The sequence below is a fragment of the Mytilus trossulus genome, chromosome 13, assembly GCF_036588685.1.
Source record: "Mytilus trossulus isolate FHL-02 chromosome 13, PNRI_Mtr1.1.1.hap1, whole genome shotgun sequence".
NCBI classification, from domain to species: domain Eukaryota; kingdom Metazoa; phylum Mollusca; class Bivalvia; order Mytilida; family Mytilidae; genus Mytilus; species Mytilus trossulus.
This window is the reverse complement of record NC_086385.1, coordinates 15,309,338-15,453,516: the sequence shown is the minus strand read 5'-3', so window position 1 is coordinate 15,453,516 and position 144,179 is coordinate 15,309,338. Positions and strand designations below refer to the sequence as shown.

The window sequence follows — 144,179 nt, the reverse complement described above, 5'->3', positions numbered from 1 at the left end:
TTCAAAAATATATGTTTCATTCTGGTTGAATTGCTTCTTAATATAATACAATAGTTTTTAAAATACAAATCTATGTTTATCATTCCTGTTTAAATGACTTATTAATATAATGCAATCCGATAAAATCTCCGACAAATATATACATGTTTGTATGTGTAATACTTATTAAAAGACGTATTAGTATAATCCGATTAAATCGTTGATGTCAGGAGTTCTTTATAGAATTTAGTTAATAATGTAGACTAGTGAACTATTGATTAGTATATAACATTGGAATAATATACGTCAAATGAGTGGGAAAAAAGGTAAGTTTTATTCGTCATTTGAGTTAAGATGATGGCTTTTGGCTGTTGAACTTGCAGTGGCAAATCAATTACATTTAAATTGGGTCCTTAATGATCTTCAACTTTGAACTTGTTTGGGTTTATACCTATTTTGGTCAGAGCTTCACTAATGAGTCTTATGCAGACGAAACGCGCGTCTGCTTTCATGGTAAGTAACATTACCATTAAAGCGGGAGTTTCGGCAAGCCACAAAACCAGGTTCAACCCACCAGTTTTATCTTAAAATGCCCTGTACCAAGTCAGGGAAATGAACATTGTTATATTCTAGTTCGTTTCTGTGTGTGTTACATTTTAATGTTGTGTCGTAGTTCTCTTATATTTGAAGTGTTTCCCTCAGTTTTAGTTTGTAACCTGGATTGTTTTTTCTCTATCGATTTATGAATTTTGAACAGCAGTATACTACTGTTGCCTTTATTTAAATCATAAGCCTGGTACCTTTGATGACTATTAATGTAATGAGTTACTCTACTTTGGTCGGAACGCTGCCCTTGAATTTTTAAAGTGCATGGTAATGATGATAGAGAATAGAGAATAAAGGGTAAAAATGTATAGAGCAAAAAAATTGACGACTCTCCTAAACAGATCAAATTGCAAGAAAAAATAAAGAAATATATTTAACCATTTTATATATTGCAGCTTGAAGCAACGGAAAAAGACATGTCACAAATATTTTGTTCTTCGCATGAACATAGATTGGGTATAATATGGTGCATTGAATGCGAAAAGATTTTATGCACGAAATGTCGACAAATACATGATAAAACAATGACAGAGCATCCGTCCATGGGACTATCGGAATATGTTCAATTTCCCAAATGTGCTTTATTGATGAATAACTTGTGTGAAATTCATGGCCAGCAATTAGAAATGTTTTGTCAAGAGCATAATACACCGTGTTGTATGAAATGTTATAGACATGACCATAAACTATGCAAAGGAATCAGTTTTCTCAAATCATTTGTGAAGGAGTTTAAACAGTCCACTCCATTCAAAGATCTGATGCAAAAAGTACAAGAACTGTCCAATATACTTGAAGATTTAATCAAAGATACAAATACAAACTGTGAAAACTTATACAATAGAAAATCATCCATATTGCTTGAAATTAAACATGTTCGACGGTCTTTAAACAAACACTTTGATAACTTGGAAAAAGATATAGTTGAAGACTTAGACTACAAGCACAGTGAAGCCAAAAGAAAAACGAATGAACAACTATCTTTATTGGGTAATAAAAACGCCGAGTTGAAGCGGATTGATATGGATCTTTCTTTCGTGAACCAAAATGCTACAGATCTACAAGCCTTTTTAGGAGTAAGAATATTGTCGAAGCAAATAGAAATTGACCAATCAGAACTTCAGTCTTTACAAAAAGATTACAAATTATGTAAAGTAGACTTAGAATTGACAATGGGACCTAAGTTACTATCTATTCTTAAAGAAGTAAATTCATTTGGCACGATTTCTATCCAATTAAAGCCGAATAATTCCATAATACCAACAGAAAAGAAACCAAGAACGATAACTCAACTGAAGCTTAAAAGACGCAAGTATATAAAAATAAAAAGTGAACACAATATGGTGATAACAGGGTGTGCTATTTTGTCAGGATTGCAAATTGTTTTTGCGGATTTTCAGAATAGTCTACTTGTGATACATAACAAGGATGGAACTCATAGTAGAAACATAAAATTAAGCGGACAACCATCAGATATGGCCGTTGTTGACGATTATACAATAGTAGTTACTTTGTGGTCGTTAAACCTATTTGTTGTCCTTGACCTGCGTGAAGATAAAGAAATAAGAAAAATTCAAATGAAGGAAAACTGCTATAGTGTCGATTTTAGTAACAATAAAATAGTAGTGTCCTTTGAAAAATCGAAGATAGTTCATATTATGGACTTTTTTGGAAATGTTTCCCGGAAAATACAAATTCCGACACAAAACTATTCGTATGTTGTACAGAATGATGATATGTTTCTTTGTTCAAATCGAAACGAAAACAAAGTGATATGTTGCACAGAGTTCGGAAAACTATCTTGGACATTCCAGCATGAACTTTTATCGGAACCTCACCAAGTTGCTATTGACAACAATCGATTTGTCTTTGTTACATGTCACGGGTCGGACACAGTTATGGCTTTATCTCCAGATGGTCAAAATAATATGATTCTATTGGACATTGATGATGGTATAAACAAGCCATCAGCGTTACATATCCATAAGGAGATACTTCTTGTCTGTAATTCTTTATCGGGAGATGCCCATCTTTATGATATAATCTGCGATGAATAATAAACTTAAAAAAAAACTACCAACTTGTTTAATTTTGCAAAGTATCTTTTCGAAGTCAGGAGTCTGCCCAGGGGCGGATCCAGCCATTTGAAAAAAAAGGGTTCCCAATCCAGAGTAAAAGGGGGTCCAACTATATGCTCCCATTGAAATGCGTGGATTGGCCAAAAAAAGGGGTGTTCCAACCCCAACCCCCCCCCCCCCCCCCCCCCTGGATCCGCCAATGCTGCCATTCAGTGTTTGTCGTTTGTTGTATGTCATCTTAGTTTTTTTATTATTAATTTCAATTTTATACAAAAATCTGGCCGTTATTTATGTCAATTTGATAGTTTTACATTTGTCTTTTCGTGGTCATTTTACCTTACTGTGCAGTGTTGTTTTACGTATTGTGGAAGGGCATATATATAGTGACCTAAACTTTTACTTCCATTGGTCTCTTGTGGATATTGTATCATTGTCAATCATTTTATATACTATTTCTTTATAATGATGTTTTGTGTGTATAATGCAGTCATATTTTTCGACTTTTATTTTAATATTTGATATTTATCCGATTACGAGCAGGTACATGTATAAAAGATAAGCGCATGTTCTACACAGTGTCCAAATGTCATAAATCGATAGACAGAAAACAAATGCGGGTTACAAACTAATACCGAGGGAAACTCATCATCTATTAGAGGAAAACAAACGAACAACATTGTTATAGCGATGTGTAGGAACTGTCTTGTGTAAATATGCACTACTTTCCTGTATTATTCTTTCAGACAGGGACCGGATTGCATGAGGTTGTTCATTTAACTCGTGGACAAGATTTTTTTCATGTTTCCATGCATTTCACAAACTACTTCAAATATGGCATGTTTTACTAAGTGGTTAGCTGGACCGACCACCTTCACTGATATTACTAGACGGGTCATATTCACTAATTGTGATTAGTACATCATGTTTATAGCTATGCATTATCTTTAGATTTGTAATAGACATTTCACATGTACAAATGAACTGTAAAGAAGCAACCATTTAATTTCTAGGGGAAAAGGGGAGGGGAGGGGGTAATTTAGTTTTCAACGCTATCAATCGAATTAATTTCAATATTTAACACTATAAGGTAAGGAGAAAATCTTGATTCAGTAAATTTGTTTTTTTGTCATCTGTTTGGCAAGAATATTTGTTTTATTCAAATTGGTGATCAGAATTATTTTTTGAAAAAAACATAACACATTCCCCCCCTTCCCCTCCCCTAAGTTAATTAGGCGGATTCTTTCTACAGTATCTCCTGTATATAATTGTTAGCATAAGATGTGAATAAACAAATAAATGTTTGCATAGCATAGACAGTCACTGGAGACTATAAAGGTTGATAAACTGCAATATTTGTCTATATGTTTATTTCGGGTTTTTTAACGACCTGTGCTGCCGAATAAAGCATCCAAAGTACAAATTATAGTTATCTGTATATATCCATGGAAATGGACGCGACTCAAAAACTATTTACAGACAAAGAAGTATATGTAACATTGTTGAAATCTAAAATGATTTAAAATTATTTTGTAAATTAAATATATATATTTATTAAAATAACAACACTTTTTGTATAATTTTACAAATCTCTACTGTTAGTTGTGTAATACTTTCATCCAAAAAGTTGTTTTTTTAAAAAAAAAATGATAATTTAAATTTAAAAATTCCGGAATGAACGTGTTGATAACACAAATAATAGAGGAAGTGTTACTTTTGGTATCAAAATAGATAAGTGGTGTTAATCTTCCCCAACGACATTTTGTCCTTCATTTTCATTCCTTATTTAGGAAAAATATCCTATTTCTGTACTCAACCCAATTTATCTTGAGTGATTTCTCAATATTTATTTTTATGTAAAGTTGATTGGTTCTTTGCAGGTCAAACGATTAAAAGTTGTTTTTTGTATAATCTTCAAACAAGTCTTGGGAGTCTATGCATAACACATGTTCAAAGACTACACTAAAATGACAGAAGACCCAACAGTTGACAAGTGCCTTACCTGATGAATTATCATATCGTAATGACTGTGTACCCCCGTGCACCGGATATTGCTGTTTGTGATACCAATGATTGAAACAGGTGTATCGGTTATGGCGATATTACCAAAATATATGTCTTTAAAGTGAATTGAACATAACAGTGTATGCTCAATTGTTTTTTTATTAACATGTCTTTTGATTGAATTAAACAATTTTAATTATTATTTCATATCGCGCCTTTCTATGTTGGGATGTTACACTAGTGTTTCGTGTTAGGCTGAAGGTTGGCTCATATTAAAACTTTTAAACCAACTGTCGTTGTTTTCCCCAGTGTTCTGCCAGGAACCTGGTGTTTAGTGGTTGTCGTTTATTTGTGTTGTTCAAACGTGTTTATCGTTTCCCTTTAATTATATCGATGAAACTGTTGGTCTCCTTGTTAACTTCTAGAAGACCCTCATATATATAGAATTTATTTTTGGATTTAAAAAGATAAAAAAAAAAGAAGATATGGTAATACTGAGACAGCTCTCCCTCCAAGTCACAATTTGTAAAAGTAATCTTCTATAGATCAATGAACTATCTTCAACACAAAGCCTTGGCTAACACTGAACAGCAAGCTATGAAGGGTACAAAAAATGACTAGTAGTGTAAAGCCATTAAAATTGGAAAACCGACGGTCTAGTCTATACAAAAAATGAGAAACGGGAAACACTTATGACCCACATCAACAAACAACAACCATCAGGTTCATGACTTAAGACTGTACGATCAATTCTAAGTATCCCCTTCATAAAACTTCATTTTTTTATATTTTGTTGCCTTTAATTAATATAGACTCTGTAGTTACCACCTGCGAAAATTAATAAAATCTAAACGTGTATACTGAGAAAGCGCATGGGAACATGTTTTGAATATCATCAGAAATTCATGAAAACGTGATACACCTAAAACAGTTTTGACCTCGATTTTTCACACTGGTTTAAGTTGGAGGTTAAACTCATTTTCTGTTCACTTGTTCATTGTAATATGCTTTATCGCTATTTTGTGCATTTTTCGTTTGATCTTTTTTTGTGATAATTTTCATATCATTCTTCTCGCTTGAGATGGAATAATTATCACTAGAAACTAAGGAGGCCACGTGGCGTTGCTAACGAAATTGACATGAACATGATGAAATTGACAACGTCGTCATAGGTAAAATAGCGATAAATAGATTATCATTGTTCATCTCAACTCGATTGCTTTTCTCACTTTCGCTGTACCAGCTCAAGCGAGAAAATCAATCTCGTTGAGATGATCAACAATAATCTATAAGTAAAAGAAAAAATTTCTTGGACATACTTTTATATCTCTAGTGAATTCATGAAAACGTGATATACCTAAAACAGGTTAAGTGACTTTCTGTTTTAAATTTTCTTGGAGGACGGTATTTTTTCTCATTTTACTTTCTAATTCGACTTTTCAGAATCTAAAGGATCATGGGTAGTTTCGTTGTTGAATATCATTTTACTTTCTAATTCGACTTTTCAGAATCTAAAGGATCATGCGTAGTTTCGTTATTGAATATCATTTTACTTTCTAATTCGACTTTTCAGAATCTAAAGGATCATGGGTAGTTTCGTTGTTGAATATCATTTTACTTTCTAATTCGACTTTTCAGAATCTAAACGATCATGGGTAGTTTCGTTGTTGAATATCATTTTACTTTCTAATTCGACTTTTCAGAATCTAAAGGATCATGGGTAGTTTCGTTGTTGAATATCATTTTACTTTCTAATTCGACTTTTCAGAATCTAAACGATCATGGGTAGTTTCGTTGTTGAATATCATTTTACTTTCTAATTCGACTTTTCAGAATCTAAACGATCATGGGTAGTTTCGTTGTTGAATATCATTTTACTTTCTAATTCGACTTTTCAGAATCTAAAGGATCATGGGTAGTTTCGTTGTTGAATATCATTTTACTTTCTTATTCGACTTTCAGAATCTAAACGATCATGGGTAGTTTCGTTTTTCATAATAAATTGAAAACACGGTCACTTCATTAGTTGAACTTCAATGGTTTGTGGCGATGTAGGCCAACCAAATAGTTTTGGTGTATGCTTTTGAAAATATTTCCCAGAATGCAATAGATTCTAAAACAGCTAATAAATAATTATAATAACTACAAGAAAAACAAACATGAACAATGCGGTATGGGCTTTGCTCGTTGTTGAAGGCCGTACGATGACCTATAGATTTCCATTTCTGTGTTTTTTTAGTCTTTTGTTGAGAGTTTTCTCATTGGCAATCATACCACGTCTTTTTTCATATGAACAATACCGTATTAAAGACTATCTGAACAAATGTGCAATTTTATTTAGGGGCCGGCTGAGGCCCGCCTCCGGTTGTGGTGTATTGTCGCTGCGTTCAAGACTTATTGGTGACCTTTGGATGTTGTCTGCTTTTCGGTCGGCCTTTTCCCGCCATTTGAAAACAAACTAATTATCTAAAAAAAAAAGCTGTATTACCATTTAATATTTATAGCTTATGTTGTTTCTAAACTAATGCTCTTCTGACTTCAAGTTTGATCTATTTTATGACTTCACTTATTAAAAACTTAGTACATCAATAATTGGCACCAATCACAGACATCCAACATAACTGACTAAACAAATCAAACAAAAGTACATACATACAAATAAATAAATAAATATGTCAACGACACCAACGAAAAAGTTATTAATAGTTTTAAAATCTGATACAGACGCAAACTAACATTATGGTAGTTGATAGTACAAACAGTCAAAAAAACTTCATTCTTGTATACACTTTCATAAAAAGTATAAGCTATATAAATAAAAGTTAATTTAATATAAATATAAGGGTTAACACAATGAAAACAACACTGAATAGACATCTTCCGTCCTAATTGCGCATGCATCACCAGGAACACCCAAGGCTAAAATCCGAATGGCTGGATGCACATTTTCCGAATCAAATTCGAAATCAAAATACAATTCCATACGACCAAGGGGGAACATGATAGCACACAGACTAATAAATGAATACCTGCAAAGTAAATAAAAAGATATAATACGTCAGCACTTAAAATCTATAACGCAAGCCAATCTACTATTATTTGTGAATTAGACATTGGTATTCATCTAAATACTAAAAACACTGGTATTCAACTCGCTTTGACGACATTCTCCATTTCTATATAATCCTATTTTTAGCCAAGCTTCCAGTCTATGCTAAAGTTTCAGTTCTATGGCTGGTTATACTGTTGTATACTGTTTTATATTAAACTCTGAATGTCTATTTGATGACGTCACTTCTAGTGCCTCATTGCTTTGTATACTTGCAAGTGATTGACATTTACCACTCGGATTAACCTTTGACACTAGGTGACCTTCTGTGTTTTCTTCCGACTTGTATTTAATTTCTGTACTTGTTAGATTTTTAATTATGGCTTTAAGTTTGCGTGATTTTGACTGTAGTTTTTGGTTTTCAGGTGGTTCTTCGTCATCAATCTCTGGTGAAACTGTATAACTTAATTTGCAGCATGCGTACAAATCTAAGACTTTAGACCGAATAGTTTTATTACGTCCCAAATAAACAAATGGTGTTAACATTCCACCGATTTTTGTCACCATGGCAGGAACGGCCATTAACATAGGATCAATGTCGCTGTCTTTGTCGGCTAGTTTCCACAGAAGCAAGATTGCGTAGGGTGAATAACACAACAGGAAAAAACCTGGAAATACAGCCAATGAAAAGAGAGATAGAATTCATTTCTTTTTTCTTTTTATAACGTGTTATCAATACACAATAATGCAAAAATGAAAAGAAAAAAAGAAGATGTGGTAGGATTGTCAATTAATGAGACCGCTCTCCACCAGAGATACTAAGCAATAAAGACTTTATATCCTATTTATAACATTGATTTAACACACCAAGTAAAACACATTTTTTTATACTAAATTTAATATACAATAGAGGAAGTTACAAAAATCAATCTAATTATTATTTTAATTTTTAATTGAAACCATAATTATGCCAATTTCACTTAGACATGCGCAATAGATATGAATGGAATCGGGTTGAAATGTAAAGAAGATAGTTTCAAGAAAACAAAATAATTCTTTTGAGGTTAGGCGAGTGTATTTTTCAATTTGTGGATTTTCGAATTCGACGAACCATTTTCGATCTATCTTTTCAAATTTCATGCTTTTTTGGTATTCCAATCTCCTCTACCAAATCAATTATTCTGGTGAATAGTTTATGTGTCACTGACTCAACAACCTTGGAAACCAGGCAGAAGCTAGCGAACAATTGCTAGCGAATAAGCCAGCGAACAATAAGGCGATATATCGAGAAACCAAAAAACAGAATAAGACAACAACGGCCGTTAAATAAAAAAATATTCAAAAAGGCAGAAATCAGTTAAAATATAGCAATTTTATCTCAATTTTGAAATGTTTTTTATCCAATCTATTAATTTAACAAGTCGCATAACTTTTTAGGCTAATATTCAGGACCACAATAACTATGCATCTATCAACGGATTATTTGTAGGTGTAGGGCCACCTATGCACCCTCTTCAATTTAGAACGTAAAAGTAGTCCTACTCTGTAAAATATAGCACCTTTTATGTCATTGTTTAATGTAGAGCTCAAAATTTGAAAAAAATGTCAAAAAATTAGGGGGGTCGGCCTATTCCAGGGCTTCTAGAGAAAAATAATGAGGGGTGTCACGGGGAATGACTAAATAGGTCTTGTAGAGGAGAAACAGGCACTTCTTTTGCGCTAGGTATCGAAGGGCGCTATGTTAAAAAATCTGAAATTAGAGCTCAAAATTCGAAAAAAATGTCAAAAAATTAGGGGGGTCGGCCTATTCTAGGACTTCTAGAGAAAAATAATGAGGGGTGTCACGGGGAATGACTATATAGGTCTTGTAGACGAGAAACAGGCGCTTCTTTTGCACTAGGTATCGAAGGGCGCTATGTTCAAAAATCTGAAACTAGAGCTCAAAATTCGAAAAAAAATGTCCAAAAAATGGGGGTAGGGCCGGCCTATTCCAGGAGTTCTAGAGAAAAGTAATGAGGGGTGTCACGGGGAATGACTATATAGGTCTTGTAGAGGAGACACAGGCACTTCTTTTACGCTAGGTATCGAAGGGCGCTATGTTCAAAAATCTGAAACTAGAGCTCAAAATTCGAAAAAAATGTCAAAAAATTAGGGGGGTCGGCCTATTCCAGGGCTTCTAGAGAAAAATAATGAGGGGTGTCACGGGGTATGACTATATAGGTCTTGTAGAGGAGACACAGGCACTTCTTTTGCGCTAGGTATCGAAGGGCGCTATGTTCAAAAATCTGAAACTAGAGCTCAAAATTCGAAAAAAATATCAAAAAATTAGGGGGGTCGGCCTATTCTAGGACTTCTAGAGAAAAATAATGAGGAGTGTCACGGGGTATGACTATATAGGTCTTGTAGAGGAGAAACAGGCGCTTCTATTGCACTAGGTATCGAAGGGCGCTATGTTCAAAAATCTGAAACTAGAGCTCAAAATTCGAAAAAATTTCCAAAAAATGGGGGTAGGACCGGTCTATTCCAGGAGTTCTAGAGAAAAATAATGAGGGGTGTCACGGGGAATGACTATATAGGTCTTGTAGAGGAGAAACAGGCGCTTCTTTTGCGCTAGGTATCGAAGGGCGCTATGTTCAAAAATCTGAAACTAGAGCTCAAAATTCGAAAAAAGTGTCAAAAAATTAGGGGGGTCGGCCTATTCTAGGACTTCTAGAGAAAAATAATGAGGAGTGTCACGGGGTATGACTATATAGGTCTTGTAGAGGAGAAACAGGCGCTTCTATTGCACTAGGTATCGAATCTACCCCCATTTTTTTGACATTTTTTTCGAATTTTGAGCTCTAGTTTCAGATTTTTGAACATAACACCCTTTGATACCTAGTGCAAAAGAAGCGCCTGTTTCTCCTCTACAAGACCTATATAGTCATACCCCGTGACATCCCTCATTTTTTTTCTCTAGAACTCCTGGAATAGGCCGACCCTACCTCCATTTTTTGGACATATTTTTCGAATTATGAGCTTTAGTTTCAGATTTTTGAACATAGCGCCCTTCGATACCTAGTGCAATAGAAGCGACTGTTTCTCCTCTACAGGACCTATATAGTCATACCCCGTGACACCCCTCATTTTTTTTCTCTAGAACTCCTGGAATAGGCCGACCCTACCCCCATTTTTTTGACATTTTTTTCGAATTTTTAGCTCTAGTTTCAGATTTTGAACATAGCGCCCGTCGATACCTAGTGCAATAGAAGCGCCTGTTTCTTCTTTACAAGACCTATATAGTCATACCCCGTGACACCCCTCATTATTTTTCTCAAGAAGTCCTAGAATAGGCCGACCCCCCCTAATTTTTTGACATTTTTTTCGAATTTTGAGCTCTCGTTTCAGATTTTTGAACATAGCGCCCTTCGATACCTAGTGCAATAGAAGCGCCTGTTTCTCCTCTACAAGAACTATATAGTCATTCCCCGTGACACCCCTCATTATTCTTCTCTAGAAGCCCTGGAATAGGCCGACCCCCTAATTTTTTGACATTTTTTTCAAATTTTGAGCTCTAGATTAAGCAATGACATAAAAAGGTGCTATATTTTACAGAGTAGGACTACTTTTACGTTCTAAATTGAAGAGGGTGCATAGGTGGCCCTACACCTACAAATAATCCGTTGATAGATGCATAGTTATTGTGGTACTGAATATTAGCCTAAAAAGTTATACGACTTGTTAAATTAATAGATTGGATAAAAAACATTCCAAAATTGAGTTAAAATTGCTATATTTTAACTGATTTTCTGCCTTTTTGAATATTTTTTTATTTAACGGCCGTTGTTGTCTTATTCTGTTTTTTGGTTTCTCGATATATCGCCTTATTGTTCGCTAGCTATTGTTCGCTAGCTTCTGTCTGGTACCTTGGAAACTGTTTTTAACTCATGAGTTGATAGGATTTCTAATAACAGTCAGCTAATAACAACGTGTTTACTCTCAGATTACGACAGATTATATTTACAATAAACTCGATCCGGGACTATTTTCCTTTAATATATCAATGTAGCGGTGTGCAGATCGAAGCTAGAACTGCCGGACAGGTATCTCAATAAGGATTTTTGAAGGTGAGTTCGGCATACATGTGATTCTTCCGGCGGGAGTCAAAATCTTCCGCTTTTCTGACCCTCTTCCGTCCCTCTCGTTAAAATTTGAAATCTTCCGCTTTTTGAAAATGTCAACCTCGAAAATTTTCAGTAGACATTTTTGTTTACAAAACTTGAGGGAATTATCATGCTTGGCTATGGCGAGTCCAACAGTGAGAAGATTAAATGTTGTTGTGTTGGTATGTAATTCTTTATTTCAGTCCCTATGACAAAATAGTGAAAGGATGTGATTAATGATGTACTCGCCTTAGTGAGAACCCTGTCGGGGAGTTTGCCTCATGAGGTGTTGTCTATTGTTGTTGGTTTGTTTTATCATTTTATTCCTCGTTATAACTTTGTTGATGTATAAAGACATATATTTCAGATATTTTTAATTGCAGATGATCCATTTCCTTCTTAAATACAGGAAAAAAAACATGATAACCTGAAATCAAACTTCGCTAGAATATCGACGCCACGCCAATCCAATAGATTAATTTTAACTTGCTTAACATTCAGTAGCAAATTTTTCCTACATGTTCTTATATTATCAAATTAACTACTGTGAATTCATTATTTTTCGTTTGATTCCAATTTTCGTGGCTTTCATGGGGACAGGGGAACCGAATTTTGATGTTCAACAAATTACACTTTTTTTTAAAGGAATGTATGCAGACTTTACTTAAACCACGAGTTTTGATATCCACGAAAATAAAAAAAATCATAAATCTACGAAAATTGGTACCCACGAAAATAAACGAATCCACAGTATAAATAAAATAGGTAGGAATGGTAACAGAGAGGTTTTTTACTGTCCGTCGAAAGTAGACCAATTTGACCATATTTCTATTTCCCAGACACCCTTGTGTCCGAATGATATCAACTAACCTATAATTATGACAACGGTAATCGCCAATTCTTTTTCCATCGTCAACTTCTTTATTTTCTTCATTAATTGTTGGTTATTGCTGGATCTTAAATGAGGTTTGGATTCTTTTATTACCTAAAAAGAAAAGTTTATTATGAACAAGAATGTGTCCAAAGTACCTGAAGCGGGACAGACGGACGAACGAACGAACGAACGAACGAACGAACGCACGTACAGACGTACAGACTGACAGACGAACGGAAGCACAGACCAGAAAACATAATGCCCCTATACTATCGTAGTTGGGGCATAAAAACAGCATGCTTAAAATACCGATCCTGTTTCGGATCTTTGCTTAGGTTTACTTTCTGTATTGGTATTTTTAACTTCAACCAATGAAATGACATTTATTACATCAGGTATTTATTACATCAACCAATGAAAAGTAAAATTATAGAAAAAGTACCGAACTCCAATTAAAAATGGAAAAACCATTCATAAAAGGCCGAACACATCAATCAAAAGGGAAAACAACTACTGTGTTGTAGGCCGTACACTGATGATAATGATTTACTTTTATAAATTGTTATTTGGATGGAGAGTTGTCTCATTGGCACTCACACCACATCTGCTTATACCAATGTGAGCAAATGAAGACATAACAGGAACAATGTTCAAAATTAAGATACAGTAGTCAGCATAATGACATTGTGGTACAATCTTAATCACTATAAAACAAACAACTGTAAATTTTCGGTCTACAAATTTTAGAACGTGAGTATTAATGGCAAAATCAAAAGCTCAAACACATCAAATGAAGTGAAAATATCCCTTATTCACTGTCATATTCCTGACTTGGTACAGGCATTTTCCTTATGTAGAAAACGGTGAGTTTAACCTGGTTTTATAGCTCTTCAAAGTGCTCACTATTTATTTTTAATTGTATTGTCGTGTTTCCTTTAACAAGAAATTTGTATCGACAGTTGCTACCTTCTGTCTGTTTTTTTTTCTCTCTGACCCTACTTGTCTTAAAGAAGGAGAGCTTATCATAAAATAACGGACGAATATGTTATTCATCAAAGTCAGAACACTTCAGCGCTTGTTTTGAAACATAGGGCCTCGGGGGCCGAGTGGTTTAAGTAGTTAACCAGTCAACACTGACGTTGTGAGTAAGAACCTCGCTCTTGCGAGTGCACTCGACTCCAATCTTAATTGACTAGGATTGTCAGTTTCCGATCGAAGGTCGGTGGTTTTCTCCGGGTACTCCGGCCTTCTTAATGCAGTGCTTAAAAGTGGCGTTAAAACACCAAAAGTCAATAAAATCTAATCTTTTAAAACTTACCTTAGCATACACTGATCCGTAGTTAAATGTCATTATAATAACAGGTAGGACAAAAAAGATGACTAGTAATGCTATCATAAACGATCGGCCATTGTATTCTTCTCCGATTAAGTCCATTGCGCATGACGTTCCCACGCCTTCGTACGTGTACTGGTTCCATCCGGCGATTGGACCAACGGCAAAACCAAAAGCAATAGCACATGATACAGTAATGGAAACGATACTGAACGTCGAAGATGAATGTTGTGAAAGTCCATGTCTTACCACATAAATGTATCTCTCGACGGAAATCATACACAAAAGTAACATATTAGCTAATCCGCCATATGACATCAGAAAAGCGTAGAACTTGCATCCGGCTTCACCGAAAAACCACCATTTATTGAAACACGACACGACCACCATTGGAACACCAAAAGCTGACATCAAGAACGACTTGAGGCATATGGCTGCGATATATAGGTTAGTTCGGATCAACAGCTTTCGGCTTTTTACGAGTAGTACAATAAGAACGGATCCATTCGTTACTACAGATCCTATGTTTGTTATAAGTAATATGATACCAGTTACGTAATGAAACCAGGCTGGAGTCTGCGCAGCAACTTTTTTATAAAAATCTATTCCTGTTTCTGTAGAACTCGCATTCATTATTTCGGAATAGAAGATTCAATCTTCTTACTGTTCCAGTGCAGTTTGATTTCTAAAAAAAATAGGAAATAAACAAATAAAACTTACATGAAAGAAAATGGGAGCTGTTAAACATAGCATCTTGTGGACATTTTGGATTTCATGCACAATTTTTTTATGTTTTGCAATTTGTAATACGGCAAAATTAAGAATTAGCTGACTAATTTTCCTTTTAGAATTGACATAAAAAAAAAACTTGTAGCTTACGCTTAAAATTGATTGATTGATTGATTAATGATGTTTAACACATCTTTTAGCATTATTGGTGGGTTTTTTTGTGGCTGCCATTTTTACATTGGTGAAGAAGACGTAGTACAAAGAAAAAAAATCAAACCTGACATGAAAACAAAAATAGATTTGAGTCGAGAGCACCGCACCTGATACATGTATGTGCGGGATTCAGCGTTAACAGGCTAGTTATACACTTCTTATACTTTAGACATGAAAGAGTTAATCTCATTTTTAAATTGAACATGTCTATGATTTAGCCAGGTGATTTTAATGTACGGAGTGTTGTTTTGGTTTGGAGGGGTGTAAGTGAGTGGATAATTTCACAGATGAACTAGCTTTATCATCATAAATCAGATTGAATAAGCCGTCATTAGAAGAGAATCGTTCTTAAGTAATAACCAATTGTTCAAAGAACAATTGAATGTGTCTCCACAACATTTTTTTTAATTACTGATGAAAAGCTACTTCCGGTTTACTCAAATTTACTATTGGCGTCCAAGAACAGGTTTCTTCATATAGATTTAATAAATGTATGTTTCTATACATACATGTACCTCCGGTTTTTAAAAGTCACTTCCGGCCTCAGATGATAGCTTTATTCACACAGATCCAAAAATATATGGTTTCAATATACATTTGCCTGTTATACATAAGGCAGCTATTATAAACTTTCGGTTTATTGAAGGTCACCTCTGGCCTCAAATGATTGGTTTGTGTATGCTTATTTAGGAAATATATAATTTCTAGGGTTTTTTTATATAAAAAAGTGCAAAAACGGTTACTTCCTATTTACTCAAGATCACTTCCGGTTGTTATTGGTCAAGGTCGTATGTAAACTAACAGTTTGCAAAAGACGCTGTAGTCCTATGAAACCCCTCATGGGGGGGGGTCCTAGTAATCACATAATCACCATTTTTTTGCCAATATAATCACATAATCATTAAATATTTGCTTATCTTTAGTAATCAAATAATCATAAACTAAAAATACAGTCCTAGGTAATCAAATAATCATAAAATATTTGGCTTAATAATCAAATAATCATTAAAAAAACGGCCAAGTAATCACATAATCAAAAACCCCATGAGGGCCCTCTCCTATGAGTTGCATCAATCAATCTCAAATTGAATCATTCCATGGACAATATAAGATGTTTTTGGATTGTTTCAGACCAAATGTATCATATCTTCATCACTATTAGGCAAACATTTTGCGCTAGTTCTTCTATACATATCTTTACAAGTGACAGAGGAGATCTGACCTTGACCTTTGACCTTGACCCAAATTTCTCTATATTGAACCAAATACCCCAAACCAATATACCTTAGTTATCTATCACTTACCATTCATGCTATACATTAATGTATCACTTATGTCAAATAGAGAAGGGGAAATTATTTTTCTCATATGTAGTCTTCGTACCGCTTCGGTCAAAATTAGACAAAAATCCTTATAATAAGCTATTTGGTACAACAACTACGGATGATATGAAATAACAAGCAAAACAAAACTACACGCAAGAATTTAAAGAGCCAGAACTAGAAAAAAAACATCATAATTAGAAGAAAATCAATAGGTTTGTGTAAAATCAATAACCGCAAAAAAATTGGAAATGCCTAATAATCAAATTAAAATCATAATCTGATTGCACATTTTTTAAATGCTTACTAAAATCAGCCATTTTGCTTAATATCTTTTATATAATTACCCTCTGATAGTCTTTTATTTAGTTTGGTGCAGAAATATAGTATAAAAATTAAACGTTTTAACCCTTGATGTATGATGCTTCATCACTCAATAGGAACCAATGCATTTTACACTGTATACATTACAATAATTCATGTTTATTTATTTTATATTTTTTTTCTCATTATTTTTTTTTCTTTCTTCTTCTTTCAGCTTTTTTTTATATTTATGACAGAGCATGCCAGTATTTATATTTATGTATTGTTCAATTTGTAAAAGAAAAGAGTGTGAAAGCAAATTGCTTGTTTCTGAATCCTTAGTATTATTTCATTTGTATAATATCGTTTAATGTTGATTTATTTGAATAAATATTGTTACTCTGTGATCTATAAAATGGGTTTCTCGGCAAGCCTCGGCGTGCATTTCCAGTACAAAACAGGGTTCATATCATTACCACATTAACATAATATCTTAAAATGCATGATATTTGTCAGAGATATCGTGCATCTTTAATGGTCGACCGATACACTATTATTATCTTCTATAAATTGTGATTATCTATTAATGTGCTTCCCGCGTTCCATAATGAAATTCGTCATCATTCATGAACGTGACGGCGGTTAACTTCTGCTTTTAGTTTCGGAATTATAATTTAAATATGTTCATAGATAATGTATGTAAAATAATTGTTATATCAGGTTGCCCTATAAATAAAATTATATATATTATAGGAATATTTTGTTTTCTGGTCTTACCTTTTTTTATTTTTCACGTGTCATTATTCCAAAGATAATATTATAGGGTTATTGCATGAATATTGGGGAATATTGTCCCGAGTAGAATCTTATATTGCACGAGCTTGCGAGTGCAATATATGTTCTACGAGGGACAATATTCCCCAATATTCATGCAATAACCCTTTTATTGTATAGCAATATAATATTTGAAAGTAAAAAATCGGTTTAAACTAAGATTTTGATGTTGATGACGTCATGAATTTCAAAGATTTATTGCACTAGTGCAATATTAGAATTTATTGCACGCTAACTTTTGGTTGCTTTCTGTGGGAAATATTATATTGCTATACAATAATATTTTATATGGGCTCTCAGATTGCCAATAAAGTTTGATAAAATCACTGTATAGTAGACGAAAAACTACATACGACTTGCTGTAATTATGAACGGACGAAAAGCATGTCAACTATTTGACTTATCATCTTTCGAACTTTACTAATTATATTTTTTAATTGTCAGCTATAATATATTATTTTTTCCATTGAACTACTTTTTGTTTAAAATGTATAGTTCTACTAATCCGATAATAGACTTCGCATCTGCGTGTCAAAGAGAGTTTTTAACTAATTAGCTTAACAATGGACAATAATTGCTAAATACATCGTTACATATATTTCTTTATTAATTATTTTTTTTATACTTCTTACAAATAATTTTATATTCAATTTTGGAATGATATTCTAGTCGCTAACACGGGAGTCAATATTGTAATTTTTGATCAATTACAGTTTCTGTGTTATACCAAGTTTTAACCAATTATAACAATATGGATCATATTTTTTTAACAAGTTTTAACAAGCTATAACAATGTGAGACATTTGAATGAAAAGTCTGACAAATCAATAATAACAGTTGTACTTCTAAACTTGCTGTGTGTGGTTATTTGCGATTTAGAATTGTGATTCATTTTTATGAAGGGATTCAGAATACAATAATAGAACGGTCGATTTTGAAAAAAGTATGAGTATTTTTTTTTTTATCTAAAATAAATTGACAACATCGAGTCAATAAATAGGGTTTTCCGTCGTCCATTCCCCCGTTAAAATCAGAAAGGAGACATTATAAAAAAGAAGATGTGGTATGATTGCCAATGAGACAACTATCCACAAAAGACCAAAATGACACAAACATTAACAACTATAGGTCACCGTACGGCCTTTAACAATGAGCAAAGCCTATACCGCATAGTCAAAAACTTGTACTCGATAATACCCTATATGACATATGATACATGTATAATGTACCTGAAAACACTAAAACAAAACATGATAGTTACAATTCCTTACAAATATCAGATGTCCGCAAAGTTTTTACGGTTACTGCACTTAATATACCCATAAGCCTTCAGGAGCATACCGGTTATCATCAGTTTCATATTTTACCCAAAATAAAAGGGTGTTAAACGTGAAACTGTGAAAAAGAACAAAGCCTTAACCGGCAGGTGTTACACGTATCAATGTTTTTTCTTGTTTTTCTTTTTTTTGATAATGACGAGAAAAAATGTCTTCGTAATCAACAAGCCTGCCATCATAAAATCATGACAATAATTTGTTTTATGACGTCAGGCTATCTAATCCGAATCAACTTATTTTCAGACAAATAAATAATATAATAAACACTTGTCATGTTTTGATTAAGGAATGTAAATACATGTGTATATCGTCCTCGGAAGGATAATCTTTCAACTCAGTATACGTCGTCAACAGACGTTCTAGAACCAGGAAGATCATTCGGCAATCCTCGGTAGAATTCGATATTATCCTGATTTAGAGTAATAATTTCTCGCAATTTGATTGGCTGATATTGTCCTAATAAATTTTTGTACATTTTTTTATTACGTCAATTGGATGTATCTCCCTTAATTATTACATCAATTGGAATTTTCTCCCCTATACCATTTCCCTAATAAAAAATAAAATTGAGTTGCTTTTAATATTTTTAATTTTTCACAGTTTTAGATTGAATTGGTTGATATTGTCTAATATTGAATTTGAATGTAATAATATGGTATATAACAAAATCAGGATAAATTCGTTACACAGTGTTCAATTGTCCCAATACGGAATTATTTGGCTTCGCCTCACCTAATATGAATTCTATTGACCCGATAAATTCTCAGATATAATTTACTGCATTAAAATGCGTCAAATTCAAGGGAATATTTTTTTCCCTTTTTCGGTGAGGTTTACAGAATAGAAAATAATGGGGCACTGTTTGAGATAATGGACCAAAAAATTCGAGAAATCTTGGCTAAGAAATAAGACTCGAGATAGATTGTAAGTGTGCCAAAAAAAAAATGGAATGTTAAGGGCGGTTTAAATATAACGAATTTAGATGACAATGGGAGATTTCAAAAATAAAGAAAGAGAAAAAATTAACACATGAATGAAGAACTCTCTCCCTCCATCAAGTCACGAAAATATATATTATTCATATACATTAATGCAGGACCGGAATACAAAATGAAAAGGCTGTTGAAAAAAAGTTTGTTATCGGATTATTCAGTTGTAAATTCGAGATTTTGAAAAAGGGGGCGTGGTCCCAAACTAGACAACATTTAATTTAGGAGTAAAACAGGTAACTAGTCAATGTTCAGTATCAATGTAGCTTCATAACTGGGTCCGGGCCCCTTAAGCACCCCCTTTTTTTGCTGATGTGCAGTAATTATTTGAACTGAGGTTAATATACATAATTCCCCGTTTGAATGGTTTTACACTAGTAATTTTGGGGCACTTTATAGCTTGTTGTTCTGTGTGAGCCAAGGCTCCGTGTTGAAGGCCGTACATTGACCTATAATGGTTTACTTTTTTAAAATTGTTATTTGGATAGAGAGTTGTCTCATTGGCACTCACACCACATCTTCTTATATCTATAAATAATTCCGTTAGTTTTCTCGTTTGAATTGTTTGACATTGTCATTTCGGGGCCTTTTATAGCTGACTATGCGGTATGGACTTTGCTCATTGTTGAAGGCCGTACGGTGACCTATAGTTGTTAATTGCTGTGTCATTTTGGTCTCTTGTGAAGAGTCGTCTCATTGGCAATCATACCACATCTTCTTTTTTCATAATTGTAACTACCATCAAAGGTTTAAAATTGAATGAATTTCTCTTACACAAATAAAACTACTAATAACATTCGACCACCAAGGTCTCTAAAATAAGATGTGGTATGATTGCCACTGAAACCATATTAAGATCCACTATCATAAGTGACCGGTACTGTCAAAAATAAAAATGAAAACAAAACAATCCCAACAAAATTAAATTTAAACAACTTTCCCAGATATTGGTGGATACAGCGTAGGCAATTGACTTTTAAAAACAATTATCAAAATTGATAATAAAGAATAAGTGTATGTATACTATACTTACCATTTTATGATCTATAATACATCGTGAACTATATGAATGACATACGTATAATAAATATACTGTCAGGTTTTACGGATAATAGAAAGTAAGTATAATGAATAAGTATATAGGTGCTAAACGAATGACAAGGACCATAACTGTGTTAACAGTTAGGCTCGGTAATTATTGAATATTGTCATTTTATTTATCACACCTTTGTCATCAATATAGATTACACCATGGTTTAATTACACACAATTTGATATTACATATTATAAATTAGCTAATTATATAAGGTGTAGGTGTATTAATCAGTGCATTACGTTTGCGCGCTTTACCATTACATTTGCGCGCAGCTTTTGATTACAATAAATTAATAATAATTTATTTTATTAAAGTGTCACATACTTGTCTACAGATTGTTTATACAGTTTATATAATATACATTGCACAATAATAAAATAAGACAAATACCCAGCCTAGAAAGGCTTATGAGACACATTTGCGTGCATTTATTTGAAAGGTAAACTCAGGTAAATACAGGTGTAACCGGAGAGCACGTATCTACTCTACAAATTCATATAGTCACCACCGGGATACGAACCTCGGTCGTCTGAGTGACAGTCAGTGCGTTAACCCACTGAGCCAAAGAATCGATTCCCTAGCTCAGCTGATTAAGACTGGCTTTATATGTTCTACCTGTACTGAGGGGAAGCAACCCTGCTACATATTTCCCCACCACAAGAGTCATCATATCTTTATTTATGACTCTTAACAACACATACCCTGGCTATACACCAGATAACCATCGTGGATATTTTAGTTGGGCGCCAAATGTAACCGGAGAGCACGTATCTACTCTACAAATTCATATCGTCACCACCGGGATACGAACCCCGGTCGTCTGCGTGACAGTCAGTGCGTTAACCAACTAAGCCAAAGAATCGATTCCCTAGCTCAGTTGATTAAGACTGGCTTCATATGTTCTACCTGTACTGAGGGAAACAACCCCGCTACACAGGTGATAATACTTATTTATAATTTATTAATTTATTTAATTATTTACAAGTACAAGTACTCTCTCCGTTAGTCCGACTAAGCCCCCTACTCCGGCGTTTTGCATTTGCGCCGATCTGCATTTCATTTGCGCCGATTTTTTTTTTCATTTGCGCCGATTTTTTCACAGGTAAATAACAGGTAAATACAGGTGAAATGATAAAAGAAGATGTGGTATGAGTGCCAATGGGACAACTCTCCATCCCAGTAATGTTATTTTCATTTATCATTAAAGACCTTCTCTGTTAGCCAGTTGTACATGTTATGAATTGTCAATCATAACATGTATATAACTGTTGTCTCCTCCTTACTTTGTTTATACTTAAATGACGAATTAAAAATATATGTACAGCATTCAAATCCATAAATACGGAATACATTCAAATCATAAATCTGTTCTTACCGAGTATGTATAGGCAACACATCTAATATATTCCTTTCTTATGATTTCGTCTTTTCTATATTTTGGCGTTATTGTCAATAACGAAGGTCATCTTTTCTTTGTCTGGCATACGTTCTTGTGGGGGCTCGCATTTTCTCACAAGTAAGCTCGCATTTTCTCACAAGTAAGCTATTAAACCAAGAGTTCCAAATGGTGAAGTTGAATTTATCCCTTCGTTAATTTTATGGACGCCATCACAAATTGGTTGACTGTTATGGAATGTGTACTTGTATGTTGTTTAAGAATGTACGACAAGCAGTCATCGATTTCATTTAGGGTAACCCGAAACATTGGGATAGCCATTTGCCAATTGCAATGTCACTTGATTTGTCTGTATACTCTGTGCTCGGCTAATGTAAAAGTATGAACTTACCTGTAACTTACCTGTAAATCCAATTAGGAAAAATATAAAATCGGCGCAAATGAAAAAATGAAATCGTTGCAAATGAAAGAATGAACATTTTCAAAATCGGCGCAAATGTCATACGCCCTGAACACCAACAAGGAGGTGAAAGTGGGATTTCAAGCAGAATAAATCCGTTTTATTATATTCTGTCAATACGGAAAGTTAATTATAAATAATTACATTAGATGTATTTTTCATCATAATACTTTATTTTGATTGGCTAACTGTACATCACTTTTTATTCCGTAAGCAATTGCATCACTCAATAAAACTTTATATTCATGATAGCACGTGGTCCTACAATAAAGTGCACAGGTGAATAAAATACAAAATTTATAAAATTCGTGTTTCCAGGATCATAGTTAAAAAATGTAATTATAAGTATTGAATGCTTCTTTTTGTAACTTTATAGGGTTGTAAAAGCGTTGACCGTGCGCACATTTTTAGTATGAAGCGCTTCCGCGCTTCATACAAAATGTACTTCGGTCAACGCTTTTACACCCCAATAAATTTACAAAAAGAAGCATTCAATTCTTAAATGATTTTCACCCGGTTTGTTACAGAAAAACGAAATTACATGCTTGACATGCTTGAGCCATGACGCAACTTTACATAGCAACTTTAACTATTTATTTATTTAAAAGAGATAACTATTCGTTGAAACACCAATTTGAAATTAATTCAGTGTTACAAGAGCTTGCTGTCTTTTTTTTTTATCGAAAGACTTAATTTCTACCTTATTGAAAATTTTCTGAACATATCAACCTTAGTTACAATTATTACAATAATTGTGTGAACAATACAAAAATACCCCCAAAAAGCTAGGAAAGCATTGTCATATAAATGTGATGAACTCTCTTAATTTATTTTTCTTCCAAATTATCTTATTTCCACAGAAAACGCCAATTTTAAAAAAAATAACAATTTGGAGACTGATATCGTGTCTTATACGGTCTAGCGCATGCTCAATCGACGTACTGTTCGCGATGTTCCTATTCTTTGTTTCAATACTAGCTTCTTTTTGTAACTTTATTTGGGTGTAAAAGCGTTGACCGAAGTTCATTTTGTATGAATCGTGGAAGCGCTTCATTCTAAAAATGTGCGCACGGTCAACGCTTTTACAAACCTATAAAGTTACAAAAAGAAGCATTCAATACTTATAATTACATTTTTTAGCTAGAACCATGAAAACACGAACTTTGTCGTTTTTTTATTTTAATTCACCTGTGCACTTTATTGTGGGAACTCGTTTTATCATGAATGATAAGTTTTATTGAGTAATGCAATTGCTGAAGGAATAACACGTGATGTGCAGTTAGCCAATCACAATAACGTACAAATGTATATAATGAAACATACATCTAATGTAATTATTTATAAATAAAAACGAGAAACGAAAAACATTTATGAACAACATCAACCAACAAACGACAAACACTGAATCATGCATAAACAGGTTAACAAAACAAATCTAACAAGTAGCAGTTGTGCGGATCTATAGCTATTCCGAAAAGGTGTCCACCAATAAAATTTCCATACCTGCATGTTCAACCGAATTTTTCAATTTTCATAGAAATTTCTCAAAATTTTTAAGAGTTTAACTTCATAAAACCAGGTATATCCTAATTAGTATATGTATCATCTCTTTGCATGCCAATTTTCAACATATCTTTAAAGCCTTCTAAGAAAAAAAACTGACCTTTCAAAAAGAGGTACTCCAGAAATAACGTCTGGTTTTCTGGAAATCTAAAATTAGTATACTATGAAAATAAACACATCATGCATGTAGATACCAGGATTAAAATTTAAAATTCACGCCAGATGCGCGTTTCTCCTGAAAAAGACTCATCAGTGACGCTCGAATCAATAATTGTTATAAAAAGGCTAAACAAAGCGCATTACTCCTCAAAAAGTCCAAAGTAAAATGCATTAATCCTCAATTTTTAATTCATGACAAACTCATAGACAAGTAAATGATGGCTCAAAATGGTCTAAATGATCGAGTTTCTCTTACTCCAAAAGTTTCATTTCTGCAAATTTGTTGGTAAGTTGAAGTAAAGTAAACAAGGACATTCAAAGCACTATTTTGTGTCAGAGTAGGGCTACTTTTAAGGTCTAAATCTGAGGGAGTAATTGGTGGTCTGACACCAAAAGGGGCTTTCAAATACCGGAACACCGTGAAACGTTCACCGATATAAAAACATGCATGCATGTCTTCTCTCTACCTCTGTATTTGGTGATGAGAATAAAGATATATATACATGTCCTAGACTGATAATTCATTTTGGAACATACAATTACCAAATAAAAGATGAATGTTTGACTGGTTTGTAGTTTTCTTATATCAACTCCATTTTCAAACAGTTACACTAGAAATTTTTTCCACCTGCAATTGGTTAACTCAGATGGATTGATATTCATTTATTTAATGAATGACTATAATATTTTTTCTGTCTATTCGAAATATATAAAAAATGTGGTGCACACTGAATAACCCACGTCAAGTGTGCACCACATTTTTTATGTTATGTCGAACATACAGAAAAAAATATTATAGTCATTTCTTAATTTAATTCTGATTTAAATTCCATTATTAACCGGAATAAACCATGAAAAAATGTTGATGAAGTCACAGTCATATGACCAAATTATGTCTATGAGCTGATAAACAAAACAACCAGTTACTTTAGTCAATCAGAAGATGAAATTTCCAAAATGAAATTATTTATGAATAAGATCAATTTTATCTGGCTAAGCTCATATATAATCATTCCTTTTGAAAAGAAATTTACCATCCGCCAAACAAACACCTTTCTATTTAATATAAGGCCTCGATAAATATCATTATACCAGGTGTAATAAACATTCTGTGTATTATAAAATTATGAATAATAATAAAGTTAATTGTTATCTAAACATACTTGTTTTTTGATGTTATAAGAGTTTATAATGATCACTTGAAGTTAAAACAGTTTCATATTGTGGTTTGAGTTAAAAGGGTTATAAATGTTTTTACCCCTGTCAGTGTGCAGTTTTAACCATGGTACAGTACAACCCGTGACATCCTCTTAGTTATTTCCACCCTCTTGCATGGTCAACATCCACGGGTGTCATTCGGTTTATCGAGTGAAATGATCGTGAAAAATATCTAACGGTGGTCAAGTATTGCGAGACTAATTTGAAAGCTCTGGTACCGGATCGTGAATGTAATTAAATGTAAATTCTACCTTAGAATTTGTGAAAAAAATCGCTGAATTTTCAAAACGCGGAAAAAATCCGAACAAAAAAAGATGTCTGTCAAAATGATTCAACTACCTCAACATTACTGTGCAATAAGATAAAGAAAATATGCAGTACTTTATAAAAAACACAAAAGGCGCTATGCATGTCTATCCGATTATTTTATAAAAACACGCTTTGTGTACCCAAGAAAGAACAGTTGCACTAAATGTTGGTTATCGTGACTAACGGGTTGTCGGAATATTGGGCTGTCGGAGCAATGGGTTGTCGATATATGAGTTGTTGGACTAATGGGATATCAGAGCAATGGATTGTCGGAATATTGGGTTGTCGGACTAATGGATTGTCGGACTAATGGGTTTTCGACTAATGGGTTGTTGACTAATGGGTTGTCGGACTAATGGGTTTGCGGACAAATGGATTGTCGGACTAATGAGTTTTCGACTAAATGGTTGTTGGACTAATGGGTTGTCGGACTAAGGGGTTGTCGAAACAAATGGCTGTCGGACTAATGGCTGTCGGAATTATGGAGTGTAACCCATGCATTTCTAGGTTACACGCCTAGAAATAACACAGAGGGGACGCGCCCGGGTAATTGTATATCCGAACAACAAAATTACAATATAGTACTGACCTGAGAGTATTCGCAGTTACTGACAACTACTACAAAAAATCATGCATCTAATAAAGACTTAGTTCCAAGGGATTACTGGTTTATTTTATGAGAATTAAGTCGTGGGAAAAATGATTTGGATACATCACCTCTTTCATGTAATTTGATAAGTATCAATTTAGATATACTTTAAGAAGCGTGATATTCGCGAGATTTCGTGTTTAACGCCCCCATCCGTATTGACTGCGAATTAGGACTTCGTCAATGAAGTCCTCGGTAGAATATTGATGTGATTAGGTCTTTATTGAACTTTAGGTTAATGACATTTATATGATGGTCTCTGTTTAAATTCTTTCGCGATTGTTTTAGACCAGTGAAGACCAAGAGAAGAAGGTCAGAGGCTGAAATAGAGTAATAGACATTTGAGTCAACATGCTAAATCAATTTATCGAAGGCAGTTTATTTATATTGTGAAAATTTCTTCAATTTAATTGTCTTTATCGTTAACTTGGGTTTTTCTAATGGCTTATTTTGAAGTTAAGACATTTCCACATGTACTTTTGGATTGATTTTTTGTGATACATGTACCATATGAGATTTCCGCAAACTCGAAAAAGCGCTCCGTCCCTCCGAGTCACTTGAATTCCAATTTGCTCATAGGTTAATTTTAAATTAAACGAAAAAAAATACGGTCTTAATGTTTTTAAATGTGAGTGCGGTGATACTTCAGTATATTCTAAATCAAACGCAAAAAATGTACTGTTCAGGTTTTTACATGTGCGTTGTGTGATTCTGAAAAGTAAATTCTAAATCAAACGCAATAAAAATACTGTAAGGGTTTTTACTTGTGCGTTCGGTGATGCTGATAAGTAAATTCTTAATCAAACGCAAAAAATGACTGTTTGGGTTTTTACACGTGCGTTTGGTGATTTTGTGACATTACCAAATACAATAGTATGATTATATGACTTGTTCAGTGAAATACCTCTCACTGGATGTTTACAAAAACATACACAAAATGCCTACCTGGTGTGAATCCTTAAACTGCTAAGTTTGATCTCCCAGTAATATGATCTTTAGAGTTTAAAATCAGATTGGTATATCATTAATAAACAACATCGCATGTGTATATGGAATTATCGGGGTAATGATACAAGTTATTATTATTTATGATCGCCATTATTCACTTACAAGATGGGCATTAGCTTGGGAGATTCGTTTATCATCAATAATCACTTTATCCATTATAATTTTCGAATAATTCTTAAACCTATAAATTCGAGATATTTCCGACGGACTTCGACTTAAGATATATAGTAGTCATTAGTGTTGTGTATATGGGGTCTACGTCCGTTCATACTACGTCATGTGACTTCGTGTTTCCGGTTTGCCTCGTTTTGTTTTCAAAGAAAGAAAGACATTAGAACAATATATTAATACTTGATAAATATGATTTATTATCTTTATTTCCTCCATAATATGAAGATTTTACAATTTATATTATAAGAACAGAATCAAGAACATAACACTAACATATTTACATATTCTAAACAACATCAAAGTATACAAACAGCAATAAAAAAAGTCTATAGGTAGTTACATAATTACATAGGAAATAGAGTCAAAAACAAAACGTCTATAATGCACCAACTTCATACAAGAACAACATAAGTTAAGATCAAATATGTGACTATAAAGATCATAATTGAAGACCTGATATAGTTTATACATATAATCTGCTATGTGGCACATCAAGAGGCTCCATACATCACTATTTATAGTTTGCATGGTATGATTCATACTTCCAAGTAACGACTCGACAATTTCGTCATTATCTTGATTAAAGAAACGAACGGAATCCTCTACGTCAAGAATATCAACAATTTTGTAGAACATTTCTGTCCGAATTTGTAAAAGAGATGTACAGCAAAGTATATAATGCATAAGTATATCCGTATTATATAAGTTACACAAGGAGCATTTGCCTGTTTGAATAGCTATGGCTCCTAATTTCACAAGCGTCATAAATTTTGAATTTAGTGATGGATAAGTTACCGCTAGTCGTAACAAACGATGCTCCGTCAAACAAGTATGTATTTTATGGTACCGCTTAAGTTCTGGTCGCCGTTCAACTGAGTGTTTCCATTTGTTTTCTTCGTATATGTCTAAAGTCTGTTTTACAATTTTGCTCCACAGTAGCTTGTCTGGAAAAAAAATTTCAGCCACAAAGTTTTCAACAAAAGAATCAAAATCATATTTTATCAAAATTTTGATATAATCGTAAGTCAATGAAATTTGACTGGCCTCACCAGTTAATATTTGTCCCATACGAAAATTAAACATCCGTTTATGTATTGTTGTCGATTTTGCACGACACAGTCTCCCAAAAAACAAAAGTTTCATTTTATCAGTATATCCTTCGACAGACCACAAACCAACATTACTAATACAAGAGTCAGTCGGACTACGTTTATCCATCATTAGTATAAATCTGACGAAATATCTTTGAGTTATTTCCAACATTTCAGTTTCACGGTAGGGTAGCTGACCCCAAGTTTCACATCCATAAAGTGCAGTTGTAAGAATAACTCTTTTCCATATCAAGTTATTAGTTAAGGCACTCATCCCTCGTGGATTAACACCAACAGTATATAGTGAGTGAATTTTCTGTTTTTACTTTTTACTGGATTTATCTGATCTATCGAAAGTTTTTCCATCTGAGCTAATGTATGATCATTTTCTCTTATTTAATTAATGTTTCAACAAAAGAAAAATATTTGTTTGATGATTCATTTTTTTCGGTCAACGTAGTCTAACAAATAGAAATAACTACAATAATTGAATTGTTTACCATATTCTCAAACTACCTTTTACCTTATTCGATACAGGTCCTCATGAACAGCAAACAAATTTAACAAATCATAATCCACTTTTAAGAACTTTTTTTGTCATATAGCTAGCTCTTCAACTGTTTCGAGTCTTATATATCCTTGGCTTTCGGCTTTGAGTCGTCCTCATGGAGGTAAATCAAGATGTCCCCGAACAGTCGAGTCTTAATGTGATTTGTTCTTTAAAATATTTTGGGTTGATGACCATTTGCCACAGTTGACTGTCTCTATAACTCGCGGTTGTTTTAGACATTGAGTGAAGGGTTCACAGCCGAACATACCATATTTGGACATTTGAGCTGAGTGAAGGGTTCACAGTCGAACATACCATACTTGGACATTTGAGCCAATATGCACAATTCATTTAGAAGCAGTTAAACATTTCATACAAATGGTTATAAAAATATCAAGATTTTGTGTATATTTTAAGACAGACAACTACAGCACCGAAATTGCATCCGAAAACTACCGATCGTCAAGTGACGTCACTCTTACAGCGCAAATATAATTATAGATATAAATAGTCACACAAGCTTATCCAATATATCATAGTATATAATGACGTTTCTCTAAGACTATATATATTTGATATCTTGTCATATATAAAAAAAAATATGTTAAAGTCATATGAAACGAGCGAGTGGTTTACGTGTTTAACATGTTTAATCAGATATTTGTTTATTTCAATGACAGATACATGCGTATTGTGTTCACCGGATTTTTACGAGGAGGGTTATGCTCGGGTCACTATGCATACGGAAAATATGTCGGCGAATTGCTTCCTGGAAGCAAGCAATTCAAAACAAGTAAACTTCTTCTAAATGTGGACAAATTAAAAAAAAATCCTCAGAAAAAAGTATATGGACATAAGTTGTATAATGAAAACTATCCATTTAGTTATAAAAAACATATGCATATTTTTTTTAATTTGAGGTTTCTTATGACTTTGAAATCAGTACTTTTGTAATTTTACTTTTTACCTGCGCCTGGGTTGGGTTCAATATCGTAGCAGCTACGTAGCTATAGCTACACAAACAATAGTCAAAATCTACCTAGCACTAGTAGTGCTACGTAGATTTTTGTCTATGGAACGTGTAGCTAGCCTATAGTTTCTAGATAGATTTTGATAGCAGCTACGTAGCTGCTATGATAGTTTGCATGACCCTGCAAAAACACAATAATTTTTATATTTACCCAATTTGTCGGTAAAATGGTTCTTACTGGTGGCTCTATTGTTTTCAATTTTGACATTATATCAGCGTTATAGTTTATTTTCATAAAAGTGAAACAAACTGTCTACCGAGGCCATAATAAATAATAGGTTTGTTTGCCCAAACGCTACCTACCCAGGAAAAAGCTGCCTACTCAAATTATTTTATTGTCCTGATATGAAGAGGGGTTTTTAATCAAATAGGCATGAAGACTTACAAACATCTGAAAAAAAAAATGCCTACCTACCTACCCAATGTCTCAACCTTAGGGTAGGGATTGGGCAAACCAAAATATTTTTAAGTGTGACCCGAATGAGAATTATTTTCATGTTCTGTTTTGATTAATCTTTAAAACAAAACAGAAATTGTTTAGACTAAATGCCAATATTTGGGAAATAGTTTTGTTAAATCACATTACGATTTCTTGTAGTTAAACATGTCGTAATCGCGTCTGCATCCAATAAGGTGGCGGCAAAAAGGGGTTCATACACTTAAGATACTGTTAACTGAAATTCAATTTATCTTAAATGCGAAAACAGAAAAAATAAATTGAAAATTTGATTAAATCATTCAACGAGATTCATTCTTTTCACAATAGTATAACAGTTAACATTAATGTTAAGTTAAAGTTAACAGATAATTTGTCAAAAACTGTAAACAGCAGTTAACAGATAATTAGTCAAACACTGTAAACAGCTCTTATATTTTGAAATAAACGTACAAAATCACATAAAATACCTTAACATAAAAGATATCCTCTCGTCCGCCTCATATCTGGTAGGTTCCCGTAAAACCTTCTTGAAGAACTATGCAATTACTCACTTACCTGTCAACACGAAATCTATTAACATGTTTTAAAATTAAACAGAAAAAAGTCCAAGTTGAACAGATTACTTTTTCCCATGACTCTCTATGTCACGTTGAAGTATGAAACTTAAGGACATACTAAATTAATACCATTTTTTTAATGTTTGCTGTGTTTTAGAGTTCATTCACTCCTTTACCATAAAGCTAAGTTTAAACTCAGTCGGAAACCTTTTGTTTGATTGTAGCTGTAATAATTTGTATGAAGACAAGTCCATCTTTTGATTACTATAGATAATGATCATTAAAACGTGTCATGTTGCTGCGGATTAATTCTATATTAACTAAATCAACAGGAAAAAGGAACATAAACGCATCTCCAATATCAAACTATCTTTAATCACGTTTTGAAATTCTATAGAAACCTCGTTTTGAGGTTAAACTTTGCCTTAAAAATAGACTGAAAATTGCTGTGCCTTTGTATGAAAGGCTTTGAATTGGTCTCATATGAAGTTTCTTTTTAATAAACCATAAAACATCCGACTAATTTTACAAGACGCGTTTAACTTTCCGCAGCATCAGGACTACAATCATTTTATATATACATGTATATATATATATATATAAATATTCATAAGTACGTCTGAGTCAGTGACAACCCTACAACAGATGTATCCATCGGATCGCCATCAATGATGGTGATACATGGCTGTGTACATTATGTATATACAACTCGTCTAAACATCAACCCAACAATGTTAGATCTTTAAATTTGCTTTCGCAAATTTTTGGTTCTCCCCTCGCCGGGATTCGAACCCATGCTACTGTGATATCGTGACACCAAATCGCCTGCACTGCAGCCGTCCCGCTAGACCACACGACCACCTGGACTCTCAAAAAAAGAGCTTTCGGTGGGCATGTGTTACCTTTCCACGTCAGTTTTAATCTAGCGGCGTACTACAGTACATGATTTATAAGGCATGAAGATGTTATTGTTACAGATCAGCTAAATTATCTATAGTAAAGGATCCTTCAAATTAATGTAAGATACAGTCACAGAAAATAATTATATTCATAAGTACGTCTGAGTCAGTGACAACCCTACAACAGATGTATCCATTGCAGGCGATTTGGTGTCACGATATCACAGCAGCATGGGTTCGAATCCCGGCGAGGGAAGAACCAAAAATTTGCGAAAGCAAATTTACAGATCTAACATTGTTGGGTTGATGTTTAGACGAGTTGTATATACATTATGTACACCGCCATGTGTCACCATCATTGATAGCGATCCGATGGATACATCTGTTGTAGGGTTGTCACTGACTCAGACGTACTTATGAATATAACTATTTTCTGTGACTGTATCTTACATTAATTTGTAGGATCCTTTACTATAGATAATTTAGCTGATCTGTAACAATAACATCTTCATGCCTTATATATCATGTACTGTAGTTCGCTGCTAGATTAAAACTGACGTGGAAAGGTAACATATGGCCACAGAAAGCTCTTTTTTTGAGAGCCCAGGTGGTCGTGTGGTCTAGCGGGACGGCTGCAGTGCAGGCGATTTGGTGTCACGATATCACAGTAGCATGCCATGGGTTCGAATCCCGGCGAGGGAAGAACCAAAAATTTGCGAAAGCAAATTTACAGATCTAACATTGTTGGGTCGATGTTTAGACGAGTTGTATATATATATATATATAGATCTTTTTGTTTTTAAATTATGATGGTGTGGGTTAGAGGGTATCCGTTCCTTTTTTTTATATCTTTTTCAAGATCAATTTCTTTGTCTGGTCTTTTCTCTTTTTAATAATTTAGAAGCGAGTTCTACTTCTTTTTTATTATTGTTTTGCCTAATATCACTCTGTTTGCTAACCCGACCCAGACGTACTTTTCGTCTACATCGGAATATTTTTTTTCGTCTTGAATAAGCAGGAAATATTTGCCACTGGACGTTAAGCAACTTACACTGAATCAACCAATCATCAGTTGTGCTCGATTGTTGTGTTAGTACGATTAAGGAAATATATGCCTTGTGTTAATACACCTTAGTGTAAAACGTCATGAGTTATGAGAAGTATTCTTATTCAGAAACTTATAATGTTTTGCTGAACCAATGCTTCAATTTTCGTACTGGCAGAGATACAGATGGTTTGTACTTTTGTCATTAAAAGATTGAAATACAACTAGATTCAAGTGTGGTTGTCAATCTTATTTCAATAAAGCACATCGACACACACACACATCAGAATATGCGTGTTAAAATTGTGAACTAGTTTGTTAATCATTGAATTATATTTAGGTATAAAAATAGTTCAACCATACATTCTTGCATATTTTATTCACTTAACATATAAATTAAAAGGCTTTTGACTTTTTTTTATCCAAACAACCAATGCAAACACTTTACGTTTTTTTCTAGAAGACAGTGTGTTCCCCCTGAATTCTCACAGATTAACCTTGTAGACCTTTACGCAGTTTTTGTCCTTGAACGGAAGTCTATAATAGCATTGTGTGAGCATCAGTTTATCTCCCTTTGGACTAATTGCTAGTTTCCATGGCCACTGAACGCCTTGCTGAAGAACGACTCCCTCGAGATGCCCTTCTCTATTGAGCTGGATTACCTTCTGCTGGTCCCACGAAACGATTAGTACGTTCTGTCCGAGGAAAGCGACACCTCGTGGCAGACGAAGTTCCTCGTGAGTGTAACTCCATACTTTTTGGCCATTTTTCGTAAGACAGACGACAGGACGGTTCGGATATCCGTTTCTAGTTACCACAATTCTTTCGCCATTCGGATCGACAGCAATATACATCAGATTATCTGCGTCCATTGGCGTTGTAGATACTCGGAGCCATGAATGGCTGTCACGGGCAAAAACGTGAATGGTACGACCGGAACAGCAAGCAAGTGTTCCGTTATTATAGCCTACTGAATGACACTTATCGCCAACCGTTAGAACTTCACCTGGTACTATTTTATTGTTCTCAATTTTTTCATGCTTCAGACGCATCGTGTCTGGTAAGCAGACGATCACTTCGCTGTCACCGACTGCGCATACATCGCCTGGTGATGTGGCAAACTTTATCAATCCAATATATGCAAATTTGGGATCGAACAGCTTAAGAGAACTGTGATACGAATCGGACAAAACCACGTGACCCGATTTCAAAATGGCTGCTCCTTCTAATGAACATTCCTTTTGATCAGGTACAGAAGCGATGAAGTCACTCTTAAATTTAGCCGTAATTGTTTTTCCCTCTACAGAGGAGAGTTCCATTGCTTTTGACTGCGTCAGGTCGCTAGCTGGTTTCTCGGAAATTCGCGAAGAGACATCAGAAATGACCGACTTTGTTTCATTTTCTTGTTTAGAATATTCCCTAGGTCCTCGAGAACGGATTTGACGTGGAACATTTGGTTTCCTGAAAGACGGCATGTCTGTAGTACTCCGGACCGAGCGAGGTGTAGGGGCTGCAGTGGACACACCAGAATATGGTCGTGCCTTGCTCGTCCCCTGTCTAGTAAGTGTAGGACGTTGTGTTTCAATGGGAGCGGCTTTCGCATAAACCTGAGCTAAACGGCTTGGAAAACTTTCTGTATTCAAACTACCAATATGTTTTCCTTGGACCACAGCTTGTTCGAGCGGTCGATTAGGGAGGAATGTAAGCTTCACGTTCTTAAGCGTTTGAACGTGTCTTACTAATCTTGTTTGTCTCTCGTCAAACATTTGCACTTGATCTTTAAATCGAATGATAAAGCCAGCTGGTGTGTCCTTATCAATCGATTGTTGTATGGTTTTTAGGGAAGACGTAGCATCGACAAGTATTCCATTATAAATGTCAAGGTCAGATTTTAACGCATGCATTTCTTTCATCTTCCGCTGCGTCATTTCCTGTATAACTTTACTCTCCATTGATTCAAGATAATCGATCATACGTTTCTTTATCTGAGTCAATTGATTTTTTATTTCAGTTTCAGATTTGTCAAGAGTACTCAATTGTTCTTTTCTATCACTTAAAATTTTCTCGGTCATTGTAATTTGTTCTGAAAGGAAATTAATAAATTTCCCGCCATCTGCTTTTCGTCGAGCAGCCGCTACAGGAATAGTGACAACGTCAGTACACGGCTTGTGTGTTAACGTAGCACACAAAGAGCAAAGAAGCATTTCATGATCCTCACAGTAAAATTCAACTTCTTTCTCGGCGTGAAAAGCACATTTCATTGCAATTTCTTCACCTGAATTTTCAAATGCTTTGAGAATACTAGATAACGCTTCATTCGTTTGGAGTTCACTCGCCCACGCCTCGGGTGTACTACCTGAAAGCTGTCCGAGTGGCATAACATTGTTGCAGTCTGGACAGAGAAATCCAGCAGGGCTTTTCTGACCCTTTGTTGTATGTTCCATATATTGTTGAATGCATTTTTTACAAAACGAGTGCATGCAGTTCAAAGTTTTTGGTTCGACCAATATCTGTTTACAAAGATGACATATCAATTGTTCTTTCGCTGCTTTCAAAACAGCAGCCATTTTGAAATATCAAGTTCTGAAATAAAAACAAAATTGAGCATTTCAATGTTATACAATAAATGAATTCTCTTTTATACAAAATTAGTTGAAATAGTCATCATCGATTCTCTTACTCAATAGACAGTATATATTTTTAAATCTGCATAAATTATTTTCAAGTGTGAAATTAGAAATGTGAAGGAACAACATGTATATTTAAACTAACCTGCATAGGCTATTTCGAGAAAGAGCAAAAAAAGATACAAAACTTAGTAGCATATAGTGGCCTGTGATCTGACGAATAAGAATCAAGTAGTTATCCCGTTAAAATCAACAGCAAGTCTGCGTTTACTAATCGTTTGTAAAATATTTTTATAACAATTGTTTTAAAATTTTATGTTAAGGTTACATAATATAAAAAAGGGGATGTGGTATGATTGCCAATGAGACTACTATCCACAAAAGACCAAAATGACACAGACATTAACAACTATATAGGTCACCGTACGGCCTTCTACACTGAGCAAACAGTTGATTTGTTTTTCCCCACCAGTATTGAATGTCAAATCAACAAAATAAACTTGTACATTAAATTTCGAAAAATTAAATCACCGCTCTTTTCTGTTGTTTCTATTGTGTAATTTAGAATATTTCTTAAATTTTCTTTAATGGGAATACACTAATAAAGAATTCTTTTAATTAGCATGGGTCGTAACCCCAAGAAAGAAAAGGCGAAAAGAGAGCTCATGCCCAAAACGCAAGCCAAAAAAGCTGAGAGCAAATCTTTAGAAAATAGTCCTTAATAAAAAATAATACAGATAAGATTATGTATATTAAACTACGAAATAAGTTCAATAAACAAATAAAAATTAAGTAATATACGAACCTCACAAATGCCGTTTCACAAAATCTTCGAACTTTTAAGTCAAAGTTATATTTGTTTTAATGTTTTAAAAGTTATAAACTTGTTTAAACCCACATTTTTTAAAACAAATCGATAGTTGTTTATTTGAATTAAATCAATGCACCAATAAATTTTAAACAATAAACAAAAATGTGAAGCTCTCACAACTTGAAATAAGATACCAGAGAAATGTTGTCACAACCGAATACACAAAATGTGTATCCAACAAAAACATAACTAGTCGATTCATTTCTTAAACATTTCAAATTTAAAGGTTCGAGTATAAAGGGGAGGGTTTCAAATGCGATTAGATTTTTGTAGGCATTTTTTATTTTAGTACTGAACTTTTAAAGCATACAAAATTGAATGGTTTCGTCAATACAGAATTATGTATTAGATACTAATCAAATAAGGTCAGGAAACAAGAATGCTTTCTATTAGATAGTTTTATGCTAAATATAATTAGTATTTCATATGAACAAAAGGAGGCGTGGGGTATAAATTAATGAGAAAACATATCCCAAAAAACTATGATGATGGATTGCTGGAAATATTTTAGCGGCGAATTAAATGAATATTCAGAACAAGAATATGTTTATGCAATATCATTTCGGGGCATTTTATGGTTGACTATGCGGTATTGGCTTTGATCATTGTTGAAGACCGTACGGTGACCTATCTATATATAGTTGTTAATTTGTGTGTCATGTTGGTCTCTTGTGGAGAGCTGTTTCATTTGCAATTATACCACATCATCTTTTTTTTAAATAGATATATTAACCCTGTTTGAACTAGACCGACATGCTTAGCCGGAATATAACGTACTAGTTCACAAGGTGAGCCATATGAAGACACGTTACTATACATGGATTGGGATTCCGAGTGGACTAATAATTGCTATGGCTTCTGTCTTAATGCCGCGTGCTTAGCAGAGAAGCAGCAAATACCAATTTAAAGTCTTTGGTTTGACCGGACCGGTGTTCGAACACGCGACCTTCTGCACGAGGCACGAGGATAATTCTGTCGCTAGGATAGGACCAGAAATCCCGCAGAAATAGTACCGGCAAATGCGTAGTAATCATTCATGTTTATATGGGGGACCAGGGGTAACCCAATGATATTGCTGTATGTAAGTTTATATGGGGGACCAGGGGTAACCCAATGTCTAGGATTGACTGTATGTGTGTTTTAATATATAGGAGCCCCAGATAGGAGCAGAGGTAATTTCATTTAACTATAAACAGGTCTTTAATTGCTTTTCTTCATCTCAGTCACATTAAGACCTTCAAAATGGAGCAAAAGCACACTATCTACTGGGATCTTGGATAACCAAACTTATTTAATAAAGCAATTTTCTATTTATATACCGTGGTTAACTTTAACTAACAAAATATGATTCATATATGTTTCATGTAAATGACACTGTTGACATATACATTTAATATGTTTCGTGCTTTCATGTAGTGCATTCCATGATATTCAAGGGATTGTCACATTTCCTGACCCCTACTTTCACTTCTTGGACTATTTTTTTTTCGCGTAGGTAAACGGTATTAATATGCTATATATCAGTGGGATTTCTGGTCCTAATATCCTCGGTGGGATTTCTGGTCCTAATATCCTCGGTGGGATTTCTGGTCCTATCCTAGCGACAGAATTATTCTCGTGCGCACCAGAGGAGAACACGAATCCGGCACGATACGGTGATAACAAAAAGACATAGACAACCAAAATTATCCTATAGAAACGATAATTGTAGATCAAAAATGACTAAACGATTATTATTTTCATACAAATTAACAAATATGTGTATACAAATATGTATCAATGAAGGTGTCCAAAATTTTTATGTTCAAACATTTAAATAAAAAGTCCCGGCCATGAATATTGTGTCTTCCCTAAAGACGTATTTTTGTTGTTGTTATTTTGACATATCACTCATCTCTATTTCTTCGTTTACTTGCTCCATGCAAAAATCTGAAAAGTTTAATTTGTAAATTGGGGTTTTTTTTGTTTTTTTTTTTTTATTTATCTCGTACATATAATGAGAAATATAACCGTACTTATAAAGTCAGGTTCAAAGATAGCGAACAATTAAATTGAAAAAAGATCAAGGATTTTATAGATCCAAGTATATAAACTCATCATAGATACCCGTATTAAAATTTGGTAGTAGTATTCCAAGTAAATTTTCGACTTATCAAGCAAAGATATCAAACTACGAGTATTACAAATGAGAAAAAAATCCAACAAAGTTCAATTGATGAAAGTTATCAATTATAGACACGCGTACGGCCTTCAACAATCACGGAGAAAAACCCATACCGTATACTGCATGGGCATTTTAAAACCAGGGTATCAAACGCCGACATTTACGGCAGCAGTCCTTTTGCGCCATTTAGTGTTTTTAAGGGGTATCATTTGCGCCAAATTTTATTTTCAAAATGTATCAATTGCGCCAATATTCGGAACTCATTTGCGCCAATTTACCTGTACATATATCTATCATAAATAATAATGATTACTATATATGTATTCTTATTTGTGCCCAAAAAGGTATCCAATGTTAGGAGATATTAAGCAGCATTAGACAGTCAATGTACAGAGAGAGAATAAAACTTAAATGCTTTACTTAACAAAGATATGCTAATATAGAAAATAGAAGTTTTTTGCTCTTTATGTTTTGTCCACAAATGTTGATGACACAGCTTTGTTCCCACCATGCGTATGGGCTTTGTTGTTATTATGAACTATTGTTAACTATTTTATGGATTTCATCCTTCAATGTTTGTGTTTTTGGACAATAAAAAGAAGTTAAAAGCTACTACATACATTAAATTGGGAAGTACCCATGCAGCAGCAGCAATAAAAACATATGTTTCAGAAAAGGACAGATGTGCCGTGTTACACTGCCGGTTCCAAGTCCGAATAAAGGAGTAAGGGAGTAATTTTCTTTTAACTGGTGCAATAGTATGTTTTATTTTTGACGCAAATGAAACCATTTAATTTTAAAACATGTGGCGAAAACGTAGCATTGGAGAAAAAAGTAGTGGCGCAAAAGGACGCATTTTCGGCGCAAACGGATCTCTCCCACATTTACTAACCCGATATGGTGATAATCCGCAAGATGTATACACTAATTTTGTGTCATTAATAATTATGGATACCCAATATAAATCCGTTGTTTTTTTTCTACTCGACACCATTTGGTCTCTAGTGGATAGTTGTCAAATTGGCTATCACATTTATGTGTATAGTCCATGACATGATATACATGTTTTGTTTATTTTAGAAGATTTCGAGAGCATTTGAAAATCTATGTATGGAAATAATTTTGTAACTACATTTGTATGCAGCTTTGTCAGACCAATTCCAAGTCTATTTGTAGCCAGGTATGTGTTTGGACTTTTGATTTTGCCATTTAGAGGTGGACTTTCCGTTTGGAATTTTCCTCGGAGTTCGGTGTTTTAGTAATTTTTAGGGGTTTTTTTTAACAACAAAAAGTTTGGTCATGCATCCATTAATAAAAACGTTTAATCCCCCTGCAAATGTTTGCACCTGTCCTACGTCAGGAATCTGATGTACAGTAGTTTCCGTTTGTTTATGTAATGTATATGCGTTTCTCGTTTTTTTATATAGATAAGATCATTGGTTTTCCCGTTTGAATGGTTCTACACTAGTTATTTATGGGCCTTTTATAGCTTGTTGTTCGGTGTGAGCCAAGGCTCCGTGTTGAAGGCCGTACATTGACCTATAATGGTTTACTGTTTATAAATTGTTATTTGGATGGCGAGTTGTCTTATTTGCACTCACACCACATCTTCCTATATCTAAGAACAATTTCACGTGTTACCAGATATTTTCCAAAAAAACATAATTTTGATATAGGTGTAGAGTCAAACTCATTCAATCTGTTGGAATATACATGTACGATCATGTACTAGTTTTCTCGTTTGAATTGTTTCATATCGTCATTTCCGGGCCTTTTATAGCTGATTATGCGATATGGGCTTTGCTCATTGTTGAAGGCTGTACAGTGACCTATAGTCGTTAATTGCTGTGTCATTTGGACTTTTGTGGAGAGTTGTCTCACTGGAAATCATACCACATCTTCTTTGTTATAAGTCAGTAAGATAATTAAGTTAGGCTCTTTTCGAATTTGGGGTGCGTCACTTTTACAATTCTCTAGTAATGACCTTTTATAACGTTAGACGCAAGAGAGGGCATCATCTGTGTCCAATGAACACATTATCCATTCATTTTTATTTGTTTTGAAATTTCTTTTAGTTTCTTTCATTTGTTTTTTATTTGTTTTTTGTCTTTACAAATTTTATTTATTAATTATATAAATGAGGAAGCTGTTTGTTCGTTAAGATCAAAACTACAAATGACATTGAGCAAACATTTAACTTATCAATCAATCATACAAAACTACAAAACTACAAAAATATTTAATAAGTTTTATTTTTATTTCAATAGAGAAGATCATCTATTCTTTTCATGTTTATAGATACCTTTGTTTCAAATATTTTTAATTTTAGAAACGACATCTGTTCATCCGTATTGTCGAAAGTATAAGGGTCCTCTTCGGCGTTAACAAGAAACAATAAACCTGGTATGTTGTCTCTCCAATGAGATAATTAGCGTTTGTTGTTTGTAAAAGTGTTACTTGTAAACAATGTCATAAATAGCAGAATGCTGCCCGTCTTTATTTGCAACTATAATTGTGTTATTTTTCTGATCATAAACAATTGCCTTTGGACCACGAAACCTATCCGTAATTCCCAAAATATCTTGCCTATGGTCATCTTTCTCTGAAATTACGGTAACTTTTGCTGTCTGCAATGCACTTACAAATATATTACCGTGTTTATCAAAGCAGATGTTTCTGGTATCGTGTTCGCCTTCGAAAGTAAATGTTTGTATTTTATTTCCTTCGTGGTCATACATAGTAATTTCTTTTGATTCGAGTTCGGCTACAATTATTTTGTTTTTGCAGCATTGCACATAATTGATCAATGGCAGTCCTAAACCAATACGCTTCAAAATTTCTCCATTTAAATTTATTAAAAGTAAACCGTCATCAGGTTTTCTTGTAGCAGCTACAATGTTTCCGTCCGAATTCACACACAAACCAAAACACATTTGATCGAATTTAAAAGTGTTCTTTATTGTACAAGACAAACCGTAAACTTGTAATAATTTAATATTATTGTTCAAAGGAAACGACACTGCAATAACAGAATCACTAATCAGGCATGAACCATGCGGTGTACCTAGGTTGTCATACCTGATGTCTAAACCACCATTACTATTGAAAAGCAGGATACCTAGCTTACCTCCATAATCGGTCATGACAGTCTGTCCAGAAGGCAAAGGGACAATGCTTGTAATGTTTATAAAATCGGGAGGTACGGAATTGGTTGACCAGCAACGTGAAGTTGCTTGGAAAAACTGCTTTAATTTCAATTCTGACACGGCGGTCCTATTAGTTGTTGACAGTTTTTGTGCTTCTAAATTGTCAAATATGTTCAAATCGCATGCTAAAGTGGAATTAGATGTCCTGACCGTTGCAAGCGAAATGTCTTTAGACAGCAGAGCAGACAACTGTTGGCTGCATTCGAGAGCAACATTTATTTCTTGTAAACCATTGTTGTTTTTTAAAAACAATTCAGTTTTTTTATCTTCATTCATGATATTTTCTTCGATCTTTTTAATCGCTGAGTATACTTGAAAGTCACTTCCGTATGCTAGAACCGTCTGCAGACCAGAATGCATTTCTTTATAAATAGACTCATGTGTACAAATTTGAGTAATGGAGTTGTTTACAATAATGGATTGTGTCTTCCTGACTGACGTTGCTTGCTCATTCAAAGTATTCTCAAATTCATCTAGAACGAGATCCATTTCCTTACGCATGCGCCTAAAATCAGCGCACAGCTCTGACGACTGTTTATCAAGGCGATCGATATTCTCCGTCCGATTTTTCTTAAGTTTCATAAGTCCATCTAGCCTTTTATCCAACTTTTGCGTAATTGTTGAAACCATGGCGGACGACTTAATGTTTTCAATGACTTTATTGAGTAGCGTTACCCCGGTACAGTTTGCATGTTTTTCTTTCACGCACTGTACACAACAATGAATTTCATGGTTTGGACAAAAGAGTTCGTACCTTTCGTCATGTTTAGTACATTTGTTTAACTCTTCAATCATTTTTCTCGGCATTTCCTTATAGTGGTCGCTGTTTATAAGTTTATGACCTCTCGTGGCCTTCGCTGCGCTATGATGGCCGCTACATTCGTCGCACAGTCCTTCATCACATGTCGGACACCATACGACTGCTGGCATTGCAATTTCTCGAAAGTCGCATGGTCCACATATGATTTCTTGTGTTTCTGTTGTCATTTTACCCACTACAATGATAAAAGAATTATACATTAAAATACGTCGTTTCACCTCACCCAGTCATTCACTTCAATTCCTGCGTGCACTGAGTCATCTCTCCCCTATTTTATAAATAAATATTGTTGGGCAAGAACATATATTGTTAATATAAAAAAGAAGATATGGTATGATTGCCAATGGGACAACTCTTCACTACTGTCACAGGTTAGGGGAGGGTTGGGATCCCATTAATAATATGTTTATTCCTGTCACATTCTCTAAATGTATGTGTCTGTCCTAAGTCAAGAGCCTGTAAAAGAGAGGCGAAAGATACTAGAGGTACATTCAAACGCATAGATCGATAATAAACTGACAACGCCATGTAATTTAGTATGTGTTGCTGTGATACATATTTGTTTTTCTTTCATTATTTTTTACAAATATTAGGTCGGTAGTTTTCTCGATTTTAATTGTTTTACATTTGTCATTTTGGTGCCTTTTATATATATGTAGCTGACGATGCTGTATTGGTTTTGATCATTATCAAATGCCGTTTGGAGACCTATATAGTGATCTATTGTTGTTAATTTTTGTTTCATTTGGTCTCATATGAGTAGTTGCAATCATACCACATCTTCTTATATTTTTTTTATATCCCCCGTGTTTTTTTTTCTACCTACTTAGTCCTTAAATGCCCGGAGGCTCATTGGTCAAGTTCTTATCCTTGTTTCCATAATCAGATGCTGTTTTATGAGTAGGGGAGATTACCCTACTAGCTCAACCTTCAACCTGGTGGACCAGGGTTATTTGTTTATGGTTTTCCTTCCAATAGATAGATGCCTTCCTTGGCTTACGAGTCTGATATACTAGTACCCGTTGATTTTGATGTTAAGAGTTTTCTTCTCTTAGGAAAGTTGCCGTAACCTGGCTGTGACCCTCTCCTGGCCGACATATCCGCCGTTTACTTGTGCCTATAGACAATGATAGTTTTTTAATTCATACAAAAAAAGATACTCGGCCGCGGGTGACACCAACTTTAAGTTTATCATAGATTCAGCAGTGGAGGATCCAGAACATTTTATAAGAGAGGCCGGACCAACTTGCTGCCTAAGAGGGGCCGCACAAGTCATGCTTCATTGATTTTCCTTTGGCCTACATAATTGTCATAATTAACCAAATTTTCAGCACAAAAGTAAGCCTAAAGAAGCGAGCTCCCTCCCCCTAAAACCGCCGCTTGATTGAGCGTCCATGAATATGATTTTATCTAAACCAGGAAGTAAATAAACGACAAACATGAACGACGATATAGATAACAATAAATCTAAAAATACCCCCAACTGTTGTTGAATATAGCTCTCTCTCTTTTAGCATTGTCAAAAGTTAATTCGTTTATCCATATACTTTGTAAAAAAAAGTTGTTTAATGCATGATGATGTTAAACTATCATGTTTGTCTTTCTTGGTCCAGTCGCGTCGGACGACATGTTATATGATCTTACATAGGAGATCATAGGACATGTAGGACATGAGGAGTAACTGTAATATTGAATAAATATTTATTTTAACTGAAGGAATAAATTATGCCACTGATAAAGTAAATAGGTGAATAAGTTGATTTCACGAGGAGCTAATATCTACCTGATTCCTCTTCGTCCTTGTCTTTGTAAATCAATGTAATCGGTATAAAATCCACGTCATGATGTTTGTTTGTAAAGTAAATATGGGTAGTGGTTATGTCCCTTTCAGTTTTCAGCCAAACATTTTTACGTGTGCATTGATATATTGTGCATTGATATATATGATGTAGGACATGGGGAGTAGCTGTAATATTGAATAAATATTAATTTTGACTGAAAAAATAAATTATGCCACTGATAAAGTAAAAATGTGAATAACTTAGTTTCACGAGGAGCTAGTATCTACCTGATTCTTTTTCGTCCTTGTCTTTGTATTTCAATGTAGCCGGTATAAAATCCACGTCATGATGATTGTTTGTAAAATAAATATAGGTTGTGGTTAGGCAGCAACCATTTGATTTTCTGAGGGGGGGGGATGGGGGGGGGGGGGGGGGGGGGGGGCTATGGTGTTTTTTTTTCGCCTTCGGCGAAAAATAATCTATTTTTTTAGCGTCAAACCGAAAACATTTTTTTCCTTTCAATTTTAGCATTAATTACATATAGTGGCAGCTCAGGGTGAAACAAACAATTTTTTTGTTCTCAGGGTCCAAAACAAATTATTTTTTTTCACCAAAAACTGGAAACAAACTTTTTTTCCCAAAAAAAACATAGCTCCCCCCCCCCCCCCCCCCCCCGAAAATTAAATGGTTGCTGCCTTATGTCCCTTTTAGTTTTCAGCCAAACATTTTCACGTGTGCAATGATGTTAGTACGAGGGTCTGGATAGGGGGGTATAGAATAGAGAATAGTTGATAAAACGTGCCGAAAAGTGCCAAAAAAATGTAAGAGAATATAAATGATCGAAGGGCTATAAAATACAAAGAATATAGTTTAATATATATAATATACCATGCATATACTAAACTACTGATTACAGTATTAAAACATGTAAAACTATGAAAATCATTTTTTGACATTATGTAAATTTAGAATATGTAACCATAAACTTCCAGTCGAACTTGGAAGATGATACAATATAGAGAGGGAAAAAAAGTGTAATTTGTGTAATATAGATATTGGAGACGAATTTCATTACATTATCATGATTATAAATTGCTCACATTTTATACTGAGAAAAGAGAAATAAATTCATAAATTAATCGAAATTTTAGTAGAAGACCAAATAGTATACTATTTAGTGAAATTAATTATGTCGTCTGCAAATAGGGCAGATCTCATAAATTTATGTAAGTTTATACGAATTATAAACAAGCGAGTGTGTCCTCCTGCATACATTCTATTTGTTTTGTTGTTGTTGTATATATTCTATATTTATGTTTATGTGTTTTAAAATGTATTGTACTGCATGTCTTCTCTGTACCTATGTATTTGGTGATGAGAATAAAGATATATATGATTAGTTAAATTTATAAAAGTAAGGAGTGTATAGGAAGGGTTCAATTAACCATGACAGAGAGTGAAAATACCATTGCTAAGTAAAATGTTCAAAACAATAATCAATTTCGATACATTTTGTATCAACTATAGTTGATATTTATATATATAACATAACTGTGTAAAATAGAGGTGTAAGATACCAGATGGAAATTGAAACTCATAAGTCGAAAAAGAAACTGACAACGCCATGGCTAAAAAACAAAAGACCAAAAGACAAATAAGTATAGTAAACTAGACACAGGATGCAGGTGCGGACCAAGAGGGAGGTTCATGGGGTTGGAACCCCCTTTTTTGAAGGACCAATGCATTTGAATGCGGACGTGTAGTTGGAACACCCCCCTTTTGTCCTGGGTTAGGACCCCCCTTTTTTAAATGGCTGGATCCGCCCCTGGGATGGAAAACTAAAGACTACGCATACCGTGATGTACATGGTAATAAGTCTTATTCAGTAGGTCATTTTCGAGAAAAGGGAACATACTTGTAGTTACGACAAAAGGAACTTTTCCGCTACGATTTTTGAAACAAAGATACACCAAGCCCAGCCTGGAATATTGTATCAACTGGAAAATATATACTCCGTTGGAATGCGCATGCAGCAAGTAGGCGCTGCTGGAACGTTTACACATATAAATGGAAAGTTCACTATTCCCTTTTGTCGTAAAGTTGTGTTTTCAAACGACCCCGGCTCATTTTCAATTTCTAGATAACTTCAAGATAGGTAGACTTCACTGGGTCTGGGTTTTATAGCAGAAAGTAAAGTTAAAGGATACTATTGTTTTACTATATAAAAGAGTCAAAAATAGCTATACTTTTGGATTGGAGTCGTATATTTCAATATACCATCGCAGGGAGGTCAAAATACACCCATTTTGTTATATATATGAAATAACAAAAACAAAAATGTTAAGTTCAGTAATTTAATTTTGATTTATTTTAAATAATTTAATCTCTGTAAATACAAGTGTTAAAATGCAGTAATTATCATAGATCTAACTGGTTATGTTCTCTTCTTTCATTAGCTCAGCTTGTGTGTAAATTGCATTCCATTAAATAATACGGGCACTAATAAAATGCGTTTTCTAGTCATCCTTGATGTAAAAATGTCTGACAAAAATAGTCAAGATATATAATGCCTAAATCTAGCAAGCATTTTTACAAAATATAAATGACAATGAATGTTGTAGAACTGTTATTAACATAAATGCGGAGGTTTGACATGTTGTGTTGACACATACGATGTCTTTTGTTTATTTGTGTCATTGTGTTAATTGTTGTCTCATTGACGTCATACATATTCTCCTTTTGTTCGTCTATATATAGATTCTGCCAATGTATCGAGTGGGATATGATATTTCCAGTCGAGACTGTTGGATATTCATTTTTTAACGCGAGGCTTGTCGAGTGTTTTTTTTTTTAACATTTATTTTTACTGTCGAAAGATTAGAAACATCGTAGTGCAAGATATTTGGTGGGGATCTGTTTCCCTGATTTATAAATGATAAGCAGACAAACGAAATACTTCTTGTCATCATTCTGCATGGTCACCTTTCATCGCAAGAACCACTGACGTTTTCACTCCATGTTGATCAATGAATAACTGAGAAATGAGGAGGTCGGACAACTAAAGAATACATCAATTATGAAAATTGTACATTATATCAGATTATAACATTTACGGTGATTTGTTATACTATGGGAAATTAAAGATAAAAAAAATTTATATTATTAAACCTGCTCTCCAGTCCAAAATAAAACTGCCAAACTGCCCGTAAAATATATAATAAAAAAATTGGGAATGGAAATGGGAAAAAGAGACAACAACCCGACCAAAGAGCAGAAAACAACACAAGGCCACCAATGGGTCTTCAACACAGCGAGAAAATCCGCCAACAGGAGAAGGGCTTCAGCTGGCCCTTAAACAAAAATGTGTACTAGTTCAGTGAAAACGGAAGTCACAGTTTATTGGGAAAAATTATTGCAAACAATGCAACCCAATATAAACTTTGATATATCATATCGACAGTGTACAAACTAGAATAATATTTTTGTACGAGACCAAAGCCGTTACAGATTCATATCTTTTAAATTGTTTAAATCCTAATGCATGTAACGTGTAAAAGGTTATACAATTTGAAGAAAACAGATAGTATACAAAATCGTGAACCTTTATTTAAACTGTCAATATTATCGATTTCTTAATCAATACACCTTTAGAATTTAAATGTAAACGGCTATTCGATCAATACACAGAAGTTGTTTTTAAATTGAAAATTAAAATGGAAGCCAATTCCTGATGATCAGGTATGTTTATGTTTTATTACTCTTTTTGGTATTACTTACTTCTTAGTTTGATTTTTTTTAATATATGAAGAATTCTCAGGGAACCGGAAATGTAAACAACAACAAAGATGATTGAGAGGCTTGGAACATGTCGACCAAGCATTATATATCATGTCGAAGAATAAAATGTGTATGAAAAGACATATTTCAATCTAGGGGCGTATCCAGCCATTTATAAAAGAGGGTTCCTAACCCAGGATAAAGTGGGTGGGTGGATCGTTAAAAGAAGGGGGTTTCAACCCCGGACCCCCTTTTGGATCTGCCACTGCAATCATGGTGTCCTGATAGACTCAGAGTAATGCAATCATTCAAAAATAAATACACACACAAGTCGATAAATAAGCAAAAGACGATGTTTTTTGTAATTGGAAATTAAACATGAGGAACGAAAAAAAATATATATATTTACAAATATATTTAATTTTAAATACACAACTTATTGGACAGGTAAGTTCGTGTCATATTCCGTAATAATGGATTCGATTTAAAAGTATTTCATCGAAAAGTTTAGAAACGACGTTGAAAATGAAATGACAATTTATTTGAAAAGCTGAAGTTAAATTGACAGATTAAAATGCAGCAGTAACGATAACACATTGGGATTTCATAGTTTTACTTAAATAATTTTTAGAATATTTTGTAGTATTTTGATATTAATTTTTTTAGTTATTCGACCACTGGTAAAGAAAGATTTGACTAATTTGCAATCATACCTCATCTTTTTATTACTAGACCACAACAACATTTTATACAGACCCATATTTTGACAAAAGAGGAGGAATTAAAAACATTAAACTATATATGCATTAATGGGGGCTATAATGGTTACCTTTTTAAAAAATAATGACTGATGAGATAGTTGTCTCATTGGCACTCATAACACATCTTCTTATATCTATTAACCATATATATGTAGCTCAAAAAGGGGTCCTCGCCTGCTATCTTCCTAAAACCAGCCTCGGCACAAGATATGGAATAAGAACTTTTGTATTTTGTACTATGCTATATAAAACGTGGTATGATTGCCAATAAGACAACTCTCCACAAGAGACCAAATGACTACGGCCTACAACAATGAGCAAAACCCATACCGCATAGTCAGCTATAAGAGGCCCGAAAAACAAATATGTAATTCATCAACAAAAGACGACCACTGAATTAAAGGCTCCTGACAGGGGACAGGCATAATGGTTAAACATTAGCGGGCTTTCATCCCCCCCTTTTAAGCTGGGACAATATTGTAACAGTTCAACATTAGATCGCAGTTATAATAATAAGTTGAATAAGCTTAAGATATGGAATAAGAACTTTTGTATTTTGTACTATGCTATATAAAACGTGGTATGATTGCCAATAAGACAACTCTCCACAAGAGACCAAAATTAATGACTACGGCCTACAACAATGAGCAAAGCCCATATCGCATATTCAGCTATAAAAGGTCCCGAAATAACGAATGTTAATTTATAATTCAAACGCAAAAACTAACGGCCTAATTTATGATAAAAACATGCATCAACAAAAGACGACCACTGAATTAAAGGCTCCTGACATGGGACAGGCATAATGGTTAAACATTAGCGGGCTCTCACCTCCCCTTTTAAGCTGGAACAATATTGTAACAGTACAACATAAGAACGCACAGTTATAATAATCAGTTGAAAAAGGCTTAACTTATCAGATGGATACAAATAGAACAAGTAAAACTGTTAACTGTTTGCTTATTATTCTCTATTCCGTGAACCCCAGCCAGAAAATATAATTCGTTACAATGGCTATCCCAGAATAATTCGCAAATAATTCCTTCTGCTCAACGTTCATTTAGCTGTCATAGTATTATGTGAGCAAAATACTATACATCATGTGGGTTAGCTAATGTGAAAGTTGTATTAAGACCACAACGAATAGATGTGATATAGTCTACAAATATGCTCAATGCAAAGGTAAACCATTTTGAATTATTATAGTTTTTTTTTCTTCTTTCTATTTTCAGCTGATTCCAAAGACAATCATAATGGCGGACCCGGTAATACAAACAGCAGAACAACAAATCACATGCACAATTTGCTTCGACATTTTTCACGAACCGAAATCTTTGCCATGCCTACACACGTTTTGCAAGAAATGTATCGGTGATCATATTCTTCACCACTCTGAGTTTGCGCGGAGGATGGGATATCATTGTCCAGTTTGCAGAGGATTTGTACTCGCTCCAACAGGGAAGGAATTTTCTCCACATCTATGGGTTGAAAGTTTACCAAATAATCACAACATTGTATCAATGATTTCTGCATATACTACACCGAGGCCTTATTACCTAAACCCATGCGCCGTCCATCCGAACAAAGAACTTGAATTTTACTGCGTTGATCATGAACTTTACATATGCTCGTTATGCTCGTTGCAGCACCGGAAATGTGACGAAGTTCTATCACGTGAAGAAGCGGAAGATCTTCCACGCAAAGTAACTCCTTCAACAGATAGCACCGAGGAGCGTTATATATCCTTCTTATTTGATCAGTGCAACGACATAGAACATCTAATGGACAGTAGAAAGGGAATTTTAAGCCGAATTGACCAATCGGAGGAGGAAATTAAGAGTCGAATAACTACAACAAGTCGCAAGGCAACCGATCTCATAAAATCACAAGAAGAAAAAGTTATCAGCCAGCTTTCGAAACTTAAATCAAAGGAGGTGCACAAAATTGAATCTGATATTCGCAAATGCCAAAAAGCCAATGAAAAATGTAAAAGATCACTTCAAAGTCTGCAGGAAGCGAGAGATAAAGAAGACGCGGAAGATATGACAAATACTTTGGAAAACGTGAAAAAAGAATACGAAGCTAACAGCAGAAAAATCCGAGAACTCTCCAGGAAATCGTTTAGAAGCACGATTGACTTCCAAATGAATTCGTCAATCGAAAATTTCATTACTGATTTCCAGTCCTTTGGGAGTGTTGACTTTATCCGAGACGATGGCATACCACAAACACCATGTTCTACGTCATCAGGCTCTGCTTCTCTGCCAACACCAAGCCAACGTTGTCCAAGACCGTCCAAGTCGGCAACAAGCAGACGACGAGATTTTTCACCAAATTCATCTTGTCCATCTTTTGGCGTTGGAGGCGATCGGGATGACCGCCCCCGTACGGTGCAATCCCAACGCATTCGGTCTGCCTCGTCCGTTGATTATGCTGAGGCACGTGGGAATAGCGGTTTTTATATAAATGAGGGGGCACACATTGAGGTATCGCAACACAGTAAACAGCCATCTTGGATTACTGGAATAGCCATATTAGATAACGGCAATGTGGTAGTGGTTGATCATGCCAACGAAACAGTTTCACTTTATGATACCACTTATGTCAAAGTTTCAGAAATTGTTGTGACACCGGCACCTTACGACACGACGACTATCTCAAATACCGAGTTACTTGTCACACGGCCGGATATCGACACTCTTCTAGCCATAAACGTGTATGGACAAGGAGAATTAAAATACGGAGCCTCGTTCCAAACAGGTCTAAAAGCCAAATCAATCAGCCATGACAATAGTCATCTAGCCGTTTGCAGCAGCACAAAACTCCAAATTTACGTCAAACACAATGGACGATGGCGAAAGCACGATGAACATTCATTTGATCGCACTAAATTCACATATGTTGCAATCGACGGCGTAAAGGAGCGAATATTCATTACCGACCAAAAATATCCGGAACCGGAACTTCTCTGTCTAACTTACGATGGAGACATCCGTTGGCGGTTTATGCATCCGGATCTAGGATTTCCATCCGGAGTCGCATTATGTAGTGGTCATATTTATGTTGCATCATGGGATAGGGCAACTGTACTCCGAGTAGCATATAACGGTTCCTATGAAGGGACTGGAATACAACGAGGTATCCAGTTTCCATGGAAACTTTCAGTTACAGCGAGACACAACAAACTTTTACTATCACAACATAAAAACACGCTAGCCACGGATGCGAGACGAATCATTCGATTTTTCTCCCTAGATGCAGAAATGTAAATTTTAAAGTGCTTTAATTATGAAACTTAAGTTTATCCATTTTAATGGTGTTTTTTTTCTCTTTTTGAATTTTAAGAGGTTAAAGACTGCCAGTCGGAATGTGTAAATATTGACCATTTTCTTTTTTTGTTTGCATGTTGGAGCTTCACGTAGAAAATAAGTGCATAGCACAACATTTTTTCACGGCTGGATATAAAAAAACTTTTTTAATTTATCATCTTATATATAATGATGAAAGGATTCAATACCACTTACTCCTTGACCTGAAAGCATAATTTCAAATCAAATCCTTATTTTCTTTTAGCTTTTAAATTAAAAGATTTATCTTTTTTGTTGGTGACGTTGACATTCATATGAAATCTGTGGTAAATGATCATTTTTTTATGGATATTATTGTTTTTGTATAGACTTTGAAGCCGTGAACATTTGATTAGATTTTCAAAAATTCTTTTATAGCAGCCTTTTGAGTACATTTATTTAGATTTTTAAAAATACTTTTATTGCAGTTTTCGAAGCACATTTATCTAGAATTTCTAAAATTCTTTTCGTGTAGAATAGCCAAATTATATTTTTTTTAAAGACGACAGAATATTTTCCTGATAATTTATATTTTTCATGTTTACAACCGTGTTACCATGGTTACGTCTAGTAAAATTGTAAAGAGTCTGTGATATTTGATTTCATAAAAGATAATGAACATTTTGTTTTGTGTTCGAAATATTACGAATTTAACAAAAATAGAGAATATACCAGATGCTATACATTGTACCAGTCTGAAAATATTTTTAATGTCTTTTGAAATGTATTGTCTACAAACTCATACTAGAACGTAAATGCCAGAACAAACAAAAAATACAACTTACAGTTAACCAGACATCTACATGTAATTCTTTGATAAAAACAAATCAAAAATATTGAAAATTTGGTTTTGTGTTATAAAAATCACGAAATCATAAACAAAAAATGCGAAAATAAATCTGACCTGGTACAAGCATTTGCGAAATCGTGCAAGAGTATTTCAATTTTTTCTTTAGAATTTAATGGCTTGAAATTCAGTCCAGGAAGAACATACGGTGACCTATAGTTGTTAATGTCTGTGTCATTTTGGTATCTTCTGGACAGTTGTCTCATTGGCAATCATACCTCATCTTCTTTTTTATAAAACATACAATAATATTAACGATACCAGTTTTACTGTACCAGATACTCTTTTTGACTGTTAATGTCAATAAGTGAGAATCGAGGCCAAAATATTTGAAAAAATATATTCTATACAACTGTTGAAGAGCTGTTCAAACTGGCCATAAAGGGACCTAATGTATGGCCAAATTAAAAAAAATCAATTAAATCAGACATCAAAATAAAACATCACAAATATAATGAAATTAAAATTGAGAAAGGAAATGGGGACTGTGTCAAAGCGACAACAACCCGACCATAGAGCAGACACCAGGTTTGTATTTCAAAAACGTTAACGCAATAAAGTACTCATTTGAAACATCGTGTGTCTATTGTATACAGTGATTAAAATATTAAGATATCTTTATTCTCATAAAGCCAATATATGACATCATTACAGAAATAACAACAATAACTATTTACAATATACAAATATAGGTCAGGAACCTGATGTTCATAAATGTCTATGTTTCTCTTTTATTTTTTATATAGATTAGACCGTTGGTTCTCCCGTTTGAATGTTTTAACATTTGTAATTTTTGGGGCCCTTTATAGTCTGCTTTTCGGTGTGAGCCTATGCTCCGTGTCATAGACCGTACTTTCACCTATAATGGTTTACATATGATGGTGTTCCTTTTACAAATTGAGACTTGAATGAAGAGTTTGGTTGTTGATGACACTTACACAAAGGCATGGCAAAAAAACCGAAAAAAAACCGAAAAAAAACGAAAAAAATAATAAAAGACAGACAGCACTAAATAAAAACACAAAATGCTGAGCTTACCTCACAAAAAAATCAGGGGGAGTCGCAGGTGCTACTGCAGGGTGACTGATCCTGCTCTATATGTGATATTAGTCAGGGATTTCAAAAGTATGAAGTAGCTTTTACAAAATGTTTATGTTTTGTTTAAATACGAAAAGATAAAAAAAAACGTTATACTTTTTGATTTTATTTGATTTAAAACACATATAGGTTCACCAAGTCTTTTTCGTTTGAAAAACGAGCATTCTCGATGTCAAAAGGTCGTCCACAAACTTGCATACCAATCTGAAAAAAAGAAAATCAAATATGTAGACAGAAAATAATGGATCTGTAATTTTAGTTTTTCATTCAAATACGAAGATGGGCCTCGGTGGCAAAGTGGTCTTAATTTTTATATAAATAAGGCCGTTAGTTTTCTCGTTTGAATTGTTTTACATTGTCATTTCAGGGCCTTTTATAGCTGACTATGCGGTATGGGCTTTGCTCATTGTTGAAGGCCGTACGGTGACCTATAGCTGTTAATTTCTGTGTCATTTTGGTCTTTTGTGGACAGTTGTCTCATTGGCAATCATACCACATCTTCTTTTTTACAATTAGTAGTCAAACTACTTTATCACTAGCCTGCAATTCAACACTGAGATTGTGAGTTCGAATTCTACACGCGCCAGGTGTGCTCGACTCCAGTCTTAATATACTAGAATTGCCGTGTTCCCTACCGATGGTCTGTCGGTTCTCTCCATCTTCATTCGTATATTGAATTCGATCGTCACAGAACATCAATCAATTAGTCATCAGTACGAATCAGTATGAAATATGCTCGACAGTGAAAAAGTCAATACCAAAACATCAACTTGAAGAATCATGTCGTGATTTTTTTGTATTGTCACTAGGATTTATGCTTCTTTGTTTTTTCTCAATGATCTCATCATCAGATTTTAATGGATAAATGCTATTTCCCTGATGAAAATTCTACTTAATTTGGTTATGATTGTCCCAGCGCAAACACATGAAAATAAATTTTAAAGTTTAATTTTATTTCTTAAATAGCAAAATGTTCTTTACTAGAGACAATAACAATCAAAACCAACAAAAGAAATAATTATCCCTTTTTTTCCAGAACAGATTTAAAGATAAACAACAATTAGACATGCACATGTATGCTATACTCACCTTTACTCCTACCACCTTTGAACCTGATTTCAAACATCCCAGGAAAATGTCATGGTGTAAAAATGCGTGAAATTGTTAAATTTTGCATTTGAATCTTTTTAAGTCATGTTTGGTATCAAAAGTAATTATATCTTATGAGTAATTAAGTTTCAATATTTTTATTATGCTAGAAGTGCATTTTAGTCGGAAAACAAGATTTGAATCATTTTTCAAATAATTTTATAAAAGACATGTATTAGTCGTTTTAGCGTTACTAGGAAATATTAATGGATTAAGATTAAGACTAGGTCGTGAGAATACTTTTTGACAACAATGGTCATCAATGTACTTTATTTGTCAACACCTAAACTGTATAGAGTGAATAATGTCAATTAACACTAAGTCTAAATTTAATCTGCCTTTGCGCTATTTCATTATTTAGAAACTATTTGTTTATAAGTACCCTTTTCCATTTTCATTGGTCAAAACGTTTCTATGATCATGTTTTATAAAGGTGACTTTTGAAACGAAAACGGAGATAGAGAAATAGAGAGAACCATGTGACGCACCGGTTCGCCCCGCTCTCGATCTACGAGCAGCGGCGGGTTATTGTATGTTGCCATGATTACTATTTTGTAAATATGCTTTATGAACTGTGCTTGTATATATGTTAGATGGAAAAAATAAAGTATGTGAACGTTCATGTATCCAGTCTCGTGTATTGATTTACAACTTTCCAGAATGGACCCTTTGTCATCTAAAACGGGCCTGAATTGTTTGGATTGTAAAGTACTGTTATTCACCTCCGATTGACTATAGAGTTAACAAAAACGAAACACACCAACAAAACAACCACATGTATAATCGACAATTCTAATTACGACAAACAAGGATTTTCTATACACGTCAAATATATAAGGAAATTCTAAACGTGTCAAATGGCGGAGGATGAGTGCCGATCCTGTGTAACCTTTCGCTGCCAAGCTGAGTGTCCCCATTGAAGAACTCTATTCCAGTTATTCGAAACTTGTTTCCGAAATCAATATTGTGAAAATACGGACATACGCATACCTCTCGATTTAACTACCATGAACAACGAACAGCGACCCATGAATAATACCGAAGCGACATGACATTCCTCGACAACGACAATGAACAACTTAAGATTTGCCTCTTGTGATTATATGCTAAAGTGGATTTAACCGCTTGTATTCGCAGTATGGTGGATTTCTGGATTTCTACCATGGATTTGATGTACCGTATGCAGAGAAGACGGTTCGATGCCAATTGTGAAATGAGATACTATTTGCAATTACTAACTCTTGTATTCAACTTCAGTTTGAATTTATATAACATTTGCTTTATTATTTTCATGTTTCAACATTTACATAATTTATTGATTTTGATTGACCAATTTTGTATCTAGTTTAAGTCCAATAGCCGGTCTATTGTTTCTTTTTCTTAATGTTTATAGTGCTAATGTAGTCTGGACAACTACAATAATTTTGAAAGCTCAGTCAAAATCAATAGAATTGTGAAAGCAATTTATTTTTTAATTTTAATTCATGAAGACGAGCGATTCAAAACCCATGATCGCGCACCTTGTAATTTACAAAAACAGAAAACTGGATATCGTTGGTATTTGTCACAAAGCTAATTAGGGCACTTGACAGGTTATCCAAAGCTATGGAGGGCATTCTGATAACTTTGACCAAGATATTGTTCTATTGAAAGTGCAACCGGTATTCTGTCCGGGTTGAAATTTTAAGGAGGTTATAAGGGGCCTGCCTTAGATGAATTTCGAACCTCAACGGACCAGAACCTAGCATGAAATAGACGATGTTTCACTGTTGTATATTACTTGGTTTTTATTTTCATGTAAATGGTTCTCACTTACGTTTACGAAGTAGAGGTTCGTCCAAATGATATATAAATGATTTTTTTTTCAAAGTTAATACGCAAAATTCTGAAACTGTGAGAAATGTTCATTTCATATGTATAGATGTTGATGTCAATATTTATACAGCTTCGGGGTCCGAAGCTAGAGGGATGTTGGAAGAGTTGTCATGGTGTAAAAATGCGTGAAATTGTTAAATTTTGCATTTGAATCTTTTTAAGTCATGTTTGGTATCAAAAGTAATTATATCTTATGAGTAATTAAGTTTCAATATTTTTATTATGCTAGAAGTGCATTTTAGTCGGAAAACAAGATTTGAATCATTTTTCAAATAATTTTATAAAAGACATGTATTAGTCGTTTTAGCGTTACTAGGAAATATTAATGGATTAAGATTAAGACTAGGTCGTGAGAATACTTTTTGACAACAATGGTCATCAATGTACTTTATTTGTCAACACCTAAACTGTATAGAGTGAATAATGTCAATTAACACTAAGTCTAAATTTAATCTGCCTTTGCGCTATTTCATTATTTAGAAACTATTTGTTTATAAGTACCCTTTTCCATTTTCATTGGTCAAAACGTTTCTATGATCATGTTTTATAAAGGTGACTTTTGAAACGAAAACGGAGATAGAGAAATAGAGAGAACCATGTGACGCACCGGTTCGCCCCGCTCTCGATCTACGAGCAGCGGCGGGTTATTGTATGTTGCCATGATTACTATTTTGTAAATATGCTTTATGAACTGTGCTTGTATATATGTTAGATGGAAAAAATAAAGTATGTGAACGTTCATGTATCCAGTCTCGTGTATTGATTTACAACTTTCCAGAATGGACCCTTTGTCATCTAAAACGGGCCTGAATTGTTTGGATTGTAAAGTACTGTTATTCACCTCCGATTGACTATAGAGTTAACAAAAACGAAACACACCAACAAAACAACCACATGTATAATCGACAATTCTAATTACGACAAACAAGGATTTTCTATACACGTCAAATATATAAGGAAATTCTAAACGTGTCAAAAACACCACATTTACGAATGGAAGTGTCGTAGCCATATAAACCCTGGTTGCTGAACACACCAAAACGTGCGTACATTGGAATCCTCTCACAGTTATCAATCACCTGCCATTATATTTGGTAAAACTACTTATGTAATATGTACAGACAGTTTAACTCTTGTTGGGTTTTTTCTTGTGATGAACATGATAGATAATGTTGTTTTATTTTTTACTTTATTCAAAGAAAAAATATTTTTATATCAGAAACATTTTTTTTTATTTAGCAACTCAATTTGTGTTCAGGCGTATGATGTACTTGTCGGACCCTGTGAACCATTCGGTATCATTCTTATTCTATGTGATATGCGCACTGCAAACAGTATCATACATGATGTAAAATCCTTTAATTTATTAGCTTTATAGCATCTCAATCAGACAAATCATTTTTCAATTACCAATTTTAATAGTATTGCAAATGGAAACAACTTAGAAGTAATGTAAAATTGGATCCCATGCAGCTTCTACAAAAACACCGGAAAAAGAGCACGTTTGAAAACTTTAATGTACGTGGATTAATCTGAACTTTGTAGTAATCACCTTGTAGTTTGGTGCAATAATAGTTTTTACCATCAATGTCATTTGTACTTATACGAAGTCCAAATATTTCCAACTTTTTATTTTTTTTTAAAGTTGGCACCTAGAAAAGAAACGACATATAGCGATTAAGATACTGCCGGTTCCTAAATCACCCATCGAATGTTACTTTCAATGGGATATTTATATGCAGTGTAATCTAGAGGGTGAACAATCTGGTAAATGTTCTACTTCCAACCATCACATTGTATATGTTTATAGACCTTTATACTTACCCTTCCTTTTGGTTTCCAGTAGCTCGTATCGGTCGGTGCGCTACAGAATGATATCGGAATAGCTTCCGGTGTAGCTCGGGACGACGTGTTTGGACATTCAGGCGTAGATGGATGAGTAAAGTACGTGAACTGTAGGAGGGCCTTGACGGTATCAAACTTCCTGCATATCGCTAGGTCTAGTATTAAGTAAAATGTCATTTATAAGGTACAATGTGCCATTCTTCCAGTTAAGAAATTTTGCAATATTTTCGAAATCCTCTGGTTTAATCCATTTTTTTACTTTAAAAAATTGTCTACTAATGTTTTCGATAAAAATATTGTAAATATTTTTGCAAAATAGAGATTTTATCGTAAGAGTTTTTTCCATTGTTTATTATGTTTTTTTTTCTATTTTGTGTTGCTTTGTTTTACCTTGTTTGTAGTTTTATTCTGTGTTTTCAATGTTTCTAGTTGTATCGTTTTTGCTGATAGGTGAACATTTATTTTGAATTCGTTCAGACGAGTAACGATTAGCATCAACACATTTCTGATTGAATAAAGACATCGTTTTTAAATCTTTTTTTTTATATGAGTTAATTCAATGATATAAAGTTGCTAAACAGCCTTAGTGATAGTAGCATTCATCCATTATTGAAGCTTTACGATGATTTATGTTGTGGACATAACATCGCGATTAAAATACCATTGAAAATAACACTATTTATTTGGATATCCTGTTTATAAGACAACAATCAATGCTTTCTATTGAAAAAATCATTGAGTCACATGACAGACGAAAGTTTTCAATTCAATCGCGAACATAATTAATGAAACATGTATTTTAATAGAATAATGTATTTCATTGGTACAAGGAACCTGTTTAAACATAACCTCTTTTGGAGTTAAGATTTTGTTCGGTTTTGGCCGATGTTTGGTTTTATCAGGTTCACAACACATACAATCTGCTATGACGTTGCTTAAGAATATGTTTGGTTTATACAGTTTTTCGGTTTAAGCAGGATTCTGTTAAGCCAGGTTTTACTGTATTTTTCAAAGTTTAATAAATTGTAAAACTCACTACTTGTATCGTTTGAAAACGAAACAAACGGCGGAGGTAGTGTACTGACAACTTGTGTTGTCGTAGCAGGTGGCGATGTCGTTGTAAAAACAGGTGGCGCTGTAGTTAGAGGAAGTGACGTTGAACTTACAGGAGGTCCATTTGGTATCTGAAGACAGGAGCGCGTCACTACAAAACATTTGTCTGATAATGCAATTTATAACTTTCTAATTCTTAAAATATCTATTGATATTAAGGAAACAATTATCCGCGTAACATGACGATTTAACTTTATAAGATGAACTTTAAAACGGTATAAGTTTTAGCCTACTGTTAGCGAATACGTTATATATGAGGGGGCAATAGGGTTAACATGTTAAAAAAACCAGTTAACAACAAATGCAAATATTCTGATAACAGGTTAAAAACAGATAACAGTTTAAATTTATCTCAGATAACAGTTAACAACACCTTGAAAAAGACCAAAACAGATTAATATAAAAAGGTATTTAAAGGAGTTAAGTATTTTTGTGATTTTACTCTTTTTTTGACTCTGATGTTTGTTTTTTTTTCTTTATACATGTTTGGTTTATGGGCACTCGAACGTTTAATACTGTTTTTGGTATCATCATTTAGTCCTGAAAGTTATCTTAGAAAGAGTTGTGCAGAACAGTCTTTACGTGCTTCGTATGATGGTTTTGTTTATAGTGGTCGATTTCATAAATTTGGTATGACATTGTTCTAATGATAAGGACTTTTGCAACAATTATAATGGGTTTTTACTATAATCACTCACCAGAAAAAATATTCGCCCTCTAGCGGCATGTAACATATCAAGACATTGTTAATGTAGCAATCAGAGATTAGACGGAGATCGGCGGGGTATAATGACTGACATTATTCGGGTTATACAGTCACGTAATATTTAGTCACGTAATATTTAGACTGTTCATTTTCTTCTCATAACACAAAAAAAAGTTATGCTGACATCGATCAGTTCTTATGCAATCTTATGATAATTGTGCCTTTTGGTTTGTCTTACGGGGTTTCCTGGTTGAATATTGTACAGTCTGAACTATATTTTATGACCACAAACGAGACCAGAGTAAAACGACCTTAGATACAAGTGAGGTAGTAATTGAATCCAGGTTCCGAAAGTAAAGATATTTCTGCATCGCGAAAAGATGATCCATCAAGATAGGTTATTGTTTGATCGAGTTGACCTTTATAAGAAGATTGACTGCACATACCCTGATGCCACGTCCGTGGATTGGTTGATACTTTAGGAAGTGTCCATGTCTTTAGTGTTGACGTCGGTGTAAAAGTTGGATGTATTGCGCTGGAAGCTACAACCTATCAATTAATATATAGCATGTAATATTTCATTCATTATAAAAAAAAGTTATATATAGCTTGAACACAGATGAAACTTGTTTCAAATGTTTAATAAAATAAAAAAAGTGTTAAAACTTGTTTTCAATACGTTATATGTTAATATAACTTTTATGGCAATAAATATTTGAATATTTGAATTTAAAAAAAAAATCAAAGTAATGACGATTATTTTTTCTGTCTTTTGTAGTATCGTAGCGTGTTATATCAAAGTGTGCTCCACATTTTTTCATGTTCTTTCGAATAGACAGTCATTCCTTATAATTCAATTTAAAATTCCATTATGAGCCGGAGTAAATTATAAAAAAAACCGTTAATATGACCACGGTCGCAGTCATGACAAAATGATGTCTATGAGCTACAAAACACTGTCAGCCAATCAGAAGACATGTTACATTCAAAATTAAATTATAAAACTAGAAACTCTAAAGAGCCTGAGTCGCTCACCTTGGTCTATGTGAATATTAAACAAAGGATGCAGATAGATTCATGACAACATTGTGTTTTGGTGATGGTGATTTGTTTGTACATCTGACTTAACTGAACATTCTTGCTGCTTACAATTATCTCTATCTATAATGACCTTGGCCCAGTTGTTTCAGTGGAAAATGTAAGTAAAAATTCACTATTTTATGAAAATTGTTAAAAATTTACTATAAAGGACAATAACTCCTTAGAGGGTCAATTGACCATTTCGGTCATCGTGACTTATTTATAAATCTTACTTTGCTGAACATTATTGCTGTTGAGAGTTTATCTCTATCTGTAATAATATTCAAGATAATAACCAAAAACAGCAAAATTTCCTTAAAATTACCAATTCAGGGGCAGCAATCCAACAACAGGTTGTCCGATTCATCTGAAAAATTCAGGGCAGATAGATCTTGACCTGATAAACACATTAACACAATGTCAGATTTGCTCTAAATGCTTTGGTTATTGAGTTATAGGCAAAAAACTGTATTTTACCCCATCTTACCATCTTCTATTTTTAGTCATGGCGGCCATCTTAGTTGGTTGGCCAGGTCATTGGACACATTTTTTTAAACTAGATACCCTAATAATGATTGTTGCCAAGTTTGGTTTAATTTGACCCAGTAGTTTCAGTGGAGAAGATTTTTGTAAAAGTTAACGACGACGGACGACGGACGCAAAGTGATGGGCCAGGTGAGCTAAACAAAAAATATTTGGCGGCATTAATCGCCTTCTGTTATTGTAATAAAACTAAAACAATTTTAAAAAATATAGATATGTGAAAGACAGAGATGGGTCCGATTAAATGATTACATCATTTCTGAAAGTGTCTGATTAAATTAATGATTACATTGGCAAAGTAATCATGATTACATCTGATTACAATGAATTAAAAAAAAAATGTATGATGGGAATGAATAAACGTTTAATATATAACTATAGAATTTTTTTGAAAGTATTGTGTATGCTATACTATGAAATGATAACTTCAAACTTCATCTTATTCTATTTAATAAACCTCAAAAGTTCACTTCATACATACATGAACATTGTGTCATTGATTACGACCCATTGCACTTTATCATCATTAATCTCTGAATTAATTTGACTTCAATTGAATATAGCTTTATAAAATGCAATTGCTGCTTGTCTTCTGACATATTCTAGACTTTAATTTATATTTGTTTCAAGGTGCAGTTTATGGGAGTTAAAATATGGATGAAATTGTACCAGTTTAATCAAATTGTAAACAAAATACCAGTGCAAAAAATCATTGCATTTTACATGTCCAGTCCAAATACATACAAAAATTTGCTTATTTTAAACAAGATATTTGTCCAACTTTTAATTAATTTTGTGCTAATTGAATAAATTATCACATGTCTGCTTTATCTTTTAACATATATATTGTCCTACAGCTATACTCAGTTGGTAATTGCAATAAAAACAAACCTTAATTGGTTTCCTACCTGTCAATTCAAAGATGACAAAAATCACAACATTAACAAAAGATTATAATTAAGGGTTAAAGAAAAGTATTACTTGAATATAACATATATATATATATATATGTACATCTTTAAATTGTGAATATGTGTACACTATCTTTTACTTAGGCCAGAAACATATAATTGTATTATATGTCTCTTTTTAGGCTATTGATGACTTTTCAATACTGAAACAGTTTATTTTTACTGAAGTAAACAAACCAATTGTCAGGTTATATATAAAAAAAAAAGTAATTAAACTATTTTTTTAAACATGTTTAATATAAATTGAATAAGAATAACAAAAAGTATCATTTATTGACCATAAACACAGTTTAAGATTTGTTTCATTGTAATCAGAATGTAATCATAAAGTAATGAGGATTACAGGGCATTTTGAAAAGTAATTGATTAAATTAAATTACATGTAATCAGATTTTTGGCTGATTAATGATTACAATGATTACTTGAAAAATTGTAATCAATTACAGCTGATTAACGATAACAATTACAATTACCCAAACTCTGGTGAAAGATTCGATAGGGTTGCATCTTTAATTCAACAGAAAATGTTCTAAGAAATACAGGACTGGAGCAGACCTTTTGCAGAATAGAACATCAATTTTCACTGTTTTTCTGATCTGTTCATTTCACATTCAAACCACAGTTATTGTTATCAACTTTAGGGAAATGACAGTCAACTTCCGGTTTATCAGGCACACAGATAATATTACCAATAAACTTTACCTGAAAAGACCCTAAGCTTTTCAGTCCGTTATTTGGGACTACTTTTGAGTTTGCCAACACAACAAAGTAATCAGTGTTATCGCCGAGCTTTGGTTCCGAAATCTTCAAGTATACCTATGTTTGAATAAATAAGATTTATTTAAATCTAATGTACTGATGTGAAATATCATTTCGCCGTGTCGGAATATAATGCATTCTGGGTAATATTTTCAAAAGGGTACACCAAAACGTTGTGATTGGTCAAAAATGTTTTAAACAATGAAAATTTAACCAATGACATAACGTAATTTTGGATATATACGATCAATGATATCAACCATAGTCCTTTAGATTCTGAAAAGTCGTCATTTATACAGTGAAACCTCTTCAAACCTAACCTCTTTGGGAACTTCGATTTTGTTCTGTTTTGGCTGATGTTCGAATTCGATTTTAGCAACCAAAGCATACAATTTGATATGACGGCTCTTAGGAATATGTTTCGATCGTTAATACATGTTTTCGGTTTATGCAGGATTCGATGTAGCAAGGTTTTGCAGTTTCGGACAACTTATTTTGACCCTGCACAATGACTGCTGCACATAGGACATATAGAAGGGAATACATAGCGATAAGATTCTCTCGAAGAGTTAATCTTGACTAAATTCCAAAATGGATAGCACAAGAACAAACGTTTCAACTTAAAGGTTTGATAGCAATCTTCGAAACCCAGTTGAAGAACATGCAAAACTTAAAACAGTCAAATCAACAGTTTGTCTCAAAATTCCCAGTCCATCAAACTTTTTTACGTCAGAGGCGAACAAAAAAGTTATATCATAAAAACACACCTTGTAAGTCGTTCCAGTTGGAGTGTTAGTTGGAAGGTAAAATGTTGTTTTCAAATGTATATCACTTCCTGGTAGCCATCTTGTCGTATCGGTTGGAATGGCAGCTTCATATACAATGCTGTACGATTAAAACATGAATCAAAAAACAAATATTGGCATAATTTCGTATGAATAACTATGATGTGAAAATCATTGCCTCTTGACTAACTTTATTTATTGTGTCGTCTATTCTCTTTTATATCAATGAAGCACCATGCTATCTATCATTTTTTCTATTTTTTATATAAAGAAGGAATGTGTGATATGGTTGCCAATGAGACAAATCTCCACAAAGAGACCAAATGACACAGAAATGTCGGACATTATAGTTTAGCACCCTTTTATTCTCTATTCGACATTTCTTTGGCTTATTTCAATCTATTCTTTTTTTGGTCCTGTATTTTCTATTTTTCATATTCATCTACCACTACCAGAGTGACCCTTATACAACTGTGTTCTTAAATACCTTTTATTGACTGTATTTTGTAGAACAATCGATACATTGTATTGACGAAATGGAGAAGCATATCCTCTGTTCGATAGTGTAATACCAACACATACTGGAGTATTAACATTAACGTTGTCTGGAATTGTCACCTAAAACACAGAAAAATAAAACATCATTATAACTATGTCATCGTTTACCTCATCATCATCGGCATCCTCCTTATACTCCTCCTCGTCGTCCTCAATCATTGTCATCATCGTCATTGTCGCAATCCTCGTAGTCATCATTGTTATCGAAGTCATCCTCGTTGTCGTCATCCTCAATATCGGTGTAGTTGGTCATCATCATCATTTATCATCGCTGTCGTCATGATCGTTATCGTTACAGCCAAAAATGCTCAAATTTATGTTAAACAGTAAATAAATCAGAGAGGTCGCGACTCCTTATATCTATATCATACGTGGAAGGTCATACTTACCGATTCAAGCGCCAGTCGATATCATAATAAATAATGACGTCAGACTGTTTTTTTAAATACTGATGCCAGAGCCAGTCGGTACCCCATGACGTCAGAGATTGTTTGAATACTTAAAAATTCCATCGCTTGTCGGTACCCTATGACGTCAAACAGTGTTTTAAATACTTACTGATTCCAGCGCCAGACGGTACCCCATGACGTCAGACAGTGTTTTAAAACAACCATGTCTTTTGTAGTTTTGTATAGCTTCATCCGGGTCATTAATGTTAAGATAGGTTAAGTGCAGACTTTTGAACAACTGCTCGGAATCGATACATAAATTTCTGCAACAGATAAAAAAAAAAGTGTTACCAGCAGATGAAGAAGCTTACTTTTAATTGTTCAAATTTGCTATTAATGTTTTATTTATAGAACAAAATATTAAGCAACAAATAAATGATAAATGAAACAATTAAAATGTGAAAAATAGAATGAAACGTTACAAGATATTTGCTGTAACTCAAATGATGTTTTTTTTTGACAAAAATAAAAAATAGCTACCAGCAAAATTATCAGATTTTCTAGAAAAAAATATCGAATACTCGAAATTTGTACCTTGGCGGATTTTTAGTGTCTCCTGGGTGACATGTTTTCCCTCCAATAACACTGGTTTTCGTATCATTCGTCAGATAAGACAAGGCACTAGTATCGGTGGAGAGGTCCGGAAAGGCATATTTAAGATCATTGGTGTCACCTTCTAACAGACATTCGTGGAAGTGACCTGTCGTTAAAATGAATGATGAGACATGTGAAAAAGAACCTTGTTGATGATGTTCAAAACAGGATGTTTGTTCTTGCTTCTGATTGTAAGAACTGATTGATTGATGGATGTATGATTAATTGTTGTTTTAATAACGCAATATTGTGCGTATATATTCTTGGCTGTCAAATCGTATTAGTGTAAGAAGCAGGAGTACCCAAGGAGAAACACTGATCTTTCGATAGGAAAACGTACATTTGAGCCAGGCACACCTGCCATGTGCTGGGGTTCGAACTCACAACCTCACTGAGTGTCGACAGGCTAGTGATATAGTAGTACTACTTAGAGCACCTGAGTTAGCTTTTTTCTTGTTTCTGATTGTAAGGACACTAACATTCTAACAATTATTTTAAGAAGTCAAACGTTTACTTTTTACCAAACTTTGACGATAATAGGAACTCCAATACCTAGCAATAGAGGAACATGTTGATGAGAATAGAGGAGAATTTTTGTATTCATAAAAAATGTATCATGAAGCATTGAATGGAAGTATTAACAATTAATATGGATATCAAAATGATAAAATATTATCAGTACAAAATGAAACAACATTCTTTGTATGATTTTGAGACTTTTTTTTAAATAAACGACGTCTACATAATATTCAACCTCGTTATTATCTTTTGATGAAAGCCTAACGAAGTTTGAAATAATACACTCAGTCTGGTATCTGAGGGTTGACAAAATATTGTTGAGAAGTTGAAATAATTTCATATACCTATTCTTTCTATTTTCATCTTTCCTGTCTTGTAGTCTGGATGAGCAACTTGTACTGGCCTGGAAAAGTTATGAAATTTTTCGATAACTGTTGGAACAGATTATGCCATTTGAGAAATCATTCATTGCGAAGCACTCAATATTCAATGAAATTACCGGTATATTGTTTGTTAGATATACTAAGTTCTAGTCCTTTCTAAATAGCGATTTCATTCCCGAAAAAAAAACCACTCACCTTGTGTAGGTGGTCGTGTTCTTGAATCTCAAGTTTCTGTGTGGCGGTTTGTTGGGCTCCTCTGATTTTTCTGTGCTATCTTTTTGTTAATTGGTGCATACTTTGGTGTATTATTTTTTTTTATTTGAAAGATTTTTTTTCAGTCCCACCTTTTTTTCTCCATTCTTAATTAGTTCACAGCTCCTTTTCAATACTCAATATCTTCTTCCTCCTTATTCTTTCAGAAAGAAAGGGTTTTCACTTCCTTTTCGAAACAATTTCTTTTAACAGAAGTTAAGAATGACAAAAAAAACGTCCCCTCCGACACAAAGACACAAAGAATGATTGGTTCGTGCCTTAAATTATTTTAATTGTTATAATTGTGAAATTATTTCGCAATGGTATGTGATTTGAAATATCCATTAAAATGACAAAAGACAAGTTTTCGATATTAAAGCAGAATGTGCAAACGGACCAGTTTGATTCAAGTATGATCCAGTATGAACTAGAAATTTTGACAATAAAAAACTATTGAGAGATTCCAATTACAAAAAACACAGTAATCATCAAACGCCTTCTAAAATCAGTATGTCAAAAGTAGTAGTAGTCATTCCAAAAAATGTCTGTTCTTTTTATTAGTTTAAGAGCAATATTTTTATCCGTTGATCATTTTTAGTTTCGGATTAATATCCGTATATGACCTTTTTATTTGTATTGTATATGAGTCATTACAAACGCATAAAAGGTTCATTTTTCATTCAAGTTATCTTTATCGCCTGCATAATTAAATACGTCATGGTTTTATCCGTTTGTGGGTACACAGAGTTGTCGTCCTTGAAAGAGAGCATCGGCCTTCCTAGCTACAAGAAAATACAGCTGCGCATGGCCAAGTACGGTTCACAGGATATCAAAGATTGAAGAGGACATGAAACTAAGAATAAGACTTTTTTCTTATCAGCTGTATTAAAAAGTAAAATCACAAAAAGTCCTTACTGCAAGGAAAATTCAAAACAGAAAGTCCCTTATCTAATTGCTCCTACAATCATTTTCCTATATGTACATAGAAAGACATGATATATGTATTTGCAGTGTTCTCGACAACTGGCTGTTATGGTTGGTCATGAACCCCAAAAAATGCAGGACGCTCCATCAATTTGACTGTAGTGGTGAACATGATTCTCACTTATAACGTGTAGTGATAAATTATATGTGTTTATTATTTATATTTCGTGACTATTTACACTGTTGAGAATTTATAGCGTTTATTATTCACACTGTTGATTACTTGCGATGTAAGTTACATTAGTTGTAATTTACATATTAAATATCTGATAACTCACATCGTTGATTACTTGCGATGTTAGTTGCGTTAGTGCTTTTGTTATTACTGTCATTGCTGATTACATATATAATAAGTGATTTCTTATGTTGTTGATAGTTAACATTGTCAATTTCTTTCGTCCTCGATTAATTGCGTTGTTGGTCATTTCATTTTTTATTTATTTTATTTTGCAATTACTTACAACATTTGTGGCGTAATCAATTCCATCTAAGATTTGATGGTCAGTTCTTAATCAGTTTAATGATCTTTCATCTTGTTTAATGTGACACTTTATACGATACATTAGTTGCACAGTTGAACTGCAATAGTTTATCCAAATAATCTAAGACCATTAATCAATGCCTTACATAAATTAAGAACATGTTTATAGCTCGATCTTGTGAGAAACTTTAGAGATTGGTCATTTATATTAGCTTGAAGTAACACGTTGTTTTTAGCGTGGAATTTAGTAATGTTTTATATTGGAAGTTAATATATATATTATATATGCATGTACTTTTATAAATACGATTAAACATGTGAACATTAACTCTGTGACTTTATGATGGTATAAAATATACTACATGTATAGCTAGTTCCCTATATTAACAGGCAAGATGCTGTACTAGCTCCCGGATAATGACACGTAGTGCCACCACACAAAAACACACAAGAAAGCCCCGTTATACTTACATTGTCGATTACTTAGTTATAATTACTAGCACTGCTGATTACCCCTATTTGTGATATCTCAATGTGTTGATTACTTATATTAGAGATTATTTCATTGTCTTTTAGTACTAATTTTGCATGATTGCTCGAAATTTCGTTTATTTATATTGTCGATTATTACGAATTTTACATAATTGCTTATATTGGTGATTACTTACATTATTGATTACTTACATTTTTAAGTATTTAAATTATCAATTAGTGACATCGTTGATTGTTTTTAACGTCGATTAAATGCACTGTTGATCAAATACATTTTTGATTACTTATATCTTAGGTTTCTTCCATAATTGACTACATATATATATTGTTGATGACTTAAATCGGTGATTACTTACATCATTTGTGTATAACATCATCAGTTAATTACTTATCAATTACTTATAAGTGATGATTACCTACACTGTTGACTACTGACATTGCTGACTTTTTACACTGTGATCTCTTACATTGTTTTGTTGATTTATTACATCGTTGATTATTAACATTGTTGAGTACTTACATTGATGATTACTTAAAACTGTAATAAGTCATATTGCTGATTACTTTTAATTGTATGTTTTGATAAAAACTTACATTGTTGATTAGCTACCTTGATGACTACTTACATTGGTGATATCATACATTTTTGACAACTAACACTGTGATTAATTACATTCATTTGGTGATTATTAACAGTGATGCGTAGCTATATTGGTTGATTACATTGGTGATTATTTTCATCGTCATAAATGTATTTTTAATTACTGACAGCGTCAATAGTTTGCGTATCATTGTTTACATTTGAAAATACCTATATCGTCGAGTGTTTGATTTCATACATGTATGATTACTTTCTGACAAATCTAAAAGGATTTTTTAGGTTTTGTCTGATTTCGTCTGAAATCGTCTTAACAATTCTTAAACGGACGCAAGCATAATCTGTCTTGTTTATCTTGACATGACTGAACGGACTTAGAACGGTATATCGTACTCGCGTCTGAAAGTCTAAAAAAGTTTTGACGTTTTACTCTAGCGGTAAATCAAGTCGAACAAAACTTGGTCAGACCAAAATGACCGTAACAGACTGAAACTTTGCTACTAGTTCTTTATACATTCTGTTACTTACATTGTTGATGGAAGTTCTGTGAGTAGCGTATCAATTATAGCTGTATCTTGTTTCGTACTATTTGTTCCAGGTGTGTACCATAATCCTGGTAAGAATTTAAAATGTTAGGTGTCGTTTAATAAAGGTGTTCAATGAAAATTGCAGTACTGTAAAAGTGGTCGAGTCTGAACTTCTTCTTATAGATTAATAAGAAGACTAAAATATTAACTAGAAACCTACTACAGGACAAATCATCAATCAAATTTCTTTTGTCTTGAATACAAATTCATTTTTAATTTTAATATTCATAATACTACTCTAGTAGGGGTTTACAACCTAGAAAGCAAAACTCGTCAATTGATTTATTACTGTTTGCCTGCACTGGCGTACTCCTTCAAATACTATAAACAATTTTATTTTTTAGCTCATGTAGATTGCTTTTAATATATCTGCCATAGTCCAATCTCTATTTTTAAATAACCACTGAGAATTCAAATACGATGCTATAAATCATACCATATTCTCCGTGGAAACCTGCTTGGACAGCTACCACGACGCCATCATACCGGGCAATTATAGGTGCTAGCTGTTTGATATGTTCCTTGATTTGAGCTATTGTTGGTTCTGACTGTGGGTCATACTGTGTATCCAAACTCTGGGTTAATAGAAAAGCGTAAAGAACATTTAAATGATATAATACTACAAGTTTGTTAATTGTCATGATATTGTCATGATATTAATATTTGACATTCATTACTTTTTGTCTGAGGAAGGAAGGGGCATTACACATATTCATTGTCAATCAGTCAAGCACGCGTTTATATAATGTCTCAATAGTGTTAAATAAAGGCAACAGTAGTACACCGCTGTTCAAAACTCGTAAATCTATGGACAAATATCAAAATCGGGGTAACAAACTAAAACTGAGGGAAAACGTATTAAATATAAGAGGAGAACAACGACACAACATTAAAATGTAACACACAGAAACGGACTAATCATTAGACAAAATCCGATGAAACAATTTTTTGAACTGCCTTTGTTTAGATAATAATTAAAAAGGCCAAAACAAAACCAATCTAGTATAGCCGTGTGTTTTATATACTTTTTGTTTACTTTACAGAAATATATTAACATTTCAACAAATAACTTACGTTTTGGTACATAAATCTGAGAACAAGACTCCACCCGGCATCTTTAGCTGCCTTGAAATCTTGTTCAAGTTTCTGTAAGAAATCTTGTGAGATAGGAGCTCCATCAGCGAACTCGTTTAAACTGTACATCCTCAACATCAGACTGGAACCTTGGTTATCTCGAAGACATGCTAGATGATCTTTCTACAATGATAAGCTGCGAAAATGACTAAAACATTTGAAATAATATTGTGTTTTGCTTGTTTTTGAGAAACATACGATGCTTTCTGTAGCTTAAAACCAGACAGCTACCAAACGTTTCAAATAACAAAAGAATTATTATGTGTTAATATTTTTTTTTAAACAGGTCGATAAGTGGAGTAGAAGTTTTAAAAACAGCATGTAATAGAACTGATGTTTTTGTTTTTAAATCAGCATGTAATAGAACTGATGTTTTTGTTTTTAAATCAGCATAAAATGCAAATGAAATGTTTGTTTTTGAAACAACATGCAACATGATATGATCCCAATCGTCCTAAAGAGCGATTAATTTGCCAGTGGACGTTAAACAGCTATCCATCCATCCATCCATCCATACTGTATATTGGATAGTCATTTATTCCAACGTTTAGTGATAAGTACCCGGTGTACATTCGGAAACATCAAAGATTTTTTTAAGCATTTGTGAAAAATTTTGTTATTGTTCTTATCCTTTGATGATAGCTGACTCTCATTTGAATGGAACATGTCGAAAGGTCTATTTCAATATGTAAGGTGGCAAATCTGGTATATATACCAAATTAGGCAATGCATACAAGCAGATTTGACACGGTTTGCAATATGACGGCAACTTGGCACACGAAATCGGAAAAAAAAAAATATTAAATATTTTCATACCGTCAAAGGATGGAAAAATCTGGCTGAGGTCAATGATTCTTGATAAAATCCTCGCGCAGGGTTCAATAGGTCACTACGTAATTGGTCGTTATCTTCATGATAGTTCGTGCTGCAATACAAAAGAAATACGTGTAGTGAATGCATATAGAAACATGTAACCAAAAACTAGACCATGAATATGTGTTTAAACGGTCTTTTTAACAGTTTTGACATTCTAAAGGTTTTGTTTAAGTTTTACCTGATGACGTTTCCAAGGCGACCTGACATAGTTGTCGTATGCATGGACATTTCAATGAAATGTTCCTTTTTTGGTGTTTTTTTTTTAAATTATTATTATTGAAGACATACAGGAGATTGACCAACTTAAAGGAAATGAATCTTGCTTATGTTTTTGTCGATAATTTTTATAACTGTATTGTGAGCCTCTATAAAGCCACACGGATTATATAACTATATATATTTAACTGCATTTTTTTTTACATGTTTTCTTAAAATTAGGAATTGAAATATACCAACTCTTATTCAACATTAGGCGCGGATGCAAATATTTGAAATAAAAGGGTTCCAACTTCATAACATTTTCTCATTCTTTGTTATTCCAAACACGCCTTCGATTCGCCAATGAACATGGACTGGGTCGATCCATTATTCTTTCATTGTTTTTGTGATAATAACATACAGAAAATCTACAAAAGTTTTTTTTCAGTCATCTCGTTTCATATTCTGAAATATATCATAAAACTGACGAAAACTCACTGCACACAAAAGAAGTTTTCAAAATGTAAATTGTAGTAAATGAACGATTTTTTTTACTTGTCTGGTTTGAAATGTATTCAGAGGACCCCAGGTATTAACATGTTCTTCCAAGGAGTTTCTATACTTCTATACTAACAGACCGTCCATGGTTTCAACAACCAAAACTATTACGTACTTACACTTTCTGTGTACCGCAAGACTGTTGTTGTGCTAGAACGACTAAAATAATGAAAAAAAAGTGTTATTAAAAAGGGGGAGGTTTAGAAGTTAGTGTTCTCTATATAATGGTCTGTACTGGGGAGGGTGCTACATTTCTTTATTCTTTTTTTTTACCAATTTTTTTTTATTCTTTATTTATTTTGCCCATAATTTTTTATCTTTATATTTTGCACCGTATTTTTCTCTAATCTCTATTTTCTGTTCTCTATTCCCCCTTTAGTCTGCACTTTTTGCCTATTATTTTCTATACATGTAATATAAACCCTATACAGACCTTCTTCCCGTGTGTTTTCTATGTAGGGATTTTGGTGGTGATCGTCATATTTTTTCATAACCATGATTTTTTTTATTCTTTCTTTTAGTTAATATCCGTAGGGGCTGAATGGTTGATGCTTGTCGTGATAAGGAAGACACGAGAAATAATATTTTCGATTTTTTATATATCTCGTACCCCTTAAAGTTTCAGATATATAAGCCAAAAACTGCGTTTTACCCATATGTTCTATTTAAGACACTTGCTTTCATACTGATAAAAGATACTGGTCAGGCTTATAATATGGTACGCCAGACACTCGTTTCGTTTATATAAGACTCGTCAGTGGAGCTCGAAGTAAAACAGATAGAAGGCATTTTGTACAGTTAAAAATCGAAAATTTGTGCAAAATACGGACAAGGAAATCATTTTGATATCGTATGCATTCCTGTACCATCTGAAGACGCTTATGTAGATACAACATATTTGCCTACCTGTTAAAAGAACTTGGAAAAACACCAAACATGGGTTACAGACCCACTGAAATAAAAGATAAAGTAGTTAATGTGTAAAAGTTTCTTGAAGCACATGAATTAAACATTTCGGACGCACGAAACTTACTCAGTGTTATTTTCAATTATGCAAGAATGTGTCTTCAAGGGTATAAATCGTTTCATCTTTGTTTTAAACAACTAGGATAGTTACCGTAAAGAAACGGTGTCTCGGGTTTTCTATGGAGCTTTTCTAGAATAAGGTCAATACTCTCTATTCTTCATATAAATTAAGTATCCCATGCATAATTATTATCTATTCTTTATTATTTTTGTGTATTTTTCCATTTTTGTCGATTATTCATGAAATCATTAGAAGTGTGAATTGCAGTTTTTTTATTGACAAAAATCAAGATAAATAACTAAATGACACAAAAAGAAAAAAAAAAGAAAAATTCTACTCTTTACAGATAAGGAATGGTCTTCATTTTGTAATTACAAAATGAAGGTTAGAAATTCGTTTCCATAGTTCCTATGTTGAAAGTTATCAAAGGTACCAGGATTATGAATAATAACCGATAAAAATTCCAGGGTTGCTTCAATATTGTAGCGGCTATGTAGTGCTACGTAGATTTTTGTCCACTGATCGTGTAGCTAACATAGCTGCTATCAAAATCTATGTAGCATCTAGGCTAGCTACACGTTAAAAAGTCATAAATATACGTAGCCCTGTGTATTCGCTACGTCATTGAACGCAACTCTGGATGATAACTTGGTACGCTAGACGTGCGCATGTCGTCTTCATAAAACCCCAAGAGTGTCAATTAAAATAGATAAGGGCCCACAGGTGCTTGAGGACAGGATCCTGTATGAGCCCAATATAGTCCCTCCCCCTTTTTTTTTTTTTTTTTTTTTAATCATTTATCTCAGATTTTTCGATATATATCACTTATTTGTACCATATATATACTAATATACCATATTTATACTCTAAATATGCATGTTTACTATCAACGCGCTCTATAGTCACAATAAGTGATATATATAAAAAAAATCTGAGATAAATTATTAAAAAAAAAAAAAAAAAAAGGGGGGGAGGGACTATATGGGGCTTATACAGGATCCTGTCCTCAAGCACCTGTGTAAGGGCCAAATCAAATTTGAGAGCATTTAAAACGGACAATTCTAAAAATAACTGCCAAATATGACCAAATGAATTGTATCCAAAACCAAAATAAGACGAGTACAATATTAATTAGTACTTGTAGGTATAAAATAATTCTTTTAAACTTTTAGAAGCATGTTGAATTTTGATAAACTATCATTGACTTACCATTATATGTCCGTTGTAAACGGTCTTATCTATTATATATGTATTACACTATACTAGAGTTCAAGAAGTACATTTCTGCAAAATCAGGACATCTTATATACAGGTGCAATACCGCCATTGTTTTCCCTGTTAGTCAGAGTTAAGCTTGCAGTTTTCAAAAAAGTTTTCAGAATTTATCTTTGTTTCAAATAAAAAAAAAATTGACATGGGTAAAGTTATCCTGTCTAGTACACTACAGACAAAATTTTATATGACATTTGATTTTTCCTAAGTGGCCGTTTGCAAGGCCATTTATTTATTTGTTTTTGTCCTGTATATTCCTGAAATATACTAGACTTTAAGCAAGCAGCAGTTATAGACCATTGAATACAAATATATCCGGCTTTATTAAAGATAGTTTAATAGTTTAAACATATTTATTTATAGTGGATTGGGAAACAAGTTATTATAACCAAGGATTTGTAAAGTATACTAATCCTTTTTACAACTTATATTTATAAAAAAAATTGTAAGGGTTCCGTGGAACCCAGTGTCTCGCCTACAATTGCTGTAAATCACAGGCTAAACAAAAATGAGGAAAAAAATCAATTAAAATATTCCTCTTGATACTATCTTATGATTGTAAGAAGCTTCTGTCCAAGTTTGGTAAAAATCTAGAATAATTAATGAATCTAATTAATGTTTTGAAAACTTAAACTGCAGACTGTATGTTATGTTCACTGGAAGAAAATCTAAGTCCATTTAAAAGTAAAATACAGAAAAAATGGAGTTGTCTTTTTACAAAATTTACTTCTGGATACCATCTAATGATCATAAATAAGCTTTTGTCCAAGTTTAGTACAAACCCAGGATAGTTTAAGAAAGTTATCAAAATTTTAAAAACGTTTACCACAGAGTGAATGTTATGTTTCCCGCAGAAAAACTAAGTCCATTTAAAAGTAAAATACAGAAAAAAATGGATTTATTTGTTTACAAAATTTACCTATTGATACTATCTTATGATCATAAACAAGTTTCTGTCCAAGTTTGGAACAAACCAAGGATAGTTTAAGAAAGTTATTAAAATTCTAAAAACTTTAACCTCAGAGTGAATGTAATGTTTCCCCGCAGAAAAAAACTAAGTCCATTTATAAGTAAAATACAGAAAAAATAGAATTTTATTTTTACAAAATTTACTTCTGGATACTATCTTATGATCATAAACAAGCTTCTGACCAAGTTTGGTAGAAATCCAGTATAGTTTAAGAAAGTAATTAAAATTTCAAAAACTTTACCCACAGAGTGAATATTTGTTGACGCCGCCGACGACGGCGCCGACGGAAAGTAGGATCGCTTAGTCTCGCTTTTTCGAAAAGTCGAAGGCTCGACAATAATCCTTATCCCCTTTGCGGGTGCGAGCGCTGCCTTGTAGCAGCATTAGCCTTCTCTTTTTCGAAATCAACAAGGGTGTCTTTTACGTGCAAGAGATATCAGTGCTCTCTCAACTCGGGTCAGCCATTAATTGTCCTTGGGCGACGGACTATCGTCGTTTCTCGAGACCATACTCGGAAATGGTGTCAAGGGAGAGCCGAAAATGAAGTCCTGAATTTTCACCCCTGAAAGGGGATCGATACAGGAACCTTAAGCTTTGTGTTATGCAGTAGTTCGATGTCTTAACCACTACATCACGGCTCTCTGTGACAGTTGCATATCTTATGGGCGTATAATGGAACATTCTGTTTCAAGTATTGTAGTTTGTTTCAGAAAGGATATTTTAAATAATTTTATTGAAAATAAGAAAGATAAAAACGTGATTGTGAATCATATAATTTAGTTGTGCATGCTGTTATGTTGCGTATTGTTATGTGTTTACTTTTCTACATTGGCTAGAGGTATATGGGGAGGGTTGAGATCTCATAAACATGTTTAACCAGCCGCAATTTTGCCTCCGGCCTTAGTTAGTTTTGTATGATTTTTAATTTTAGTTTTTTGTGTACAATTCGGAGTTTAGTATGACGTCCATTATCACTGTACTAGTATACATATTTTTTAAGGGGCCAGCTGAAAGACACCTACGGGTGCGGGAGTTTCTCGCTACATTGAAGACCAATTGGTGGCTTTCGGCTGATGTTTGCTCTATGTGAATCCGGGTCCGTTCGCCCTGATTCACGTTCGCCATACTACATGTTCGCCCTGATACATTTGTACCTGTTCGCCATGTTTATTAATAATCCATCAAAAGACATGCAACTTGAAGTATCACAATAATCAGTGATCCGAATTATTTTGTCATTGAACAATTAACGATCCTAAACAAGCCATAAACTTTTAAATATTTCCCTTTTTCCATAAATTTCAAGAATATATACCATAAAAATATCTGAATAAGTTTTTTTCAAGTTCAATGCCCTGACTATCAACATTTACACTTACTTCTTGGCATATGTTCCCTACTTGGACATATTAGTATAAATTCAGGCAAACCAGACTTTATGAAGACCCATTGGTGGTCTTCTGTCGGTTTCTGTTTCTGTCGGATAATAGCCTCCTTCAACAAACTGAAGATTCTGCTGTAGTCTGCTTTAATGTCGGGTTGTTGTCGCTGTGACACATTGCCTATTTGAATTTCATTCTCAATTTTATTTATATCAAAATAAGAAGATGTGGTATGTTTGCCAATTGGAGACTGGAGGGATTCCCTATATCATCAACCATTTTTTCAACAAAAAGGAGGGGTGCCACAAGAACAACATTCACCACCTGTGTCAACTCAATTAAACCATAGATTTATTTTTATTTTTTTAGCAAAATTGTTGTTTGTGTGCTATGAGTCTCCATGGGTATCTTCTGCGTTAGCATAACTCAAATAATATTTTTTTTTGAGTCTTTACAGAAATAACCTGTAGACACATGGTTTGCTTGTTTGTAATATCCAGAAGTAAAATGCAAACGTTGAAATTAACTGGTAAATTATGCAAAATATTGAAAGTCAATGTACCATGACTGCAGATACATGGTCAAAAGTTTTCCATGAAAATGATGTATGTTAAGGTCAATACAACTGTGTGCTTAATACTTTTGACTTATCACATCAAAAGGGATTCTCTTTAAATGAACTTAATACAAACTTTGAATTAGACCTGGTTAGACAGATCACATTTTAGTCTCACTGCAGTGACCTTCTCAAGGTTATTTCATTTATTATTATTTCCAATCTTCATCCACATTTCACTGTTGAAAGTTTTGATTGTGTGAAAGTCTTCTATCCTCAAAAACTAAAACATTGATAATGCTATCTGATGATATATTAGGTGGAGACAACTCATGCAGCAAAATAATGATTCAAATGCAAGTGGAGACAACTCTTACAGCTAATAAATGTTTTCAATGCAACATTGCAAGTGGAGACAACTCAGGCAACTAAAAAATGTTTCTAAGTCAAGAAGTGACAACTTATGCAGCTACAAAATGTTTCAAATGCAAGTGGAGACAACTGCCTTACAAATTTATAACATACAATACTTAAAACTTTCTCTTCATTGAATTTTTATATTATTTAGTTTATATTTTGCGTTTTATTGCACCAAATTCAATTATAAATGTCATATTGTGTTTACAAAAATTTAAGTGCCATTCTTTATGCTATATTTTGTTCATATTTCATCCAATTACCACTCAATCAAGTATCCACCAACTAATCTGTTTATGATATAAACACCCACAGATGGCCAAAGCTATAACTTTTTGTTCTCTCTCGTTTTTTTGCTTAATAAATGTTTTAAATACAATGGGAGACAACTGCTATCTTTAGTAACTACAGATTAATTATCATTCAATGGATACCAACTTTTGAGTATTTCCAAAGTAAAGATGAACAATGAATTCCAGGACTTATTTTCATGAATTTCGTGTGTGCATTGGTATAATATTAATTCTCTGGCCATGTATGGAGACTTTGGCAGAACCATGAAATCCTCAATCATGGAAAAATGGTACCAACATAAATCAATGAATCCACAGTATAAATAAATAAAAATTTCAAAAAATGTTTACACCATTTAATTGCTTCATAATTGAGTTTATATTTCTTTCAATATTAGAAACATTATTTTGCAACACAATTTTTGGTCAAATCTTATATACGAGTATCTGTAATATAAATGTGTTTATGCCAATTTAAATTTTCATTTAAATTTCATAATGCATTTATGCAAATTAAGCATTTACTACAAATTTTATAATGTGTTTATGCAAATTTAGCATTTCATATTCTGTTAAAGCAATTTGAGCATTGCATCAAGTGTCATATTGTGATTTTGCAAATTGTCACTTCATAGAACTGTCACAATGTGCTCATGATGATTTTGATGCCATTTGATTGTTGTCAAATTTCATCCATTTCTGCCAATCGTAACAGTCAGATCCATTAATCTTTACCAACTTCTTTGTTTAGCAAGTATCATGTATTTGCTTGCTTCTGTGCCTCAGTTCGTATCACATTAATTAAATCCTGGTTGATTAGAAAAATAAACCGTAAACAGGAAATCTGCAAAAAAGAAAACAGATTTTTTATTGTGCCATGAATTTTCCTCAGAGTTTGGTATTTTTGTGATTTTAAATTTTCCAGAGTTCAGTTCACCTTTATTTTCAATAGGGTGTGTTTCTTAATTGCTAGTTTTCCCTGTAGTGTGGTGTGCACCTATTTTCTTATTGAATAATTTTTCGTTTGGCCATAGTGATGTCCACAGCTCACCGTGTCCCCTACTCCATTTATTGACTTTTTGTAAGATATTTGAAATCCTCTAGTTTTATCCATGAAATGGCATTACAAGAATTGCAAATCTCTACTTTTCTTTTCCTAATTTTATAACATACTGTTTTTAAATAATTTAATAATTTTACAAAATTCTTGTTATTTTTTTGTAGTTTTTGAAACAAAAAGTTGCCACAATTAATTTATTGAAATTATTCATACCTCAACAAGAGAAGAACTAGAGGCTCTAAAGAGCCTGTGTCGCTCACCTTGGTATATGTGAATTAAACGAAGGAAGCAGACAGTTTATGACAAAATTGTGTTTAGGTGATTGTGATGTGTTTGTACATCTTACTTTACTGAACATTCTTGCTGCTTACAATTATCTCTATCTATAATGAACTTGTCCATGTAGTTTCAGTGGAAAATGTTAGTAAAAATTTACTAATTTTATGAAAATTGTTAAAAATTGATTATAAAGGACAATAACTTCTTAGGGGGTCAATTGACCATTTTGGTCATTTTGACTTATTTTTGAGTCTTAAATTGCTGTACATTTTTGCTGTTTACAGTTTATCTCTATCTATAATAATATTCAAGATAATAACCCAAAACAGCAAAATTTCCTTAAAATTACCAATTAAGGGGCAGCAACCTAACAACGAGATGTCCGATTCATCTAAAAATACCAGGGCAGATAGATCTTAATCAGATAAACAATTTTACCCCATGTCAGATTAGCTCTAAATGCTTTGGTTTTTGAGTTATAAGCCAAAAACTGCATTTTACCCCTATGTTCTATTTTTAGCCGTAGCGACCATCTTGGTTGGTTTGCCCAGTCATAAATTACAATATATAAACTAGATAGCCTTATAATGATTCTGGCTATGTTTGGTAAAATTTGGCGCAGTAGTTTCAGAGGAGAAGATTTTTGTAAAAGTTAACTACGATTTACGAAGAATGGTTAAAAATTGACTATAAAGGGCAATAACTCCTAAAGGGGTCAACTGACCATTTTGGTCCTATTGACTTATTTGTAAATCTTACTTTGCTGAACATTTTTGCTGTTTACAGTTTATCTCTATCCATAATAATATTCAAGATAATATCCAAAAACAGCAAAATTTCCAGAAAATTACCAATTTAGGGGCAGCAACCCAACAACGGGCTGTCCCATTCATCTTAAAATTTCAGGGCAGTTTCTTGACCTGATAAACAATTTTACCCCATGTCAGATTTGCTCTAAATGCTTTGGTTTTTGAGTAATAACCAAAAACTGCATTTAACCTCAATGTTCTATTTTTAGCCGTGGTGGCCATCTTGGTTGGTTGGCTGGGTCAAAAAACACAATTTTTAAATAAGATACATCAATGATGATTGTGACTAAGTTTGGATTAATTTGGCCCAGTAGTTTCAGAGGAGAAGATTTTTGTAAAAGTTAAAGCCGGACGACGGACGACGGACGCCAAGTGATGAGAAAAGCACTTCAGCCCTTCGGGCCTGGTGAGCTAAAAATAAATTCTGAAAAAGACTTTTTGTGCTTTAATAATTTATTGATACCTTAACAACACAGTTATAATCTTGGTTAATGAAAAATAAAAATGAAGCTGAAATCTTGTGCTTTTATAATTTGTTGAAACTTCAACAACAGAATTATTATTCCATTAATTAAGTAGTATTTCTGAAACTGACCTTTTGTGCTGTTCTAATTCAATCAAATTCAATAACTGAATTATTATTCTGTTAATGAAAAAGAGTTTCTGAAACTGACATTTTGTGCTTTCATAATTTATTCATAACTCAACAACAGAACTATTCTCAGTTATTTTTATTTTATTCCTTAAATGACTTTTAAAAGCTTTTGTTATTTATTCATATTTCAACAACAGAATTATCATTCCTTTAATTATGTAATCAAAAAAATATTCTTAAACTGACTTTTTTTTGCTTTTATAATTTATTCATACCTCAACAACAGAATTATTATTGAGTTTCTGTTTGATTCCTCCTAAAATTGGTTTGCCATCGACATAAATTGGTCTCTTCCCCTCGTTAGATATAAAGAACTCGCCAGTACTCCGTAACTTTATGACACCCTGACGACGTGAGATTTTCCAGGCTGGTCCTTCCAATGCTAAGTCTACATCAACTTGGTTATCTTTTGTGGCTCTTCCAAGTGTTATCTAAAAATAGAATTTTTTCATTCATTAATACGTATACATAAATCTGATTTAATACAAATAAAATAAAAATGTGTCCATAGTACACAGATGCAAAATTCTCCGAAAAAAAAAGACCCATGACCTATTTTCAATAATTAAACTTCCATTCCTACCCTCCAAAATACATTTAAATGGAACAGGATTAAAAGTGTGACAGAAGAACAATTATCAATCTTTACACAGGTTATTTGAAATAAACAAAGGATATTGAGGAAATCCTTGATACAAAATTTGATGAGGGCTGATAACAAAATATATCAGAACTTTATATAAGGGTATTTGTGTTAGTATTGTCCATTCATTTTTGATGTGTTTTGTCATTTGATTTTGCCATGTGATTATGGTCCTTTGGATTAGATTTTCCTCTGAGTTCAGTGTTATTGTGATTCTACTTTTTGATAGAGTTCAGCCATTTCAATTGATATTTTATAGTGTGTCTTTTTATGATGTGATTTTACACTATTGTTTCAGGTAAGGGTGAAGGTTGGTACCTATTTAAAACATTAAACCCGCTGCATATGTTTGCACCTGTCCTAAGTCAGGAACTTGATGTTCAGTGGTTGTTGTTTGTTGATGTGGTTTATAAGTGTTTCTCGTTATTTTTCTTTCTATAGATTAGACAATTTGTTTTCCTGCTTAAATGATTTTACACTAATCATTTTTGGGGCCCTTTATAGTCTGCTGTTCCTTGTGAGCAAAGGCTCCTTGTTGAAGACCCTACTTTGACCTATAATGGTTTACTTTTACAAATTCTGAATTGATTGGAGAGTAGTCTCATTTGCTCTCATACCAAATATTCTTATATAACTTATGAGTCTTATGTAGACGAAACGCTTGTCTGGCGTACTTAATTATAATCCTGGTACCTATGATAACTATTTACACCAATGGGTCGATGCCACTGCTGGTGGACATTTCGTCCCCGAGGGTATCACCAGCCCAGTAGTCAACATTTCGGTGTTGACATGAATATCAATAATGTGGTCATTTTTATACATTTCCTGTTTACAAAACTTTGAATTTTTCAAAAAAATAAGAATTTTCTTATTCCAGGCATAGATTACCTTAGCCGTATTTGGCACAACTTTTTGGAATTTCGGATCCTTAATGCTCTTCAACATTGTACTTATTTGGCTTTATAAATATTTTGATATGAGCGTCACTGATGAGTCTTATTTAGACGAAACGTGCGTCTGGGGTACCAAATTATAATCCTGGTACCTTTGATAACTAATTTAGTAATTATAAAACATTTGAAATAACTTTCTACTTGTTTATTTATAGACAGCCATATAACTTTGACTTACCTCCCTTGACCTCATTAAGTACCGCACCAATCTTCCTCTCAGTACTGCCAATGTTTGATTATCAAAATCTGGTGGACTTATACCTGTTATATAAGAATTATACTAATTTCTTAGATTTTTTGGGTCATACATGTGAGTTGATACTTTTCCGAAGTTACAAATTCAACAAGGTTGGGACAAAATTAACAGATGGCGACTATAGGGTTTGGGCCAAAAGATTTTTCTGTAATTTTATGTATACTTTCTATTTGTGTACCTCAATATAATCTTTATTTGTTTTACGTGTTTTTCTGTAATATTTATATCATTGACCAATCTTTCTCTATTCTGTAAACAAAATCCAGCGGCTAATTGTAATTGCTGGTCTGGTACTTTTTCTGGTGTTAATGAATTAATATCTCTGTTTCTGATGAGTATTATGACAAAATGCGCATCTGGCGTATTAAATTATAATCCTGGTACCTTTGATAACTATTAATATCTCTGTCAATTGTCAATTAATATTTTGTATTTGTTTAATGTAAACAAACTTATTTATGAAGATACTTTATTTCGCGTTAAGTCATTTCATGCCCATTCAATTGGCGACGTTTAATATTCTCAGATTTTTCTCCTAGTGAAAACTGAGAAAACAAATCACTCCTGAATGAGTTAGTTTACAATATTTATTTGAAAAGTAGACAAACCTACACCTAAATTTGATTGTTCAGTTTTTAGTTTCAGAAGGTTTTTTAAAATGTCTGTTTACCTGTAACACTGTCAACAAGGACCTGCCATTTTGGTAATTCTTGTTCTAAATGTCTGATTTCTTTTTTATTCCTTCTGTCTGCTACAGCTAATTCTGAAAAGCAACCAAAATAAAAATTCAGCAAAAATTATGCAAGATTCAAGGATCAAATAATACAAATGTACTAGGAAAGACAACTCTGAAAGTCAACAAAATGTATCAAAGAAGCAAGCTGAAGGACGTCTCCAGTGCGGGAATTTCTCGCTGCATTGAAGACCTGTTGGTGACCTTCTGCAGTTGTCTGTTCTATGGTCTGGTTGTTGTCTCTTTGACACATTCCCCATTCCTATTCTCAATCTTATTTCCATTCTCAATCTTATTTAAGTGTTACTGTGAGCTATTGCTCATTTTTGATACCCCTATTATAAGTATTCAGTAAAAAGGAAGTCGAGGAGGAATTAATTTAAAACAAATGAATCTTAGAGCTACTGCTTACTAATGATACCCCAACCGCTAAAAGTATATGGTAAACAGGAAGTTGTTGAGTGATGAATCTCAAAACATATCACACGGTATAGCCAACTCATATAAACCCTGAAACCATATTCATTAAAAGCCCTTACCATGTTCTAATATTTCGTCTGTAGGATCTCTGAAATAAAACAGAAGAATGTTAGTAATCAAACAAGAAACTTTACATAAGATAATATCTGTTTACTGCAGATTCTTGTATTTTTTTTTATGTCCTGGGATATTTGATTTGAGGTTTTGCAAATGTTAGCAAAAATATATACTCATCAAATCAGAAATTATTGCGATGTTTTTATCCTTGCGTAAAATGCGACAGAGTTGTATTAACAATAATTGAAACTCCGGTTTTGATATTTTCATATAAATTAAACTGGATTTTTCTCAATATCTCAAAAAAAAATTGCATTTTAGTCTAAAATGACAAAATCGCAATAATTTCTGAATAAACAGTGCTTATAGAAAATTTGTTATTCATTGAACAATAATTTCATGCTTCACTTGTTCCCACAAAATCAACAAAATTGATATCTAACAAATGACAGCGAATCACAGTGCTGGACAAATATTGTATTTTTATTTCTATATGTATTTGTATACTGTGGATTCTTTTATTTTTTCGTGAATACCAATTTTCGTGGATTGAGGAAAACTTGCATATTTGTGGATACTTAATTTCATGGTTTTGGTAAAGTTTGCATATGTTTCTTTAGAAAATTTGTAAATCGTTGAACTTTTAAATTCATGGTTCCCCTTTACCCACAAAATCCACAAAAATTGGTATCCAACAAATATTTATGAATCAACAGTAGTGAGAAGGTCAATTGCAGAATAAAACAAAACTGTTATTGAGTTCTTGTCAAATCAAAAAAGATCCAAACGATACCCTATTTAAATTTATCAAAGCTTTGTCACCTCAGAACAAACAATAAAATTTGTAGACAGATTTCATCAATTGGTTTTACATGTATAAGTAATAGAATTCCTCCCAAATTACTTCTCTCAAATGTTTAGAATTGTTTTCAATGAATATCGTAGATAGTCAAATGAGTTTGAAACTAGAACAATCTTGATTGGCTTAGATGTGTAAGTAATCAGCATACAGTATACATCATTGTACATGCTTACTTTGTGGTTTCCCCATTTCCATTCTCAATTGTATTTTCTTTGTCTATGGTTTTGTTTATTTTGAAGGATTTTTCATTTGTCCCTATGGTATCTTCTGCCCATTTATTTTTATTTCTGTGGATTCTCTAATTTTCACAGTGCTTTTTCTAATCAAAAGAGGGGAGGGGGATTTGCCACTGTTTTTATCATTATCCTTAGATACTCACTTTAAATCATCGTCATTCAGCATATCTTCAGCATCAGAAAAGTTTAAAACATGATCCCCTCTTGGCATTGGTTGAACTAAAATAAAAAGAAAACAAATTAATAACACTAAAGGCTCAAAATATCAATGGTTTTATACATCCAGTACAGTTAACTCTCGTTGACTCAAAATTTCGGATGAGTCGAAGTTTTCACGTGGTCCCAAACTTTGTTCCATATAAATGTATGTAATTCGACTCCTGATGAGTCGAAATTGGATGGGTCGAAATTTCAGTTGAGTCAAACTAAATTTACGATCCCAAGGTTAACAAAAGCATTCAAAATTCATTATTTATCTCGAACTAAAACACATATGTCAAAACATGACCTCCGGCATTTAAATGGATTGAAGAGGTAATCTGACAATACACGTGTACCCTAATTAAATTTTCCAGTCACTGACCACTCAATTGATTTATGACATGCTATTTCAACGAGTGTTTACCTGAGATTATCTTTTATAGAATTTTTATAAATAATTAGTGATACAATTGTTAATGTTCATGAAAAAGTATTCAAAATGTTTACAAAGCAATTAATTGTGATGTAAACTAATGAGCTTGGGTGTGTATAAAGTAAGGATTATGACTTCCGTTGATGATCACCTAAAAACTACTCAATTGGCTTCTTTAATCTGTTGTGTTTTCTTTTGAAAAGAAAGAATGAGATCAAACAAAAGGAAGAGAAATCTAAATTTTCTATAAATCTCTTGTATCCGAGAATAAAACATTTTGTCAACTATAACAAACTGAAACAATTGAATAAGTAAAAATAATGTTATTATAATAATGAAAGACCATGACATACAAGTACATCGATCTGGTACCAGAATATCGATCCCCTTTCCTCATCACCCGGATTTATTTTAGCTTTACCAAACTAAGCAGGGTTTCCCCTGGGTCAATTATTTTTTTCGCCACCTCTTTTGCCAAAACAATATATTTTTCGCCACTTTATTATTTTTTTCGCCAAGTAACATAACTATATTATTCGTTTAAAATTTTCTTTTTTTTTCTACCTCCCACCCCCACCTTTTATTTCTACACCCATCCCCCTTTTCCCTTAAATAAGGTGATTTTGCACCATTGTGTCTATCTGAAAAGCCAGTCAAGGTCGTTAAACACTTCCATATATTGTGTCTATGATTATTCTCTAAAACTTATTTCAGAGTCTACATCTATTGAATAAAAACTAAACATTAAATAAAAGGGAAAAATATTCATTGTATTTTAAACAGTTTTTCTAAATGAGGGGGCCACTATACTTTTAATAATAAAGAAGATATAAGTCCTGGAATATATAAAAATTAATGGCCAGAAAGTCACAGGACAAAAAGTCACAGGACATAAAGTCACAATTAATCCTTCGACAATTGTTTGAATATATAAAAGAAAGATCTTGAAATATTATCTTTTTATTACATCTATTCATTTTGAAGTGTAGGACATTGTTCATAAGCTTTGTTAAATAAAAAAATAGTAAATTTTAATCATTCAAAAATGATATTTCTTGGCACCATGACGCCATTTAAGTACCATGTCATGATGACATCTTGTTTTCATAACAATTATTTGATCATTATTGATATTTATTGAATAATTTTTAATTACAAAGTTGCTTTAAGTTTAACACTTCAAGAAAAAAACAAAACTTTTATTTTTTAAATTATTTTTTCTTGCTTAAAGAAAAATATTCTAAAAACTAAATTGTGACTTTTTGTCCTGTGACTTTTTGTCCGTGACTTTTTGTCTGTGACTTTTCGTCCTGTGACTTTCTGTCCTACATTCGTTTTGATTATATAATACCAGTATAGTTCGTAGGAAAAGTTTCTCTAAAAGAAAAATACTGGTGTGCCCTTATGTACTAAAGAAGTGGTTTTTACAACAAAAGAAAGCTTTGATCCCTCATTTCATTTGGAGTCATAACATTGAAGGGCTACTCTCATTTGAGAGGTTGTTCCCAACCTTTTGGATAGATTTCTTTATAACGACAGTTTTCTTTTCTTGACCATCGTAAATGAAAAAGTTGAGACGTAAAATTACGTCACTCAAACGACTTTAAAGAAGTCTCTATGATCAATTACCTATATTAAAGTCAAAGGATAATTAAAGTTTTAAATCAGAGATTTTTCTTGCTTTTGAACATTTTTCGTCACAACAACAGCTTTCTTTTCTAAACTATGTTTACAAGGAGAGGAGACGTCAAAAGAGTTCTTCAAACACGTGCGTCGCAAAGTGGTATTTTTATGTGACATTTATCGGAAGCCATTTAGCCATATCATTTTGTCAAACAACTAAATCAACACCTTTTTTAATTAGTCCTTTGTTGTCAATAGCTATAAAATGCAATCAGCTGATAATTGATTTTCTGTCCAAATTTTAATGAGGTCAAGGTGAATTCTGAGTATTGTCTAATCGGGTAAAGTCCGAGAAACTCGAAAAAAGTAAATAAACAAGATGAAGGAAAATAAATCTTTCTATATATTTCTTTCGCCAAATTCTTTCGCAAATGACGAATTTTTATCGCCACAATTATTATTTTTTCGCAAATTGCGAAAATGGCGACCGCCAGCGGAAACCCTGAAACTAAGCAAGAGTTGTGTCCCTTGTTCTGTCAAACTTCCGGTTTTCGTTTGTCGAACTACGTGTATCTCGAAATATTTCTCTGGTCAGACTGACTTCGAGATAACGAGAGTCGACTGTATATAGGTTCTGCTTATTTATGAAGACTGTATGGTGACCTAAAGTTGTAAACTTCTATGTCATTTGATCTCTTGTATTACAGGCAATCATACCACATCTTCTGATTTTTATATTATTTTTGATTTTATGGAAATGATAAGATATGATACATTAAAATGTGTGCCACAAAACCGCTAAATCAAAACAAAAGCTTTTCTGGTGATTCTCCTTCCGAAAGTGACAAAAAGCCTTGAAACATAGTTTATTTTTTTTCTTCTTTAAATTACTGTCTCAAGTGCTTAAAGAATATCAATCATTCTACTAACTTAAAGAAAATTTGCTGAGGACAAAGACTTTGACAATTTACTGTAGATCTAAAAATAAATTTTGAAGTCATAATAAAGAAAGACGTGTAAAATTGAATTTTATAGATTTTTCAATATACAAAACCAAAATTGCATCTTTTTCTATCCAGGAATATGATTTTACTAAATACTAAATGACAAATACTGATGGAAATCTGTATATTTATCAATAACTGCTGAATATTCATATCTTACCTGATTGGTCTGGTAATAAATGATACTGTTTCATCAACAGCCAATGGTTGTGTAGAGATTTAGGGGTTCTCAAAGGGTAAAATGATTCAGGATTCTTGTCTATCAATTCTTCAAATACTTCTAAATTAGGCTGGCTTGTCTGTAAGGAAGTAAACAAACAATTTAATATCATTGTAAAAAAAAGAAGGTATATACCAGAGATTTTTAATTTGACAAATTGGCTGTATTTGTTTTTTTGAGTACACATTTAAATTATTCTTCAGGGGAAGCAAGCTTAGTGTGCCTCTCTCTGCTGAATATCATACCGTATAGCGGGTTATTTTCGCGGGGTGTAAATTTTCGCTTATTTATGCGGATAGACCAAAATTGCCAAAATAAATTCCGCCAATTTAAAAGTGTACATGCAAAGGTATTGATAAAAGTTTCAAAACCGCCAAAATAATAACCGCAAAAATATTTCGTATACCTTATTCAATGAAAATCGCGAAATTTTACACCCGCGAAAAAAACCCGCTCTCCGGTAGTATGTCTTTTACATGATTAGCTGTTGTTTGTAGATCTTTGTTGTTATGTATTCAAAATCCATTTTCAACTTTAATAATTTGGAAATTCTTTCCTACTTGCTCATCACAGATGTTAAAATCTTACTTTGATTTCAAATATTTCAAAGAGATAAGGAAAAATCTTCCAAAACCCTCCAGTTTGCATTAAAACAGTGCAAAATTTTAACCCCTTCTGATACTTACAGACAATACTGTTCCCTGTGAAAGTTTAACTGTTAACAATAACCCCTACTGGTACTTACAGACAATACTGTTCCCAGTAGTTTTTCCTCCTCTTTACTGAACAATGTTTTAGACTGGACACTAGATATTATATCTGGATGTAGTTGTTTAATGGCCTGCATACCCAACCTAGAATTCAAAATGGTTTATTCGATGCTAGTTTTAATAATCATGTGCTACTTCATCATTCTATTCATTTATTGTTTTTAAATAATTCAGGCTGCTAGTTTTCTTCAATGAATCAGTGTACATTGTCATGTCGGACCTTTTATAGCTTGTTACGTGGGATTTGCTCATTGTTGAAGGTTATATTTTATATCTCTGTATTTGCAAACTTCTATATCAAACAGTCTCTGGTTGAAAGTTGCTGTAATCATATTGCCTCTTATTATTTCTATATTTTTATCATGTTTTTTTACTAACAGTTAGCTTTTCTTTTTTAATGTATCGTGTTTGCCTCAAAGTTAACAGAATTGTATGTTCAATCATGGTAATCAGGTAAAACCATAAAACAAAAAACTTTCAACTGAATAATTGCTTCTTAACATAACATTTAAAGTACAGATAAAAACTTAAAATACATATAAGGTGTTCAAGGATTACTTGTACTGTTTTAAGTTATTGATTGTCTCCCCTTAGAAAAGATCAAAATCAGGATTTGTGGCTTGTTTTACAAACTCAATATCTGGATTCGAGTTGAGGCATGAAAATCGGAATAGTAACGCCAAAATGAAGACAGTGTCTGTAGATATATTGATTGGCTTAATGTCTGATAGTTATCTTTCACACTAAACTTGTAAAAATCAGACTTTTCTTGCTGTTCTTTCTTTTTAGTGATTTGTCAAAATGTTTGTTATTTCTTGTTGGATATCGTCCAATAAAAATTGTTTTCACCACTTTGCTTTTTTTTATGTCCCTTGTGTTGCCTCTCATTGATGAATATTCCTCATCTTTTTTAATCATCACTATAATGTACATGTATATATTGTGATCAATTTGCATATGACTGCAAAATCTTACTTTGATATAATAGGATCATACAACAAGGCAAACCATCGCTCTTGTATTTCCTTCAATGTAAATCTACAGGAAAACTTTATCCCTAAATGTACTGCAGTCAGGTCACTTGTCTGAAAAATAAAAATAAATCTTGTATTTTCTAAGCACTGTTAATATACAGCAAAACTGAATCTGTCTGATCTTTGTTTTCAATAAAGCAAACTTACGATTTTTGCATGAAATTATACTTCCAAAGTTTATTTTGCTGCATTGGCTAGTGGTATAGGGGAGGTTTGAGATCTCACAAACATGTTTAACCCCTCCGCATTTTTACACCTGTCCCAAGTCAGGAGCCTCTGGCCTTTGTCAGTCTTGTATTATTTAAACTTTTAGTTTCTGGTGTACAATTTGGAAATTAGTATGGCGTTCATTATCACTGAACTAGTATATATTTGTTTAGGGACCAGATGAAAGACGCCTCTGGGTGTGAGAATTTCTCGTTACATTGAAGACCTGTTGGTGACCTTCTGCTGTTGTCTGCTCTATGGTAGGGTTGTTGTCTTTTTGGCACATTCCCAATTTCCATTCTCAATTTTTTAGTCTGTCGTAATTGTTTTTAACAGTATCATTTTACTCACAAATTGAAAAAGTTTGTTAAATTTTATTTAATTTACAAATTCCAATCACTAATCTCCTATTACACAAGAAATGTGTCCCCAAACTATCATTTTGTATGTTCAGTGGACCGTGAAAATGGGATAAAAATTTTGCATTAAAAGTAGAATGATGATATCATAAAGAACATGTGTACTAAGTTTCAAGTTGATTGGATTTTAATTGCATCAAAATCTACATCGACCAAAAACTTGAACCTGAAGCTGGACAGACGAATGAACAAAACGAAAGGGATGAACAAATGAATGATCAGACAAACCAACACACAGACCAGAAAACATCATAAATGGAGCATAATAAAAATAACCATGTTACTATAATAGACTTTAGTCAGGTTCCAATTCAGGAGCCTGTGATTCTGTGGTTGTCGTTTTTTTTGTTGTTTTTTTTGTTATTGTTTTAAACATTAATTATGTCATTTGCTTTCTGTTTGAATTGTTTAATTTACATTTGTCATTTTTGAGCTTTTTATAGCATATTAAGCAGTATGGTTTTTGCTTATTGTTAATGGCTGTGTTGTGACCTATAGTTTTAATTTCTGTGTCATTTGGTCTGTGGTGGAGAATATTAATTGTCTCATTTGCAATCATACCACATTTCCTAATAATATATTTAGTTTTTGATTGAGTGTAATTAAACCTTTAGAAAAACATAATCAACTGCCCTCAAATCATTCATTTAGGAAATAAGAAATTTTTTAAAGTATAGTTTTTTATCCCATATAATTTTTATTAACTATGTATTTGATTTAGACATCACAGAACAAATGTATTCATTCATTGTGTGCTAATTTGCATTTTTGATTGAGTTTGATTGATATTTTATAGTGTGGGTTTCCATGTTGTGATGTTATACTATTGTTTCAGAATAGGGAGAAGGTTTGGTACCATTAAAACGTTTAATCCTGCTGCAAATGTTTGCACCTGTCCTGTCAGGAATCTGATGTACAGTAATTGTTGTTTGTTTATGTTTATAAGGCCTAAAAATTCCTATGTTTATGGAAGTATGGACCATGGAGCTACAGTTCTGCGGCTAGTATTACACAAAGACATGCTGTCTCAAGTCTCTGGTCTGAAAATTGATTGAGTGGAACAATAAAGTGAAATGAGCTATCTTGAAATTGACAATATTTTTTGTTTGTTTTTGTTTTGCTGTGTTTTTATCTCTTAGAAAAGTTCATGTGCACAAACTGATCAATCGAAATCATTTAAATCAGTGATGTATTTCAAAAGTAATGTATTCCTAACAATAAATACTACTACCAGTATGTGATATTTTCAATTTTAATAATTATAAAACATTTCTTTCTGAATGTAAATGTATCTATCTCATAAATGGTGATATAAATAAGCATATGTACACATTTTTTTATACATAAATTGTTAATGAAACATCATAACTTAATAAATTAAAAAAGTTTAAATAAACAATGTGTAGTCATTAAATAAATATCTCATAACTATATATTATATAAATTAAATAATTTCTAAAAATATATATATACAATTTACACGTGAAGGTTATCTATTTTACAGGCTTATATCAAAATGTTCTATTCACAGAACTTTATAAATATAACAAATCAATAACAAAATCAAAAAACACATAAAATAACAAATCTGCTCAAAACAATGTTCATATTTTCCCATGTTTTCACAACAGTTTAAAAAACACAAAAGTTAAACTAGCAGTCACTCTGTTGAAATAAAGCACGAAACACAGGTAACCTTAGTTTCTGGTTGAATAAGTCGTTGATAGATTGGTGGATAAAACTGACACACTTATATTGCCAGATCTGAGTGGTGATGTGATACTGTCGAACAGTAGCATTTCTAATGGCCACGATCAGATCATTGTCTAGCGAGTCTGTATTTTTCCCTGATTTAGATTTTCCACCATACAGTTCCAACAATGTAAATAAATGCCAAACAAGATCACGGGCAAATATGTGAGGCTTGGAGCTCTGTGAGAAAACATTGGAAATCAATTCCATAGAGATCTCCTTAGTAACCGGATTGTATCCCGATACCTCTAGAAAGTTGTGTGGATAGTTGTTCATCAGGTGCACCAGAAAGGTACCAGTCAGTGTTCCTTGTAGAAGATATGGTTTTAAATGCCACAGTTTCTCCATATTATGATGACACTCCAGTTGATGAAATCTTAAAGGATCAATAAACTCCCTGTGATCTAGACTGGTTCTGCACATTAAATCTTGATCACTAGGTATAGGAAAACTGTTTATAGCATGTTCAACTATGAAAGGATCTACCATATCATTTCCATTTCTGAAGATATTACTGGTTCCATATCCGTGATTTACATCAAAGCCTCGGTTGTCATTGAAACTAACAGAGTTGTCACTGGAACTACTGACTTTCCTTTCTGCATCAAACACTTCACATTTCCAAGACTCACTTCTATAACTGGTCTGACTAAAGCCAGAAACTCTTTCTTCAGCCTCCTCAAACAATGAATTGTCCATAGTGTCATCAACAATGTTAGTTATATGATCAACTGGCTCAATACAGGAAATGGCGGACAAACTTTCCAAAGGTGCTCTCTCCATTGCTAAGTCATTGTAGTACAAGTTTGTGTGTGTTCTGAGTTTTAGTGGCAACACCATCTGAATTTGATCCTTTGTAATATGTGAGTGAACATTTCTTTGTGAAAGTTGTGGTCTTCTATTTCTTGGGTCCTCCATTATCAATCCTGGACTTTGGTCCTCTGTCAACTGGTGATCAGACATTTCCTCTCCATCATTTGTATCATTCAAAAGTCTTTCTATTGAGGCTATCTGTTTATTAAACCAGCGGTTGTAGTTTGTTGCTGACTTATGGAATGGTTCTGTCTCATCTTCAGAGATTGAATGCATTTCTGAACAATTGTTCCCACTATAATCCAAATTTTGTCCACTGAAGTCCAGTTTGTTACCACTAAAATCCACATCAAACATACTATTCTCTAAATTATTTGACATTCCAGTAAGAAATGAAAGATCACCAAGTCTATCTGATGTAGCGTTTAACGATTTATCAATCCCGTCATCAGAGAAGTCATACTCAAAGAACTGGACACCTGTTGAGCTGGCTTGGACTGATGATGAGGATGTTGACTTTTTCTGAGGTTTACCACCCCAACTTTTCCTCTTGAATTTCTTGGTAATGAAGTTTTTAATTTTGGTTGCCCTGACCATAATAGAACTTTTGGACTTCTTGATCTTTCTCTGCTTTGTATCAGGCTCATTAATAACACACTCAGACTTGGCATGATGTAATTCTGAAGAAGGCCCATCCTGGATAAGGCTGTCGTCTGTTCCCTCCTGAATTGTATAATATGGACCAGAAGCATTCATTGTTTTTCTAGTTTTGAATGACACTGGATTGCTCTGGGAACGCCTACGAAAATCTTCCCTTTGAAATAATTTATCAGTTCGATTCAAAGAATCAGATCTTTTCCTTTGGAATTCAATAAGTTCTGGCAATGGACTGTTATCTATGTCACATGATACAGAAATATCATGTGACTGTTTTGACTCTGCTTCCTGCTGTTCAATTTGAGTGGGAAACACAAGTTCATCATAAATGCAAATTTTATCTTCATCATCAGCACCATGGTGACAGTTGCCATGAATATCCCTCATGGTTATTACACTATATTCTGCATCGCCCTCATAATTTTCCTCATGTGACAGACCCACAGGAAGTGTGTATGACCCTTCACTGGAAGATGATGGCAATCTTGTATTCTTATTGGTCCATTCACTTGATTCAAGCAGAAGTCCTGAATTCTGATTGTTGGTTTCTTTGTCACATGACTGACCGTCTGCTGCAGATCTTACATCAGACTGGTTGCCATCACAATTATCATATTGTTTCGAATTTTTATCTTCCTTATCTTGAAGATTTTTGAATATGACTAAACACTGTTGACCTAAGTTTTCAAGATGACAGAAGCTACTGCCTACATTCTCTTTAGAAGTCTTGATTTGTGAGAGCCACATATTTAATTCTCTTTCTTTCTCCTGAAGTTCTTTAACAAGCCTCATCTTGAGTTCTTGGCACTGATCTTTGAGATAATTCACCTTGCTACATACGTTCTTTGAAAAAAGATGTAAAACAATGGAGCACTTTTCACAGCAAACACATGGTTGACTCTCTAGAGTAAGTGAATGTTTAAAAGACTCTGTATCTGGTACAAAACTATTCTGATTGGTCAATAATGCACCATGTGATTCCTCACTTGATAGTTCTATTGGTGAATGAAGAACTGGAAAGCTTGGGTTGGTTCTTATTTTACTTCTCCTTACTGATGCATTGCGATTCAAATTAGCATGAGATTTAGGAGTCAAATTTGCTTTTGCAGTTGACATGGAAACTGCATTCATTTTCTCCTGAATAAAGTCAACATATTGAACATGACGATCTACTTCTTTCTTCACAGTGAAAAGGATTCTGGGTAATTCCACCACACAATTTAAGCAAACAGTTTCATCATGGCTTCCATCCAAGGGAATTGTAGGATTGCCACTTTCTTTTGATGGTTCTTTGAAAAACTGTGGTGTCCAGCATGTCCAGAGAGCACTTTGAGGACTGTGGCCTTGAAACAGATTTTGACTGACCTCTGTGTCAATTTTAAACAAGTTAAGATGGATGTCACTGATTGCTGTCTCCAGGTAACTGAGCATGGAATTATGGGTAGTACAAACTGATGCCATTGGTGTTGGGTTGTCAACTACTTTCTAGGTCTGAAAGAAAAATAATTAAAAGAATCAAATTAGCTAAAAATAATGTTAATCTAAAATTCATTTTAATTGTAATAATTGATAAATCTTTAAAAAAACTGCTTATAAATGATGATATGAATATGATCTATCAAAAAAAACACAATAGTTTTTTATGTTAGAAAATTATATATAAATTACAATATTCACATTTTTAGTCAACTTCAATCATTGTTAATTCTTTAAACACGTCATTTGCAATATTCAACAGCACAGAGAACTTTTTTTTTAATATATGTTAATTACAATCAAATTATTATAATTTCATAATTGAATTTTTCCTTAAATTCAAATAATTATTATAATATTAAATTTGGATCATATACAAATTTTGTATAAAAAATGTAACTTACCAAAAATGTTAACTTCCAGCAAAAGCAAACACCTCAGTGTTACTGCATCAATGAAGAAGGAATTTTCACTGGTTTCAGATACATATAAATATCAATTAGATTTTGTAAAAATTAAAACAAACTACAATTTTCTGAAATTGTGTGCATATGATTTGATATTGATTAATGATATGTCTTCTTTTCTGGCAAGTTGTATATATATATATAAACAGATACATCTGAGTAATTATCCATTTACAGTAATCAAAACTCAAACTTGATGTGTACTCTTGAATAAGTAGTGTTTCTCATCCTCATTAACAATGTTTGGATAGTCAGGTTTTAGCTAATGATTTCTGTTTTAAAATATTTTGATTAAAATGTTTTGATAACAATGTTTATCAAAACTTTTTATACAAGAGTCTGAATAATATTATGTTAAAAAATATTTACATTAGATTGTTTGATTAAATTGTATTCCCAAAACATTTTAATCATGATAACAAATTTTATAACTTAAAAAAAAAACATTAAAAAAAAAATGCTTTTCTAAATTTTATATATTTCAAAACATGTATATAAATTATGTCATGTTAACCATGTGTTAACTAAATTAATTTCAGAATTTTAGTTTTGAACAAATTGTGTGTACTTAATGTTCAGAAATAGAAATTTCATCATGTTCAATTATTTTTATCTGTTAAAATTATCACATATTAAAAAAAAATGAAATAAATATTTATATCATAAATACTGATTATTTATATATTATTATTTATATTAAATTGCTTCTATTCCTATCATTTTATTCTTTCTGTAAAATTTTTAAAATTTCATTTAATTTAAAAATACAATGTTTTCTACCAGCAACCAATTCAACCTATCAAAAGTAAAAGCACATTTTAGAGTTATCTCCCATTTGCAACATCCTCAACAAATATTTTATTGATATTCATTCAGATAAAGGGTTTGTATTAGAAGGCATTTAATATAAATGATTGACTAGCGGATTTCCAACAAAATCTTCACGGTCAGGGAACATTCCATTTGACTTCTTTTTCTAGTCATTTTTTTTAAAATTTTCGACATTATTTATTTTTTTATCAAGGCAATAATAAATAATAGGTTTGTTTGCCAAAACGCAACCTACACAGAAAAATGATGCCTACTCAAATTCTTTTATTGTCCTGATTTGAAGAACATTTTTTTAATCAAATAGGCATGAAGACTAATAAACATCTAATACTACAATTTAAAAAAAAGAAAAAAAAAAAGAAAATGCCTACCTACCTACCCGCTGCCTCAACCTTTGGGTAGGGTTTGGGCAAACCAAAATATTTTTAAGTGTGGCCTAACTCACTTTGTTCAAGAATTTATTTCCTTTAATCACTATGTTACAGGTCTACATGCACAAATTCTTTCTTAAATTAGAAAAATTGAACTTGTGATACTAACTAGAAAAGTCAAGGGGAAATCAGCTAAAGGAATAACTCTTACTCAATTTTGTCCAATTTTGTCACATTCAGACCCTATCAAATTTTTTTTATCAGTGTTGTTAAATAACTGACCTGTTGTACAGCTGTAATCAATGCCAGATCATCTTGTGGTTTCCATCTTCCAAGATCTTTTGTAGAGGCTGGTGTTGTTGGCTACAATAAATAGAATGAAACACAAATACATAAAATTGTATTTATTCCACTATGAATTAATGAGTTATCTCCCTTTCTGAAATTATATTGACTTTTTCTAACACACATGTTTTCAATCCAAGGAATAAGTTAAATACACTGTTTCTAACATTTTCATTTTATTTTGGGTCCTGAATGCTCTTCATCTTAATACTTGTTTGGTCTTTTTAACTTTTTTTTATTTCGAGCATCACTGATCAGTCTTTTGATGTCAGACAAAATACATGTCTGGCATAATAAATTTCAACAACTGGTATCTATGATGAGTTTATTCTTATGGCAATCATTAAATTATGTCTTTGTTTGTTTTTTTTTTTTTTTTTTTGTATTGTTCAAAACATTTGGTAATTCCTATAATTTTTTTTTCTTAATATCTATGAATGTGAGTTATCTCCCATTTTACAATACTTTGACATTTAAAAAAGTCTGATGCCATTAACATATCAATAGTTCTCTGCTTATAAAAATAAGAAGATGATTGCCATTGAGACAATTCTCCACCAGAGACTATTTGATGAAGAATTTTAAAACTTTAAGACACTATATATACGACTTTCAATAACGACCAAAACCCATACCGCAAAGATCTCTACTTGTCTGGAACTATAAATTTGAGAGCAATAACAACATTATTACATTCATAAATATAAAGTAGGCATATTATTCAAAATATTTATTTCTTAAATAAGAATGAACATTTGCCACTTGTGCTCTTAATTTGATCTACCACACACATGTTATAAAGATATTGATTTAATATATATTAATAAGTAGCAATCTATATTCTAATACAAATAGGATTTTCATTTGAATTGCAGCTTACATTTAAATATCATTTTTCTACTCTATATTGTTATTCATTGTAAAAATTGTTCAGTTTATTTTCCAGTTTTGATATTAACTTAAATTGCTCATATACATTTGTACAGTGTACAACACAAACTATAGCCAAATAGGGAAGCAATTTCTTAGTTTTTGAAAAAAATAGGCAGTGATTGAAACTTTTTTTATATTACACAACAAAACTAATATAATTTTTTTTATATGTACATTTTCATATGCAGACCATTTGAAGTGTTGTTGTCAATTTTTATCATTACTTTTAAGTGTTGCATTCATTTACATTATTTGATAACCCAGCATATCAAGGTATCAGACATTTAATTTCCATATACAGTTGGAAAGATTTAGGATGTGTGGAGTAATATTTGCAAAATATGATTTTCTAACGTAAACTAATAAGTCTACAATGATCCTTTCAGTGTTTCATACATGCATGACATGTATATGTTTTTTTTAAATATTTTTCTCCCTTTATCCATATATCTTACTTATTGAACAACAAATGTGTTCCTTTGCACACATAGTTTTCATCAAAGCTGCATCATCAATTACCCTCCCCACATAACGCAAATAAGAGTAAGGTAAGTAATTCGAGGTTTTGCTATTTTCCCCTAGCTGTAGTTAATGACTCTCATAATGATGTTAAATCTTTAGGGGTCAGAATCTACCACTATAGTTACCATGGTTACCTTTTGTCTCTTTGCTCTTCTTACAGCAGATGATGATTTAGAAGTCTGAAAAAGAAATTAAACAGATGAAGGATTGGGTCAGGTTTACAGAAGAAAATAAACACACAACAAGATTCAGAAAAAAAAAAAAAAAAAATATAAATGTCAGTGGATGTATGACTTCAGTGATTCACACTAAAATATATCATAGTTATCATGGTTATAGCTTCTTTCATGATTATATGACAGCAAGGGTGATTCTTAACCTAGTCAAAGTGCCTGCACTTAAGTGGTTAGAAGAATCTGAATTTTAAATGCTTGGTGTCTGGTTGTAGAAAGTTGCATAACTGGTTTGAAGCTAATTTTTCAAAATTCACGTTCACCTTTCAAAGTAAAACTAACTATGGTATAATAAAAACAAATGGCCAACTCCTTTTGAAAGATTTACCTGAACCCGAAAAAAAGAAAATATGTAACTTTAATCAAACAAGTGAAACTGGGAGATACTGCTCACTGATGATACCCCCGCTGCAAGTGGATAATATAAATAGTGTAATATACAAGTGTTCGATAAACATAAAGTTGTCGAGTGATGAATCTGAAAACACATCACACGGTATAGCTGACTTTTATAAATCCTGAAACCAAATTTCAGAAATCCTTGTATTGTAGTTCCTGAGAAAAGTGTGACGAAAATTTTCAACTTGGCTATCATGTGTAAATCATACAAGTGTTCGGTAAACAGGAAGTTGTCAAGTGATCAATCTGAAAATGCATCACACGGTATAGCTGACTTAGATAAACCCTGAAACCAAATTTCAGAAATCCTTGTATTGTAGTTCCTGAGAAAAATGCGACGAAAAAATAAATAGTGTAAAAATATGCAAGTGTTCGATAAACATAAAGTTGTCGAGTGATGAATCTGAAAACACATCACACGGTATAGCTGACTTTTATAAATCCTGAAACCAAATTTCAGAAATCCTTGTATTGTAGTTCCTGAGAAAAGTGTGACGAAAATTTTCAACTTGGCTATCATGTGTAAATCATACAAGTGTTCGGTAAACAGGAAGTTGTCAAGTGATCAATCTGAAAATGCATCACACGGTATAGCTGACTTAGATAAACCCTGAAACCAAATTTCAGAAATCCTTGTATTGTAGTTCCTGAGAAAAATGCGACGAAAAAATAAATAGTGTAAAAATATGCAAGTGTTCAGTAAACAGGAAGTTGTCGAGTGATGAATCTAAAAAAGCATCACACAGTATAGCTGACTTATATAAATCCTGAAACCAAATTTCAGAAATCCTTGTATTGTAGTTCCTGAGAAAAGTGTGACAAAAATTTTCAACTTGGTTATCATGTGTAAATCATACAAGTGTTCGGTAAACAGGAAGTTGTCAAGTGATCAATCTGAAAATGCATCACACGGTATAGCTGACTTAGATAAACCCTGAAACCAAATTTCAGAAATCCTTGTATTGTAGTTCCTGAGAAAAATGCGACGAAAAAATAAATAGTGTAAAAATATGCAAGTGTTCGGTAAACAGGAAGTTGTCGAGTGATGAATCTAAAAAAGCATCACACAGTTTAGCTGACTTATATAAATCCTGAAACCAAATTTCAGAAATCCTTGTATTGTAGTTCCTGAGAAAAGTGTGACAAAAATTTTCAACTTGGTTATCATGTGTAAAATCATACAAGTGTTCGGTAAACAGGAAGTTGTCATGTGATCAATCTGAAAACTCATCACACGGTATAGCTGACTAAGATAAACCCTGAAACCAAATTTCAGAAATCCTTGTATTGTAGTTACTGAGAAAAATGCGACGAAAAATATTCATGGGACGGACAGACGGACAGAGGTAAAACAGTATACCCCCCCTTTTTTAAAGCGGGGATATAAAAATTAATTTCCACGTTAATAGTACAACAATACATGTTGGATTCACTGTCCAGAGGTCTTTATTAGATATACACATGTACCAAGAGTATGAGTTCTATAATTACATATTGTTTAAATGCTTGTTGCTTGTGTAAGTTGAAGGTGGAATTTCCTAAAAAAACAAAATTAAGCATTTGAAATTATCTATACAGGATCATTTGTCGATTCATATTAATTATAAACAACATACATGACATAACTGACTTAACAGTCAAACAAACCTTTTTTTTCTTTTCAATAGGTACAACCACTGGAGTTTCTTTAATGATTTTGATGATTGGTCCTATTCCCCCTTTCTCAGTAAAGGGTGCACGCGTGGAGGAGGGACTTATATGTAATGTAACTTTGTGATAAGAAATTGATGAAACAAAGGGCAATTTTTCTAAAACGGCACAAGTTTTTTTCGGAAAAAAGGGTCAGGGCAGAAGGGCACCCATGGCGCTGCACCCTTTTATTTTGGACTAAATTAATCAACAAAATCAAAAACTTCAAAGTCAAACAAACCTTTTTCTTTTCAATGGGTACAACAACTGGAGTTTCTTTAATGATTTTGACGATTGGTTCTATTCTCTCCTTCTCGGTAAAGGGTGGAGGAGGGACTTTCATTCTTGTCGTTCTTTCTGTTTTAAATAAGCTACTTTCTACAAGTTCATCGTCAAACTTCTTCCGCTTGATGGATCGGGAGGAGCTCCGTCTTTCAGGGACAGTATTTTGTAGTATTTGAGTTCTAGAAAAGGCAGATCGACTCGGTCTGGAAGTGCCTGCCTGTATAATGGCAGGTTTGTTAGATACTGAGGCAGAATATGATGCTAAAATAGAAAGAAAATAATGTTTACACTAGTTATTTTTTTTAGCCCTTTAAATGTTGTTAACATGATTAAAGCTCGCTGTTTGGCATGTCAGAGTAGAGCTATGGCTACATGTTGAAGACAGTTCTTTGACCTATAATGGTTTACTTTTACAAATTGTGACTTGGATGGAGAGTTGTCTCATTGGCACTTCTTATATCTATTTATCATATAATAGTATAATTTTAAAAGTCAGTTTGAGAGAGAAATAGACAATTTAATAGACTAAAAGTTATATGTTGCCTGCTCTATGGCCAGGTTGTTGTCCCCCATTTCCATACTCAATTTTAATGTAGACTTGATTTAAAACTTATAGGGAAAACATTGGTTGCATGGCATGCAGTAAACTTTTTAAGATTTATACATACATGAATTAAATTATCAAACATTGGAGTACATTGAAAGGGAAATCTTGGCGATACTTATACATTCATACAACAAAAATACACTTAATTACTGACAGCTAGCTATATATATACTTCAAAGCCAATAGCTATTTAATAGAAAAAAATAATGTCATAATGTGGTAATGGTTGGGCATGCATTATAACAATAGCTATAGCCAGATAGCCATGGTAACTTTTGTAAAAAAAAAAATCATAGATGCATGCCCAAAACTGTTTCAGTTGAAAGACTATTCCATACATATATACCTTGTTGCTATTTGTCCCAGTTAGTCATTTATACATGTTATAAGAGGATGAAGTCACTTATCATGCTTATCACCGTAATTTTTTGTTTTAAATCAAATTAAAAATCAAATTAATAAAAAAATCCTGCCAAAATATCATTCTACTACATGACTTCTGAACTCAAAATCATTTACTTTTTTTTCATACTTTTTTATTTTCCTGCATTTGCACAAATATTTTACCACCTTTTCCTGGTTTTGTTTGCATAAGACTTTGAGTAAAATATATATATTTATAATGAGCTACTAGAACACACCCGCGAAATCGCGGGCATTTAGAGAGTGGTTGAAAGTATGTAAAGTGTTGTAGGAAGAATTTTGTAAAAGATTTATTGACTTGTGAATTTTAAGAAAAGTATCAGAAGTAATAGGTGCTTGGGGACAGGTAAATGGTTTTTTTATTAACCCTCCTCCTTTATTTCCAAAATTCCTATTTTTTTGTTTTCTTTTAATTTCATTATGAACATACATGTAGTATATTATGAATATTCAAGTCAGGGGCCTGTAATTCAGTGGTTGTCGTTTGTTTATGAGTTTTATATTTGTTTTTCGTTCATTTTTTGTAAATTAATAAGGCTGTTAGTATTTTCATTTAAATTGTTTTACATTGTCATTTCGGGGCCTTTTATATCAGACTATGCAGTATCGGCTTTGCACATTGTTGAAGGCCGTAAGGTGACTTTTAAATGTCAATTACGGTGTCATGTTGGTCTCTTGCGGAGTGCTGTCTCATTGGCATTCATACCTCATCTTCTTTTTTTGTAAAAAAACTTAATGACTGGAGAATTTCAGAAAAGGTATCAAAAGTCATAGGTAATTTGGGACAGGATAATTATTTATCTAGCCCGGCTCCTCCTTTTTCCACAAAAGAAATCCTGTTTTTTTGTTAGTTCTCTATTAATTTTAATGACACATGGATAATTTTAGCGCTTATCTGTATATTATGAACATTCATAAAAGGGGGATCGCACCTGGAGGGGTCCTGATCCCGATATCTCGGTCTTAAGAACGTGAAATCCCGAGGTTCCGAATTTAATATAGATTAAATATCTCGACATCCTGAAATACGAAAAAAGAAATCTCGGATCCTGAAATGGTGAATCCTGAAATTTCGATCTGAAAACCACCTGTTCCCGACTCCCAAAAAGGTCCTGCTTCATTTACTACTATAAATAAAGTGTATTTTCTTTTAAATTCAATTCTCAGTTTTATAATCGATCCACGGCGGTCATTGCTATATTATACATACACTCTCTATTTAATAAACTCTGTGACCGCCGTGGATAGTAAACTTGAAAATGGTATTAGACAAAAAATACACTTTATTCCTAGTATATGTATTTGTTTCAAAGTATACAATAAACGCAAGCCGGAGGTCTAATCTGAATTAAAATTTCATCCAATGACTGATATCAGACAGAAAGTACACTTTATTGGTGGTATATATGTATGTTAAAGTATACAGAAAACGCAAACCGGAAGTCTAATCTGACTTAAAATTTCTTCCAATGAAGGAAACATATTCGGACGCCTTTTTTCTCGTTTTTCTCCCAAAATAACTCAATCTGGATAATCATATGAATGGATGACAAATGGGATTATGCACTGTACATATAGGACACAGAGGCATGAAAGTTAATTTATTGTGGAAAGAAGAGAAGCGACACCAAAAATGAGGTCTTCTCGTTTAAATGTATAGATATGTAGTCTAGTAGCAAGGAAATTAATACAATTTCATTTTTAATAATTCTTTGATATGTAAAACTGCTAACTGTAAACTTCTTTGTTTCCATTGAATGACGTCAAATCTTAAATAAAGTCACAACTAAAATTACTTACAATAGAACCAAGATTGGAAATGTTAATTTCCATTTCTTTTTTACAGAATAGAAGTAAAATATACATGTTTATACATGAATATCATCTATATGTTAGAATTAAAAAAAATATATCATACAGTCATTGTCCCCTTTCACAGGTAATGCCTGAGGCAGGACTGGCCATCACAAAAGGTCCCTTTTTGACGTCATATTAGAAAATATCTAACGCTCCAAGTAAAAAGTGATACTTGTATGATGTCAAAAGTTGAAGTGAAAGTTGTTTCACTGTGAAACAGATTCTTGTGTCAGGCTGGACAGATTTCCAAATGATGATATAAAACTTATTCATATTGGTGATCAAAGCTGAACCAGTCGCTTCAAATATTTTGTTTAATGACGTCAAAATTTTACGGGAACCTGTGTCATGTGTGTGATATCAAGTAATGGCAGACAAATAGCGATAAGGTGTACAGTGTATGATACTTTGACTTATACATGTAATAGGTATCTTATATTTAGGGACGACATCATAAGATAAATGTAAGATAAAAAACTTAATTCAAATAGTTTGGGGGTGGAGGGGTTGAACTGCTACAAGATTTGGTTATCCGACATTGATTTTTACATATATCCATATGGGTCAATCAATTTTTCCCAAATTAAGTTAAGAGGGGGGAGGGGGGGGGGGACAGTGAAAAACTATGTGAATTAATTTTTTCATCCTTCATTGAACTTTTGATGTCGTCCCTTACTGTGGGTCTCATTGGGGTCTAAGCCTGACGCAGGATTGCCGATTTTTAGTTAGCGTGAAAAGTGAAAGTCAAATTATTGTGTCATGAAAACGGGAAATGTCTTGTTGGACCTGGGGAATGAAAAAAAAAGGGAATTGCTTACGTACATAGTGTAAGCGGGATACGAGAATATGACAAATCAGTAAGCGGGACCCGGGATCAGAACCCCCCAATAAGACCCCCTTACTTTGAGTGTAAAAAAAAAGATGATGAAATTAAAAAATATAAAGGTGTAAGGTAGTCCAAATATAATTTTTTTCTTTGACGCCTTACGTTATTGAAGTAAGGCATCAAAGAAAAAAAATATAATAGCCTTTCAAGACGTCATAATTATTTGGACTAGGTGTAAGGTTGAAGGCAGGGAAACTATATATGGAAGTAGTTATTTTATTTGTTTATCTATCTGTTGAGTTATTAAAATCATGCAATGAATTTGACAAATAACCTTGTGTTCGTATTTCATTTGACTGCAACAATGATGAAGGATTGTGAATGGCGTTGCTACTTGTGGAAATACTAGATTCAGCCCTTAAGTTTTCATTCTGTTGATCCCCTGAAGTTATGCTCTCATCTGTTGACAGGTTTCCCTGGTCTGTATCGGTCATATTTGATTAATAATATGTATTTTTCAGGAGAAGGTATCACTGCGTCTTTGTAGCTTTTGACCGGAAGTTAAATATCAACCATTTTATTTCGACTGGTTCTGATTATCTGATTTAAAACTGGAACGACTGGGCTTGATAGGAAACCAGTTCAACATCCAACATGGCTGCTTTCGGCGTGAAACAAGTTTTGTCACTGACTATTTTGTTGATTTTGATCGTTCAAACATTAGGAGGGTTCGTAATTTTTTGTCTATTGACACCAAAAACTATCATTACCATTTCCTCGTATTTTGTACTTACAGTGTTGAAGCATTTATTGAGAAAAATATACATTTTCCACCTATTCTTCCCTGTAGCAGACAACTTTTTGGCGTGGAGAGCTGTGATTGGTTGATTTTTGTTTTTATTGAAATAATAATTCTGGCTTTATCTTATATTTTTTATGAAATTGTAGCACAAATTATAACTATAGGTTCTTGAAAAAACTGAAGAATTTTGTATTTTCAGTCTATTTTTGTATTCAAATGAAATTGTTCCAAATAAATATCAGTACCAAGACTGGCAAGAGTAAGACTAGTACCATAACATCATGAACATAGAGGTCTATCTATGAAGCAATGTTCCATGTTGTTTTGTGGTCTGTTTACGGAACCCTTTAATATTGACACTGATTTATCATTTCAGTAAACATGGTAAATTGATAATCTAAGACTAATATAAAAAAGAAGATTTGGTATGATTGCCAATGAGACAACTATCCACAAAAGACCAAAATGACACAAACATTAACAACTATAGGTCACTGTACTGCCTTCAACAATGAGCATAGCCCATACCGCATAGTCAGCTATAAGAGGCCCTGATAAGACAATGTAAAACAATTCAAACGAGAAAACTAACGGCCTTATTTATGTCAGTCAGAGCTCAGACATAAACAAGTCGATTTTTGTTTTTGACTTAAATAAGTCGAAACATGTATTTATTATAAAAATGTAGTTTCAATGTTCAACTTGTTTAGGTCTATTTATGTTGGTGAAAAAACTTAATGTTACTTTGTGGCCAAACTACACCACCTATGACAGCAAAAACCTGTATGAGAGTTCACAAGGACTTAAGCTATCTATATTTAATAATTTAATTGAACATCCTTACTAAACACAGATGTTTTTCCTCATTAAGTGTGATTCCAGGTGGTTGCATTGTAAGGTTAATTAACATTATCTCCGATTTTTTAGACTCTCATTCATATTTTTCTTTAGAAGACAAAGCATTGGCTTTCAATGTTGTCATTATTTGATTTAGATGCATGACCTCCTTATAAGTATGCGTGGGTCTTGAAGTTAACCAATTTCGATCACTCATCGACTTGTAGGAGTCGATATTTGCAACTTTTTGATTCTGGTCAATTATTTCTTGTTTAACAATATTGGACTTATTCAAGTCGTAATTTGTCTGACATTAAAGGGAGACAAATCCTAAAACTTACAAGTTTAGACCTCTATGAGTTAAAAGCAGATTCAGACTTATTTATGTCTGAGCTCTGACTGTATGTAAAAAAATGAAGTTCCTTAAGGTTGTGGATTTGTCTTGGTATGTTTTTTCCTGTTAGGTCAGGGTTTACGTCACTTTGAAACATTTCTGGTTTCACTTCTTAATTCTATGGAAGATATTATGCTAAATCATCTAATCATGGTCGAATTGTTGTCTGAAAGAGTAAGACACAGGTTGACCTGGAGTGAATTGTTAATCATGTTAATAGACAAGTTTCGAGTTTGATGCATTTCCGTCAAAAACTCTGGTTGAAGTGAACATTATTTGTGCGTTTAGGGGAGTCGTCATTTCTGTTGCAATGTTGAAAAAGTGGTTGGAAAACTATGATGCTAGCTACATTGCACAAATTATTCGGCAAATTGAATGATCATATAATTATCAATCAGCACTGCTGTCATTAGGGAATTGTGATTAATTACTTAAGGAACAAACATTATTTCTAGTTTATCCTGCAGAATGAGGATCACTAAGACGCTTGATGAACATTAATAGAGCAGGGATACAGGCAATCCCCTTTATCTGGTAAATGACGTCAAAAAGGCACGCATAATTGACGAGTTTTTTCCGGTGATGGATGAACTTGAAAGTGGTCTATTGACTGATTGATGTAAACCATGTCATCATTATCAAGAAGGGTTTTTTGGTTCAAGCTAAAAAATCAAAATTAGCCTTCTTTCAACATGTTAAAAGGTAATAGGTATTAAATTCAGCTTGCTCTTCACCATGTTCAGTATGTTCAGTATTTTATCAAGATCAACATTCTTTGTACCATATATTTTTCTCAAGCTTTAGTCATGCCAGGTGATTAGATTGATATATATTTTTTTTTTCTTGTTTTATTTTAGGAGGGATTTTTACAAGATCCTTGGGGTCTCAAAAAGTGCTACAACTAACCAGATAAAGAAAGCCTACAGAAAAATGGCTAAAGAACTACATCCTGACAAAAGGCGAGACGATGATGAAGAAGCTAACGAACAATTCCAGGACCTTGGAGCTGCTTATGAGGTATGTATTACTAGAAAGATAATTCCAGCAACTTGGGACATGTCATTTTGCATGTTGAGGTATGCATAATCATGCAAATTATGACAGTTTGTAAACAACACGCTAAATTTTGAAAAGTTCCCTGAATGAATATTAATTTTTCCTCAAACATATCAAATAACAAAATGAATAAGGCCACGTTTTTTTTTATTTGTTGGTTTACGGATCCGCCGACCCGATTTTGCCGATTTTCAGAATAAAAATAAAATTGACTTTCATGCTTTTTTATTCCCGCCTACCCTTACCAATGCATTATCCCTAAAAAATAATTAAAATTTTCTTTTTTTATGAAATGAAATGCATTAATCATTAACAAAGTTGATAACACTTTCTGTTGTGAAAAATAAAACGTCCAATTTACGTTTCTAAAAATAGACAAATCAATTATAACTGACTTTGAAATGTCTTTTGCGCATATAATTTTGCGGAACGAAACCTGTGTTTAAAACCAATTATAAAATAAGTTCGTTTCCCTTATTTGTCTTCAGTCCGTAAGATGCATCATCTCAGAGAAATAGACTTGTCCAAATGTGAACAGATGGAATACATCGATTAAAGTACTGAATACTGTGGATTCATTAATATTCGTTGGATACCAATTTTCGTGGGGACAGGGGAACCACAAATTTAAATGTTCAACGAAAAACAGATTTTCTAAAGGAATGCATGCAGGATTCACCAAAACAACGAATTCACATATCCACGAATATGCAAGTTTTCATCAATCCACGAAAATTGGTACCCACGAAAATAAATGAATCCACAGTCTTAACAAATCATTTGAAATTTTCTTGTTTCATAGATAATAAAAAAAATATCGATCATTGGGATAAAAACCGGATTGCATGACAACTGATTAACCCGATATTGTCGTTTTTTCAATTGACGAGTCTATTACGTTTTTCGACACGCGTGTTGAATCTTTTTTGTACGACGTTTTTACATTTTTATCTTTATCAGTTTTTGTGATTGAAGATCATTATTTACCAAGTTTTCTGGAATTGATTGAGAGGTACGCGAATATGTTTTTCTTGTTTGTGAAATGACCATTTAATTTCGTCTTTGTCCGTGCAAACCCCCCCCCCCCCCTTTTTTTACAGGAAGTTATTAACGATGTCATGCGATGTTCATGATCACTGATCAATAATATTTCATTGAACTAAATGTTAAGAAATGATGACAAAACAGCATATAAGACAAACATTTTGTTAGTGAGGTGAAATATATATTTATTTTGCATATTTTTCTGTTTTGGAAGATATTTTTTTTCTTTTTTTTCCGACCGACTGACCTGACTTTTTTTATTGGAAAAATCCGTAAACCAACAAATTAAAAAACCGTGGCCTAAGGTTTACTTTAAAAATGTTTAAAATATATATGTAAAGTATTGAAAACTGTACCAAAAAAAATGAACAAATTTGTACTCATATTAATTTGAAAACAATTCAAACATGTATGATGTAGCTTTGGAAAAAATAGAAATTATGATACAATGCTTTTTGACAACATGCCTCTTCTACATTGTTCTATACAATTATAATTTCAAATATTTTGGACATGAAAGGACATCTTTTTAAACAACAGAGTTTATTAAACCCTCTCAAAACCATCACACTTTCTATGACTAATATTTATTTTTATATTATAAGAATTGACAACCTTGAATTCCCTACATAATATGCCACAGTAAAAAAAAATCACTCATATCCTTCCCACAATACCACATTCATTGTTATTGGAATATTCCTAATTGTACATCTCCAATTAATTTTGTTTTGCAGGTTTTATCTGATGCAGAAAAGAGAAAGATTTATGACAAGCATGGAGAAGAAGGCTTAAAAAAAGGAGACATGAGTGGTGATCCTTTCTCTAGGTAAATTGATACATGGCTGTGATGTACTACTCTTCATGATTTACTTTTAAATCTACAGGCCCGGAACTCTTTGTTTTGGAGAAAAAATATTGTTTGATTCTGTTGGCCTGTAGTTATGATTTTTACAGGCCAAAGACAGTTTTACTACTTGGGCTGCTGGGCCTGTGGTTCAGGGTGAAGACTGGTGTTATGTATTACACCATTAGCCTGTCTACCATTCTACACTGATGTTGTAAATTATAATCTGGCACAGGGCAGATGCATTTGACTCCAATATTAATTGTATAGGATTATCAGTATTCCTACCATAAGGATTTGGTTCTCTCTGGGCACTCTGGTTTAAAGCACCAATACAAACTGTCTGACTAAATTAGGTCCGAGACCACAATTGTCGTCCCTTGATTTTCGTTGTTCACGAATATAGTCCCTTGTGTTAACAGTGGGTTACTTGCCATTCATTTTTATACCCCTTCCAAATTTATTTCTCCATGTTTAATGCCTCAAATTGTAAGAAGGGGGGTTAAATTACACTCTAAAAAAGATTTGGGTCCAGAATTTTAAAGGAAAGTAGTGATTTGGTCCAGGTGAAAAAGGTTGAAAAATAGCACTTCGGAAGCTGTCAAAAGATTTCAAGTCGCCCTAAAGATAAAATTGTCCATATTTTGAGTTAGAGACGATGAAGTTTTCTATAATTTTGATATAATTTGTCCCAAAAGTAGTACAACACACTGAGAAAATTTTTTAATTTTCATTTATGTTCTAAAAGAAATGCACTACGAATTAATTGTGTTCTTGGACCAAATAGCACTGAAGAACAGAAAGAAGCACAACTAGCTTAACTTGCACAAAACAGGGTCCAAATTTTATTCAAGCTTCATGTGTCTTCTAACTCTTTTGTAACCATGTACAAATGATCATTTCAAATATAGAAGCAAGGTTTCAGAAATTTTCAACTTCATTTTGGCCCATTTTCAAAACTTTACCTTCAAATACTAGTATGTTAAATTTTCATCCCAGTGGTGAGGAAATGTAAAGTTGATAGATGATTATGTGTGTGTTTGCACTTTAAATGATTATCTACAATAATATGCCATCTTTGTTTGTGATGTAATGTGAGCAATTCCAAAATTAAATGTAGAGGAAAGGCGTAGGATTCCATTCTTTTTGATAAGAAATAGAATTTAATGTATCATTTTCCTTAAAAGTTGTTTTGTAAACCCACTACTAACATTTTCATATGAGGTCCTTTTAGCCTCCCCCTCCATATATTGCGCTTTAATTCTGATATAACCATTACTTTATAGTACATGATAGATATGCATAATAATTATTTCACAGGAGGGGACGAAGAGTAAAAGTAAAACAGTAAGAAGGGACGAAGGGTTGTAGTGTAGTTACAAATCAGTGCATGAACAGTACTTAGAGTATGTTTTTTTTGGTGAAAAAATAAAATGAAAAAGTACTTTTAAAGTCTCAGTATGCTTTGAATCAAATGCTTAGTAGAATAAGTTAAATATTTTGTGAGTATCAAATTTTTTAACTCCATAAAATCCAAAACTAAGTCCTTCTAGCATGTCTAGAACATAACAATGACATTATGAGAACTTGAACAAATTGAAGGTGTTCATCTCTTCTTGGACACATTTTAAGTCATTGTCAACTGGTGAAGATTGATAAATAAGATGAAAATTTTTCTCTACTTGCAGTAAATTTCTTTTTAACCTGTTTGTTTTATGAATAGGTTTGTTGTTTTCAGAATTTACCATGAGTAGCTTGACATGTGTTAAAATAGAGCAGAATTTGCTTAATTTGCTTACTATAGTAATAAGTCAGCCCTTATAATTTCATTTAGATTTTGACAAATGTGTAAATATTGATTGGTTTATATAAAGTAAATTCTATTTGAAAGACCCCAATCCTAACATTGAAGGTGTAACAACATTTTAAGTACTGGTAAATTTATATATTTTCATTCATTTTATTTTGATAGAATAACCCCTCTCCTCTTTTCATAAATATTGGAGGCAAACATACAATTTTAAAACTTGTATAACATGATAGAATATCTCTCCATAGAGGCAATTTCAAGTTGTCTTCTTTTTGTGTAATGTATAAAGGTATCTCACGTTGGTATCATTGCCTTTGAAAGGACTCCATGAAAAGTTTCTAAATTTCAGGATAACATTTTTAGCTCACCTGGCCCGAAGGGCCAAGTGAGCTTTTCTCATCACTTGGCGTCCTGCGTCCTGCGTTAACTTTTACAAAAATCTTCTCCTCTGAAACTACTGGGCCAAATTTAACCAAACTTAGCCACAATCATCATTGGGGTATCTAGTTCAAAAATTGTGTCCGGTGACCCGGCCAACCAACCAAGATGGCCACCATGGCTAAAAATAGAACATAGGTGTATAATGCAGTTTTTGGCTTATAACTCAAAAACCAAAGCATTTAGAGCAATCTGACATGGGGAAAAAATTGTTTATCAGGTTAAGATCTATCTGCCCTGAAATTTTAAGATGAATCTGACATTCCGTTGTTAGGTTGCTGCCCCTGAATTAGTAATTTTAAGGAAATTTTGTTGTTTTTGGTTATTATCTTGAATATTATTTTAGATAGAGATATACTGTAAACAGCAATAATGTTCAGCAAATTAAGATCTACAAATAAGTCAACATGACCAAAATGGTCAGTTGACCACTTTAGGAGTTATTGCCCTTTATAGCCAATTTTTAACCATTTTTCGTAAATCTTAGTAATCTTTTAGAAAAATCTTCTCCTTTGAAACTACTGGGCAAAATTAATTGAAACTTGGCCACAATCACCATTGGGGTATCTAGTTTGAAAATTGTGTCCGATGACCCGGCCAACCAACCAAGATATGGCCACCACGTCTAAAAAAAGAACATAGGGGTAAAATGCAGTTTTTGGCTTATAACTCAAAAACCAAAGCATTAAGAGTAAATCTGACATGAAGTAAAATTGTTGATCTGGTCAAGATCTATCTGCCCTGGAATTTTCAGATGAATTGGATTATCGGTTGTTAGGTTGCTGCCCATGAATTGGTAATTTTGAGGAAATTTTGCTGTTTTTTTTGTTATTATCTTGAATATTATTATTGATAGTGATAAACTGTAAACAGCAATAATGTACAGCAAAGTAAGAACTAAAAATAAGTCAACATGACCAAAATAGTCAATTGACCCCCTAAGGAGTTATTGCCCTTCATAGTAAATTTTTAATAATTTTCACAAAATTTGTAGATTTTCACTAACATTTTCCACAGAAACTACTGTTAAAGATAGAGATAATTGTAAGCAGCAAAAATGTTTAGTAAAGTAAGATCTACAAACACATCACCATCACCAAACCACAATTTTGTCATGAATCCATCTGTGTACAATGTTTAATATTAACATAGACCAAGGTGAGTGACACAGGCTCTTTAGAGCCTCTAGTTTATGAAGTTTTTTTTCCAGAAAAATATACTACTTTCTGTCATGACTGAACCTAGGTTTTTAGAAAATCCTATTTATACTTATTACAATTTTGTATATTTTCTGTTTCGGATTTTTTTTACCATTTTATGTTTCATTGGCCATGTTGGTATGTTGAAACTGCCTGGCTCCTGTAGTTAAGCTTATTTTTTTCTTGATATTAGTAAAGACCTACAGAATTAAGATTTATAGTTTTATTTTGCATGATAGTTTGGTAATTATGATTGTGTCACATGACTGCAAGATTAGGCATTACATCTGTCTAGCATTGTTGCTCATTGTTAAAGGCCCTACATTGACCTATAGTTGCCATGTATATATCATTTGCATTCATACAACATCTAATGTTGATGTTAACATGGTTAAAGAAGAAAATTTATAGAAGAAAATTGTTTCATTTCTCCTTGATAACATAAACATTAAAATAAGGATTTCAGATATACTGAAAAGTCATGGTACAAAATAAAACAAATTTTCCTGTGTCCTAGTGGATATGAACATAAAGATGCTGATTTTAGATAAAATAACAAATGTCTGACTAATGTTTATTTATTTTTCAGTTTTTTCGGTGGTTTTGATTTTGGTTTTGGATTTGGAGGCCAGGAAAAAGACAGAGAGATTCCAAAAGGTGGAGATGTTACTATGAACCTAGATGTCACTTTAGAAGAATTATACAATGGAAATTTTATTGAAGTATGTTAATTTGATGTTAACACGAGTTGTAGTTAAATAATAGTTTGTCTCACTTTTGTATTAAAAGAAAAAAGTAGACGATTAATTTATTGGTACTTTTTAGAAACAGTCAAGCACAGAAACATGGATATATAAATGCACAAGGACAAACTAGTACCTGTTTTTACAAAAAAAATATTAACCTTATTAAATTCCAATGGTATATTGTGCCTCCTAAAAGACTCTTTCCTATAAGACAGAAAGTTATTGGGACAATAGTAAAAGGGAGGTAATTCTAAAATTTTGTCAATCTTTCTAATTATCTCCCCTCTTCCAAGTCTGATTGTTTCTGATAAAAGATCAACATTATTGAAAAATTTTAACAAGTATTGTAACAAATGTTGTAGCAAATATATAAGTTAGTGTAGTGTAATTGCTTTTACTTTTTATAGATTATAAGGTATAAACCAGTAGCTAAACCAGCCAAGGGAACCAGAAAATGTAATTGTAGAACAGAAATGGTAACCCAGTCATTAGGTCCTGGTCGATTCCAGATGACACAACAGCAGGTCTGTGATGACTGTCCTAATGTCAAGTAAGTTATTATATAAATAAGAAGATGTGGTAGGATTGTCAAGGAGACCATTTTTTAACCAGAATTCAAATAATGCAGGTTATAGATCACTTTATGGCCTTCAGCATTCAGTCCAGCATCTATGCCCGAGAAAACACATCAAAATGATGTTGGGCTTATCATCTGCATCACTTAGAAAATACCATAAATACAAATTAAACTGTCATTTCAATTAAAATTTGCAAGTTGACAGAAACCACATGTTTTGTTAACCTGATTTTGAAGTGATAATTGTTGGCCAAATGTATTAATAGTAAATACACATCAATGATTCTTAATGTGTTAAGTTTATTTTAAAAAAAGGTATAATTTGAATTTTGAAGCTGAAATAGAAAATGTCATTTAACAGAAATTAACAACCACTTTCATGTTTGAAATATTTTTTATATCTTTAATGTACATGCAAATTATAACCAACATGAACAAACAATGAAATTGAATTATTATACATAATCTAATAAAAATATATCATATATATATGGCATAAAAAGTTAACAATGATAAACCATATTTTTCTTTGAATAAAAACAAGGTGAAAATGAAAAATTGATTGATTGCTTAATTTAATGTGCTTATTGTCCAGCAACACATATTACATTCATATTAAGTATTAAAGCATCTTTTACAATGTAAATGAACAATTGAAATAAATACCCAACTAATACTAAAAATGTCTCAAAGATTTAGGAATACCCTATTGCTGACAAAAATGCAAATTTTTAAATTGTAATAATATTGATAATTCTATGTAAAGGCAAAACATAAGATCTTGCATTTTAACTTGTTGTTTTATTTAGTTATTTCTGTACTTGAGTGGTTATCAAAAATTTACACGCTTAGCTTTTGTTTTAAACATCTGTTTTGAAGCAATATTATCTGTCCCTAATCAGTTGCTGATGACAGATTTATGTATCTACTTAACCATTTTATAATTGAGAGAAGATATGAAATTTACCCTGTGTAGGGCTTAGTTTGAAGACTGCATTGAGAAAAACCTTTAAAGGGAAACTTCGCAAAAAAATCAAAAATTGACATTGTGTTCATTCTGTATAAAAATGCTCAAATTCATAGATATTAAAGTTTTATTCCGCTAGATAAGTGATCACCATAGATTTTAAATTTAGAGTATCAATTCTCTGCTATCCGCCATTTTGTCTTCTTTCCCGATTAATAAAACGATATGTCTATAAACCACAAAGAACAAAACTACAGTAACCGATGTAGTCGTAATTGCGTGTCGATATCTTGTCAATCGTACGGTTGTTTTATCCGACTAACTAACTTGATACGGAAAATATTCTTTAAATTACCATGGTCTGTTGTTTTTAAACTTGATATTGGAATTAGGTGAAAAGTCAAAGTTGAAATCATAAATAAGTGTTCCGTGAAAATTGTTTTCGAAAATCTAATTTGTTCATAATTCTTTAAAGTAATAAACTGTTTTCAAATAAATTTTGATCTTCCCTCTTCTGATCACCAGCATGGCTAAAGGTATTACTTCCAAAGGGTTTGTGAGGGGTGTGAGGTGACACGTCCAGGTATTCAAGCGATTTCCTGTCGGGCTTGCAAGTTCACGCAGGTTTCACTTCTGCAGGTATTGATCAGTGTACACGGCTGATAACTTTTACCTTTCCATTTTAAACTATCAGATGTATAATATACAACTCTGTCTTACTTGTCATTACCAAAATCATACGCTTGTTTATAAATAACATTTCTGATGTAAAGAATATTATTCATAAAAATATAAATAATACCTAAAAAATAAGATTTGATGAAATTAAGATCTATTTAAATATATTTTCCAAGGGTGAATTTGGGAAAATGTAATATATACTCAATGTCAAAAGTGAAGGACAGATTGGAACATACCAGAAATATTGATTTAAAAAAATGTACTCACTTGCCGACGATTCGTTTATAATACGACTGGATAGAAAGTTACGGAACTATAGCGCAATTTAAAATATATACATTTTTACATTGAACATAAGAAAAAAACATATATTTTGAATAAATAGGAGTAAAAGTGTTGTAAATAGACTAGTCCACGTATGCCAACAGTATGTAATCATCGAATGTCGATAGACTATTGTATACCAGAAGAAGAAGAGAACAAATTTGATTTAAATACAGGTCGATGTATAACTTTTGCTTTGGTTCATTGAAGTTGAGGGCATAGTAAAATCACAAATTTATATTTCAATAAGATTGTTCTCGAACAAAGGAAGGAATTCGTCATCACAATTGTTATATATGCCACTGGACGAACACTAATTATCCTGAAGGGATGTGAATATTTTGCTGGGACACTTTTGAGTATCAAAGTTTCAAATTAATTTTGGGATTTTTGTTTTCTTGGTATTCAATAACAGAAAAAAGAATAAATTACTTGTCCGCTAAATAGGGGTATTCTTGTCAGATGAAAGACTTTTAGTTATATTTAAAAAATAGGGAAATATGACATTAAATTGGTTCTGTCTCTTTTTTAAACATCGTTAAAAAGATGTGTGTCTAAGGTGAACGCCACAAGAACCCTGTAATACTAGTAAGAGAGTATAGCATGTAAACATTCCTTCTCGATAATATGGTTGTATTGGAAATCTTTTCATACAGATTGACAACTCATTGTCCGATATGAATGTAATATTTGCCACAGGACGCCCATAGTTCTTTCTACCATCATCATATTATTCTTTGATATTGCTGTCAATATCGATGGTTCACACCCAAACAAAATGGGAGTAATGGACCTTCAGAGCTTCTCCGTGTTATACACTTGTGAAATATATAGACGAAATTTCTGTATTGAAATGAATATACATCTCACAATCAGGATTTTCAAATAACGATTTTGAGTAATCACCTTACAAACCAATATAAATGTATGGCAAGATATAACCATGAAGGAATTAAGTTTTTGTCAGACACAAGAACTCATCACTATCATAAACGTATACGTATATATGCATACAATTTCAAATATCAAGAACAAGCGGTTGATGTCGATAGTCCATTTTCTAACTGTTCGAGTTAGACATGTCACTTGTTCATTCTTGAAAGCCTTCATATTCCCCGTCTAACAATGGGAACTGTTTCTGATTGTGTTGACTATAAATGCTTGTATGGTAATTCTGTCGTTTATCTGTACAAGCGCTTGCATTTCCTCTCCTTTCCCAACAAACAAACGAACGAAACGCTACTAGTCTGCTTTCTCTGGAGCTCATCCTCAATGGCTCTTATACGTCAGGAAACTTACATGTATACTAATAATGATTGTTTCAAGAACAACGATGTATGGACGAACTATTCTAAATTCGTCAATATCAGTTATGCAGGACTAAAATTTAACTTTTATTACAACTACTGTATTACTTATTTGGATTAATGACGGCTATCATGTTCAACAAATATTATCATAGAATTAGAAAAAAAATCCTCAAAAATCCTTTAAAAAAATAATGCCTTACCTTAGATAATTGGTATTTTTTCACAAAAAGTTTGTGTTAATGATTGTCAAATGATTTAATTATGTAAGAATAAAATGTTAAAAAGAAACTAAAAAAAAAATCATGTATGTTGTATTTTTTTGTCAATTAAAAACTTTTAAATTGCAATAGTTTTATTAGCATTTAAACACAGCCAGATTTTAATACAAGTTAAGAAATTCCGGTAAAGTCAATGATATCAAACAGATGTACAATGGTATATCAAATTGGGTAAAATTGCATTTAGTTTTTATTAAAGATTAAAACTACTATTTTTTACTTAATATTTGAATCTTTACGCCAATTGCCGCTAAGAAAGTAATCAAAAATTGTTTCCTTTTATTTTTATACATTTTCGGAATTACGAATCTGAATTTTATTTTCAATTAATTTACACAATTTAATTATTGAATCTTTATTCTCATCGTGTATTAAATCTTAGTGTATTAACATCGTGACATCATACTCTTTCTAATCCTTTCTGTTTATCCTTTCCAAATAACAACATTTATACCTGTGTACGCTTGAACTCACACCTGCGGCTAAATAGCTACAAGGTAAACAAATTGACCTCAAGCCGAGAAATATACAGTGACCTTTACAAAATAATATACACACTCTGCTCACACATTAGTTGCATTGAAATGATTATCAAAACAATAACAGTAAAAATGTTCAATAAATATTTTATGAATAAAATCTCAACAATAATTAATTAAATTTATTCAAAAACATTTACTAGAGATAATTTTATAGGAGTTTAATTCAATCAATACAAAAGGGTATATGCATATATTCATTTTCATTCATTCTTATATTGTGGTTAATAACTACGACCATTCGTCAGCTGTGCGCTTTTAATTACGTATATTGTCGATAAGCTATAAGATTTAAACAGATTTTATTTTTTCCCAGAATTCAATAAATCGGGCTAATACGTCACGACCCACTCAAGAATTCAACCAAAAAAGTTACAAATACTTGATTTTCTCTGTTATTAGAAGGAATATAAATTTAAAACTTTGCAAATGTGTTTTTTATGTTAAGATGAACATAATTAGATGATAAGTAAAAAATCGCGGAATTTCCCTTTCATGTAAAGTCAGCTATAAAGACCATCAATATAAAACAACTCAAACAAGAAAACTAATTTGCTAAAAATAAATTCGACAGACAACTACTGAACTTCAGGCTCATAGACATATTTCATTAAAGAATTTGTCATATATATTTATCACAAGAATAATTGATACCCATATTTGAAAAATTTAATTAGGAAAAATGAGCAGTTATTTTAATTTCCTATTATAAATTGAACTTTTTATGCCCTTCTTAGGGACATTATGTTTTTGGTCCAATTTCAAGGTCCATTGATCATAGAAAATGAAAGTGAGAGTGGGGCATCCATGTACTATATTTAGAGATTAAGAAACATTCTTGTTAATTTGCTATTTAGAAAATGTTCCAGATTGAAATGCATGGGACCAGGGGAGGCACTTTTCTGATGCCCAAACCACCCATATTATAAAATCTACTAAAGCATAAGACAATTGATAATGAGTATGTTATTTCCTTTTAGAATGGTACCAGAAGAGAAAGTATTAGAGGTAGAAATAGAACCTGGAATGAGAGACGGACAAGAATATCCATTTGTAGCTGAAGGTAAACAACCTATTTACAATATATGCAGTTTAAGGTACTGTGGATTCATTTATTTTTGTGGCTATCAATTTTCATGAATTAATGAAAACTTGTATTTTCATGGATATATTTTTTCTTGCTTTAGGCAATCTCTCCATACAAAGCCTACAGAAAATTTGTCATTTGTTGAACATTTTAATATGTGTTTCCCCTATATATGCCTATAAGAACGAATCCACAAAAAATTGGTTTCCAACAAAAATTAATAAATCCATAGTATGAAACTACTGGTGAGAGTGAGTGGTGCTGAAACACTTTTGTTTATAGGAATAACACTTCAATATAAGATTAAACAAAAATTGTATGATTGCCATGAGACAACCAGTGTTTTCCCAAGTGTCTTTTAGCATGATGGTTATCTGGTACTATATTTCTTGAATATGATGCTATCTGCATGATCTGAATTGGTTTTCTTATAGATTTTGTTATAAGTGTGATGCTATAACTTTTAGAAAAAAGAGGTTCATTCAAATATCCCTAGGATCCTAAATGAAATATCAGGGGAGAACACTGCAACTATCCAAGACACAAATGATGTGCATGTATCAAAAATATGCCACAATATGACCTTCAACCTTGAGCAAAACCAATACTTCATAAAATGTTCAATGAAGTGAAGTTTTTCCTTAAGGCCACGGTTTTTTAATTTGTTGGTTTACAGATTTTCCCCATGAAAAAGTCCGGTCGGTCGGTGGGAAAAAAAAAGAAAAAAAAATATCTTTCAAGACAGAAAAAAAATGCAAAATAAATATACATTTCACCTTTCTAACAAAATGTTTTGTATGCTATTTTGTCATCATTTCAGGTAAATTTAAGTTCGATGAAATATTCTTGCTCAGCTATCATAAATATCGCATGACATTGTCTAATGATTTGCCGTAAAAAAGGGGGCGTTAACAGACAAAGACGAAATTGAATCTTCTTTTCACAAACAAGAAAAACAAATTCGCGTAGCTCTTAATCAATTCCAAAAAACTTGGTGAGTAATGATCTTCAAAACGAAAACTGATAAAGAAAAAAATGTAAAAAACGTTGTACGAAAATTAGTTTCAACACACGTGTCAAAAGTGTAATAGACTCGTCCACGGAAAAAACGAGAATATCGAGTAAATCTAGTGTCATGCATTCCAGTTTTTAATCCAAATGGACGATAATCGGGTCGGCGGATCCGTAAACCAACAAATTAAAAAATCCTGGCCTTAGCTTGTATGAAGATTTTGATAAAACAATGAAATAAAAAAAAACCATAAACACATTTCATCTGTTAATTTTGGTAAACATGAAAAAAATGAATCTGCAGTTTATCAAAAATTTACATCCACTTTTTATGGAATATAACTCAACCCACTTTTTTCTGTTTTTCAGGTGAGCCACATATAGACGGGGAACCTGGAGATTTAAGATTTAAAATCAAACAAATTAAGTAAGTACGATTTATTTTATTTTTTCTTGGATACCTGTACTACTGTTAGTAGATGGACAAATATAAGCAGATGTGGTATGAGACAATTCTCTATCCAGATAACAATTTGTAAAAGTAAACCAATATAGGTCAAAGTACAGTCTTTAACATGGAAGCTTTGTTCACAGTGGACAGCAAGCTATAAAGGGATAAAAAAAAAATACTACTGTAAAACCAATGGTCTTATCTATATAAAAAAAAACAGGAAACGAGAAACATTTATGAACCACATCAACAAACAACAACATTTATAGACAAATTTTGTAACACTATTTAGTTCTATTTTTACTCAAAGATAATTTGAAAGTAGGGGAGACAACTTAATTCTACTATTGCATTTTATTAGGGTTTCAACATGAATAGTTAGATAAATTATTGGCAAATATAAACTAAATTACAAACAATTCTACAGTTATTTCTTATCTTTTTTTTCAGACATAGACAATTTGAGAGAAGGGGAGACGACTTGTTTACAAATGTAACTGTATCACTAGCTGATGCACTGACAGGTTTTGAAATGGAAATAAAACATTTAGATAATCATATGGTAGGTTATTTATAAAAGATTGGCTTGTGTGTCCTTTTGCCTGTTTACAGATACTAGAAACAGATATTCACCAAACCTGGAAATCTCTCTTCACTTTCCTCAGTATGAAAAAGACTAATTTTCTGGTTAAGGTGAAGAAAAAATGTGCTGCTTTTATAGTAAATAATGAATTTTAGAAGGATATCTATATTTAATTTAATTCTTATTAGTAGAAACCCATCTTTTTACATGTTTTCATGGTTTTACCATCCCCTGTGCAGGGTTTTCTAGCTAAGTTGAAGACCCATTGATGGCCTTAGGTTGTTTTTTTACTCTTAAGTCGGGTTGTTGACTCTAAATGACACATTCCTCATTTTTATTCTCAATTTTATCATGTTATTAGTTTTACTTATAATTTATGTATTCTTTTAGGTAAATATAAAGAGAGATAAAATAACTTGGCCAGGAGCCAGGATGAGAAAATCACACGAGGGGATGCCTAATTATGAAAATAACAACGTAAAAGGATCCTTATTTGTGACTTTTGATATTGATTTTCCTAAGGGAACACTTACTAATGAACAAATAGAAGGTATGTTTATAGAAATTTCAAGTGCATTCTATACAAAGATAAGAAAATGTGGTATGATTGCCTATGAGTTATTAATAGATTACACCAAAATCCTTCATGTAATTGATTAGTAATCAATTACATTTGACAGTAATCGTGCCCATCCCTGTTTCTATATGGGTTTGTAGATATAACACTTACTTATAAACAAATAGAAGGTTAATCTATATATATATTTTAAGTGCATTCTCTACAAAGATAAGAAAATGTGGTATGATTGCTAATGAGATAAGTTTCTACATGAGAAAAAATAACTTTAGTATTTAACAACTATAGTTCATGTACAGCTTCTTAATTCTTGTGATCTGAATGTCATGGATTGCCATGTTTACTGATAAGGTTGATAATTCCCTCTGGTTATTAGTCTTCGGCCTCCCTTTCACCATAAGGAGGAAACTGAAAGTGGGTTAAACATAAAACTAACAAACAACTGCTAAGACTAGAATACACAGTACATTGAAAGCAAATTAGTAGTTTCATCAGTGATGGAAAATTTGATTAGAATAATTTTACATCAGTTTAGGCACTTTTCAATCACAAGCTAAGGAAATGCTAGTTACTGAATAAAGGGGGATGAATCACAGAGACAATAAAAATTAATAAGTTGAAAAGATTGACAAAAACATAGTAAAAAACAAAATGACTAATTGACAAAAGTCTACAAAACACCACATAGAAACTGTAGACTATGCCACATGAACCCAACTTCAAAGACACTAGACATAGACAATAACAATATGAACTGACCTTTTATCCTAGAATTGAGATTTATATTAATAATTTATATTAATTATTTATTTTATTTGTAGGTATCAAAACTATATTAAACCAAGATACAGTTAAGACAGTTTATAATGGGTTACAGATGGATCATTTCTCGTGATGAATGATATAATTAGGACGATGTGCTGTGTGACTGAGGGATGTATAACTGATTCTTTGGGAGTATGGATGAGAGCTTGATAAAAAACTATTTTCATATCATTGGAGTTTACTACGACTGACATAAACTTTGTGCCAGTTGACCTGATTATATATGAAAGACAGACACTTCTGGTCTTGATGGTTGAAATCTTTGGTTTTTTTTACAATTAAAAAATACACGGAATTGTTATTTTTCATGTTTTGTTATGTTTGACAAATTTGAAATTTGTGATAAACATACATATTAAACTTAAGTTGAAGTTCTATTTTTCCTATATGGAGATTTTCTTAATTTCTTACATTTTGTATCAAAATACATGATTATTGTATATTGTAAACCAACTTTTTTTAGGGGAAAGTATATTTCTATTTTCTAGATTTTTCTAGATTTTCAAAATTTTGTTGTTATCTTTTCACAATGGAAGACATACATTGATTGTATTTAAAACAATTTATATAGATGTTGTTTTCCTATAAGCAAAAGTTGCAAAATTAAATCCCTTACAAAAATCAGTTAGTTTACAGTAGTTGATTTTCCTTTGAACTTCAACTTGAGATTGAGTATTTTTGAGGTGAGTGAGGAAATAAAAGTGGGTTTGTTAAGTTTTTATTATCAAGCTCATGAGTGCATGGTCCTTTGTTTTTTTACTAAGAAATCTCTTCTTCGGCATACCTTGTGTATTTTGTCTTGATCGAAGTGAAAATGTATTGTCATTTTAAAAGGGGCAATAACTTGATTTACATTTAAATAAAAATACTGAAAATTTAGAAATTATTGCACGACTTTTTTGTTGGTTAAATAGTTATTTTATACAATTTTAGAAAAAAATGCTTACAAAAAATGCAGAAAATAATTTAATTCCATGTTTTTGTTATTGCGAAACTGTCCCATTGAAAACTTTGCAATAATAAAAACTTCACACAAATAGTTCAGAATTTACAGTATACTTCCCTGTATCCCTGCTAATATTAGATGTGCACATCAAATCACAAAGTATGATATTCATCACATAAACAAAATATCTGCAGTTTTATTGGGTGACTAATTATGTTTTAATAATGAATTTTGAGTTGTGGATTTGATTACACTGACGCATTTAATGGTATATTATGGTACTGAATATTGTTGCTGTAAATATTAAAATGCTTGTTTCCCCCTTTTGTAAAGCCCAGGCAAACAAATTTGATATAAAACTGTTCATATTGTTTATGGTATAACTGGTTTTGGAGGAAAATGCTATTGAATAACTGTCTCTTGCAATTATGACATATGTTGGTAAGATTTTATTTTCATGGGTGGTTTTGACAGTCTGCAAACAAGCCTATTTACATTTTATGCTTTGTTAAACGTTCAACAATACCCAGGTTATCCAACAAAATTGGTATCAAATGAATAATTATGAATCAATAGTAATTTTATTGGAGTTTGGATGTAAAGATACGAAAATGTTTCGGTTTTTTTTTAGACTGAAGATAAAAAAAAAAAATTTCCTCCTGATTTAAAGATGCGAAAATAGGTTGTTTTCTAGACTGAAAGATTGAACATGTATTACAAAAGCAATTGAAGCTTAGATTTTCAGAGCATTGTTTATGTTTTTTTAATTGTTTATTATGACCTCTTGGGTTTTTTTTAACTGAAAGACAAATCGTAAATTGTTTTTATGTATGTCTAACTAGTGGACAGACTTTCATATTTGTTTTCTGTAATTCTTAGTCGATTTATAATTTTCCTGACCACTCGATTATCTTTTTATAATAAACGCTTAGTTCTTTGATCTGAGTTCTTCATTGGTTATATTTTTGCAAAACCTCAGAGTACTAGTGAAAATGCGTAATCTAATTAAGAGATTGCAAAAAATTTGTGAAGGAAATTAGCTACTTAAATTATGAATTTGAGCTTAATCTTTTATAAGTGAGCACAAAAGTGTTGCATTATTACCATTAGTAAAAGCTTTGAAACAATTTCTTAATTTACAGTACATGTATAAGGTTCTGAGAGAATTCTTTTTAAAAATTGTGCAATTGATTTTCAGTGAGAATATAGAACAATATTACGTGCAAGGCCATATGAGAAATATTTTTATTAGTAATATTTCTCAAATGATCTCACATGTTTTAGTATACTGTATTTTAGTATAATATAGTGTTAATTTATTGATGAAGATTCACAATAAAATCAACTAATAACCTTTATTTGTGATAAAAATTCTGATCTTTGAACCTGTGACCTACCTTGGAAAATTTACCAAATAATGCATCAAATATCTTATTTTGAGAATAAATTAAAATCGAATTACTGGATTTTAGATTTTGTGCTGTTTTTATGTTATACAAAATTTCATTTTTGGGGAAATTCATGTATTGTTACTAATATGTACATCATGCACTGCATTTAAAAATATCATTGACAGTTCATTTTCTGAGAAAATATCAATGAATTGTACTTTTCATGACTTATGGGGAGGCAGTGATGGAGTTATCTAATTAGTAAGTAGTCCATTTTGTACTTTGTAATTCGTCTTTTCAGAATCTAAAGGACTATGGGTAATATTATTGTTCGTACACCAAAATGAAAATAACGTTACATCATTGGTTGAATTTCCATTGTTTAGATCGTTTTAAACCAATCACAATGTTATGGGGTACATTTTTGAAAATATTACCCAGAATGCATTAGATTCTGAATAGGTGAATTGACAGATATTCGAATAACCTTGATTTTACAGGTCTCTCACCAGCAAATAGTAGAAACTTTATCAATCGTGTGGTGAGAGTGCAATCTAGCTAATGTGAATTAAATATTATTGGCTGGGTTCCAATTATCAAGGATTTTGTAAATAAAAGACAATTCTGAATATTCAAAGTTCAACAAGGTATAAATTTCCTATATGCTTGACTTGAAATTTCCATAAAATTACGAAAATACAATACGTTGTATTTTTGTCGAGCCTTCGACTTTAGTCGAAAAAGCGAGACATAGCGATCCTACTTTCCGTCGGCGTCGTCGTCGGCGGCGTCCACAAATATTCACTCTGTGGTAAAAGTTTTTAAAATTTTAATAACTTTCTTAAACTATACTGGATTTCTACCAAACTTGGACAGAAGCTTGTTTATGATCATAAGATAGTATCCAGAAGTGAATTTTGTAAAAATAAAATTCCATTTTTTCAGTATTTTACTTATAAATGGACTTAGTTTTTCTGCCAGGAAACATTACATTCACTCTGTGGTTAAAGTTTTTAAAATTTGAATAACTTTCATAAATTATCCTGGGTTTGTACCAAACTTGGACAGAAGCTTGTTTATGATCATAAGATAGTATCCAGAAGTAAATTTTTTAAAAATAAATTTCCATTTTTTCCGTATTTTACTTATAAATGGACTTAGTTTTTCTGCCTGGAAACATTACATTCACTCTGTGGTTAAAGTTTTTGAAATTTTAATAACTTTCTTAAACTATACTTGATTTCTACCAAACTTGGACAGAAGCTTGTCTATGATCATAAGATAGTATCCAGAAGTAAATTTTTTAAAAATAAATTTCCATTTTTTCAGTATTTTACTTTTAAATGGACTTAGATTTTCTGCCAGGAAACAACACATGCACTTTGTAGTTAAAGTTTGAATTTTTTTAATAACTTTCTTCTTTCCTATACCATTTTGGATTTGTACCAAACTTGGACAGAAGCTTTTTTATGATCAAAAGCTAGTATCGAGAAGGAAATTTTGTTAAAATTTTGTACCTGTGTATCTGTATTTTACTTATAAATGGACTTAGTTTTTCTTCCATTTAACATTACATACAGTCTGCAGTTAAAGTTTTAAAACATTTATTAGATTCATAAACTATCTTGGATTTTTACCAAACCTGGACAGAAGCTTTTTACGATCAAAAGATAGTATCAACAGGAATAATTTTATTGATTTTTTTCCTCATTTTTGTTGAGCCTGTGATTAACAGCAAAAGTAGGCGAGACACTGGGTTCCGCGGAACCCTTACAAATTTTTACAATCAGATTTTGTTACCAACAGCAGTATGTAGATTGTTCAGTTAGATATTATTCTTTCAGTGGTTACTTTTAAATGTGGTGTACTTATGGGAACAATTATTTTAACATTGTAAGAGAGTAACTTAACAGATTAGTATGTTTGTTTATGAATGGTTTCCATGAAAAGATGTATCTACATCAGACTATTTTTGTCTTAAAAATTTCACTTTTATACAAAATCCAAAATGTTGACTCATTAAATATATTTATTCTACTTTGTTTTGATTATTTACGTTATTTTAAGCCTAACCCAAACACTCTGTGGATTTATTATGATTTCTCAATTTTCCAGCGTAAAGATAAACCAAAAATTGACATGTTCAAAGAAGTACAAATTTTCAGTATGCTTGTAGCTGACTTTTGCAAAACTATGAATTGAAATGTATAATTTTTCCTCAATCCACAAAAATTGGTACATGTAGAAAAGAAAATGAATGAATCCAGTGCACTCTACATCCAGGGGGTTTTTCTTTCGAGTACTGACATTTCATTTGTTTCATTTTTCCTGAAAGCAGGAGATAGAAACAGAAAAACAAGACAGATCTAGAAAAACAGACAAAACCATGTACAAAGGCCAAATAAAGACAACAGTTACTTATAGATTATCGATGATCATCTCAACGAGATTGATTTTCTCGCTTGAGCCGGGACGGCGAAAGCGAGAAAGGCAATCGAGTTGAGATGAACAATAATAATCTTTTTATCGCTATTTTACCTATGACCACGTTGTTAATTTCATGTCACTTACATGTCAATTTCATTAGCAACGCCACGTGCATGCTTAGTTTCTAGTGATAATTTTTCATCTCAAGCGAGTAGCATGATATGAAAATTATCACAAAAAAAGATCAAAGGAAAAATGCACAAAATAGCGATAATGTAGTATATCACTGTTCAATATTCAATATTCATAATTTGATTAAGCAAAAAAATTCGACAGAACAACAGAAACACTGAACTGCAACAAAAACAAATGCCAACACACATATAGAAACAGACTACATGTAATAGGTAACAAATGCCACTAGAAATTAAGCAAACAATAATCAATCATTCAAAGACTACACAAAGCAAAGAAAAACACCAGTTTACAAATTCTTAAAAGAAAACCAGATTAATTAACAAATACCCAAGAAAAAGGTAAACAAGCTATGGTATCCAATGATTTAATTATAGTGTTGAATTAGTAACCTTTTAGAATAAGTTTATTTAAAGGATCGATAAGTTTACTAGGGCATGGTAAACAATTTTTCCGTAAAAATCACGATGTGCCATTCTGTTTGGAATACATTTTCAGAATACAGGTACAACCAAACTTCAAAACCAAATCTTTATATCTATGGAAAAATGTAGTAATGGTTTTAAGTAATTTATTACAAAATCCCTGGCTTAATAATTTACCTTATATTACATTTGTCAAAATCAAAAACGTCACAGCAGACACTGGCATAGCGAACTAGTGAAATTTAAACCCCATAAGATTGTCACCAACCAAAAAGGGAAAATTAAGAATAGGGAACAAAAAGTTGTCCCTTTTGTCGTAAATTTTAGTGTGGAGTTTTCTCTGTAAAACCGAAATGTCTAAATCAAAGAAAGGACAATTATTCCCGTTTACATTTTATTTATTTAAAATAAGTTCCCTTGAGTAAATTTCAGCAATATATTTAGAAAATTCTTGATACCGTTAAATAACGAAAAAATATCAAAATAACGGTAAGTGTTGTTGAATTTATCAATTATTAAATGCAATTTAGATGGGTCTTAACTGAGTTGGATCATAAACTGTGATTCATAACAATACAAAAATTAGACTCTGTAGAGCCTGTGTCGCCAAGTGGTTAAATTTGGACCAGTAATTAAATTAAAAGCAGTTAATCCCAGTGCAGTCTTGCAATAATTACTTAAGACCCGTTATCATTTTAAATTGGTGTTTAAGTTGTGACCATTTGAAATGGTTTTCAAATCATTTTCCCGTAGACATCTATATAGTGAAGCCTTATGTTCTATTTTTAGCCATGGCAGCCATTTTGATTGGATGACAGTGTCATCGGATACATTTTCAATCAAAAAACACTACCGAAAATTGTGACTTAAGTTTAATTCTTTTTAGCTCAGAAGGTTTTTGATTAAGATAACAAAAATTCATAAAAAATTGTAAAAAAATGACTATAAAGGTAGATAACTTCTAGAGAGGTCAATTGACCATTTTTGCCATGTTGACTTATTTGTAGATCTTACTTTGCTGAACACTATTGCTTTTTACAGTTTTTCTCTATCTATAATAATATTTAAGATAATATCCAAACACTGTGATATGTCCTTACAATTACCAATTCATGGGCAGCAACTTGAGAATATAAGGGCCGATAGATCTTAACCTGATGAATATGTCTACCCCTTGTTAGATTTGCTCTTTATGCTTTAGTGTCGGATAAATAAGCAAAAGTCAGCATTTTACCCCTATGTTCTTTTTTCTAGCCGTGTCAGCAAATTTTTTTAACTAGATACCCTTAATGGTGATTGGGGCCAAAATTGGTTTAATTTGTGAGTAGTTTTAGAGGAGAAGATTTTTGTATAACATTCACAAAAATTGTTGAAATTTACTAAAAAGGGCAATAACCGGATCAACATTTTACTGTATGTCAAAATGAAATTTACTCTAAATGATTTAGTTTCAGAGATACAAACTGCATTTACCCCTTTTCATGTCAGGTAAGCTACAAATTTATTCAAGAACGAGGTGTAACATGCATATAAGTACTAGTAATAGCTTACTTGATAGAAAATACATTATCAGCCATCCTTTTTGTGAAATCACAAACAGCTTCAATTGAAATTTTCCCTAAAAATTTATTGAATCAAGGCCAATTTTATCTGTGAGGTAAAACACACTGTTTGCAATAAAGATCTTAAAAAATATATTAGACTGCTTTCACAAATAAATACTTGAATGTTCAGTTTGTTGCAACAATTTTTTTATAAAGACCAGGTGATGTGTTTTTTTTAAAATAATGTTGAACAAGCACATGATCATGACCAATTTATATAAAATAAATACAAAAATTGTCTAATTGTTTATTTGGCCATATTGTTTTCGAGATGACTACACAGTAATCATTTTCGGATTGTTTAAACACAAATGCATAGCAAGCTTTTCAAGAAATACATTTTTGTGTTCACCTCAGCAGAAAATAAAAGAGAGTCTGAATAAATTTTGGCCAATTAAACAATAACTTTTAGACATTTCTACATCTTATAGCAATTTTACCTGACCATATCGGGAAATAGGTATTTAGTGTGATCTTAACACGTATTTGTGATTTGGTTAAACCGGTTTTGTTATAAATATACGGAGAAATGTCGAAATGTTCAGCATAGGGACTCGGTTAGCAGATTAAAATTTTGTAAATCAATGTTTTTAATATATTTTTTATTATTTCCTGTCTATTTGCATTACTATATTAACGTATTTAAAGTTGCCATCACTATTTCTTTGTTTTCTGGCAATGTGCAGTTTACTATCCATATCCATATAGGCGAGTGATATGAGAGCCAAATATACATTTTTAATGCACCTACCTAACACACGGCTAAATTATATATCAATGGAAAGCTAAGAATATGTACTTTCCAAATATCCCGGTCGTCAAAAGAAATTATGGTGCATTTTTTTTTAAATCGGGGTCAAAGGTCATGGGTGCAATTTCAATTATTTGGATACTTGCAGTAGAAAAATCGATTTAAAACAACTGCCAAAACGAAAAATTACTATAAGAATACAGTATTACTGCTGGGAAAATATACTTCTATCATAGTCTTAATTAACTTTGGTCGATTTTACCGGTAACGTATGTTACGTCACGTTTTCTTTCGGAGTCTTAAAAAGTCAACTACTAATTACACCAATTCATCGGTAGTCGCCCTTGCATTATTTAAATCTTATAAAATTTCCATATTAACTGATTGCACATATTTACAAACATATTTACTGCAAATTTGATATAAACAATCCGAGACAAAATATTTAAAGCAAGGGGGAAATATTACTATGACGTATTTTTATTTTCATAGAAAGTCCTAAGATGAACTGTAAATTACGAATTTACAATGGCTGAAACGTGTGGTTTCCTGTTAGTTTGAAAGCCTACCAACCGCGTCAAGGTCGGAGAACCATATGGCAGGTTTTTTTTTTTTTTTTTTTTTTTTTTACTTATTGTTGTGCTATATGTTGACATACTGGATCATACTGCAATTTCATTTACATCACTTAATCAGATATTATGAGAGTACTAACACACATTATATAAAATCTGCAACAAATAGATTATTCTGATATAAAACATCAAAAGAATAAGATCACTCATTAAGGTCAAACAGTGTTTGATTTTACCGAGGTCGGCCACCGTGTATCTTGAAATATCGAATTGATTAAACAACACTTGACATTCGGCTACTTTGGCACTAATATACCAACTTATTTTCATAACTTGCATTGCCGGTTCAAACGAGAACAATGTCATTCTAACATTGAACCTTTCATTTGGATTTCTTATGTTAATATAGATACTTTTTAAAAGTATTCCGTTATCCTATAAATAATAGAGAGTTCGGACTTTTGGGATGAGGGACTAATGGGATGTTAGACCAACAGGATGTCTGATTATTTAGCTATTTAGGTGTAGAAATATTGGGGTGTCGGGATATCATAGCTGTATTTTAACTTGTATTCTCATCATTCTCATCGTCCAGACTTGGTTCATTTGTCAACATGTTCTTACAAAGATCACTTCCTTGGCAAGGGCATAACTCAGTGCAGCAGAGGTTTTGCTCAAAGCAGACACAAGATCTACTACATATTGATTTACCTTTGCAGGAACAGACCAAATCTTGTAGAAAGTCAGATGACATCATACCAGTAAATAAAATTGGCATATGACCGTTGTTGCCTTTTTGCCAACCAAAGTCATACGGAGAACCTATGTGGGGTTTTGCTTTGTGTGATGTCATCCATACTTTTGCCTGAATGCACGCTCTCAAAACATGTTGCTTGAAAGACGCTTCGCTTGGTGGAAGGCGAACAAGAGCAGAGTCTTTGCTGGTCGCCAGTCTGACACGCAATTTATTTAAATCATTTTGACAAGATTTATACTTTCCCTTAGGATCATATAATCTTGCAACAAGTTTTCTTGAGGCGTTTATTGAAATATCAAGATCAGATTGAGCAAGCTGTATCAAATCTGATAGATCATCTGACGATGTTTTCAAGAGCTTATACACAGATTTCTTCCCTATCCCAAAAATAGAAGATGTTGTATCACAACCAGTTAAAGCATGGGCTGATGGCAAAATTTTACAAGTGATATTCGACAGGGAACTGCATAAATCATGCACTGGAATAAACCGCCTACCATCCTTTCCGCTTGTTACTGTTCCCATAAGAAGCCATAGCTGATCCGTGTGTTTTAGATGATGAAAATAATTGACACAAAGAACTAAAACGTCCGTATCTGAACACCGTATAACTATTCTACCCTTACATTAGAATTCCCGAACTGCTTGTCAGCATGTAGGGCATGTAATATGGTACGGGTATCTGCTTCTTCTTGTGTGCTGAACAAACACAAACAATCACTTATTGTGTCGTTGCGGATCTTTTTAACTGCCTCAGGATTATGGAATGCTCCGGCCAGATATAAAATACATCCATCAGCTAGGGCATTTTTTTCGCTGTAAAATTGTGTTGTAAATTCTACAAGGAAAGTGATGAGGGCTTGTTTGTTTTTGCTGTTTGAAAGAAACTTTTTCCAGTCAGGGATACTGCTTCCCTCGTTTACCTGATAAATTCGATGGCTTGCAGATGTTAAAGACCTTCGTTCTCTTTCAGCAGATTTAATAGAATCTTCTACATCAAATCGATCGAAGACGTCTGTGATAGTTGCTGCTGTCGAAAAATGTAGTGATTGTTGTTGAATGTAAAACATACCTAGCTCACCAAAACTTGAAAATTTCTTAGCGTCCATTGATTGAACCACACCCATACCATCTCTTATTAAGGCTGTGAGGGAAATGTCAAAAGGAGGAAGAGCAAAAGATGAACATATCTCATTTTCAAGTTCATGAGTGAGATCAGCCTTTGTACATTTTCTCATGGTACCGTCATCATGGAACAGAGAAGTAGGAATTTCGACGGTTACATCATCTCTGCACTTTGTTAAGGCTAGAGCACGTCTAAAAATAAGTTCTGGGTTGATGTTTCCCTTAATTATATCACCTGATCGGCACTTCAATTTTGTCTTTTTGTTCATGTCAGTAAAAGTTTTCATGTTTGATCGTTGAATTGGATCATAGAAACTCCCTTTTTCATTAGCAGACAAAGCTTTATCAACAATTTTTTTAAGCATTGAAGTACCAGTGGTAACTGCTTTAAGTAAACAGTCTTGAACTTCTTTTGTTGCATGCAAGCCAGTTGATATATTGATTAATTCCCGAGGGTGATCTTTAGTGTCAAAAGGGTTAATCATTTTATCCTTCAGATGGCCAATTAAATCCTGCACTTGCTGTTCATCTCTTTTCATGGAAGATGGTCTACTTTCATCGTGCTTGACATCATCTTCATGAAGTAGTCCGGATCTTGCTTTCATCTCTGCGGTGAAATGTCCTACAATATGCCTTGTTAGATTCCACCTGATGAGTGCAGACTTTTTTCTTGTTATACCAACTATGCCTCCATTTCCCTTGCTGTCTTTTATCACTGTTTTTTTCTGTTGCCATGTCACTCCACACCCCATTAAAAGTTCCAGTTTTCTGATGAATAGCAAACAGGCCAACCCGAAAACTATTTTCAGTTTCGGGAGGGAGATCAAGCATATCAAGTATATATACTGGCAGCCATCGAGAGTAGTTGTTTCTGTTAGTCACAAAAAGAAAAGGAAGCATTGAACGAGCTGAACTTAAATGGAGTGACCACAAGCCATCTCTTTCCGCTCGAATATTTTCTAGCATGATTTCCATAGCTTGAAGAAACATATTCCAGTATTGAAATGTTGCAGAAACGGAACAACCCCAGTTTTTAAAATCTTCAAGAAAAGGTGACAGATATAACTCAAATAAAGATTCAAATTTGGTGATATTCAGATTAAACGAAGGCTGGTCATCTGAAAAGCTACTATAGCATGTTTGGAGGCTATCCCAAAACTCATCTGGTATGTTCCCAAGATGGCCATTAGATCCACACCAATCAAAAAAAGATGAGAGCCAAAGAGACATAGTAGCCTCATACACTAAAGTGAGACCTCGAACCGACCTATTAAACTGTTTCCCAGATAACATTTGACCAACCGTACCTGCTGCGTACACACCAGAATCAACAAACAGATCTGTGAGACCTCCGTCACCCCAGAGTTTTCCAACAGATGCTATGAAGCCAGATAAAGCATGGAAGCCACCTAGGCGTATAATATGATCAGGAAATTCCAAAGGGTTTGCCCACTTTATTTGCTGAGCGATGGCATATAGCTGTTGGTCAAAGGTTTGGACAGAGAACTTTTGATCGGCTTTTTTACACATGTCAACACATCTTTTCATCGTAGTATAGACAGTTGCCATGTCACTTGGTTTTGCATCAACTATAGATGCATATGCTACAGTACTGACAAATGGACAGTGTTTTGAAATTGCTTTGTGATATCCGGTCCAAAATGGTATAATTTGTTGATCGGTGGAATTAGGGAATACTTTTGGGAACTCTAAAGGATTTCTAGATAAAAGTCTTAGAAATACCCACGAAAGGTTGGATATTTCTGCGTTTAAAACATTGCAGGAAGTAATTTGCTTATACGCATTTTCACGCCGAGTAGGTTCTACCCTTTCTTTTGGTTTACTGAAAGGAAGACAACGAATAAGGGAAGATGTTTCCTCCGTAACAGGCAGTGAAAGTCCGGGGCCACGTGCTATCCTTATATCCGCAACTGGGGGATCTGTGGGTAATTTAACTACTTGAAACACAGCCCTAGCCATTGAATGGAATGTATCTTTCCCATCTATTGTTTCTGTGTTCAGATCGACATTGTCTGCACCTTCTTGGATAAGGTTTGACCCCCCAGAAGAAGATATAATACCATGCGGAACGTATGCCCCATCTTCATTTTTTCTCATCTCATGGTCTGCCAAACTTGTTAAATATCGTCTTACTTCGTTGTATGATGCACAAAACCCATGACTGTTTAATGTATCTACAAGAGTTTTTGATCCATAGATATGATGCATTTGTAATGCTAAACCTAAATGAAAAGGAGTAAAAGAATGTCTGTTTATAGATACTATACATTCTGCTAAAGCCATACATTTACGAACCTTGTCAATAGGTATTTCGTACTCTTTATTAACTGCCGCGTGTGCGCCATCATCCAAAAGACAATACATAAATGTTTTTAAAGCAGGCGGCATAATTGCAATTGAATGATCCAGTGAAGTGTCTTTAGATAATGGATACTCATCACATTGGATAACAACTTCACTAATCTGCTTCCGTAAAATAGTAGCAGCTGCATGAAGTATTTGCTCATCACTGCAAGCAGTTTCACAATCACTGCTCAGATCTTTAAATTGGACAGACTGTATGTCACATTTTAAACGATTAGCCGTCTTTACGGCATCAGACAATGTGATAGAGCTACTATATACGATATTGGACATACCTTGGCCTTGTTGATGCTGTATGACTATCGACTGACCAAAATATGTTTTAAGCTTTTGTTGAAGCCGATATGTAGTGTAGCTTTCTCGGCAATCCTCGGGCAGAAATTGAGTAAATTTCTCAAGCAAAGTTGTTAACAAAAATACTTTCTTGTGTATAGTTAAGTCATCTTTAATTGTAGAAACAAATGTAATGAACGCTGTTTCGTGTTCAGAATTAAATTGCTCTGTACTTTCTGATTTTAAATTTTTTAGCAAATATTTCATAATGCAGGCTCCATGGTATAAAGCTTGATCAGTAAAATTCTCGTGAGTTATTTTGTAAATCATATCATTGTCAGAGATATGTGTAGCAACACTCAATACAGCTTGAGTTCTCTCATCAGAGGATACCTTATGAAGTTGTTTGACTTGCTTAAAGGCTTTACATTTACAAAATATACAAACAGACCAATCAGTTGTAGATCTATTCGCCCTCGTTGAAATATGAGTAGAGACTGGCTCAGTGGAATTAGGACTTGTAGTACACAGATTTTGTTCAGACAAAACAGAAGACGATAAGTTGTGCTTACTTGTGAAAGATTTATAGCAACTCTTGTGATATTTTGTTCTTTCAAATGGGGTGTTTTCTATTTTGTCATATTCATCGACCAGTCTTCTGTATACTTCATCTTTTCGTTTTTCCACTGCGGCGATAAAACTTGATCTTCCTTTCAATGTTGAGCTACATAGCTTCTCTGTAGTAAAAACCTGACAGACTATGCATATGTGCCAATCAATGGATAGTTTTTGCTTTTTAGCAGAGGAAGGGTTTATTTTAACTGGACTATGAAAATTCGACATGACGCGGAAAATGTTCAACAATTTTCCGATACGATTCCTTATTTAGTAAAGGGTGAATTCGATAAAATTAAAAAAATATGTTTTAATTTAATTAAATCTTAATTTCGGATGATATTATTTTTATTTAAGCCAAACTAAAGTACTGGAACATTTTTAAATAGAAATAGAACCGTTTAAATATGATTTATTGCACTCTAACAGCACACATAAGTACACGGAAATCGACTAATACATACAGTCAAAACCCGATAACGAAGTAGATGCGGAATTCCGGAAACTATAGTAATTTTACCAACATTTTAAAATGTATAAAATTCAAAATTATAGGAACTTTTTTAATAAAATCTTGCTCTTGAATGAAAAAACGATAACTTATAAGTTATTTAGTTTGTTCTAAAACGAATTGAGTACAAAAACATTTAATATACGTCAAATGGTAGACCTGAAAATGTTAAGATTTTGAAAATTTTCCTAAAAAATGTCAAATATTTGGAAGAAATGCAAAAGCACGCGGACTTGCAGTTTTAAATATTGTTTTTCAATAATTCAAGAATCTAATTCACTAAATTATTCTGCCAAAGAGAAGAGATAAGTCCAATTTTCTTTGCTTTAACAAGATGTCGTAATTTAAAACATTTCAAGTAATTTCTGAAATTAACGTCAATTTTACAAAAACTGCACCGTACGATTTTGTGACGACCGGGCAAAAATCAAAGTTAAATCATTATTCTTTCATTTAAAAAAAAATTAGCCGTGTGTTAGGTGGGTGCATTAAAGTCGTTAACTAGACGTCTTTTTCAAATATTACACTCGCCTAATATATACTGAAAAAACCTAAAGGGATCTAAGTCGCCATCTTGAATTGCTTTCCCTACTTTAGATAAAAAAATAATTAAAAATATGAATAAATTACTATATACCTTACAACAGACCTCATTTTCTTCCGAAATAATTCTTCTATAACATGCATATTTTGATTTGTGGATTAACAGAACCCTTACGAAGTTTCACTTGCATTCGTGTCAGAATATTCAAAGATTTTTTCAGCTGTATATGGAAAGTAAAGTGCACATTGCCAGAAAACAAAGAAATAGTGATGGCAACTTTAAATACGTTAATATAGTAATGCAAATAGACAGGAAATAATAAAAAATAAATTAAAAATATTGATTTACAAAATTATAATCTGCTAACCGAGTTTTTTTTCCAGTATATGGATAGTAAAGTGCACATTGCCAGAAAACAGAAAACAAAAATAGTGATGGCATATTTAAATACGTTAATATAGTAATGCAAATAGACAGGAAATAATAAAAAATCAATTAAAAACATTGATTTACAAAATTATAATCTGCTAACCGAGGTTTTTTCAGTATATGGATAGTAAAGTGCACATTGCCAGAAAACAAAGAAATAGTGATGGCAACTTTAAATACGTTAATATAGTAATGCAAATAGACAGGAAATAATAAAAAATAAATTAAAAACATTGATTTTCAAAATTATAATCTGCTAACCGAGTCCCTATGGGTTAGCTTTCATTAGTCTTCACTATCTATAGATTAACAACTTTTTGTTATATTTATAATTTAGAATCATCATTGAAGGTGGAGCACGATTGCTCAGTTAATTAATTCTATTGGTGTGCCATTTGTATGCAAGAGTGACATTCCGTTGTATTATGTGCCAATTCGAAAAAGTTATGCGAGTGTTCTCTCCCCTTAACAGGTTAATTATTTTTTAATTAAGTTTACGTTTCTGATATAATTTTGAATAATTACAAAATGTATACATTCAATATATTTCAGTTTTTGTTATTGGTGTATCAAAAACATTGATGTACAAATATAATTTCATAAATTTGAAACGTTTAAAATGATTACATACCAATATAAAGAACCGTTCATCATTTTTGAAAAAGACTATAATCGAAATTTGAATAAATATTCATCATCCATCATTACAAACAGTCACGTCTCAGTCATTACAGCTGAACGGACGTGCTGGGCCAGCTCTCCTTTACCCGCTATCTTCGATGAGGGTTTACTGTTAGATATCAACGACTTACTACTTAAGATGACAGAAACCAATCCATGCCATACAGATAGACGTAGTAGTTGGCGTACCCGCGTTAACATGCCTCCAAAACCATTGTATATTATGGGGAGTGTCATGCCGATTAACGTCCGAGGGCTGTATCCTAGGCTGTTGGGTGATACGACCTACATTTCACTGCCTCACGGCTTTGGTCCTGATAATGCTTCCTGTCATCTTTTGAACTACGTCCGAGATCATCTACCAGTACTCCATCATCGAGGTTAGCGGGCTGCCAAGCTGACCAAACTGGCCCTGAAAGCAGCCGTTGTGAAGAAGTAAAATCCAAAATAGTCAACAAACCAAAAACAACTCACCAAAACCAAGATGGCGGCCTCCATTCGGCGTCCTTTGCTACCCGTTCCTGACCCACGGCACAAAATATTGAAATCAGGCTCACCAATCGTCTTCGGGCACCGAGCCGACCGTGCGAGGGCTGAAAAGCCAGTCAAGGTCGTTAAACACTTCCATATATTGAATAAATACCGACCGTAGAAGGGCTGTATAGCCAGTCAAGGTCGTTAAAAACTTCCATTTGTTTGTTTGAATAAATTATCTTTTCTTGATGATGGATTGATTGGCAAATGAACCAGCGTTATCAAATGGTCATCACAGAAAGGGACCGGCGAGCAATTTTTAATTGTAGCTTATTCATCCTTAACACAATTTTCCACTATAAACGAATGTTACTTTATTCAAATATAAGGACTTTAATAGCTAGCTAAATCTACAAATTTTATTAGATATTATGATTTTTAATTGCAATAGATTAATATGCTACATCTTATTGTATTTAATTCATAATTAACAGCTGCGCTACGAGTGCATGATACGCCTGTCGCGTTTTCAAAAAATAAATTGCAATGACATCTCAATCATCATGTCATATCAGAAATATATAAAAATCAAAAGGGAGCTATGTCAATAGAAATAAACGATTCAACTTGGTTTCATCAAAATAAAATTCGGACTAGTGTTTTTTTTTTTAATTTAGTGTTGTGTCCACTCCCCTCAGTGTAGATGACTTTTTAGTGAACGGAACAGTAAGCTGCATAATATCAAATGTAGATAGAAGCAATTTGTATCCATCTGTTTCAGACACTTTTAAAGTATTCCAGACCTATATTCATGATATTATTTACATCTTTTTCAAGCTGATTACGTTAAGATTTATTAATTTTACATTTTAAGAAAAAAAAATGGGTTTCATCTATAATAAGATGGGATATGAGTGCCAATGGGACAATTCTCCATCCAAACCACAATTTGTAAAAATAAACCATTATAGGTCAAATACGATCAACACAGAACCTTCAAGTTGGCTCACACCGACCAGCAAGCTATAAAGGGTTTAAGGGCCCCAAAAATTACTAGTGTAAAACCATTTAAGTAGGAAAAGCATAGAACAGTTATCAAAATAAAAAGGAGAAAGGAGAAACACTTTTGAACCACATCAACAAACGACAACTATTGAACATCTTTAATATAGGTACCAACATCATTCTATCTCAGTATCTGAATCAGTAGTGCGACATAAATATAAAAATGATTTTTTCCCATTTGTTTTTATCGCGGCAAAGTGCTCTAGTGCTGATCTTGGGAATACTACAATACCGAAAAATATATAAAAATCTGAACTATGAACTATTTGATCAGGTAAAAAGTTATGCATACATTTTGAACCAGGAAGTAAATCTGATGATAGGACTGGTACATTTTTTTCCATGGGTAATTTTGTTAAATGTCAGTTTATGTTTATTCTAAAATTACTTTATGACTGTTACAAAAGAACTTAAGATTTAAAGATATGGATTCAAATAAAAGAATGAGTTATCAGAAAAATACTGCGAAAGAAAAAGAAAACTAGAAAAAAATAAGAAACTTTTCCGACTTGTCAAGTTTCACCTTGTATTACATCAAATGGTATAGATTATACTATACAAAGTCTGAAAGGTTTTCAGATGATAGCAAACAATTCGTATACCGTATAAAATGGCTCAGAACTTAATGGTTTGTCAATTCTGTTAAACTTCAAATGAAACTAAATATAAATGTGTAAACTGTGATTTAATTCTATGTGAGGGATGTAAAATTAAGATTCACACAAAAATATTGAAAAATGAAGTTCACCAGGTGCTTGATCTGAAAGAATTCAGTAACTTAGGGGCAAGTGAAACTATTCGTCATTTAGATCTAAAAGATATTCAGTGTTCAATTCATAATGCTGAAGAATGCATTATTTATTGTGAGGATTGTAAAGTGTTGCTGTGTGCCATCTGTCTACTAGAATCCCATAGAAATCATAATCTGACAAAAATCAAGGAAGTGTATCATAAGAAGGTAAAAGAACTGCAGGAGTTGGATAGTAAACTTTGTGAGGAGTTGCTGTTCTATACTGACCTTGAAAAGGAACTGATACAGATTTCATCTGTCGAAAATGATCAATACACA

General features: G+C 32.8%; 9 protein-coding genes across 10 annotated transcripts in view; 4 read left to right on the top strand and 5 right to left on the bottom strand.

Moving 5' to 3' along the window:
* The first annotated feature begins 184 nt into the window (after positions 1-184).
* LOC134694895 (uncharacterized) lies at positions 185-2,639 on the top strand. Its single transcript, XM_063556002.1, has 2 exons — positions 185-305; positions 981-2,639. The coding sequence occupies exon 2, from the start codon at positions 1,002-1,004 to the stop codon at positions 2,637-2,639; it is 1,638 nt and encodes a 545-aa protein (XP_063412072.1). The 5' UTR covers positions 185-305; positions 981-1,001.
* Positions 2,640-7,121: 4,482 nt separating this feature from the next.
* On the bottom strand, positions 7,122-20,945 carry LOC134694614 (green-sensitive opsin-like). 2 transcript variants are annotated; one of them, XM_063555647.1, is made up of 5 exons: positions 17,744-17,911; positions 17,404-17,447; positions 14,045-14,744; positions 12,723-12,837; positions 7,122-8,378 (listed from the first exon to the last, which is right to left on the bottom strand). In XM_063555647.1, the coding sequence occupies exons 3-5, from the start codon at positions 14,690-14,692 to the stop codon at positions 7,900-7,902; spliced, it is 1,242 nt and encodes a 413-aa protein (XP_063411717.1). In that variant the 5' UTR covers positions 14,693-14,744; positions 17,404-17,447; positions 17,744-17,911; the 3' UTR covers positions 7,122-7,899. The 2 variants fall into 2 exon arrangements, with proteins under 2 accessions (XP_063411717.1, XP_063411718.1); XM_063555648.1 differs by lacking the exons at positions 17,404-17,447; positions 17,744-17,911 and adding an exon at positions 20,820-20,945.
* Positions 20,946-33,786: 12,841 nt separating this feature from the next.
* LOC134695090 (tripartite motif-containing protein 3-like) lies at positions 33,787-36,967 on the bottom strand. The gene is made up of 2 exons (XM_063556282.1): positions 36,859-36,967; positions 33,787-36,009 (listed from the first exon to the last, which is right to left on the bottom strand). The coding sequence occupies exon 2, from the start codon at positions 35,991-35,993 to the stop codon at positions 33,912-33,914; it is 2,082 nt and encodes a 693-aa protein (XP_063412352.1). The 5' UTR covers positions 35,994-36,009; positions 36,859-36,967; the 3' UTR covers positions 33,787-33,911.
* A 4,355-nt stretch (positions 36,968-41,322) lies between these two features.
* On the bottom strand, positions 41,323-45,252 carry LOC134695053 (uncharacterized). Its single transcript, XM_063556228.1, has 2 exons — positions 45,183-45,252; positions 41,323-43,289 (listed from the first exon to the last, which is right to left on the bottom strand). Exon 2 carries the CDS (start codon positions 43,279-43,281, stop codon positions 41,542-41,544), a length of 1,740 nt encoding a protein of 579 aa, XP_063412298.1. The 5' UTR covers positions 43,282-43,289; positions 45,183-45,252; the 3' UTR covers positions 41,323-41,541.
* Positions 45,253-48,563: 3,311 nt separating this feature from the next.
* LOC134694748 (E3 ubiquitin-protein ligase TRIM31-like) lies at positions 48,564-53,404 on the top strand. The gene is made up of 2 exons (XM_063555797.1): positions 48,564-48,633; positions 50,666-53,404. The coding sequence occupies exon 2, from the start codon at positions 50,687-50,689 to the stop codon at positions 52,700-52,702; it is 2,016 nt and encodes a 671-aa protein (XP_063411867.1). The 5' UTR covers positions 48,564-48,633; positions 50,666-50,686; the 3' UTR covers positions 52,703-53,404.
* A 1,409-nt stretch (positions 53,405-54,813) lies between these two features.
* On the bottom strand, positions 54,814-76,464 carry LOC134694125 (uncharacterized). The gene is made up of 19 exons (XM_063555120.1): positions 76,451-76,464; positions 75,121-75,166; positions 74,334-74,373; positions 73,399-73,507; positions 72,523-72,705; positions 71,885-72,023; positions 71,390-71,474; positions 68,016-68,074; positions 67,093-67,258; positions 66,668-66,821; positions 66,039-66,169; positions 65,534-65,651; positions 64,710-64,823; positions 61,860-61,962; positions 60,631-60,798; positions 59,574-59,749; positions 58,729-58,828; positions 55,815-55,861; positions 54,814-54,929 (listed from the first exon to the last, which is right to left on the bottom strand). The coding sequence occupies exons 1-19, from the start codon at positions 76,451-76,453 to the stop codon at positions 54,840-54,842; spliced, it is 2,031 nt and encodes a 676-aa protein (XP_063411190.1). The 5' UTR covers positions 76,454-76,464; the 3' UTR covers positions 54,814-54,839.
* A 4,007-nt stretch (positions 76,465-80,471) lies between these two features.
* Positions 80,472-108,158, bottom strand: LOC134695000 (microspherule protein 1-like). Its single transcript, XM_063556127.1, has 13 exons — positions 107,889-108,158; positions 103,798-104,102; positions 101,370-101,414; positions 99,718-99,798; positions 92,384-92,493; positions 91,384-91,492; positions 90,579-90,717; positions 87,301-87,376; positions 86,062-86,090; positions 85,460-85,552; positions 84,712-84,794; positions 83,150-83,365; positions 80,472-80,975 (listed from the first exon to the last, which is right to left on the bottom strand). Exons 1-13 carry the CDS (start codon positions 108,046-108,048, stop codon positions 80,889-80,891), a joined length of 1,533 nt encoding a protein of 510 aa, XP_063412197.1. The 5' UTR covers positions 108,049-108,158; the 3' UTR covers positions 80,472-80,888.
* Positions 108,153-128,984, top strand: LOC134695001 (dnaJ homolog subfamily B member 11-like). The gene is made up of 10 exons (XM_063556128.1): positions 108,153-108,282; positions 110,445-110,604; positions 112,425-112,516; positions 116,571-116,703; positions 117,135-117,277; positions 122,384-122,466; positions 123,871-123,928; positions 124,403-124,514; positions 124,926-125,085; positions 125,934-128,984. Exons 1-10 carry the CDS (start codon positions 108,209-108,211, stop codon positions 126,005-126,007), a joined length of 1,089 nt encoding a protein of 362 aa, XP_063412198.1. The 5' UTR covers positions 108,153-108,208; the 3' UTR covers positions 126,008-128,984.
* A 14,805-nt stretch (positions 128,985-143,789) lies between these two features.
* LOC134694124 (uncharacterized) overlaps positions 143,790-144,179 on the top strand; it is a gene marked incomplete at its 5' end in the record, with an annotated part of 1,852 nt that continues 1,462 nt past the window's right edge. Inside the window, one exon of the mRNA XM_063555119.1 lies at positions 143,790-144,179. This exon is cut by the window's right edge and continues 1,462 nt beyond it. Coding sequence (XP_063411189.1) covers positions 143,790-144,179 — 390 coding nt within the window.

What these genes read in the sequence shown, in the direction of transcription:
- LOC134694125 (XM_063555120.1), bottom strand. An exon ending in AAAGCTTAGGGTCTTTTCAG is followed by an intron (nt 61,963 to 64,709) that starts GTAAAGTTTATT and finishes ATTAATTGATAG; the next exon opens with GTTGTAGCTTCCAGCGCAAT. An exon ending in GTTTTCAAACGATACAAGTA is followed by an intron (nt 59,750 to 60,630) that starts GTGAGTTTTACA and finishes ACTTAATACTAG; the next exon opens with ACCTAGCGATATGCAGGAAG.
- LOC134694748 (XM_063555797.1), top strand. Translation starts at nt 50,687, where the DNA reads ATGGCGGACCCGGTAATACAAACAGCAGAACAACAAATCACATGCACA.
- LOC134694895 (XM_063556002.1), top strand. Translation starts at nt 1,002, where the DNA reads ATGTCACAAATATTTTGTTCTTCGCATGAACATAGATTGGGTATAATA.
- LOC134695053 (XM_063556228.1), bottom strand. Translation starts at nt 43,281, where the DNA reads ATGACAACAGAAACACAAGAAATCATATGTGGACCATGCGACTTTCGA.
- LOC134695000 (XM_063556127.1), bottom strand. Translation starts at nt 108,048, where the DNA reads ATGACCGATACAGACCAGGGAAACCTGTCAACAGATGAGAGCATAACT. An exon ending in GAAGAGCAAAGAGACAAAAG is followed by an intron (nt 99,799 to 101,369) that starts GTAACCATGGTA and finishes TATTTATTGTAG; the next exon opens with CCAACAACACCAGCCTCTAC. An exon ending in AGACGAAATATTAGAACATG is followed by an intron (nt 85,553 to 86,061) that starts GTAAGGGCTTTT and finishes GTTGCTTTTCAG; the next exon opens with AATTAGCTGTAGCAGACAGA.
- LOC134695001 (XM_063556128.1), top strand. Translation starts at nt 108,209, where the DNA reads ATGGCTGCTTTCGGCGTGAAACAAGTTTTGTCACTGACTATTTTGTTG. An exon ending in GATGACTGTCCTAATGTCAA is followed by an intron (nt 117,278 to 122,383) that starts GTAAGTTATTAT and finishes ATTTCCTTTTAG; the next exon opens with AATGGTACCAGAAGAGAAAG. An exon ending in TACTAATGAACAAATAGAAG is followed by an intron (nt 125,086 to 125,933) that starts GTATGTTTATAG and finishes TTTTATTTGTAG; the next exon opens with GTATCAAAACTATATTAAAC.
- LOC134694614 (XM_063555648.1), bottom strand. Translation starts at nt 14,692, where the DNA reads ATGAATGCGAGTTCTACAGAAACAGGAATAGATTTTTATAAAAAAGTT. An exon ending in ACGGATCAGTGTATGCTAAG is followed by an intron (nt 12,838 to 14,044) that starts GTAAGTTTTAAA and finishes TTTTCTTTTTAG; the next exon opens with GTAATAAAAGAATCCAAACC. An exon ending in TACCGTTGTCATAATTATAG is followed by an intron (nt 8,379 to 12,722) that starts GTTAGTTGATAT and finishes CTGTATTTCCAG; the next exon opens with GTTTTTTCCTGTTGTGTTAT.
- LOC134695090 (XM_063556282.1), bottom strand. Translation starts at nt 35,993, where the DNA reads ATGGCTGCTGTTTTGAAAGCAGCGAAAGAACAATTGATATGTCATCTT.